At 44.4% G+C, this 144,179-nt stretch overlaps 1 protein-coding gene and 2 long non-coding RNA genes across 3 annotated transcripts; all 3 read left to right on the top strand.

The window, feature by feature from the left end:
- Positions 1 to 53,389: 53,389 nt before the first annotated feature.
- LOC129734483 (uncharacterized) lies at positions 53,390 to 131,432 on the top strand. Its single transcript, XR_008730063.1, has 3 exons — positions 53,390 to 53,498; positions 125,291 to 129,954; positions 130,647 to 131,432. It is a non-coding gene; the product is annotated as an uncharacterized LOC129734483 (long non-coding RNA).
- LOC129734484 (uncharacterized) lies at positions 106,449 to 110,134 on the top strand. The gene is made up of 2 exons (XR_008730064.1): positions 106,449 to 107,884; positions 109,394 to 110,134. It is a non-coding gene; the product is annotated as an uncharacterized LOC129734484 (long non-coding RNA).
- On the top strand, positions 113,887 to 125,272 carry LOC129734477 (uncharacterized). Its single transcript, XM_055698036.1, has 2 exons — positions 113,887 to 113,899; positions 123,439 to 125,272. The coding sequence occupies exon 2, from the start codon at positions 124,411 to 124,413 to the stop codon at positions 125,044 to 125,046; it is 636 nt and encodes a 211-aa protein (XP_055554011.1). The 5' UTR covers positions 113,887 to 113,899; positions 123,439 to 124,410; the 3' UTR covers positions 125,047 to 125,272.
- Positions 131,433 to 144,179: the final 12,747 nt, after the last annotated feature.

The following is a 144,179-nucleotide window of genomic DNA, read 5'->3' as shown; positions in this document are numbered from 1 at the left end:
TAGGGTTAGGGTTAGGGTTAGGGTTAGACGGATTAGAGATTGGATTAGGGTGAGAGTTAGGCTTATGGTTTGGGTTAGGTTTAGGGTTAGGTACATGCCATGCACAGCTGAGGGATAGAGTTCGGATTAGGGTTAGGGTTAGGGTTAGGCTTAGGGTTAGGTTTAGTCCTCTTAGAGATAGGATTAGTGTGAGGCTTAGGGTTAAGGTTTGGGTTAGGTTTAGGGTTAGGTACATGCCATGCACAGGTGAGGAATAGTGTTCGGGTTGGGGTTAGGGTTAGGGTTAGGGTTAGTCCTCTTACAGATAGGATTCGGGTGAGGGTTAGGATTATGGTTTGGGTTAGGTTCAGGGTAAGGTACATGCCATGCACAGCTGAGGGATAGAGTTTGGTTAGGGTTAGGGTTAGGGTTAGGCTTAGGGTTAGGGTTAGGTTTAGGGTTAGTCCTCTTAGAGATAGGATTAGTGTGGGGGTTAAGGATATGGTTTGGGTTAGGTTTAGGGTTAGGTACATGCCATGCACAGCTGAGGGATAGAGTTCGGGTAAGGGTTAGGGTTAGAGTTAGGGTTAGGGTTAGGGTAAGTGTTAGGGTTAGGGTTAGTCCTCTTAGAGATAGGATTAGGGTGTGGGTTAGCGTTATGGTTTGGGTTAGGTTTAGTGTTAGGTACATGCCATGCACAGCTGAGGGATAGAGTTCGGGTAAGGGTTAGGTTTAGGGTTAGCGTTAGGGTTAGGGTTAGGGTTAGGGTTAGGGTTAGGGTAATGGTTAGCGTTAGGGTTTAGGGTTAGGGTTAGGGTTAGGGTTAGACGGATTACAGATAGGATTAGGGTGAGAGTTAGGCTTATGGTTTGGGTTAGGTTTAGGGTTAGGTACATGCCATGCACAGCTGAGGGATAGAGTTCGGATTAGGGTTAGGGTTAGGGTTAGACGTATTAGAGATAGGATTAGGGTGAGAGTTAGGCTTATGGTTTGGGTTAGGTTTAGGGTTAAGTACATGCCATGCACAGCTGAGGGATAGAGTTCGGGTTAGGGTTAGGGTTCAGGTTAGGGTAAGGGTTAGGGTTAGTCCTCATAGAGATAGGATTAGGGTGAGGGTTAGGTTTATGGTTTGGGTTAGGTTTAGCGTTAGGTGCATGCCATGCACAGCTGAGGGATAGAGTTCGGGTTAGGATTCGGGCTAGGGTTAGGGTTAGGGTTAGGGTAAGTCATCCTAGAGATAGGATTAGGGTGAGGGTTAGGCTTATAGTGTGGGTTAGGTTAAGGGTTAAGTGCATGACATGCACAGCTAGAGGGCGAGAATTTGGGTTAGGGTTCGGGTTAGGGTTCGGGTTCGGGTTCGGGTTAGGGTTAGGGTTAGTCCTCTTACAGATAGGATTAGGGTTAGGGTTAGGGTTATGGTTTGGGTTAGGTTTAGGGTTAGGTACATGCCGTGCACAGCTAGAGGGAAAGAATTTAGGTTAGAGTTCGGGTTAGGGTTCGGGTTAGGGTTAGGGTCAGGGTTAGTCCTCTTACAGATAGGATTAGGGTTCGGGTTAGGCTTATGGTTTGGGTTAGGTTCAGGGTAAGGTACATGCCATGCACAGCTGAGAAATAGAGTTCGGGTTAAGATTCAAGCTAGGGTTAGGTTTAGGGTTAGGGCTAGTCCTCTTAGAGACAGGATTAGGGTTAGGGTTAGGGTTATGGTTTGGGTTAGGTTTAGGGTTAGGTACATGCCATGCACAGCTGAGGGATGGAGTTCGGGTTAGGGTTAGGGTTAGGGTTAGGGTTAGACGTATTAGAGATAGGATTAGGGTGAGAGTTAGGCTTATGGTTTGGGTTAGGTTTAGGGTTAGGTACATGCCATGCACAGCTGAGGATAGAGTTCGGGTTAGGGTTAGGGATAGGGTTAGAGTTAGGATTAGGGTTAGGGTTAGGTTTTAGGGATCAGGTTAGGGTTAGGGTTAGTCCTCTTAGAGATAGGATTAGGGTGAGGGTTAGGGTTATGGTTTGGGTTAGGTTTAGGGTTAGGTACATGCCATGCACAGCTGAGGATAGAGTTCGGGTTAGGTTTGGGGTTAGGGTTAGGGTTAGGGTTAGGGTTAGGGTTAGTGTTAGGGTTAGGGTTAGTCCTCTAAGAGATGGGATTAGGGTGAGGGTTAGGGTTATGGTTTGGGTTAGGTTTAGGGTTAGGTACATGCCATGCACAGCTGAGGGATAGAGTTCGGGCTAGGGTTAGGGTTAGGGTTAGGGTTAGGGTTAGGGTTAGTCCTCTTAGAGATAGGATTAGGGTGAGGATTTGGGTTATGGTTTGGGTTAGGCTTAGGGTTAGGTACATGCCACGCACAGCTGAGGGATAGAGTTCGGGTTAGGGTTAGGGTTAGGGTTAGACGTATTAGAGATAGGATTAGCGTGAGAGTTAGGCTTATGGTTTGGGTTAGGTTTAGGGTTAGGTACATGCCATGCACAGCTGAGGGATAGAGTTCGGGTTAGGGTTAGGGATAGGGTTAGGGTTAGGGTTAGGGTTAGTCCTCTTAGAGATAGGATTAGGGTGAGGGTTAGGGTTATGGTTTGGGTTAGGTTAAGGGTTAAGTGCATGACATGCACAGCTAGAGGGCGAGAATTTGGGTTAGGGTTCGGGTTAGGATTCGGGTTAGGGTTAGGGTTAGGGTTAGGGTTAGTCCTCTTAGAGATAGGATTAGGGTTAGGGTTAGGGTTATGCTTTGGGTTAGGTTTAGGGTTAGGTACATGAGATGCACAGCTAGAGGGAAAGAATTTAGGTTAGAGTTCGGGTTAGGGTTCGGGTTAGGGTTAGGGTTTAGGGTTAGTCCCCTTACCGATAGGATTAGGGTTCTGGTTAGGCTTATGGTTTGGGTTAGGTTCAGGGTAAGGTACATGCCATGCACAGCTGAGGGATAGAGTTCGGGTTAGGGTTAGGGTTAGGGTTAGGGTTAGGGTTAGGTTTAGGGCTAGTCCTCTTTGAGACAGGATTAGGGTTAGGGTTAGGGTTAGTGTTAGGGTTAGGGTTAGTCCTCTTAGAGATAGGATTAGGGTGTGGGTTAGGGTTATGGTTTGGGTTAGGTTCAGGGTTCGGTACATGCCATGCACAGCTGAGGGATAGAGTTCGGGTTAGGGTTAGGGTTAGGGTTAGGGTTAGTCCTCTTAGAGATAGGATTAGGGTTAGGATTAGGGTTATGGTTTGGGTTAGGTTTAGGGTTAGGTGCATGCCATGCACAGCTGAGGGATGGAGTTCAGGTTAGGGTTAGGGTTAGGGTTAGGGTTAGGGTTAGACGGATTAGAGATAGGATTAGGGTGAGAGTTAGGCTTATGGTTTGGGTTAGGTTTAGGGTTAGGTGCATGCCATGCACAGCTGAGGCATAGAATTCGGGTTAGGGTTAAAGATAGGTATATACCATGCACAGCTGAGGGATAGAGTTCGGGTAAGGGTTAGGGTTAGGGTTAGGGATAGTGTTAGGGTTAGGGTTCGGGTAAGGGTTAGGGTTTAGGGTTAGGGTTAGGGTTAGGGTTAGTCATCTAAGAGATGGGATTAGGGTGAGGGTTAGGGTTATGGTTTGGATTAGGTTTAGGGTTAGGTACATGCCATGCACAGCTGAGGGATAGCGTTCGGATTAGGGTTAGGGTTGGGGTTAGGCTTAGGGTCAGGTTTAGTCCTCTTAGAGATAGGATTAGGGTGAAGGCTTAGGGTTATGGTTTGGGTTAGGTTTAGGGTTAGGTACATGCCATGCACAGCTGAGGGATAGAGTTCGGGTTAGGGTTAGGGTTAGGGATAGGGTTAGGGTTAGGGTTAGGTTTAGTCCTCTTAGAGATAGGATTAGGGTGAGGGTAAGTGTTATGGTTTGGGTTAGGTTTAGGGTTAGGTGCATGCCATGCACAGCTGAGGGATAGAATTTGGGTTAGGGTTAAAGATAGGTATATGCCATGCACAGCTGAGGGATAGAGTTCGGGTTAGGGTTATGGTTAGGGTTAGGGTTAGACGTATTAGAGATGGGATTAGGGTGAGAGCTAGGCTTTTGGTTTGGGTTAGGTTTTGGGTTAGGTACATGCCATGCACAGCTGAGGGATAGAGTTCGGATTAGGGTTAGGGTTCGGGTTAGGCTTAGGGTCAGGTTTAGTCCTCTTAGAGACAGGATTAGGGTGAAGGCTTAGGGTTAAGGTTTGGGTTAGGTTTAGGGTTAGGTACATGCCATGCACAGCTGAGGGATAGAGTTCGGGTTAGGGTTAGGGTTAGGGATAGGGTTAGGGTTAGGGTTAGGTTTAGTCCTCTTAGAGATAGGATTAGGGTGAGGGTAAGTGTTATGGTTTGGGCAAGGGTTAGGGTTAGGTGCATACCTTGCACAGCTGAGGGATAGAATTCGGGTTAGGGTTAAAGATAGGTATATGCCATGCACAGCTGAGGGACAGAGTTCGGGTAAGGGTTAGGGTTAGGGTTAGTGTTAGGGTTAGGGTACGGGTTAGGGTTAGGGTTTAGGGTTAGGGTTAGGGTTAGGGTTAGGGTTAGGGCTAGTCCTCTTAGAGACAGGATTAGGGTTAGGGTTAGGGTTATGGTTTGGGTTAGGTTTAGGGTTGGGTACATGCCATGCACAGCTGAGGGATGGAGTTCGGGTTAGGGTTAGGGTTAGGGTTAGACGTATTAGAGATAGGATTAGGGTGAGAGTTAGGGTTATGGTTTGGGTTAGGTTTAGGGTTAGGTACATGCCATGCACAGCTGAGGGATAGAGTTCGGGTTAGGGTTAGGGTTAGGGTTAGGGTTAGGTTTAGGGTTAGGGTTAGGATTAGGGTTAGGTTTTAGGGTTAGGGTTTGGGTAAGTGTTAGGGTTAAGGTTAGTCCTCTTAGAGATAGGATTAGGGTGTGGGTTAGGGTTATGGTTTCGGTTAGGTTTAGGGTTAGGTACATGCCATGCACAGCTGAGGGATTGAGTTCGGGTTAGGGTTAGGGATAGGGTTAGGGTTAGGGTTAGGGTTAGTCCTCTTAGAGATAGGATTAGGGTGTCGGTTAGGATTATGGTTTGGGTTAGGTTTAGGGTTAGGTACATGCCATGCACAGCTGAGGGATAGATTTCAGGTTAGGGTTCTTGTTCGGGTTAGGGTTAGGGTTAGTCTGCTTAGAGATAGGATTAGGGTGAGGGTTAGGGTCATGGTCTGGGTTAGGTTTAGGGTTAGGTACATGCCATGCACAGCTGAGGGACAGAGTACGGGTTAGGGTTAGGTTTAGGGCTAGGGTTAGGTTTAGGGTTAGGGTTAGGGTTAGCGTTAGGGTTTAGGGTTAGAGTTAGGGTTAGGGTTAGTCATCTAAGAGATGGGTTTAGGGTGAGGGTTAGGGTTATGGTTTGGGTTAGGTTCAGGGTAATGTACATGCCATGCAAAGCTGAGGGATAGAGTTCGGGTTAGGATTAGGGTTAGGGTTAGGGTTAGGGTTAGGGCTAGTCCTCTTAGAGATAGGATTAGTTTTAGGGTTAGGGTTCTGGTTTGAGTTAGGTTTAGGGTTAGGAACAAGCCATGCACAGCTGAGGGATAGAATTCAAGTTAGGGTTAGGGTTAGGGTTAGGGTTAAGGTTAGGATTAGGGTTAGTCCTCTTAGAGACAGGATTAGGGTTAGGGTTAGGGTTATGGTTTGGGTTAGGTTTAGGTTTAGGTACATGCCATGCACAGCTGAGGGAAAGAGTTCGGGTTAGGGTTATGGTTCGGGTTATGGTTAGGTTTAGCGTTATGGTTAGGGTTAGAGGTAGGGTTAGGGCTAGGGTTAGGGTTAGGGTTTAGGGTTAGGGTTAGGGTTAGGGTTAGATGGATTAGAGATAGGATTTGGGTGTCGGTTAGGATTATGGTTTGGGTCAGGTTTAGGGTTAGGTACATGCCATGCACAGCTCAGGGATAAAATTCGGGTTAGGGATAGGGTTATGGTTAGGGTAAGGGTTAGGGTTAGTCCTCTTAGAGATAGGATTAGGGTGTGGGTTAGGGTTATGTTTTAGGTTAGGTTTAGGGTTAGGTACATGCCATGCGTGGCTGAGGGATGGAGTTCAGGTTAGGGTTAGGGTTAGGGTTAGGGTTAGACGGATTAGAGATAGGATTAGGGTGAGAGTTAGGCTTATGGTTTTGGTTAGGTTTAGGGTTAGGTACATGCCATGCACAGCTGAGGGATAGAGTTCGGATTAGGGTTAGGGTTAGGGTTAGGCTTAGGGTTAGGTTTAGTCCTCTTAGAGATAGGATTAGTGTGAGGCTTAGGGTTAAGGTTTGGGTTAGGTTTAGGGTTAGGTACATGCCATGCACAGGTGAGGAATAGTATTCGGGTTGGGGTTAGGTTTAGGGTTAGGGTTAGGGTTAGTGTTAGGGTTAGGGTTAGTCCTCTTACAGATAGGATTAGGGTGAGGGTTAGGATTATGGTTTGGGTTAGGTTCAGGGTAAGGTACATGCCATGCACAGCTGAGGGATAGAGTTTGGTTAGGGTTAGGGTTAGGGTTAGGGTTAGGGTTAGGTTTAGGGTTAGTCCTCTTAGAGATAGGATTAGTGTGGGGGTTAAGGATATGGTTTGGGTTAGGTTTAGGGTTTGGTACATGCCATGCACAGCTAGAGGGAAAGAATTTGGGTAAGGGTTCGGGTTAGGATTAGGGTTAGGGTTAGGGTTAGGGTTAAGGTTAGTCCTCTTAGAGGTAGGATTAGGGTGAGGGTTAGGGTTATGGTTTGGATTAGGTTTAGGGTTAGGTACATGCCTTGCAAACTGAGGGATAGAGTTCGGGTTAGGGTTAGGGTCAGGGTTTAGGATTATGGTTAGGGTTAGTGTTAGTCCTCTTAGAGATAGGATTAGCGTGAGGGTTACGGTTATGGTTTGGGTAAGGTTTAGGGTTAGGTACATGCCATGCACAGCTGAGGGACAGAGTTCGGGTCAGATTTAGGGTTAGGGCTCGGGTTCGGGATAGGGTTAGGGTTAGGGTTAGGGTTAGTCCTCTTAGAGATAGGATTAGTGTGAGGGTTAGGGTTATGGTTTGGGTTAGGTTTATGGTTAGGTACATGCCATGCAAACTGAGGGATAGAGTTCGGGTTAGGGTTAGGGTTAGGGTTAGGGTTAGGGTTAGGGTTAAGGTTAGGGTTAGTCCCCTTAGAGATAGGATTAGGGTGAGGGTTAGGGTTATGGTTTGGGTTAGGTTTAGGGTTAGGTACATGCCATGCACAGCTGAGGAATAGAGTTCGGGTTAGGGTTAGGGTTAGGGTTAGGGTTAGGGTTAGGGTTAGGGTTAGTCCTCTTAGAGGTAGGGTTAGGGGGAGGTTTAGTGTTATGGTTTGGGTTAGGTTTAGGGTTAGGTACATGCTATGCACAGCTGAGGAATAGAGTTCGGGTTAGGGTTAGGTTTAGTGTTAGGGTTAGGGTTAGGGTTAGGGTTAGGGTTTAGGGTTAGGGTTAGGGTTAGTCCTCTTAGAGATAGGATTAGGGTGAGGGTTAGGGTTATGGTTTGGGTTAGGTCTAGGGTTAGGTACATGCCATGCACAGCTAGAAGGATAGAATTTGGGTTAGGGTTCGGGTTACGGTTCGGATTAGGGTTAGTCCTCTTAGAGATAGGATTAGGGTGAGGCTTAGGCTTATGGTTTGGGTTAGGTTCAGGGTTAGGTACATGCCATGCACAGCTGAGGGATAGAGTTCGGGTTAGGGTTAGGGTTAGGGTTAGGGTTAGGGTTAGTCCTCTTAGAGATAGGATTAGGGTGAGGGTTAGGGTTATGGTTTGCGTTAGGTTTAGAGTTAGGTACATGCCATGCACAGCTGAGGAATAGAGTTCGGGTTAGGGTTCGGGTTACGGTTCAGGTAAGGGTTAGGGTTAGGGTTAGGGTTAGGGTTAGGTTTAGGGTTAGTCCTCTTAGAGATAGGATTAGTGTGGGGGTTAAGGATATGGTATGGGTCAGGTTTAGGGTTAGGTACATGCCATGCAAACTGAGGGATAGAGTTCGGGTTAGGGTTAGGGTTAGGGTTAGTCCTCTTAGAGATAGGATTAGGGTGAGGGTTAGGGTCATGGTTTGGGTTAGGGTTAAAGTTAGGTACATGCCATGCACAGCTGAGGGATAGAGTTCAAGTTAGGGTTCAGGCTACGGTTAGGGTTAGGGTTAGGGTTAGGGTTAGGGTTAGGGTTAGTCCTCTTAGAGATAGGATTAGTGTGAGGGTTAGGGTTATGGTTTGGGTTAGGTTTATGGTTAGGTACATGCCATGCACAGCTGAGGGACAGAATTCGGGTTAGGGATAGGGTTACGGTTAGGTTTAGGGTTAGTGTTAGGGTTAGTCCTCTTAAAGATAGGATTAGGGTGAGGGTTAGGGTTATGGTTTGGGTTAGGTTTAGTTTTAGATACATGCCATGCACAGCTGAGGGTTGGAATTCGGGTTAGGGATAGGGTTAGGTTTAGGGTTAGCGTTAGGGTTAGTCCTCTTAGAGATAGGATTAGGGTGAGGTTTAGGGTTATGGTTTGGGTTAGGTTTAGGGTTAGGTACATGCCATGCATAGCTGAGGATAGAGTTCGGGTTACGGTTAGGGTTAGGGTGAGGGTTAGGGTTAGGGTTTAGGGTTAGGGTTAGGGTTAGGGTTAGACGTATTAGAGATAGGATTAGGGTGAGGGTTAGGGTTATGGTTTGGGTTAGGTTTAGGGTTAGGTACATGCCATGCACAGCTAGAGGGATAGAATTTGGGTTAGGGTTCGGGTTACGGTTCAGTTTAGGGTTAGTGTTAGGGTTAGGGTTAGGGTTAGGGTTAGTCCTCTTAAGGTAGGATTAGAGTGAGGGTTACGGTTATGTTTTGGGTTAGGTTAAGGGTTAGGTACATGCCATGCACAGCTGGGGGATAGAGTTTGGTTAGGGTTAGGGTTAGGGTTAGGGTTAGGGTTAGGGTTAGGGTTAGTCCTCTTAGAGATAGGATTAGGGTGTGGGTTAGGGTTATGGTTTCGGTTAGGTTTAGGGTTAGGTACATGCCATGCACAGCTGAGGGATAGAATTCGGGTTAGGGATATGGTTAGGGTTAGGGTTACGGTTAGTCCTCTTAGAGATAGGATTAGGGTGAGGGATAGGGTTATGGTTTGGGTCAGGTTTAGGGTTAGGTACATGCCATGCACAGCTGAGGGATAGAATTCGGGTTAGGGATAGGGTTAGAGTTAGGGTTAGGGTTACTGTTAGGGTTAGGGTTAGGGTTCGTTCTCTTAGAGGTAGGATTCGGGTGAGGGTTAGGGTTATGGTTTGGGTTAGGTTTAGGGTTAGGTACATGCCATGCACAGCTGAGGGTAGAGTTCGGGTTAGGGTTAGGGTTAGGGTTAGGGTTAGGGTTAGAATTCGGGTTAGGGATAGGGTTAGAGTTAGGGTTAGGTTTAGGGTTAGGGTTAGGGTTAGTCCTCTTAGAGGTAGGATTACGGCGAGGGTTAGGGTTATGGTTTGGGTTAGGTTTAGGGTTAGGCACCTGCCATGCATAGCTGAGGATAGAGTTCGGGTTAGGGATAGGGTTAGAGTTAGGGTTAGGGTTATGGTTAGTCCTCTTAGAGATAGGATTAGGGTGAGGGTTAGGGTTATTGTTTGGGTTAGGGTTAGGGTTAGGTACATGCCATGCACAGTTGCGGATAGAGTTCAGGTTAGGGTTAGGGTTAGGGTTAGGGTTAGGGTTAGGGTTAAGGTTAGTCCTCTTTGAAGTAGGATTAGGCTGAGGGTTAGGGTTATGGTTTGGGTTAGGTTTAGGGTTAGGTACATGCCATGCACAGCTGAGGGATAGAGTTCGGGTTAGGGTTAGGGTTAGGGTAAGGGTTAGGGTTAGGGTTAGTCCACTTAGAGATAAGATTGGGGTGAGGGTTAGGGTTATGGTTTGGGTTAGGTTTAGGGTTAAGGTACATGCCATGCACAGCTGAGAAATAGACTTCGGGTTAGGGTTAGGGTTAGGGTTTGGGTTAGGGTTAGGGTTAGGGTAAGGGTTAGGGTTAGGGTTAGTCCTCTTAGAGATAGGATTACGGCGAGGGTTAGGTTTATGGTTTGGGTTAGGTTTAGGGTTAGGTACATGCCATGCACAGCTAGAGGGATAGAATTTGGGTTAGGGTTCAGGTTACGGTTTGGGTTAGGGTTAGGGTTCAGGTTAGGGTTAGGGTTAGTCCTCTTAGAGGTAGGATTAGGGTGAGGGTTAGGGTTATGGTTTGGGTTAGGTTTAGCGTTAGGTACATGCCATGCACAGCTGAGGGATAGAGTTCTGGTTAGGGTTAGGGTTAGGGTTAGGGTTAGGTTTAGGGTTAGGGTTAGGGTTAGTCCTCCTAGAGATAGGATTAGGGTGAGGGTTAGGGTTATGGTTTGGGTTAGGTTTAGGGTTAGGTACATGCCATGCACAGCTGAGGTTCAGAGTTCGGGTTAGATTTAGGGTTAGGGTTCGGGTTAGGGTTAGGGTTAGGGTTAGGGTTAGGGTTAGGGTTAAGGTTAGTCCTCTTTGAGGTAGGATTAGGGTGAGGGTTAGGGTTATGGTTTGGGTTAGGTTTAGGGTTAGGTACATGCCATGCACAGCTGAGGGTAGAGTTCGGGTTAGGGTTAGGGTTAGGGTTAGGGTTAGGGTTAGGGTTAGAATTCGGGTTAGGGATAGGGTTAGAGTTAGGGTTAGGTTTAGGGTTAGGGTTAGGGTTAGTCCTCTTAGAGATAGGATTACGGCGAGGGTTAGGGTTATGGTTTGGGTTAGGTTTAGGGTTAGGCACCTGCCATGCATAGCTGAGGATAGAATTCGGGTTAGGGATAGGGTTAGAGTTAGGGTTAGGGTTATGGTTAGTCCTCTTAGAGATAGGATTAGGGTGAGGGTTAGGGTTATTGTTTGGGTTAGGGTTAGGGTTAGGTACATGCCATGCACAGTTGTGGATAGAGTTCAGGTTAGGGTTAGGGTTAGGGTTAGGGTTAGGGTTAGGGTTAAGTGTGGATAACTGGCTAGCTGAAAAAGTTCACATAGACATAGTCCAGCTGGCTGGACAAAAATGCACATCGCTCTCAGCTTATCTGAAGTAAAGCAAAAATACACTATCCCTGGCTGTTCTTGTTACACAGTAACAGGAAGATTGCGGTGGGAAAAGAATGTTGCAGGTGGGAACAGATAACTACAGAAGAGAAACTAGGGGCGGGCTTGGTATTTAGGCAACTAACCAATAATGAGCTTAACTTTTGTAATATGTATGAGCTAATTATAACAAGGCATAAAAGGTGACTGTAAGAGACAATAAACGAAGTCTGCTGATCACTCATATTGAGCGACTGTGTCTTCCCTCCGTCGCGACAAATGGCGCCCGAACAGGGACCCTAGAGAGGGCTGAACCTGCGAGCCACGGTTCGACGGAGATTTGGGTACCGGTCCTGAAAGCAGCGCAGGAGGCGGAAGGGCACAGTCCCCGCGCCTGGGAGCACCTACAGAGGGTCCCGCCGGCCACGCGTCGCCGAAGTCTCGCAAAGGCTGCACGAAGGTATGGAGAGACAAGCGACGTACGATTCGCTCATATGCTTTTTAGAAAAGCGGAGCGTTCGGGACATAGATTGTAAAAAGGCATTACCCGGGTTATTAGCGTATGGGATAGCATCTGGGACCCCCGCGGCAGCGGCGAGCGGCGGCGCGCAGCCCGGCAGGCCCCGTCCCGGCCGCGGTTTCTCTCCAAGGCGGCACCATCCCCCCCCCCCCCTCCGATCGGCGCCATGGCGATGCAAGCGGCCAAGCGAGCTAACATCCGGCTGTCCCAAGGGATCAATCGGACCCTTTATATTCGGAACCTGCCGTATAAAATCACAGCGGAGGAAATGTATGATATTATTGGGAAATACGGACCTATTCGACAAATCAGAGTTGGAGACACTCCTGAAACAAGAGGAACAGCTTAAGCTTCTCAAGGAAAAATACGGAATTCATTACAAACCCACCAAAAAAAGTGCTTCAGATGTCCCCTACAAGAAATGGGTTTCTGCCTTGACCTAGCAAACATCTCTGTGCTTAAAGAGAAGCCTTTTTGCCTTGATGGAGATAATTTATTCTGTATTCTGTATTTATGCTGTATTCTGAATGTGGAAATTGGTTGGGACTACGAGGCTGGCTTAAAGGCATTTTGCAAACGGGATTATTATTTTTGATCATTATTGTAATAATAGTTTTTTGATCAAAACCAGCCAAAATTATTTGTAAGCATTAGGCATATCTGAAGAGAATGCCTTTATTTGAATCAGCAGTTAAGGTGTAGTTTAGTCTGAGGCTGTGGTTTTATCTGCTTCTGGTGAATTTTTGAAGTGATGAAATCAGAGATACAAGGTATACTAAGAGTTATGAGGTAATAAGATAATAATCTAAGTAAGGGTGCTGTCTTTTATATCTACAAGTGCAATATGCTTTTATGTAGCAGAGAGAAACTTTAACAATAATGTTGCTTGAGCGAGATGTGCATGTGACAACTTGGGAAAAGGGCTATCACAACTGGAGTGCAACAGTGTTTCTACGTCTGGCAGAGTGAAATCTTTCAAGACCTGAGTTTAGACAGTCTATAATAAATTGTTAGTATTCAGAAAGCCCATCTTAAGCCTCTTTTGCTTACACAGTGTTATGGAAGTCAACTGCTATTGTAGAGAATTAATGATTTTTTAATACATATTAACAAATACTACTATTTTAACTTGAGGCAGTTGAGTGAGAAATACTCACGTGTAGCATTTGAGGGAATGTCAGCATAAATCGCACTTACAGTAAGACTGCATTTTTAATTACCGTACTCGTTAAGATTCGATGATGCCATAAGGCTAAGGCCTTTTATCACAGATTGGTTCTGAACTAAAAGGTGTGTGCACATGTAGATATGCACATTTGTGTTATTTTCCTTAATTGGCTACAAAATAATATAATTAGGTTGGGGAGACTAGATCTTGGGAATTTGTCTATTATACTTCTGTTTGTTAAGGAACGTGCATAACATACAGCACCCATGTAGGCTTGGCTTGTGGCATAGTTGTCAAATTTAGCATAGACATTCAGACAGATAAGCAACGTACTCTTCTTGTGTGTATCACCTACAAGCCATTATGGCTTAGTGTGTAAATCCACTTATGAATGTATATAGCTTAGAACTAATTTTTTCCCTTTGTTAATTCTTTGATATCAATGAGGTATTCTTCAGAAAATGTATGGACTGGTTGGTTGCATAAGGGCAGTTGTTATTTGGACAGAAAATTGTTAATGGTCAGGGATTTTCCACTAAAATATTTGCAAATATTCCTAGTCAAACATCAGTTTGGTTTCTTTTTGGGTTTTGAGCTTGCATTAGTCCATGTTCAGAACTTTAAAATTACCTTTGAAGTTTTTAAACTTTTTATATCACTGGAACAGAAAGAGCATCTAAATTAAAGCTTCAAGCTAACTTTATTTTTCAAGTATTTCAGGAATTATACTTCTGAACTGAGATTTTATAAGTTGGCTGTGTATTTTCCTGTGTTAAAACGCTGTTATTGAAAATGGTCAACCAAGCCTATGTCGCCCAAAATAAAAACGGGGGAATTGTGGATAACTGGCTAGCTGAAAAAGTTCACATAGACATAGTCCAGCTGGCTGGACAAAAATGCACATCGCTCTCAGCTTATCTGAAGTAAAGCAAAAATACACTATCCCTGGCTGTTCTTGTTACACAGTAACAGGAAGATTGCGGTGGGAAAAGAATGTTGCAGGTGGGAACAGATAACTACAGAAGAGAAACTAGGGGCGGGCTTGGTATTTAGGCAACTAACCAATAATGAGCTTAACTTTTGTAATATGTATGAGCTAATTATAACAAGGCATAAAAGGTGACTGTAAGAGACAATAAACGAAGTCTGCTGATCACTCATATTGAGCGACTGTGTCTTCCCTCCGTCGCGACAGTTAAGGTTAGTCCTCTTTGAAGTAGGATTAGGCTGAGGGTTAGGGTTATGGTTTGGTTTAGGTTTAGGGTTAGGTACATGCCATGCACAGCTGAGGGATAGAGTTCGGGTTAGGGTTAGGGTTAGGGTAAGGGTTAGGGTTAGGGTTAGTCCACTTAGAGATAAGATTAGGGTGAGGGTTAGGGTTATGGTTTGGGTTAGGTTTAGGGTTAAGGTACATGCCATGCACAGCTGAGAAATAGACTTCGGGTTAGGGTTAGGGTTAGGGTTTGGGTTAGGGTTAGGGTTAGGGTAAGGGTTAGGGTTAGGGTTAGTCCTCTTAGAGATAGGATTACGGCGAGGGTTAGGTTTATGGTTTGGGTTAGGTTTAGGGTTAGGTACATGCCATGCACAGCTAGAGGGATAGAATTTGGGTTAGGGTTCATGTTACGGTTTGGGTTAGGGTTAATGTTAGGGTTAGGGTTAGGGTTAGTCCTCTTAGAGGTAGGATTAGGGTGAGGGTTAGGGTTATGGTTTGGGTTAGGTTTAGGGTTAGGTACATGCCATGCACAGCTCAGGGATAGAATTCGGGTTAGGGATAGGGTTAGAGTTAGGGTTAGGGTTAGTCCTTTTAGAGATAGGATTAGGTTGAGGGTTAGGGTTATGGTTTGCGTTAGGTTTAGGGTTAGGTAAATGCCATGCACAGCTGAGGGTAGAGTTCGGGTTAGGGTTAGGGTTAGGGTTAGGGTTAGGGTTAGTCCTCTTAGAGATAAGATTAGGGTGATGATTAGGGTTATGGTTTGGGTTAGGTTTAGGGTTAGGTACCTGCCATGCACAGCTGAGGATAGAGTTCGGGTTAGGGATAGGGTTAGAGTTAGGGTTAGGGTTAGGGTTAGTCCTCTTAGATATAGGATTAGGGTGAGGGTTAGGGTTATGGTTTGGGTTAGGTTTAGGGTTAGGTACATGCCATGCACAGCTGAGGGATAGAGTTCGGGTTAGGGTTAGGGTTAGGGTTAGTCCTCTTAGATATAGGATTAGGGTGAGGGTTAGGGTTATGGTTTGGGTTAGGTTTATGGTTAGGTACATGCCATGCACAGCTGAGGGATAGAATTCGGGTTAGGGATAGGGTTAGAGTTAGGGTTAGGGTTAGTCCACTTAGAGATAGGATTAGGGTGATGATTAGGATTATGGTTTGCGTTAGGTTTAGGGTTAGGTGCATGCCATGCACAGCTGAGGGATAGAGTTCGGGTTAGGGTTAGGGTTAGGGTTAGGTGTTGCGACGGAGGGAAGACACAGTCGCTCAATATGAGTGATCAGCAGACTTCGTTTATTGTACCTTACAGTCACCTTTTATGCCTTCTTATAATTAGTTCATACATATTACAAAAGTTAAGCTCATTATTGGTTAGTTGCCTAAATACCAAGCCCGCCCCTTGTTTCTCTTCTGTAGTTATCTGTTCCCACCTGCAACATTCTTTTCGCACCGCAATCTTCCTGTTACAGTGTAACAAGGACAGCCAAAGACAGTGTATTTTGCTTTACTTCAGATAAGCTGAGAGCGATGTGCATTTTTGTCCAGCCAGCTGGACTATGTCTATGTGACCCTTTTCAGCTAGCCAGTTATCCACAACTCCCCCGTTTTTATTTTGGGCGACATAGGCCTGGTTGACCATTTTCAATAACAGCGTTTTAACACAGGAAAATGCACAGCCAACTTATAAAATCTCAGTTCAGAAGTATAATTCCAGAAATACTTGAAAAATAATGTTAGCTTGAAGCTTTAATTTAGATGCTCTTTCTGTTCCAGTGATATAAAAAGTTTAAAAACTTCAAAGGTAATTTTAAAGTTCTGAACATGGACTAATGCAAGCTCAAAACCCAAAAAGAAACCAAACTGATGTTTGACTAGGAATATTTGCAAATATTTTAGTGGAAAATCCCTGACCATTAACAATTTTCCGTCCAAATAACAACTGCCCTTATGCAACCAACCAGTCCATACATTTTCTAAAGAATACCTCATTGATATCAAAGAATTAACAAAGGGAAAAAATTAGTTCTAAGCTATATACATTCATAAGTGGATTTTTCAATAGTTACATACAGATTTACACACTAAGCCATAATGGCTTGTAGGTGATACACACAAGAAGAGTACGTTGCTTATCTGTCTGAATGTCTATGCTAAATTTGACAACTGTGCCACAAGCCAAGCCTACATGGGTGCTGTGTTATGCACGTTCCTTAACAAACAGAAGTATAATAGGTAAATTCCCAAGATCTAGTCCCCAACCTAATTATATTATTTTGTAGCCAATTAAGGAAAATAACACAAATGTGCATATCTACATGTGCACACACCTTTTAGTTCAGAACCGATCTGTGATAAAAGGCCTTAGCCTTATGGCATCATCGAATCTTAACGAGTACAGTAATTAAAAATGCAGTCTTACTGTAAGTGCGATTTATGCTGACATTCCCTCAAATGCTACACGTGAGAATTTCTCACTCAACTGCCTCAAGTTAAAATAGTAGTATTTGTTAATATGTATTAAAAATCATTAATTCTCTACAATAGCAGTTGACTTCCATAACACTATGTAAGCAAAAGAGGCTTAAGATGGGTTTTCTGAATCCTAACAATTTATTTTAGACTGTCTAAACTCAGGTCTTGAAAGATTTCACTCTGCCAGACGTAGAAACACTGTTGCACTCCAGTTGTGATAGCCCTTTTCCCAAGTTGTCACATGCACATCTCGCTCAAGCAACATTATTGTTGAAGTTTCTCTCTGCTACATAAAAGCATATTGCACTTGTAGATATAAAAGACAGCACCCTTACTTAGATTATTACCTTATTACCTCATAACTCTTAGTATCTCTGATTTCATCACTTCAAAAATTCACCAGAAGCAGATAAAACCACAGCCTCAGACTAAACTACACCTTAACTGCTGATTCAAATAAAGGCATTCTCTTCAGATATGCCTAATGCTTACAAATAATTTTGGCTGGTTTTGATCAAAAAACTATTATTACAATAATGATCAAAAATAATAATCCCGTTTGCAAAATGCCTTTAAGCCAGCCTCGTAGTCCCAACCAATTTCCACATTCAGAATACAGCATAAATACAGAATACAGAATAAATTATCTCCATCAAGGCAAAAAGGCTTCTCTTTAAGCACAGAGATGTTTGATAGTTCAAGGCAGAAACCCATTTCTTGTAGGTGACATCTGAAGCACTTTTTTTTTTTTTTTTTTTTTTGGTGGGTTTGTAATCAAGTCTGTATTTTTCCTTGAGAAGCTTAAGCTGTTCCTCTTGTTTCAGGAGTGTTTCCAACTCTGATTTGTCGAATAGGTCCCTATTTCCCAAAAATATCATACATTTCCTCCGCTGTGATTTCATACGGCAGGTTCCGAATACAAAGGATCCGATTGACCTCTGGGGGCAGCCAGATGTCAGCTCGCTTGGCCGCTTGCATCGCCATGGCGCCGATCGGAGGGGGGGGGGGTGGAGGGGGGGGGTGCAGCCTCGGAGAGAAACCGCGGCCGGGACGGGGCCTGCCGGGCCGCACGCCGCCGCTCGCCGCTGCCGCGGGGGTCCCGGATGCTATCCCATACGCTAATAACCCGAGTAATTCCTTTTTACAATCTATGTCCCGAACGCTCCGCTTTTCTAAAAAGCATATGAGCGAATCATACGTCGCTTGTCTCTCCATACCTTCGTCAGCGCTGTTGCAGCCTTTGCGAGACTTCGGCGACGCGTGGCCGGCGGGACCCTCTATAGGTGCTCCCGGGTGCGGGGACTGTGCCCTTCCGCCTCCTGCGCTGCTTTCAGGACCGGTACCCGAATCTCCGTCGAACCGTGGCTCGCAGGTTCAGCCCTCTCTAAGGTCCCTGTTCGGGCGCCATTTGTCGCGACGGAGGGAAGACACAGTCGCTCAATATGAGTGATCAGCAGACTTCGTTTATTGTCTCTTACAGTCACCTTTTATGCCTTGTTATAATTAGCTCATACATATTACAAAAGTTAAGCTCATTATTGGTTAGTTGCCTAAATACCAAGCCCGCCCCTTGTTTCTCTTCTGTAGTTATCTGTTCCCACCTGCAACATTCTTTTCCCACCAAAATCTTCCTGTTACTGTGTAACAAGAACAGCCAGGGATAGTGTATTTTTGCTTTACTTCAGATAAGCTGAGAGCGATGTGCATTTTTGTCCAGCCAGCTGGACTATGTCTATGTGACCCTTTTCAGCTAGCCAGTTATCCACAGTTAGGGTTCGGGTTAGGGTTAGGGTTAGGGTTAGTCCTCTTAGAGATAGGATTAGGGTGAGGGTTAGGGTTATGGTTTGGGTTAGGTTTAGGGTTAGGTACCTGCCATGCATAGCTGAGGATAGAGTTCGGGTTATGGATAGGGTTAGAATTAGGGTTAGGGTTAGTGTTAGTCCTCTTAGAGATAGGATTAGCGTGAGGGTTAGGGTCATGGTTTGGGTTAGGGTTAGGGTTGGGTACATGCCATGCACAGCTGAGGGATAGAGTTCGGGTTAGGTTAGGGTTAGGGTTAGGGTTAGTCCTCCTAGAGATAGGATTAGGGTGAAGGTTAGGGTTATGGTTTGGGTTAGGGTTAGGTTTAGGTACATGCCATGCACAGCTGAGGATCGAGTTCGGGTTAGGGTTAGGGTTAGGGTTAGGGTTAGGGTTTAGGGTTAGGGTTAGGGTTAGGGTTAGTCCTCTTAGAGATAGGATTAGTGTGAGGGTTAGGGTTATGGTTTGGGTTAGGTTTAGGGTTAGCTCCATGCCATGCACAGCTAGAGGGATAGAATTTGGGTTAGGGTTCGGGTTACGGTTCGGGTTAGGGTTAGTGTTAAGGTTAGGGTTAGGGTTAGTCCTCTCAGAGGTAGGATTAGGGTGAGGGTTAGGGTTATGGTTTGGGTTAGGTTTAGGGTTAGGTATATGCCATGCACAGCTGAGGGACAGAATTCGGGTTAGATTTAGGGTTAGGGTTAGGGTTCGGGTTAGGGTTAGGGTTAGGGTTAGGGTTAAGGTTAGTCCTCTTTGAGGTAGGATTAGGGTGAGGGTTAGGGTTATGGTTTGGGTTAGGTTAAAGGTTAGGTACATGCCATGCACAGCTGAGGGATAGACTTCGGGTTAGGGTTAGGGTTAGGGTTAGAATTCGGGTTAGGGATAGGGTTAGAGTTAGGTTTAGTTTTAGGGTTAGGGTTAGGGTTAGTCCTCTTAGAGATAGGATTACGGCGAGGGTTAGGGTTATGGTTTGGGTTAGGTTTAGGGTTAGGCACCTGCCATGCATAGCTGAGGATAGAGTTCGGGTTAGGGATAGGGTTAGAGTTAGGGTTAGGGTTAGGGTTCGTCCTCTTAGAGATAGGATTAGGGTGAGGGTTAGGGTTATTGTTTGGGTTAGGGTTAGGGTTAGGTACATGTCATTCACAGTTGGGGATAGAGTTCAGGTTAGGGTTAGGGTTAGGGTTAGGGTTAGGGTTAGGGTTAGGGTTAGGGTTAGGGTTAAGTTTAGTCCTCTTTGAAGTAGGATTAGGGTGAGGGTTAGGGTTATGGTTTGGGTTAGGTTTAGGGTTAGGTACATGCCATGCACAGCTGAGGGATAGAGTTCGGGTTAGGGTTAGGGTTAGGGTAAGGGTTAGGGTTAGGGTTAGTCCTCTTAGAGATAAGATTAGGGTGAGGGTTAGGGTTATGGTTTGGGTTAGGTTTAGGGTTAGGTACATGCCATGCACAGTTGAGAAATAGACTTCGGGTTAGGGTTAGGGTTAGGGTTTGGGTTAGGGTTAGGGTTAGGGTTAGGGTTAGTCCTCTTAGAGATAGGATTGCGGCGAGGGTTAGGGTTATGGTTTGGGTTATGGTTTAGGGTTAGGTACATGCCATGCACAGCTGAGGGTAGAGTTTGGGTTAGGGTTAGGGTTAGGGTTAGGGTTAGGGTTAGTCCTCTTAGAGATAAGATTAGGGTGATGATTAGGGTTATGGTTTGGGTTAGGTTTAGGGTTAGGTACATGCCATGAACAGCTGAGGGGTAGAGTTCGGGTTAGGGTTAGGGTTAGGGTTAGTCCTCTTAGAGATAGGATTAGGGTGAGGGTTAGGGTTATGGTTTGGGTTAGGTTTATGGTTAGGTTCATGCCATGCACAGCTCAGGGATAGAATTCGGGTTAGGGATAGGGTTAGAGTTAGGGTTAGGGTTAGTCCTCTTAGAGTTAAGATTAGGGTGATGATTAGGGTTATGGTTTGGGTTAGGTTTAGGGTTAGGTACCTGCCATGCACAGCTGAGGATAGAGTTCGGGTTAGGGATAGGGTTAGAGCTAGGGTTAGGGTTAGGGTTAGTCCTCTTAGATATATGATTAGGGTGAGGGTTAGGGTTATGGTTCGGTTTAGGTTTAGGGTTAGGTACATGCCATGCACAGCTGAGGGATAGAGTTCGGGTTAGGGTTAGGGTTAGGGTTAGTCCTCTTAGAGATAGGATTAGGGTGAGGGTTAGGGTCATGGTTTGGGTTAGGGTTAGGGTTAGGTGCCTGCCATGCACAGCTGAGGATAGAGTTCGGGTTAGGGTTAGGGTTAGGGTTAGCTTTAGGGTTAGGGTTAGGGTTATGGTTAGGGTTAGGGTTAGTACTCTTAGAGATAGGATTAGGGTTAGGGTTAGGGTTATGGTTTGGGTTAGGTTTAGGGTTAGGTACATGCCATTCACATCTAGAGGGATAGAATTTAGGTTAGGATTCGGGTTAGGGTTCGGGTTAGGTTTAGTGTTAGCGTTAGGGTTAGGGTTAGTCCTCTTAGAGGTAGGATTAGTGTGAGGGTTAGGGTTATGATTTGGATTAGGTTTAGGGTTAGGTACATGCCATGCACAGCTGAGGGATAGACTTCGGGTTAGGGTTAGGGTTAGGGTTAGGGTTAGGGTTAGAATACGGGTTAGGGATAGGGTTAGAGTTAGGGTTAGGGTTAATCCTCTTAGAGATAGGATCAGGGTGAGGGTTAGGGTTATGGTTTGGGTTAGGTTTAGGGTTAAGTACATGCCATGCACAGCTGAGGGATAGAGTTCGGGTTCAGGTTAGGGTTAGGGTTAGGGTTAGGGTTAGGGTTAGTCCTCTTAGAGATAGGATTAGGGTGAGGGTTAGGTTTATGGTTTGCGTTAGGTTTAGGGTTAGGTACATGCCATGCACAGCTGAGGATAGAGTTCAGGTTAGGGTTAGGGTTAGTGTTAGGGTTAGTCCTCTTAGAGATAGGATTAGGGTGAGGGTTAGGGTTATGGTTTGGGTTAGGTTTATGGTTAGGTACATGCCATGCACAGCTCAGGGATAGAATTCGGGTTAGGGATGGGGTTAGAGTTAGGGTTAGGGTTAGTCCTTTTAGAGATAGGATTAGGGTGAGGGTTAGGGTTATGGTTTGGGTTAGGTTTAGGGTTAGGTACATGCCATGCACAGCTGAGGGATAGAGTTCGGGTTCGGGTTAGGGTTAGGGTTAGTCCTCTTAGAGATAGGATTAGGTTGAGGGTTAGGGTTATGGTTTGGGTTAGGTTTAGGGTTAGGTACATGCCATTCACAGCTAGAGGGATAGAATTTAGGTTAGGGTTCGGGTTAGGGTTCGGTTTAGGTTTAGTGTTAGCGTTAGGGTTAGGGTTAGTCCTCTTAGAGGTAGGATTAGTGTGAGGGTTAGGGTTATGATTTGGATTAGGTTTAGGGTTAGGTACATGCCATGCACAGCTGAGGGATAGAGTTCGGGTTAGGGTTAGGGTTAGGGTTAGGGTTTAGGGTTATTGTTTGGGTTAGGGTTAGTCCTCTTAGAGATAGGATTAGGGTGAGGGTTAGGGTTATGGTTTGGGTTCGGTTTAGGGTTAGGTAGATGCCATGCACAGCTGAGGGATAGACTTCGGGTTAGGGTTAGGGTTAGGGTTAGGGTTAGGGTTAGGGTTAGTCCTCTTAGAGATAGGATTACGGCGAGGGTTAGGGTTATGGTTTGGGTTAGGTTTAGGGTTAGGCACCTGCCATGCATAGCTGAGGATAGAGTTCTGGTTAGGGATAGGGTTAGAGTTAGGGTTAGGGTTAGGGTTCGTCCTCTTAGAGATAGGATTAGGTTGAGGGTTAGAGTTATTGTTTGGGTTAGGGTTAGGGTTAGGTACATGCCATGCACAGTTGGGGATAGAGTTCAGGTTAGGGTTAGGGTTAGGGTTAGGGTTAGGGTTAGGGTTAGGGTTAGTCCTCTTAGATATATGATTAGGGTGAGGGTTAGGGTTATGGTTCGGTTTAGGTTTAGGGTTAGGTACATGCCATGCACAGCTGAGGGATAGAGTTCGGGTTAGGGTTAGGGTTAGGGTTAGTCCTCTTAGAGATAGGATTAGGGTGAGGGTTAGGGTCATGGTTTGGGTTAGGGTCAGGGTTAGGTGCCTGCCATGCACAGCTGAGGATAGAGTTCGGGTTAGGGTTAGGGTTAGGGTTAGGGTTAGCTTTAGGGTTAGGGTTAGGGTTAGGGTTAGGGTTAGTACTCTTAGAGATAGGATTAGGGTTAGGGTTAGGGTTATGGTTTGGGTTAGGTTTAGGGTTAGGTACATGCCATTCACATCTAGAGGGATAGAATTTAGGTTAGGATTCGGGTTAGGGTTCGGGTTAGGTTTAGTGTTAGCGTTAGGGTTAGGGTTAGTCCTCTTAGAGGTAGGATTAGTGTGAGGGTTAGGGTTATGATTTGGATTAGGTTTAGGGTTAGGTACATGCCATGCACAGCTGAGGGATAGACTTCGGGTTAGGGTTAGGGTTAGGGTTAGGGTTAGAATACGGGTTAGGGATAGGGTTAGAGTTAGGGTTAGGGTTAATCCTCTTAGAGATAGGATCAGGGTGAGGGTTAGGGTTATGGTTTGGGTTAGGTTTAGGGTTAAGTACATGCCATGCACAGCTGAGGGATAGAGTTCGGGTTCAGGTTAGGGTTAGGGTTAGGGTTAGGGTTAGGGTTAGTCCTCTTAGAGATAGGATTAGGGTGAGGGTTAGGTTTATGGTTTGCGTTAGGTTTAGGGTTAGGTACATGCCATGCACAGCTGAGGATAGAGTTCGGGTTAGGGATAGGGTTAGAGCTAGGGTTAGGGTTAGGGTTAGTCCTCTTAGATATATGATTAGGGTGAGGGTTAGGGTTATGGTTCGGTTTAGGTTTAGGGTTAGGTACATGCCATGCACAGCTGAGGGATAGAGTTCGGGTTAGGGTTAGGGTTAGGGTTAGTCCTCTTAGAGATAGGATTAGGGTGAGGGTTAGGGTCATGGTTTGGGTTAGGGTTAGGGTTAGGTGCCTGCCATGCACAGCTGAGGATAGAGTTCGGGTTAGGGTTAGGGTTAGGGTTAGCTTTAGGGTTAGGGTTAGGGTTATGGTTAGGGTTAGGGTTAGTACTCTTAGAGATAGGATTAGGGTTAGGGTTAGGGTTATGGTTTGGGTTAGGTTTAGGGTTAGGTACATGCCATTCACATCTAGAGGGATAGAATTTAGGTTAGGATTCGGGTTAGGGTTCGGGTTAGGTTTAGTGTTAGCGTTAGGGTTAGGGTTAGTCCTCTTAGAGGTAGGATTAGTGTGAGGGTTAGGGTTATGATTTGGATTAGGTTTAGGGTTAGGTACATGCCATGCACAGCTGAGGGATAGACTTCGGGTTAGGGTTAGGGTTAGGGTTAGGGTTAGAATACGGGTTAGGGATAGGGTTAGAGTTAGGGTTAGGGTTAATCCTCTTAGAGATAGGATCAGGGTGAGGGTTAGGGTTATGGTTTGGGTTAGGTTTAGGGTTAAGTACATGCCATGCACAGCTGAGGGATAGAGTTCGGGTTCAGGTTAGGGTTAGGGTTAGGGTTAGGGTTAGGGTTAGTCCTCTTAGAGATAGGATTAGGGTGAGGGTTAGGTTTATGGTTTGCGTTAGGTTTAGGGTTAGGTACATGCCATGCACAGCTGAGGATAGAGTTCAGGTTAGGGTTAGGGTTAGTGTTAGGGTTAGTCCTCTTAGAGATAGGATTAGGGTGAGGGTTAGGGTTATGGTTTGGGTTAGGTTTATGGTTAGGTACATGCCATGCACAGCTCAGGGATAGAATTCGGGTTAGGGATGGGGTTAGAGTTAGGGTTAGGGTTAGTCCTTTTAGAGATAGGATTAGGGTGAGGGTTAGGGTTATGGTTTGGGTTAGGTTTAGGGTTAGGTACATGCCATGCACAGCTGAGGGATAGAGTTCGGGTTCGGGTTAGGGTTAGGGTTAGTCCTCTTAGAGATAGGATTAGGTTGAGGGTTAGGGTTATGGTTTGGGTTAGGTTTAGGGTTAGGTACATGCCATTCACAGCTAGAGGGATAGAATTTAGGTTAGGGTTCGGGTTAGGGTTCGGTTTAGGTTTAGTGTTAGCGTTAGGGTTAGGGTTAGTCCTCTTAGAGGTAGGATTAGTGTGAGGGTTAGGGTTATGATTTGGATTAGGTTTAGGGTTAGGTACATGCCATGCACAGCTGAGGGATAGAGTTCGGGTTAGGGTTAGGGTTAGGGTTAGGGTTTAGGGTTATTGTTTGGGTTAGGGTTAGTCCTCTTAGAGATAGGATTAGGGTGAGGGTTAGGGTTATGGTTTGGGTTCGGTTTAGGGTTAGGTAGATGCCATGCACAGCTGAGGGATAGACTTCGGGTTAGGGTTAGGGTTAGGGTTAGGGTTAGGGTTAGGGTTAGTCCTCTTAGAGATAGGATTACGGCGAGGGTTAGGGTTATGGTTTGGGTTAGGTTTAGGGTTAGGCACCTGCCATGCATAGCTGAGGATAGAGTTCGGGTTAGGGATAGGGTTAGAGTTAGGGTTAGGGTTAGGGTTCGTCCTCTTAGAGATAGGATTAGGTTGAGGGTTAGAGTTATTGTTTGGGTTAGGGTTAGGGTTAGGTACATGCCATGCACAGTTGGGGATAGAGTTCAGGTTAGGGTTAGGGTTAGGGTTAGGGTTAGGGTTAGGGTTAGGGTTAGTCCTCTTAGATATATGATTAGGGTGAGGGTTAGGGTTATGGTTCGGTTTAGGTTTAGGGTTAGGTACATGCCATGCACAGCTGAGGGATAGAGTTCGGGTTAGGGTTAGGGTTAGGGTTAGTCCTCTTAGAGATAGGATTAGGGTGAGGGTTAGGGTCATGGTTTGGGTTAGGGTCAGGGTTAGGTGCCTGCCATGCACAGCTGAGGATAGAGTTCGGGTTAGGGTTAGGGTTAGGGTTAGGGTTAGCTTTAGGGTTAGGGTTAGGGTTAGGGTTAGGGTTAGTACTCTTAGAGATAGGATTAGGGTTAGGGTTAGGGTTATGGTTTGGGTTAGGTTTAGGGTTAGGTACATGCCATTCACATCTAGAGGGATAGAATTTAGGTTAGGATTCGGGTTAGGGTTCGGGTTAGGTTTAGTGTTAGCGTTAGGGTTAGGGTTAGTCCTCTTAGAGGTAGGATTAGTGTGAGGGTTAGGGTTATGATTTGGATTAGGTTTAGGGTTAGGTACATGCCATGCACAGCTGAGGGATAGACTTCGGGTTAGGGTTAGGGTTAGGGTTAGGGTTAGAATACGGGTTAGGGATAGGGTTAGAGTTAGGGTTAGGGTTAATCCTCTTAGAGATAGGATCAGGGTGAGGGTTAGGGTTATGGTTTGGGTTAGGTTTAGGGTTAAGTACATGCCATGCACAGCTGAGGGATAGAGTTCGGGTTCAGGTTAGGGTTAGGGTTAGGGTTAGGGTTAGGGTTAGTCCTCTTAGAGATAGGATTAGGGTGAGGGTTAGGTTTATGGTTTGCGTTAGGTTTAGGGTTAGGTACATGCCATGCACAGCTGAGGATAGACTTCAGGTTAGGGTTAGGGTTAGTGTTAGGGTTAGTCCTCTTAGAGATAGGATTAGGGTGAGGGTTAGGGTTATGGTTTGGGTTAGGTTTATGGTTAGGTACATGCCATGCACAGCTCAGGGATAGAATTCGGGTTAGGGATGGGGTTAGAGTTAGGGTTAGGGTTAGTCCTTTTAGAGATAGGATTAGGGTGAGGGTTAGGGTTATGGTTTGGGTTAGGTTTAGGGTTAGGTACATGCCATGCACAGCTGAGGGATAGAGTTCGGGTTAGGGTTAGGGTTAGGGTTAGTCCTCTTAGAGATAGGATTAGGTTGAGGGTTAGGGTTATGGTTTGGGTTAGGTTTAGGGTTAGGTACATGCCATTCACAGCTAGAGGGATAGAATTTAGGTTAGGGTTCGGGTTAGGGTTCGGTTTAGGTTTAGTGTTAGCGTTAGGGTTAGGGTTAGTCCTCTTAGAGGTAGGATTAGTGTGAGGGTTAGGGTTATGATTTGGATTAGGTTTAGGGTTAGGTACATGCCATGCACAGCTGAGGGATAGAGTTCGGGTTAGGGTTAGGGTTAGGGTTAGGGTTTAGGGTTATTGTTTGGGTTAGGGTTAGTCCTCTTAGAGATAGGATTAGGGTGAGGGTTAGGGTTATGGTTTGGGTTCGGTTTAGGGTTAGGTAGATGCCATGCACAGCTGAGGGATAGAATTCGGGTTAGGGTTAGGGTTAGTGTTAGGGTTAGGGTTAGTCCTCTTAGAGATAGGATTAGGGTGAGGGTTAGGGTTATGGTTTGGGTTAGGTTTATGGTTAGGTACATGCCATGCACAGCTCAGGGATAGAATTCGGGTTAGGGATAGGGTTAGAGTTAGGGTTAGGGTTAGTCCTCTTAGAGTTAAGATTAGGGTGATGATTAGGGTTATGGTTTGGGTTAGGTTTAGGGTTAGGTACCTGCCATGCACAGCTGAGGATAGAGTTCGGGTTAGGGATAGGGTTAGGGTTAGGGTTAGGGTTAGGGTTAGTCCTCTTAGATATAGGATTAGGGTGAGGGTTAGGGTTATGGTTCGGTTTAGGTTTAGGTTTAGGTACATGCCATGCACAGCTGAGGGATAGAGTTCGGGTTAGGGTTAGGGTTAGGGTTAGTCCTCTTAGAGATAGGATTAGGGTGAGGGTTAGGGTCATGGTTTGGGTTAGGGTTAGGGTTAGGTGCCTGCCATGCACAGCTGAGGATAGAGTTCGGGTTAGGGTTAGGGTTAGGGTTAGGGTTAGCTTTAGGGTTAGGGTTAGGGTTATGGTTAGGGTTAGGGTTAGTACACTTAGAGATAGGATCAGGGTGAGGGTTAGGGTTATGGTTTGGGTTAGGTTTAGGGTTAAGTACATGCCATGCACAGCTGAGGGATAGAGTTCGGGTTCAGGTTAGGGTTAGAGTTAGGGTTAGGGTTAGGGTTAGTCGTCTTAGAGATAGGATTAGGGTGAGGGTTAGGGTTATCGTTTGCGTTAGGTTTAGGGTTAGGTACATGCCATGCACAGCTGAGGATAGAGTTCAGGTTAGGGTTAGGGTTAGTATTAGGGTTAGTCCTCTTAGAGATAGGATTAGGGTTAGGGTTAGGGTTATTGTTTGGGTTAGGTTTATGGTTAGGTACATGCCATGCACAGCTCAGGGATAGAGTTCGGGTTAGGGTTAGGGTTAGGGTTAGTCCTCTTAGAGATAGGATTAGGGTGAGGGTTAGGGTTATGGTTTGGGTTAGGTTTAGGGTTAGGTACATGCCATTCACAGCTAGAGGGATAGAATTTAGGTTAGGGTTCGGGTTAGGGTTCGGGTTAGGTTTAGTGTTAGCGTTAGGGTTAGGGTTAGTCCTCTTAGAGGTAGGATTAGTGTGAGGGTTAGGGTTATGATTTGGATTAGGTTTAGGGTTAGGTACATGCCATGCACAGCTGAGGGATAGAGTTCGGGTTAGGGTTAGGGTTAGGGTTAGGGTTTAGGGTTATTGTTTGGGTTAGGGTTCGTCCTCTTAGAGATAGGATTAGGGTGAGGGTTAGGGTTATGGTTTGGGTTAGGTTTAGGGTTAGGTAGATGCCATGCACAGCTGAGGGATAGAATTCGGGTTAGGGTTAGGGTTAGTGTTAGGGTTAGGGTTAGTCCTCTTAGAGATAGGATTAGGGTGAGGGTTAGGGTTATGGTTTGGGTTAGGTTTATGGTTAGGTACATGCCATGCACAGCTCAGGGATAGAATTCGGGTTAGGGATAGGGTTAGAGTTAGGGTTAGGTTTAGCGTTAGGGTTAGGGTTAGGGTTAGGGTTAGGGTTAGGGTTAGGGTTAGTCCTCTTTGAGATAGGATTAGGGTGAGGGTAAGGGTGATGGTTTGGGTTAGGTTTAGGGTTAGGTGCATGCCATGCACAGCTGAGGGATAGAATTTGGGTTAGGGTTAAAGTTAGGTACATGCCATGCACAGCCAAGCGATAGAGTTCGGGTTAGGGTTCAGGTTAGGGTTAGGGTTAGTCCTCTTAGAGTTAGGGTTAGGGTGGGGGTTAGGGTTATGGTTTGGGTTAGGGTTAGCGTTAGGTACATGCCATGCACAGCTGAGGATAGAGTTCGGGTTAGCGTTAGGGTTAGGGTTAGGTTTAGGGTTAGGGTTAGTCCTCTTAGAGATAGGGTTAGGGTGAGGGTTAGGGTTATGGTTTGGGTTAGGTTTAGGGTTAGGTACATGCCATGCACAGCTGAGGGATAGAATTTGGGTTAGGGTTAGGGTTAGGTACATGCCATGCACAGCTGAGGATAGAGTTCAGGTTAGGGTTAGGGTTAGGGTTAGGGTTAGTCCTCTTAGAGATAGGATTAGGGCGAGGGTTAGGGTTATGGTTTGGGTTAGGTTTAGGGTTAGGTACATGCCATGCATAGCTGAGGGATAGAGTTCGGGTTAGGGTTAGGGTTAGGGTTAGTCCTCTTAGAGATAGGATTAGGGCGAGGGTTAGGGTCATGGTTTGGGTTAGGGTTAGGGTTAGGTACATGCAATGCACAGCTGAGAAATAGACTTCGGGTTAGGGTTAGGGTTAGGGTTTGGGTTAGGGTTAGGGTTAGGGTTAGGGTTAGTCCTCTTAGAGATAGGATTACGGCGAGGGTTAGGGTTATGGTTTGGGTTATGGTTTAGGGTTAGGTACATGCCATGCACAGCTGAGGGTAGAGTTCGGGTTAGGGTTAGGGTTAGGGTAAGGGTTAGGGTTAGGGTTAGTCCTCTTAGAGATAAGATTAGGGTGAGGGTTAGGGTTATGGTTTGGGTTAGGTTTAGGGTTAAGGTACATGCCATGCACAGCTGAGAAATAGACTTCGGGTTAGGGTTAGGGTTAGGGTTTGGGTTAGGGTTAGGGTTAGGGTTAGGGTTAGTCCTCTTAGAGATAGGATTACGGCGAGGGTTAGGGTTATGGTTTGGGTTATGGTTTAGGGTTAGGTACATGCCATGCACAGCTGAGGGTAGAGTTCGGGTTAGGGTTAGGGTTAGGGTTAGGGTTAGGGTTAGTCCTCTTAGAGATAAGATTAGGGTGATGATTAGGGTTATGGTTTGGGTTAGGTTTAGGGTTAGGTACATGCCATGAACAGCTGAGGGATAGAGTTCGGGTTAGGGTTAGGGTTAGGGTTAGTCCTCTTAGAGAGAGGATTAGGGTGAGGGTTAGGGTTATGTTTTGGGTTAGGTTTATGGTTAGGTACATGCCATGCACAGCTCAGGGATAGAATTCGGGTTAGGGATAGGGTTAGAGTTAGGGTTAGGGTTAGTCCTCTTAGAGTTAAGATTAGGGTGATGATTAGGGTTATGGTTTGGGTTAGGTTTAGGGTTAGGTACCTGCCATGCACAGCTGAGGATAGAGTTCGGGTTAGGGATAGGGTTAGAGTTAGGGTTAGGGTTAGGGTTAGTCCTCTTGATATAGGATTAGGGTGAGGGTTAGGGTTATGGTTTGGGTTAGGTTTAGGGTTAGGTACATGCCATGCACAGCTGAGGGATAGAGTTCGGGTTAGGGTTAGGGTTAGGGTTAGTCCTCTTAGAGATAGGATTAGGGTGAGGGTTAGGGTCATGGTTTGGGTTAGGGTTAGGCTTAGGTACCTGCCATGCACAGCTGAGGATAGAGTTCGGGTTAGGGTTAGGGTTAGGGTTAGGGTTAGGTTTAGGGTTAGGGTTAGGGTCAGGGTTAGGGTTAGGGTTAGTCCTCTTAGAGATAGGATTAGGGTGAGGGTTAGGGTCATGGTTTGGGTTAGGGTTAGGGTTTGGTACCTGCCATGCACAGCTGAGGATAGAGTTCGGGTTAGGGACAGGGTTAGAGTTAGGGTTAGGGTTAGGGTTAGTCCTCTTAGATATAGGATTAGGGTGAGGGTTAGGGTCATGGTTTGGGTTAGGTTTAGGGTTAGGTACATGCCATGCACAGCTGAGGGATAGATTTCGGGTTAGTGTTAGCGTTAGGGTTAGTCCTCTTGGAGATAGGATTAGGGTGAGGGTTAGGGTCATGGTTTGGGTTAGGGGTAGGGTTAGGTACATGCGATGCACAGCTGAGGATAGAGTTCGGGTTAGGGTTAGGGTTAGGGTTATGGTTAGGGTTAGGGTTAGTACTCTTAGAGATAGGATTAGAGTGAGGGTTAGGGTTATGGTTTGGGTTAGGTTTAGGGTTAGGTACATGCCATTCACATCTAGAGGGATGGAATTTAGGTTAGGATTCGGGTTAGGGTTCGGGTTAGGTTTAGTGTTAGCGTTAGGGTTAGGGTTAGTCCTCTTAGAGGTAGGATTAGTGTGAGGGTTAGGGTTATGATTTGGATTAGGTTTAGGGTTAGGTACATGCCATGCACAGCTGAGGGATAGACTTCGGGTTAGTGTTAGGGTTAGGGTTAGCGTTAGAATACGGGTTAGGGATAGGGTTAGAGTTTGGGTTAGGGTTAGTCCTCTTAGAGATAGGATCAGGGTTCGGGTTCGGGTTATGGTTTGGGTTAGGTTTAGGGTTAAGTACATGCCATGCACAGCTGAGGGATAGAGTTCGGGTTCAGGTTAGGGTTAGGGTTAGGGTTAGGGTTAGTCCTCTTAGAGATAGGATTAGGGTGAGGGTTCGGATTATGGTTTGCGTTAGGTTTAGGGTTAGGTACATGCCATGCACAGCTGAGGATAGAGTTCAGGTTAGGGTTAGGGTTAGTGTTAGGGTTAGTCCTCTTAGAGATAGGATTAGGGTGAGGGTTAGGGTTATGGTTTGGGTTAGGTTTATGGTTAGGTACATGCCATGCACAGCTCAGGGATAGAATTCGGGTTAGGGATGGGGTTAGAGTTAGGGTTAGGGTTAGTCCTTTTAGAGATAGGATTAGGGTGAGGGTTAGGGTTATGGTTTGGGTTAGGTTTAGGGTTAGGTACATGCCATGCACAGCTGAGGGGTAGAGTTCGGGTTAGCGTTAGGGTTAGGGTTAGTCCTCTTAGAGATAGGATTAGGTTGAGGGTTAGGGTTATGGTTTGGGGTAGGTTTAGGGTTAGGTACATGCCATTCACAGCTAGAGGGATAGAATTTAGGTTAGGGTTCGGGTTAGGGTTCGGTTTAGGTTTAGTGTTAGCGTTAGGGTTAGGGTTAGTCCTCTTAGAGGTAGGATTAGTGTGAGGGTTAGGGTTATGATTTGGATTAGGTTTAGGGTTAGGTACATGCCATGCACAGCTGAGGGATAGAGTTCGGGTTAGGGTTAGGGTTAGGGTTAGGGTTTAGGGTTATTGTTTGGGTTAGGGTTAGTCCTCTTAGAGATAGCATTAGGGTGAGGGTTAGGGTTATGGTTTGGGTTAGGTTTAGGGTTAGGTAGATGCCATGCACAGCTGAGGGATAGAATTCGGGTTAGGGTTAGGGTTAGTGTTAGGGTTAGGGTTAGTCCTCTTAGAGATAGGATTAGGGTGAGGGTTAGGGTTATGGTTTGGGTTAGGTTTATGGGTAGGTACATGCCATGCACAGCTGAGGGATATAGTTCGGGTTAGGGTTATGGTTAGAGTTAGGGTTAGGTTTAGCGTTAGGGTTAGGGTTAGGGTTAGGGTTAGGGTTAGGGTTAGTCCTCTTTGAGATAGGATTAGGGTGAGGGTAAGGGTGATGGTTTGGGTTAGGTTTAGGGTTAGGTGCATGCCATGCACAGCTGAGGGATAGAATTTGGGTTAGGGTTAAAGTTAGGTACATGCCATGCACAGCCAAGGGATAGAGTTCGGGTTAGGGTTCAGGTTAGGGTTAGGGTTAGTCCTCTTGGAGATAGGGTTAGGGTGGGGGTTAGGGTTATGGTTTGGGTTAGGGTTAGCGTTAGGTACATGCCATGCACAGCTGAGGATAGAGTTCGGGTTAGCGTTAGGGTTAGGGTTAGGTTTAGGGTTAGGGTTAGGCCTCTTAGAGATAGGGTTAGGGTGAGGGTTACGGTTATGGTTTGGGTTAGGTTTAGGGTTAGGTACATGCCATGCACAGCTGAGGGATAGAATTTGGGTTAGGGTTAGGGTTAGGTACATGCCATGCACAGCTGAGGATAGAGTTCAGGTTAGGGTTAGGGTTAGGGTTAGGGTTAGTCCTCTTAGAGATAGGATTAGGGTGAGGGTTAGGGTTATGGTTTGGGTTAGGTTTAGGGTTAGGTACATGCCATGCATAGCTGAGGGATAGAGTTCGGGTTAGGGTTAGGGTTAGGGTTAGTCCTCTCAGAGATAGGATTAGGGCGAGGGTTAGGGTCATGGTTTGGGTTAGGGTTAGGGTTAGGTACATGCAATGCACAGCTGAGGATAGAGTTCGGGTTAGGGTTAGGGTTAGGGTAAGGGTTAGGGTTAGGGTTAGTCCTCTTAGAGATAAGATTAGGGTGAGGGTTAGGGTTATGGTTTGGGTTAGGTTTAGGGTTAGGTACATGCCATGCACAGCTGAGAAATAGACTTCGGGTTAGGGTTAGGGTTAGGGTTTGGGTTAGGGTTAGGGTCAGGGTTAGGGTTAGTCCTCTTAGAGATAGGATTACGGCGAGGGTTAGGGTTATGGTTTGGTTTATGGTTTAGGGTTAGGTACATGCCATGCACAGCTGAGGGTAGAGTTCGGGTTAGGGTTAGGGTTAGGGTTAGGGTTAGGGTTAGTCCTCTTAGAGATAAGATTAGGGTGATGATTAGGGTTATGGTTTGGGTTAGGTTTAGGGTTAGGTACATGCCATGAACAGCTGAGGGATAGAATTCGGGTTAGGGTTAGGGTTAGGGTTAGTCCTCTTAGAGAGAGGATTAGGGTGAGGGTTAGGGTTATGGTTTGGGTTAGGTTTATGGTTAGGTACATGCCATGCACAGCTCAGGGATAGAATTCGGGTTAGGGATAGGGTTAGAGTTAGGGTTAGGGTTAGTCCTCTTAGAGTTAAGATTAGGGTGATGATTAGGGTTATGGTTTGGGTTAGGTTTAGGGTTAGGTACCTGCCATGCACAGCTGAGGATAGAGTTCGGGTTAGGGACAGGGTTAGAGTTAGGGTTAGGGTTAGGGTTAGTCCTCTTAGATATAGGATTAGGGTGAGGGTTAGGGTTATGGTTTGGGTTAGGTTTAGGGTTAGGTACATGCCATGCACAGCTGAGGGATAGAGTTCGGGTTAGTGTTAGCGTTAGGGTTAGTCCTCTTGGAGATAGGATTAGGGTGAGGGTTAGGGTCATGGTTTGGGTTAGGTTTAGGGTTAGGTACATGCGATGCACAGCTGAGGATAGAGTTCGGGTTAGGGTTAGGGTTAGGGTTATGGTTAGGGTTAGGGTTAGTACTCTTAGAGATAGGATTAGAGTGAGGGTTAGGGTTATGGTTTGGGTTAGGTTTAGGGTTAGGTACATGCCATTCACATCTAGAGGGATAGAATTTAGGTTAGGGTTCGGGTTAGGGTTCGGGTTAGGTTTAGTGTTAGCGTTAGGGTTAGGGTTAGTCCTCTTAGAGGTAGGATTAGTGTGAGGGTTAGGGTTATGATTTGGATTAGGTTTAGGGTTAGGTACATGCCATGCACAGCTGAGGGATAGACTTCGGGTTAGTGTTAGGGTTAGGGTTAGGGTTAGAATACGGGTTAGGGATAGGGTTAGAGTTAGGGTTAGGGTTAATCCTCTTAGAGATAGGATCAGGGTGAGGGTTAGGGTTATGGTTTGGGTTAGGTTTAGGGTTAGGTACATGCCATGCAAAGCTGAGGGATAGAGTTCGGGTTAGGGTTAGGGTTAGGGTTAGTCCTCTTAGAGATAGGATTAGGGTGAGGGTTAGGGTTATGGTTTGGGTTAGGTTTAGGGTTAGGTACATGCCATTCACAGCTAGAGGGATAGAATTTAGGTTAGGGTTCGGGTTAGGGTTCGGGTTAGGTTTAGTGTTAGCGTTAGGGTTAGGGTTAGTCCTCTTAGAGGTAGGATTAGTGTGAGGGTTAGGTTTATGATTTGGATTAGGTTTAGGGTTAGGTACATGCCATGCACAGCTGAGGGATAGATTTCGGGTTAGGGTTAGGGTTACGGTTTAGGGTTAGTGTTAGGGTTAGGGTTAGTCCTCTTAGAGATAGGATTAGGGTGAGGGTTAGGGTTATGGTTTGGGTTAGGTTTAGGGTTAGGTACATGCCATGCACAGCTGAGGGATATAGTTCGGGTTAGGGTTATGGTTAGAGTTAGGGTTAGGTTTAGCGTTAGGGTTAGGGTTAGGGTTAGGGTTAGGGTTAGGGTTAGTCCTCTTTGAGATAGGATTAGGGTGAGGGTAAGGGTGATGGTTTGGGTTAGGTTTAGGGTTAGGTGCATGCCATGCACAGCTGAGGGATAGAATTTGGGTTAGGGTTAAAGTTAGGTACATGCCATGCACAGCCAAGGGATAGAGTTCGGGTTAGGGTTCAGGTTAGGGTTAGGGTTAGTCCTCTTAGAGATAGGGTTAGGGTGGGGGTTAGGGTTATGGTTTGGGTTAGGGTTAGCGTTAGGTACATGCCATGCACAGCTGAGGATAGAGTTCGGGTTAGCGTTAGGGTTAGGGTTAGGTTTAGGGTTAGGGTTAGTCCTCTTAGAGATAGGGTTAGGGTGAGGGTTAGGGTTATGGTTTGGGTTAGGTTTAGGGTTAGGTACATGCCATGCACAGCTGAGGGATAGAATTTGGGTGAGGGTTAGTGTTAGGTACATGCCATGCACAGCTGAGGGATAGAGTTCGGGATAGGGTTAGGGTTAGGGTTAGGGTTAGGGTTAGGATTAGGGTTAGGGTTAGGGTTAGGGTTAGGGTTAGGGTTAAAGATAGTCCTCTTAGAGGTAGGATTAGGGTGAGGGTTAGGGTTATGGTTTGGGTTAGGTTTAGGTTTAGGTACATGCCATGCACAGCTGAGGGATAGAGTTCGGGTTAGGGTTAGGGTTAGGGTTAGGGTTAGTGCTTTTAGAGATAGGATTAGGGTGAGGGTTAGGGTTATGGTTTGGGTTAGGTTTAGGGTTAGGCACATGCCATGCACAGCTGAGGGATGGAATTCGGGTTAGGGTTAGGGTTAGGGTTAGGGTTAGGGTTAGGGTTAGTCCTCTTAGAGATAGGATTAGGGTGTGGCTTAGGGTTATGGTTTGGGATAGGTTTAGGGCTAGGTACATGCCATGCACAGCTGAGAGATAGATTTCGGGTTAGGGTTAATGTTAGGGTTAGGGTTAGGGTTAGTCCTCTTAGAGATAGGATTAGCGTGAGGGTTAGGGTTATGGTTTGGGTTAGGTTTAGGGTTAGGTACATGCCATGCACAGCTGAGGCATAGAGTTCGGCTTAGAGTTAGGGTTAGGGTTAGGGTTAGGGTTAGTCCTCTTAGAGTAAGGATTAGGGTGAGGGTTAGGGTTATGGTTTGGGTTAGGTTTAGGGTTAGGTACATGCCATGCACAGCTAGAGGGATAGAATTTGGGTTAGGGTGTCGCGACGGAGGGAAGACACAGTCACTCAATATGAGTGATCAGCAGACTTCGTTTATTGTGCCTTACAGTCACCTTTTATGTCTTGTTATAATTAGCTCATACATATTACAAAAGTTAAGCTCATTATTGGTTAGTTGCCTAAATATCAAGTCCGCCCCTAGTTTCTCTTCTGTAGTTATCTGTTCCCACCTGCAACATTCTTTTCCCACCGCAGTCTTCCTGTTATTTTGTAACTTTTGCTTTACTTCAGATAAGCTGTGAGCGATGTGCATTTTTGTCCAGCCAGCTGGACTATGTCTATGTGACCCTTTTCAGCTAGCCAGTTATCCACAATTCCCCCGTTTTTATTTTGGCCGACACAGGCTTGGTTGACCATTTTCAATAACAGCGTTTTAACACAGGAACATACACAGCCAACTTATAAAATCTCAGTTCAGAAGTATAATTCCTGAAATACTTGAAAAATAAAGTTAGCTTGAAGCTTTAATTTAGATGCTCTTTCTGTTCCAGTGATATAAAAAGTTTAAAAAATTCAAAGGTAATTTTAAAGTTCTGATCCTGGACTAATGCAAGCTCAAAACCCAAAAAGAAACCAAACAGATGTTTGACTAGGAATATTTGCAAATATTTTAGTGGAAAATCCCTGACCATTAACAATTTTCTGTCCAAATAACAACTGCCCTTATGCAACCAACCAGTCCATACATTTTCTGAAGAATACCTCATTGATATCAAAGAATTAACAAAGGGAAAAAATTAGTTCTAAGCTATATACATTCATAAGGGGATTTTTCAATAGTTACATACAGTTTTACACACTAAGCCATAATGGCTTGTAGGTGATATACACAAGAAGAGTACGTTGCTTATCTGTCTGAATGTCTATGCTAAATTTGACAACTGTGCCACAAGCCAAGCCTACATGGGTGCTGTATGTTATGCACGTTCCTTAACAAACAGAAGTATAATAGACAAATTCCCAAGATCTAGTCCCCAACCTAATTATATTATTTTGTAGCCAATTAAGGAAAATAACACAAATGTGCATATCTACATGTGCACACACCTTTTAGTTCAGAACCGATCTGTGATAAAAGGCCTTAGCCTTATGGCATCATCGAATCTTATCGAGTACAGTAATTAAAAATGCAGTCTTACTGTAAGTGCGATTTATGCTGACATTCCCTCAAATGCTACACGTATTTCTCACTCAACTGCCTCAAGTTAAAATAGTAGTATTTGTTAATATGTATTAAAAAATCATTAATTCTCTACAATAGCAGTTGACTTCCATAACACTGTGTAAGCAAAAGAGGCTTAAGATGGGTTTTCTGAATGCTAACAATTTATTTTAGACTGTCTAAACTCAGGGCTTGAAAGATTTCACTCTGCCAGGCGTAGAAACACTGTTGCACTCCAGTTGTGATATCCCTTTTCCCAAGTTGTCACATGCACATCTCGCTCAAGCAACATTATTGTTAAAGTTTCTCTCTGCTACATAAAAGCATATTGCACTTGTAGATATAAAAGACAGCACCCTTACTTAGATTATTACCTTATTACCTCATAACTCTTAGTATACCTTGTATCTCTGATTTCATCACTTCAAAAATTCACCAGAAGCAGATAAAACCACAGCATCAGACTAAACTACACCTTAACTGCTGATTCAAATAAAGGCATTCTCTTCAGATATGCCTAATGCTTACAAATAATTTTGGCTGGTTTTGATCAAAAAACTATTATTACAATAATGATCAAAAATAATAATCCCGTTTGCAAAATGCCTTTAAGCCAGCCTCCTAGTCCCAACCAATTTCCACATTCAGAATACAGCATAAATACAGAATACAGAATAAATTATCTCCATCAAGGCAAAAAGGCTTCTCTTTAAGCACAGAGATGTTTGCTAGGTCAAGGCAGAAACCCATTTCTTGTAGGGGACATCTGAAGCACTTTTTTTTTTTTTTGGTGGGTTTGTAATCAAGTCCGTATTTTTCCTTGAGAAGCTTAAGCTGTTCCTCTTGTTTCAGGAGTGTTTCCAACTCTGATTTGTCGAATAGGTCCGTATTTCCCAAAAATATCATACATTTCCTCCGCTGTGATTTTATACGGCAGGTTCCGAATATAAAGGATCCAATTGACCTCTGGGGGCAGCCAGATGTTAGCTCTCTTGGCCGCTTGCATCACCATGGCGTCGATCGGAGGCGGGGGCGGGGGGGTGCCGCCTAGGAGAGAAACCGTGGCCGGGAAGGGGCCTGCCGGGCTGCGCGCCGCCGCTCGCCGCTGCCGCAGGGGACCCGGATGCTATCCCCATACGCTAATAACCCGAGTAATTCCTTTTTACAATCTATATCCTGAACACTCCGCTTTTCTAAAAAGCATTTGAGCGAATCGTACGTCGCTTGTCTCTCCATACCTTCGTCAGCGCTGTTGCAGCCTTTGCGAGAACAGCCAAAGACAGTGTATTTTTGCTTTACTTCAGATAAGATGATAGCGACGTGCATTTTTGTCCAGCCAGCTGGACTATGTCTATGTGAACTTTTTCAGCTAGCCAGTTATCCACATACCCCAATTAGAAAGACAGCACTACCTTATATTTTATTGCTAATGCTACCCTTGCTGCCAGTTAGATATGTAAGCTGACAGAAAGCAGAGAAAGCATACTTGAGTCATAGTCTTTAAAGACATTTTCCTTTTTTGAGTTCACCATGCCCTACACTGTTTTGGACCCTAAATTCAGCAGTAAATGGCTCTGTAGTTCTTAAATATTTTTCAACAGCTTAAATATTAACTTTAAACCTGAGATATAAGAAGTAACAATCTTGCAATTTATTATAATGGATCAAAAAAGTAGGAATAAATATTTATTTCTTCATTATGACAAAAGGCTATCAATTTTATGACTCAAAATACTGTTCAAGACCATAGAATCATAGAATCAAAGAATGGTTAGGGTTGGATGGGACCTTTAAAGATCATCTAGTCCAATCCCCCTGCAATGAGCAGGGACATTTTCAACTAGATCAGGTTGCTCAGAGTCCTGTCCAACCTGATCTTGAATGTTTCCAGGGTTGGGGCACCTATACCTCATCTCTGGGCAACCTGTTCCAGTATTTCACCATCCCTCATCATAAAAAAAAAATCTTCTTTTAGTTTAAAACCATTACCCCTTGTCCTATTGTAACAGGCCCTACTAAAAAGTTTGTCCCCATCTTTCTTATAAGCCCCCTTTAAGTCCTGAAAGGCTGCAATAAGGTCTCCCTGGAGCCTTCTCTTCTTCAGGCTGAACGTCTCCAACTCTCTCAGCCTTTCCTCACAGGAGAGATGTTCCATCCCTCTGATCATTTTTGTGGCCCTCCTCTGGACCTGCTCTAACAGGTCCATGTCTTTCCTGTGCTGGGGACTCCAGAGCTGGACACAATACTCCAGGTGGGGTCTCAAGAGAGCAGAGTAGAGGAGGAGAATCACCTCACTTGACCTGCTGGCCATACTACTTTTGATGTAGCCCAGAATATGGTTGGCTTTCTGGGCTGCAAGTGCACATTGCCAGCTCATGTCCAATTTTTCATCCACCAGTACCACCAAGTCCTTCTCCACAGGGCTGCTCTCAATCCCTTCATCCCCCAGCCTGTATTGATACCATAGATTGCCCCGACTCAGGTGCAGGACCTTGCACTTGGCCTTGTTGGACCTCATGAAGTTCACATGGGCCCACTTCTCAAGCTTGTCCAGGTCTCTCTGGATAGCATCCCATCTCTCAGACATGTCAACTGCACCACTCAGCTTGGTGTCATCTGCAAACTTGCTGAGGGTGCACTCAATCCCAATGTCTATGTCGTTAATGAAAATATTAAACAGTATTGGTCCCAATACGGACCCTTGTGGGATACCACTTACCACCAATCTCCATCTGGACACTAAGCTGTTGACCACTACACTCTGGATGCAACCATCCAACCTATTCCTCATCCACTGAACAGTCCATCCATCAAACCCATCTCTCCAATTTAGCAACAAGGATGTTGTGGGGGACTATGTCAAAGGTCTTATAGAACTCCAGGTAGACAACATCTGTAGCTCTTCCCTTGTCCACTGATGTAGTCACTCCATCGTAGAAGGCCACTAGGCTGGTCAGGCAGGACTTTCCCTTGGTGAAGCTATGTAGGCTGTGTCGAATCACCTCCCTGTCCTCCATGTGCCTTAGCATAGCTTCTAGGAGGATCTGTTCCATGATCTTCCCAGGCACAGAGGTGAGGCTGACAGGTCAGTAGTTCCCAGGGTCCTCCTTTCAACCCATTTTAAAAAAGGGTGCAATGTTTCCCTTTTTCCAGTCACTGGGGACTTCACCTGACTGCTGTGACTTTTCAAATATCATGGAGAGTGGCTTGGCAACTATGTCAGTCAATCCCCTCAGGACTCTGGGATGCATCTTGTCAGGTCCCATAGACTTATGTATGTTCAGATTTCTCAGGTGGTCATGATCCTGATCTTCTCTTACAGTGGGAGGGACTTTGCTCCCCCAGTCCCCATCTTGCAGTCCATCCTCTCAAGAGGTATGGGAAGAGAGGTTGCCAGTGAAGACTGAGGCAAAAAAGTTGTTGAGTACCTCAGCCTTTTCCTTGTCTGTTGTTACCAGTTTGTTCTGGTCTTGTTCTGACAACAGTCTTGTTCATCAAAGAGGGTACACTTTCTCTGACCTTTCTTTTCTGGCTGACATACCTATAGAAGTCCTTCTTATTATTCTTTGCATTCCTTGCCAATTTCAGCTCCAGCCACAGCTTGGCCTTCCTGACCCCACCCCTACACAACCAGGCAGTGTCCCTATACTCTTCTCAGGATACCTGTTCCTGCTTCCACTGTCTGTGCATTTCCTTCTTGCCCTTGAGTTTGATCAGCAGGTCTCGATTCAGAAATTCCTATCTCTTGCCTTCCTTCCCTGATTTCTTACACCTGGGGATTGAGAGCTCTTAAGCTCTATGGAAAGTGTCCTTAAAGATCTGCCAGTTCTGTTCTGCTCCCTTGTCCCTGAGGGCAGTTTACCAGGGGGTCCTATTGACTAACTCCTTGAACAGCTGGAAGTTTGCTTTCCTAAAATTCAGGGTCCTGATTTTACTCTTCACCTGACCCATATCCCTCAGGACTGTGAACTCTACCAGTGCAATGATCACTGCAGCCCAGGCTGCCTCCAATCTTGATGTCACCAATTAGCTCACTTGCATTGGTGACCAACAGGTCCAGTATTGCATCCCTTCTGGTAGGGCTGTCTATTACCTGGCTTAAGAACTTATCCTCAATGCACTGCAGGAGTCTCCTGGATTGCCTACAGCTTGCTGTGCTACTTTTCCAGCAGATGTCAGGGTGGTTGAAGTCCCCCAGCAGGACAAAAGCCTGTGAGCACGATGCCTCCTGTAGCTGGAGTAAGAAGGCTTTGTCAGTAAGCTCCCCTTGACAAGGTGGCCTTTAGTAAACACCAACCACAAGGTTCCCTTTGCTGCCTCGGTCTCTAATTTTTACCCATAAGCTTTCAAGCTGCTCATGGCTCTTCTTCAGAGACAGCTTTTCACAATCTATCCATTTCTTGATGTAGAGGGCAACCCCTTTGCCCTTCCTTCCTCACCTGTCCCTTCTGAACAGCCTGTAGCCATCAATAGCCACACTCCAGTCATGGGATTTGTCCCAAGTTTCAGTAATGGCAATTAGGCCATAGCTTTCTAGCAGTACGGTGGCTTCCAAATCCTTCTGTTTGTTGCCCATGCTGCATGCATTGGTGTAGAGGCACTTCAGCTGGGCTGTCAGGCTGTCGGCCATGTCAACTTCTTAGAGGAACACCCCTTAATTCCTTTGAGGTATTTCACTGGTGTTTTCCTGTTGGCTTGTATTACCTCAGGAGCCCCTGGCTCATCTCCGTAAGGCTTCAAGTGTGCTGCAGTGTACCCAGCACATCTCAGAGCAACAGGCTGAGGGCCCTTGCTAGCACCCCGTCCCTCTAACCTTAGCACATTGTCCCATGGCTTGTTATGGACAAGCCTGATATTATCCCCCTCCCCGTTCAAGCCTAGTTTAAAGGTCTGTCAATGAGCCCTGCTAGCTCATGAGCAAAGACCCTCTTCCCCCTTTGAGAAAAGTTAATCCCATCTGATTCCAGCAGGCCTGGTGCTGTGTAGGCCATCCCATTATGTAAACCCAAAACTGACACCAGCCACGGAGCCATGTATTAATAGACTGGGTCCATCTGTTTCTTCCAGTGTCACTGCCCACAACTGGAAGGAGAGAGGAAAAAACTTGTGCTCCAGATTCCCTTACCAAATGCCCCAGGGCCCTGAAGTCTCTCTTGATTGCCCTTGGACTACACGTTATGGCTTCATTGCCACCCACATGGAAGAGCAGTAAAGGGTAATAGTCCAAAGGCTGTACCAGGCTAGGAAGTTTCCTAGTGATTTCCTTAACCCAGGCCCCAGTGAGGCAGCAGACTTCCCTAAGAGGAGGGTCTGTCCAGCATATTGGACCCTCTGTTCCCCTCAGAAGAGAGTCACCTACAACTATAATCTGTCTTTTCTTCCTTGTGGAGGTGGTCATGATACAGGGGATTAGCCTTTCTGACCTTGTCAATACCTCTGGCGTAGAAGAACTGTCATCCACAACATTTATTAACTGGCCTTCCACATCCAGAGACTCATACCTGCTGTACAGAGGTACCTGGAAGGTGAGGTGGGCAAGGAGGGGGTTTGCCTGCCACCCTGAGCATGGACTTGCCTCCATTCACTCCCTTCCTTTAAGCCACTGCCTTCAGCCTGGCAGGGGAAAAGACACAAGATCCCTTTGATCTTTGTTTTTTTCTGGTGATTGTTCCTGTTTCTATCACAGGGAGTGCAGAGCATGGTTCCATCAGTCTAGCTTTCTCAGACTCCCTGATGATCCTTAACCTTTCTACTTCCTCTAGTAGGTCTGCCACCAGGCTGAGCAGATCATCTGCTTGGTCACACATCACACAGCTGTTCACACTACTGCCATCCATTACCAGTGAAAGGCTCTGGCACTCCTTGCAGCCTGAGACCTGGATGGCTGCATGTTTTCATGGGAGCTCTGGGTTGCCACATCCATTCTGGCGAGTGCAGAGGACAGCTTTCTGCTGGGTGGATACCATAGATAAGCTACTTCTGAGAGGGTGATGACCACCAATTGAATTCACCTCTTGAGCTGGAAGGGTGACTACACCCTGCCACACAAACTGCCACACCCTGGCTGACACACCAAGCTCTAGTCACTAGCACTTCCTAAGCTGTTTTTTATAGCTGTGGCCATCGTTGTTCTGGCAACACCCAGGCCTCAACAGCTCCTGGTGGGTCTCTCAGCTGTCCTGCCTCAGGAAACCTCCTTGTGCACCAAGATCTGCTGCTCTGCTGTAGATTGGACTGGCTCCAGAGCAGCTCCCCTCAGCGACTGGCTTTTTGTGCAGAAGATCTTTCAGATGATACAAACTCCAATTTTTCTTATTTTCAGATCATCTTTAAAGTCTTCTGCATGACCTAACTGCTACTGACAAGACTGCTAAACAGGCTCTTCCTGAATACTATCATAGTAGTACTTGACACCCTCTTTGTTCCATTCTAAAAACATCTAAGATTTTATATTCCTTCCCATTTGTATTGGGTATACATGGCAAGTATATGGTAGCATTGGGGCTACAGGGGTGGCTTCTGTGAGAAGATGCCAGAAGCTGTCCCCATGTCGGAAAGAGCCATTTCCAGCAAGCTCCTGTTTGTTGCCCATGCTGCGTACATGTGGTGGGTTGACCTTGACTAGATGCCAGGTGCCCACCAAGCTACAATATCACTCCCCTCCTTAGCAGGACACAGGGTGAGAAAATAAGATGGAAAAAAACAACTTTGTGGGTCAAGACAAAGGCAGTTTAATAAAGCAAAAGCAAAGGCCATATGCAGGAGCAAACGAAAACAAAAGATGTTATTCTCTACTTCCCATCAGCAGGAAATGTTCAGCCACTTCCCAGAAAGCAGGGTTTCATTATGCATAATGGTTGCTTTGGAAGACAAATGTTGTAAATAACGAATGTCCCCACTTCCTCCTCCTTTCTCTTAGCTTTTATTGCTGAGTAGACATCATATGGCATGGGATATCCCTTTGGTCAGTTTGGGTCAGCTGTCATGGCTATGTTCCCTCCCAAGATCGTGCCCACCACCAGCCTACTGGTGAGGGTGGGGGAAGGTTGGAGAGACAGCCTTTATGCTGTGTGAGCACTGCTCAGCAGTAGTCAAAGCACTGGTGTGTTATCACCACCTTTGTAGCTACCAATACAAAGCACAGCACTATGAGGGCTGCTATGGCACTCAGCCAGACCCAATACAATCTCCACCCCTTATTCCATACCATTTGCGTCATGCTCAGGTCCCACATAACTTAATACATATATATAGATCTTCTAACCATTCCATTGTATTTCATTCTCATTACTGACATTCCTTCTTACTAACACAACTTAAACTACATACCTAAACCATCTTTATACCCAACATACAGATACATTCTCATTAACTGCTATCCCCTGTCCTTTAACAGATAGATATTACTCTTCCATTCCATGAGCTTCCTCTAGTCCTTCAGATGTTCATAAGAACAGGCTATGACTTAGGCCCCATCTGTCAAGACGAGTACTCAGGACATCAGAAGCAGTATGTTCGATTGTTGGGCACCAGCACCAGCTTGGTTTGGATCATTGTTGACCTCATCTGGTTCCTTGTGAACCTCATTCTTTGTCAGTTCAGGTCACTCCTGCTACATTACTTCCTACAATGTACAACTCACATCACAGCTTATTTTTCCCCCAAGGTTAAATTTGCCTTCCCCAGCCATTTTCCATGGGGACCCTATCTCCTCCCACAGTATGTAGGGGCTTTGTTTGGGCAGGACCAGAGCAGTTAGCAGATCCTCTGGTGTTAACCAGCCAAGTAGCTTCTGCTACATATATATTCCAAGTGCTTCCATGCACCATAGCCCAACACTCTGTCTGTGTGTGTGTGAATGTTCCTTCCCCACCTCCAGTGTTACTGTATAAATGCATCCATCACCCCTGGACACCCAGGGATTTGGTTATGTGCAGAAATCAAATGCCCACGTTAAGGGAAGATGCGGGTTGATATTCATCATTATTTTCCAATATTTGTTTGGGATATAATCCATCCTGGGCCAATCTTAACCTGTTATTGAGAGAGTCGCTCCATCCAAATGAAAGAAATAAGATAATTGAAAAGGATGTGGAATTAATCTTACAGACAGTGGGAAATTAGACTGCATGGCCTCAGGCTGATCCTAATCAGAATTATAATAATCAAACAGATAAATTGCCAAACGGCATTAGAAATCTGATAGGTGAGATTAGACCTTGCCGGAAGATAAAAATAAATTGGACTAAATTACAGGAATGTAGGCAGAGGCCAGAGGAACACCCCAGTGACTACTGGGGAAGATTGCAACAGGATTTGTTGACATACAGAAGAATGACTCTCCAGAACTTTAATAATGAATTGGCAGCAAGCGTGTTTGTCGACCAAGCTGCCCCTGACATCTGCAACTATTTTAAGGATCACATGCCTGGGTGGCAAGGAGAAAATTTGAAAGATTTTATATTACCTGGAGGTTCTATACGTGTACAATATGTAGATGATTTGTTAGTTGCCAGCAAGACATACAAAGATTACTTGAAAGATACTATTTGTCTATGTCCTGCTTTAGCAGAAAAAGACCACCATGCATCTCTTTCTAAGCTTTAGCTGTGTCATCAGGAAGTAAAATATTTATGATTCATATTAAAAGAATGACAAAGATTAGTAGACCCAGAACAGCTCCAGACTATTGTAGAAATACCTCAACCAGTGACAAAGAAACAATTGCAAGGATTTTTAGGTGTGGTAGGATACTGCAGACCTTGGATATTGGGGCTAGGGGAGTTAAGCAAGCCATTGACAGAAGCTACCAAGGCAGAGGAAATGGAGCCTATATGTTGGGGTCCAGAGAGAGAAAAGGACTTGTTAAATTTCATCCCATTAATCATAGCCCAATGCTCCAATCTATCTAGATCCCTCTGCAAAGGCCTCTTGTCCCTTGAGAGAGTCAACAATACCTCCCAGTTTGGTATCGTCAGCAAACCTGCTAATGGTGCATTCAACTCCTGCATCCACATCATTGATAAATATATTGAACAGATCTGGACCTAGAATTGAGCCCTGAGGAATGCTGCTGGTGACCGGTCACCAGCCAGTTGGAGCCCCATTCACTAGAATCCTTTGAGCTCTGCCCTTCAGCCAGTTCTTCACCCTGTGAACCCGGTGCACCGTGAACCTGCTCTTCCCACAGTTGAACATCTTGTCCAGAAAGATTCTGTGAGATGCAGTATCAAAAGCCTCACTAAAATCCAGAAAAACTACATCCACCTCCTTTCTTAAATGAGGCTTTGAGCAACGACAAGCCTTTGAACAAATTAAACAAGAGATGGTTCAAGCAGTAGGCCTTGGGCCAGTTTGGACTGGGCAAGAGGTAAAGAATGTGCTCTACACTGCAGCCAGGGAGAACGGCCCTACCTGGAGCCTCTGGCAGAAAGCACCAGGGGAGACTCGAGGTCGACCCTTGGGCTTTTGGAGTGGGTGATATAAAGGATCTGAGGCCCGCTATACTCCAACTGAAAAAGAGATACTGGCAGCTTATGAAGAGGTTCGAGCTGCTTCAGAAGTGATTGGTAGTGAAACGTAGCTCCTTCTGGTGTGCTGTTTGCCAGCGCTGGGCTGGATGTTTAAACAGAGGTTTTCCTCTACACATCACTCAACTGATGCTACATGGAGTAAGTGGGTTGTGCTGATTACACTCGGGAGATTCAAAGAAGTTTCTGGTTTTGAGCTTGGATTCTTTTGTGCAAGATGCGTTTTGGACTAATGCTCAGCAAACTAATCTGTTAGCTCTGGCCACTCAGGGATGTAACAATAAATGCCAAACTGGGAATGACTGACTAGGATCTGAGCGTCAGTGGTATATCTTGCGAGATTGCATACAGCGATTAAAGGAGGGGATTAAATGAGCCACTTTTATAGGGGGTGGGGATACTATGATGCGAAATGCTTTGTCTGCTTCCATGAGGAATAGATTGATTAAGACTGCTCCCACCACATATAAAAATGTGAAAATGACTCTTGATTAATGAAACAGGAAATCCCCTTAATGAGGTAATTGATAAGGTACAGCAGCTGGGTGACCTTGGGGAATGAGGCCCCTGAGGAAGCGCAGGAAACCAAGATGCTCCTAAAAATAATGAGAACAGAATTTCTTGAAATGTTTACTGCTTTATTAAAAGAAAGTATGTCTTGTAATAAGATTGATGGTGTTTCCACTCCTGAACTATGGAGGATATATAAACAGAGAGGGTTAAATAAGACTAGCAAGAAAATGCAGAGTTCTAAAGTAAAAGATTCAGGAACAACTCAGCCTATGACACCCCCTCCTGAGTCTCAATGGGATTCCACATGTGCTCGTGGAGGGCCCCCCACGAGTGGATGGAGCATTCCAGGGAAGAAGGAGGACTGGGAGCCGTATTCTGACTTGTATCCTTGGAAGGAGACTAGAAAAATCATTCAGCATAGTCAATCAGAGTGAAATAATGGCCAAGCTCCAATGCAATGGGCACGTCAGGACCAGCAGCCCCATGTGGAGCTGTAAGGGACGAAAATAAGTTGACCTTGTAGAGAAACAAGGCTGAATTGGCAGAACTGTTAGTGTACAGATGTTGTGGTTTAACCCCAGCCAGCAACCAAGCACCATGCAGCCACTTGCTCACCACCACCACCACCACCCCACCTGGAGAGGTGAGGAGGAGAATTGGAAAGGAATGTAAATCTTGAGGGTTGAGATAAGAACAACTTAATAATTTAAACATAATAAAGAGGTAAGAACAACAATAATAATAGCAATAATAACAATAACAATAATAATAATAACAATTATAATGGAAAGGTGGGTGGAAAGGGTAAAATCCAAAGGAAAAGGGAAAAGGAAAAACAAGTGATGCACAGTACAACTACTCAACACCTGCTGACCGATGCCCAGCCAGTCCCCAAGCAATGATCCCCCCTGCCCCAGCTAACCCCCCAAGTTTATATACCAAGCATGATTTCCCATGGTATGGAAAACCTTTTGGCTGCTTCAAGTCAGCTGACCTGGCTGTGTCCCAGTCTCTTGTGCCCCTCCAGCCTTCTGGCTGGCAAGGTCTAAGAAACCCAAAAGTCCTTGACTTAGTATAAACATTACCCAGCAACAACTAAAAACATCACTGTGTTATCAGCATTGTTCTCACATCACAGCCAAAACACAGCACTGTACTAGCTACTAAGAAGAAAGTTAACTCCATCCTAGCTGAAAGCAAGACAACAGATAAACAACCAAATTTGGCAGTGAAACCGCAAGCATGTGAACAAGTCGTAATGAGCAACTTCTTTGCTACACATAGACAAATTCCCAGGTGCTTGCTGCACGTAGGCATGTTCCAGGGCAGAACTTGGGTAGATAAGCGATTGTACATAACCAGCACTTATGTATACAATAAACGATCTCACTTCTTCACTGACTTGGGGTCCGTGCCTTCATATGCCACAGGAAAGGACCCACACTGGAACAGTTCAGCAAAACTTCAGCCCATGTGAAGGATTTCATGTTGGAGAAGTTCATGGAGAACTGTTTCCTGTAAGAGGGACCCCATGCTGGAGCAGGGGAAGAGTATGAGTAGTCCTGCCCCTGAGGAGGAAGGAGCAGCAGAAATATGTGATCAACTTACCATAACCCCCATTCTCTGTCCCCCTGTGCCACTGGGGGTGAGGAGGCAGAGGAAATCAGGTGTGAAGTTGAGCCTGGGAAGAAATGAGTGATGGAGGAAGGTGTTTTTAAGATTTGCTTTTATTTCTCATTATCCTACTCTGATTTGATAATCAGTTAAACTAATTTCCCCGAGTTGAGCCTGTTTTGCCCATGATGGCAATTGCTAAGTGATTTCTCTCTGTCCTTATCTCAACCTACAAGCCTTTTGTTATATTTTCTCTCCCCTGTAAAGTTGAGGAGGGGAGTGATAGAGTGGCACCTGGCATCCAGCCAGGCTCAACCCACCACACTTGTTACCTAGCTCCTGAGAAATAATAATATCTTGTTTGGTAATACTTAAAGGAAGGATGAGGTTCATTTTTTTACTACTTAAAGTTTTTCTATTAACAGTGATACTTCATGCTTTCTGTAGAAAAGTATGTTTATAAAAGCTTTAAATTCTCTTGCATTTCAGATCGCCTTGATTTTGCAGGTTTCTGCCAAGAACTAAAGATCAAAGCTATTTTGGAGAAGCCATTATTTCTGTGAGAAGTACAGACTTATTAGTAACAGTAATGAGGAAACACTCTAATTGACATTGTTTTTAAGTATAGCTGAGTGAAAGATACTGTTCCTGTCATAGAATTAATTACATGGGTTCTGTCCTCTTAGACTTGTCTGCTATAACCTCTTAAAATGGTTTCACATTTCTTTAAAATCTTTTCAAAGCAGCTTTCATTATATTTATTCTTGTTTGAAGACATTGGAATATGTTGCAACTATATATTCAGAAATGCACATTGGACTGTTGAGCTGAAGGAGATGTCTAATTGCTCAAGTGATAGGTGGAGTGTTTAAACTTCTTAGAATAAAAGAAAAAACTGGCAAAATTAAAGGTTTTAGGAGCCAAGCCTGGTAATATACAGGGTAACTGAAAGTGTACTGGGTCAGGGCCTTGACCATGGAGGGGAAAAATGGTTTGCTTTACATCACAACTAATTCTAAAAGAATCAGTGTTTGGTACACAAAAATGTAGTCAAGGAATAAAATGCTGAATGCTTAAGAAAGAAAGATCTGATGTACTATATTAATTTTGTACTTTGACTTGTACTGCACCTTGATTGTAACCAGCTCTTGCTCTTGTTCACTTACTAATAAAATAATGAAATTAATTGAGAACCTATGCTTTTTTCATGTTGGAGATTTGAGGGGTCAGAGTTCATGTAGCTTTAGGTAATTCATTTTTATCAGCTGCAAGGTTATATAGTTCTTGCTGTGATGCTGGCAATCTCCTTGTTGCTTCTTTAAAATATGGAAGTCCCCAGAGATTTTCTGTTGCCCATTTCCTAGAGTACTTATTATAAATATAGAATTTTACTTCAAAATGTGTCACTCATTTGGTATTTGAAATACCTTTAGGAACATTACTGTTGACTCTTGCAGTCTTAAATCATATGGAAACTGGCAACATGGATTGCTTGTTTTCAGTTAAGGCATTATATTAACAAAAAAGCTGTAGCTTTTAGGAAAACTACTTATTCAAAGTGATTTGTTCATATTATAGGCCCAGAAAGTAAAGGTGGACTGGTTTCAGTTATTAGCCATTATTTGGAAGGAAGTTGTTCATGGGTTTTGTGAATACATATAGTATTACTGTGCAGCACAGCATCTGGCCTTTGAATAGCATCCATGATACAGAAATTTAACTAATGGCAAAATGATCTGATTTGAAAACACTATGGCTGACTACTTAAAAATACACAAAACCCTTTACTTAAATCTTGCTTATGATCGTTCATTAGCCCTGCCATGGTGCAGTAACATATAGTTGGAGGGAATGCTTGGATAGACTTGCATAAATGCATAAAACCTCAGATTAATATGTATGGTTTATGATGGCACAAAACAGAATAATTAACAATGGAGACCATTGGACAGAGTAATAGGTGGTTTTGGCTTCAGAGAACTGCAGTGAAAGAGACAGGAGATGCAGAGTACAGAAAGGATGCTAACACACTTCTGGTTGAAATGTGAAGAGAGTTTATGCCTAGCCAATGCATATGGGAGGAATAGTTTCAGCCAGTTGGCATATGGCAGAAAGAGGCTAGTCAAAACCATAGATAATGCACATGAGTCCAAAGATCTATTCTTAGGTTATCACATTATACAGGCTGAATTTTTGGTAGTTTCCCTAAAAGAACCCATAGCGAAGTGAAGCACTATGCGAGTGTTAATTTCCTGCTTCAACAGGAAGGGATAGAATCATAGAATCATAAAATCATTTAGGTTGGAAAAGGCCTTTGAGATCCAGTCCAACAATTAACCCAGGACTGCCAAGTCCACCACTAAAACATGTCACTAAGCACTGCATCTATGCATTTTTTGAACACCACCAGGGGTGGTGATTCCATCACCTCCCTGGGCAGCCTGTTCCAATGCTTGAATATCCTTTCAGTGAAGACATTTTTCTTCATATCCAATTTAAACCTCCCCTGGCATAGCTTGAGGCTGTTTCCTCTTGTCCTGTCTCTTCTCATCTCAGAGAAGATACCTACCCCCACCTGTCTACAACCTCCTTTCAGGTAGTGGTAGAGTGTAATAGGATCCCCCCTGAATCTCCTCCTCTCCAGACTAAACAACCCCAGTTCCCTCAGCTGCTCCTCATTAGACTTGTGCTCCAGACCCTTCACCAGCTTTGTTGCTCTTCTCTGGAAATGCTCCAGCATCTTTGTCAAAAGGTTCCTTATCTACATTCTTGTTGAGCTCATCTGCATCAGTACTAACAGCCTGCTCCTTGGACAATAGGGCTTCTGCTTGCGTATTGATGGTTCAGATTATCTACATAATTCCGGCCTGCAGCAGAGTTTTAGGTTTCTTGCTTTTAGGTTTCTTGCTGTTATTTTCCATATGACCATGTCTTTACCCAGATTTCTCTCTGAACAGATGTATGCTTTTATCATTGTTATAAATTCCGAGTCAATTTTAAGTTTTATATGACTTATTTATGGGGTTAATAAAAGGCAAGTAAACAGAGCTGGGTACACAGGGAGTCAGGGCTCCTCTAACACGCACACGTCTTACATCGGGTGGCTGGTTTTTTATGTTCCTAAGCTAATACATATTCATCACTACTTCTAAGAAAGGCAGGGTTATTACAATTAGTTTCTTGGGCTGAAGGCTCACAGTCTTCCTCCCAGGTTTTGTCCTCCAGTCATCCTTCAGTTTCCTTTTCTTCCTTATTTGGTAATCTCTTGGCTGGATGTTAGAGACTTGTGTAGCTTCCTGTGCAATAGTTAACAGTCATTTTGAAACTCCTTTGTTCTCCTGTCCCCTAGATCCAGGTCCCAATGTTTACCTTTTAACCCCTCTGTTGACATGTATTGCTGGGCCGTTGACACGAATTGCTGGACCATTTCTTACAAGCCGAAGGGTCTTCACCTGGGCAAGGGTGTTCTTGACCTGTGGGTGTGATTTTTAGTATTATAATGAAGGTAGTTCACTTCAGGGCACCTTAAAAGTAAGTTTTGTTGCCAAGTTGAACAGCTAGATATTGGCCTTGCCAAGCTGTCTAATAACTCATCCTATACACAATAGAACCTAGGTGCTCTGGTTATGGTCTGGAGAGTAAGGACTAAGGTTATTATGGTCTATAGCATAGGGATGTCAAGTAACAGTCTCGGATAACAAGCAGCACAGTGATTCATACGTCATTGGTTAATAAGTGCTAACAATTCTATCAAGAAGGTTAACTCCTTAGAATCAAAATGTTCTTATAACTAACAGCTACATAAACACAAAATATAGAAAGATTCAGTAAAATCTTAAGAAAATGTGCAACATATGTTAACCAAGAAAAAAATTGAAATAGTCTTACAACAAATTTGGACAAACCCCCCAAATACTACATCAAATATCCCTAGATGATACATCCCATGGATTTTCTGACATCTGGGAAAAACTTACTTATCGGTTACCTAATTTTATGTGGCTGAAGCAGCTCTTTGTTGTAGTTATCATGATTATTGTATTAGAATTATTGATTTGTATTCTGTTACAATGCTTTCTGTGGATATGTAAAATATTGGTAATGTAGAGGAATTTTTAAAGGACCAAGGACATATGTTACCATTGTCTGGGTTGGACAACCAAATAGTGAATGCTGTACCACTTATCTAAAGGATGACGCACCTATGTTTAGTTAAAAGTCGGGAAATGTCCAAGGACCCTTAATGCCACATGACGGATGTACAGACTGCTAAGTCCTTGGGTTGGTTATCTTTAGAAGGGACATTTTGCCTTAGATTTCTGTTGTACATGCAACGTGGCGAAGATGAAGACTTTAAACATGGCCGCTAAGGAATAGAGTCCGCGTAGAGACAAATCCTCAAGGACATTGTGCAGGCATGAGATATGTAAATGAATTCTCAGAATTGTAATGAATATGTAAATAATTTCTTGGAAAACTAATGAATAGGTATGAGTAGCTTGTATAAAGGGGGGACTGAAAAGTCCCCTCGGTGTGCATGACTTTGCTGGAGCGATCCCCCATGCACCCAGCGCTGCTGAATAAAGATAACCTCCCCTCGCCTGTATATTGCTGACTGATTCTTCAAATCACAACCCAGGCCTGTTAGCTGAAACTGCAGAGCAACTTTAAATTGTCCTTGAAACAAGCAGTGGGAGAAAGAAAACAAGCTATGCACAAACAAGAAGCCAGGTGCAGAGCAAGTCCTGGGAACCGTGAAATCAACACACTCTCATCAGCACACTCTGATCGGGCGCCAGCAGCATGCTCACCAATCAGCGACACGGACGCTCGTGTGACCAGAAACTTTTATCCAATCACCTGTGTGTAGAGTGGAGTGAACGGTTGGTTTAAGTTATAAATATGACCTGCTTGTTTAATAAAGTGAGCACGGCATGAGGCAATATTGGTGTGATTGTCGTGACTTGGCCGACTCTCCATGGGGGACCCTCTTCGTCTGGCCCATTTAGTCGCTTAAATGCGGTTCACTTAAATGCGGTTTGCTTAAATGATGTTCACTTAAATGAGGAAGTCTCCGTGCATTGCACCCAAAGGGAAGTTGTCCGATTAGGGAGCTGGAGGTCAGAGGCAGGAGGAACCTGGAAGGCAAAAAGCGGAGTCCAGAGTTCGGTGTAGAGCTGCAGATCGCACCCCTGAAAAAGGTAAGACCGTGATGAATAAAACGCGGCAGGGCTCTCCGCCGATACCCTCTCTGAGAGAGGGGAGAGCACTAAGGAAGGCCACGATGGAATTAGACGTGGCAATTAAGCTCTTAACTAGTATCCTCTTTAAGAAAGGTGAGAGCACTAAAGAAACAGAAGTAGAGGCTTTAGTTTGCTGGGCAAGAAAAAAGGATAAGATTCCTGAGCCCACATTATTGTTTAGTATTACGGAATGGAGAGTAGTAGGAAATTGCCTCTGGGATACTACAATCGAGAGAGGTAAAAAAGGAATAGAAGCTAAAGCATTAGGAGCTACGTGGCGGTCGATAGTTAACACTCTGGAAACTATGAAGGTGGAAAATAAAGTAGCGGTGGCAGCCATAGAAGCGTTGGGGGGAGATGTGGTAGAAAAGCCAATAGAGCAGAAGGGTGATTCACCTAAGCCTTCTCTCTTGGCTACATTTTTCAGAGTTGGGCATACTCGTCCTAGGAAGGGTATGTCAGCCTCTGCGTGTTCAAAGGTACGGGAGTTTTTAGATAAGACAGCGGACAAACCGGAAGTTACTCCTCAGGGGTCTGTTGTAACTGAGCGAAACTGGAAGAGCCTTTTGAGCCTCCCCAGAAGGAGGAGCATCGAGACATGCTGCACCAATTGAAGCTGTGGGTGAAGCAAGACCAAAAAGGAGGGTGGCTACAGCTTGTAGATCAAATCAGGGGGGGCAAAAGCACCATCCGATGTCATATCCTCCTCTTCCTGAAACATCATTGGACAAATTTGAGGAGGAAGGCGGGGAGATCTTCGACAGGAAGGCAAGGAGTAATTGTTTTACCTGGAATAATTGATGGATATTTTACGGGACACATACAAGTTATGGCCTATGCGTTACAACCACCTGTTACTATTCCAAAAGGAAGTAAAGTTGCTCAAATACTTCCTTATGAAAGCCTTGTTGCGCATCGACAATATTATGAGCAACACAGACAACAAGGCCAGACTCTTAAGATGAGAGGAGAAGACTGTTTTGGATCTACTGGACATGATGTGTGTTTCACATTAGATCTTAATCAAAGACCATATCAGAAGATTCAGTTTAAGAAAGGCAGTCAGCAAATTCCTCTGGAACCTCTATTAGACTCCGGGGCAGATGTCGCCATCACTAGTCAGCATCTATGGCCCCAGAATTTGGAACTGCAATCTCCAATCACCCAAATGGTAGGAGTAGGAAGTGCAAAAGTCCCAAAACAGAGTAAAGACTTGATTACATTGCAGTTTTAAGATGGCCAGGCTATTGTAGATCGGCCATACATAATGCAACTCACACACACATTATCAGGGTTGATTGGACGGGATGTGTTGTCACAATTGGGAATAGTTATGTCAACTGATCAGCATTTTGCTCCACAGCCACTGATCGGCAGCCACCCATACTGAAGATTACATGGTTAACAGAAAAGCCAATTTGGGTAGACCAGTGGCTGATAGAAGAATGGCTGTGCATTGCTGAGGAATTGGTGCAGGAACAACTGAAAATAGGTCATATTCAACCTTCTACAAGTCCTTAGAATACTCCAATTATTGTGATACCAAAGAAAACTGGGAAATGGCGACTCTTGCATGATTTACAGAAGGTTAAGGATCAGATGTTAGCGATGGGAGCGTTGCAACCTGGTCTTCCAACTCCTATGATGATCCCTCAGAACTGGTAAATTGTTGTGATAGACTTGAAAGACTGTTTCATTTAAATCCCTCCACAGAAGGTAACTCTTACTACACAAATAACTAATCTGCATGATGCTCAAAGGCTTTTAGGAGACCTACAGTGGGTTCGTAATATATTTGGCCTCACTAAGGATGATTTGCAACCGTTCTGATCCTGGTTGCATGGCACCAAAGCCAACAGTCCTCAAACTTGTTCACCGGAACAGTGGCTGCCCTGGAAGTTGTGTCCCGCAAGAATCAGGCTGTCTGGTGTGGTCGCCGAATGGCGAATCATCCGTTATCTTTTTTGGTTTGTAATGTTGCCACTTCACCTTTTGCCCTTATTTTGCAATGGCAAAAGAAAAAGGGGGAAAATACGGCGATCGTTTTAGGGTGGTGGTTTTTGCCATTGCAACCCAGACATCGTATTTTAAGTCGCCCTAAAGCAGTAGCGCCCTTGGTGAGAAAAGGAAGAGACAGGATTGTTGAAAATGATGGGACTGAACCGGCAGATATCAGTATTCCAGTCCGTGGTGATGATTCTGAGTGGCTCCTGTGACATTCAACAGCCATACAGGAAGCCTTGATGGGTTATACAGGTGTTGTACACAACAACCGGCCAAAAGGACCTCTCTGGAAGATGTTAGAACATTATCAGTGGATTACGAGACCGTTATGCTCAAAAAGACCAGCTGAAGGGCCAACGGTGTTCACAGATGCAGGACAAAAGATGAAGGCAGTTGCATGTGTTTGGCAATCCGATAATCAGTGGCAGAAACAAGTGATCACTGGTGAACCACAGGACAACCTTCTAACCTTTGAACTGAAAGCAATATGTTGGACATTAGGAAGCTGGAATGACACACCTGTAAACATAGTAGTATCAGACTCATTGTACGTAGTTGGTGTAGTACAGCCCTGTTGTTATACATCACCAAACAGCACTAGGGAACCAAACAACTACAGTTACTGGTTTGAATGTTTTGTATAAAAATATGGCTTCAGGCGTACTGGAAGGACCTAATCCTGTGTTATTTATCTGTAGAAGAATGGCTGCAGAAGCGTGGCCTTAGAGTCTCTGAAGATCTGCACAATCCAGGCCTGGTATTAGAATAGGCCTGTAATCAGAATTGTACTGAAGTTGCTGTGCTGAAGTTAACAAGAAAGGTAGCCTTGAGCTATTCTTGGATCCTGGGACCAAGTAATTATGTTGTGCCAACAGGCAGTGGCTGTAACAAGTTACAGCTGCTGGGAAAGCAGGTGCAGGGCCAAGAAAGATAGGGAGCGGTATGGGAATATAGGGAGTAACAAACTACAAGCCTGAAGCACAGCAACACAATTAGCTACATGGATAGAATGCTTATTTTAGTCATGATAATTAGGGGTGTGAGAACAGCGCGCGCTTTGAGGCTAAGAACCAATTATATTTTTACTTTGGGAATATGCATGTGTATCGGTTCTGTATAAGTAGTGTTAGAAACTAATAAAGTTGAGCAAGATGCATAACTCATGTTGAGTGTCTTCCTGACTCTGGCGAACCCTTCTTCCAACATTTATCGGTAGAGGTTATTATTGTATCTCCACAGATAAAGGACCTATATGGGTCCTTAGCAAGTTTGTGCGACCTGTATGTCAAGATCAGAAGACAGAAGAGAATACTCAGAGTGAGCAGAGAGAATAAACTGTCTATTTTGTAAGGGATGTAAACTGCAGGTATTATGCCAATGTATGTAATGTGGGGCAAAATGGTACTGTAAGCCAAAGTTTAAATGTAAATGGTGTGAAGAGAGTATGGACAGTAATTTGAGTACTGTACGTTTGATTAGTAACCGGGCATGAATCAAGGGAAAACATACGACTAGTGTAATGCCATGCTGATTGGAGATAGTACACATCAGTGTGGAACGTAGTAAACCCACTTTTGTACCTGAAATTTTGTTTGTTTTAGAGCAGGATAGGGAAGAAACTAAAAAGTTTTGTTTAAAACGATTTGGCTGTAAAAAAAAATAGGCTGCAAAAAAAAAACAATTTAGGAAATTGTAGGAGTAAACATGTTTGAGTGTGGACTTGGTTTACGGTCTTGATGAATTTTTTATCCATAGGCCAAAGTATTTTTGACATCTTGCCTAGAACAAACATATGGGTGACATGGGTAAATATCACGGGATTAACAGACTTTTGTTTAAGTCTGCAACAGGCAGACGACCCCTGTAGAACTTGTTTAATTGCTATTCCCCTGCAAGAGAATGAAACAAATTTTGATGGGTTTTGGAATGTTAAAGCACTGAATCTGACTTCCAATCAGAACGGTACATGTATGAGTCCAAATGGCAGCATTAAATGCTAAGAATATACAAAGGTTAGCATGTTGGGGAGAGAAACAATTTAATCTTACATCACAGATTTTAAGTTCGTTATTTCTTGATGTAGATAGTGTTAGACATGCTACGTTACAAAATAGAGCTGCAATAGATTTTTTGTTATTAGCACATGGACACGGTTGTGAGGATTTTGAAGGGATGTGTTGTATGAACCTTTCCCATCATTCCATATCGATGCACAAGAAGTTGTCACAATGCAGGGAAACATGAAGCATATTCTTGCTGATATTAATCCCTTTGATGAATGGTTGAGAGGATTGGGGATAACAGGTTTGTTAAAGACGTTATTGATGGAAAGAATACACTTTGTTATAATCATTGTTGTAATGTTTTTAGGTTTTAGCTGTTTATTTTCTTGTTTGAAGAAAGGTTTGACATCTATTGTGAAACAGACATGGGTTGTCCAAAAAGAAAAAGGGGGATATGTAGAGGGATTTTTAAAGGACCGAGGACATATGTTGGACAACCCAGGCCTGTTAGTTGAAAATGCAGAGCAACTTTAAATTGTCCTTGAAACAAGCAGTGGGAGAAAGAAAACAAGCTATGTACAAACAAGAAGCCAGGTGCAGAGCAAGTCCTGGGAACCGCGAAATCAACACACTCTCATCAGCACACTCTGATCGGGCGCCTGCAGCATGCTCACCAATCAGCGACACGGACGCTCGCGTGACCAGAAACTTTTATCCAATCACCTGTGTGTAGAGTCGTGTGAGCGGTTGGTTTAAGTTATAAATATGACCTGTTTGTTTAATAAAGTGAGCACGGCATGAGGCCATATTGGTGTGATTGTCGTGACTTGGCCGACTCTCCACGGGGGACCCTCTTCGGGTAACAGTTATGAAGGATGGAAGAAACATGGACTAAGACAAAGGCTAGAGGATGGGAAGTATTTTACAAGAATTCATACTAAGGATGATATTGTTTTAAGTGAAACAATTTGCTAAGAAGGAAGAAAAGGGGGGACTTGAAGAAAAGGGGGAATTGATATAGGAAAAACCTAGAACTCTGCTGCAGACAGAAGCTGCATAGATAACAGAAACATTAATACCCAAGAAAGAGTGAAGGGCTAAGGGCAGGAGCTTAGCACTTAGCACTTTCAGAAGGGACAGTTATTACCAATGTGAATGAGCTCAACAAGAATGTAAATAAGGAGCCTTCTGAGGAGGATGTGCTAACTTCTAAAAGAAAACAAACCAAGGTAAAATAATTGTGGTAGTAGGAGATCAGTGACCTCCTACTCAAATGGCTCCCCACCCCAAAGAATGTGGATCCCCCCTGCCCCAGGATCATGCTGCTATAGATTAAAAGCAGCCCAGTGGGCATGTATTAACTTGATTGTTTAGGGTGGACAATAAGGAAGGACTAATCATTAGCTAGCAGATGTTTTAAGATGACAGAAACTAAATAACAAAGACTGCTTATGTGTGCAAAAATAAGCAAGAACTTCAGGTAACTGCCCAAGGAGATGAAAAGTACATCTTGAAGAGGCGCCAGAGGAAGGAGATTCTGAATTTTCTGAAACCTTATGTATATGCATGACTTTGTATAATAAGTATCAGACTGCTTGTTGAAATGGTGTGCAAGTTAGGAGGAGCGATCCCCCTTGCACCCGGCGCCATAATAAACATACCTGCTTTATAACTCTCCTGGAGTTGTAGAGTTTGATTCCGCACGTCAATGGGGATATTCCTTATGTTTTTCTTCTGGAGCAACCACTATATGTACTGAAGCCCTGCTTCCCAGGAAGTGGCTGAACATTGCCTGCTTATGGGAAGTAGAGAATAACATCTTTACTTTTCCTTTGCTTCTACATGTGTGACTTTTGTTATTGCTTCATTAAACAGCTTTTATCTTGACCCACAAGGTTTTTTTCAACTTATTTTCTCCTCCTCTGTTGTGCTGAGAAGGGGAGAGATAGAGTGGCTTGATGGGCACCTGGCCTCCAGCTAAGGTGTCCTGGTTTCAGATGGGATAGAGTTAATTTTCTTCTTAGTAGCTAGTACAATGCTGTGGTTTGGATTTGGTGTGAGAGTAATGTTGATAGTATAAACATTACCTAGCAAGAACTAAAAACATCAGTGTTCTAAGTCAATGACTTTTCAGTTTCTTGGGCCCTGCCAGCAAGAGATCTGGAGGAACATGTCACGTGCCAGTCCAAGACCAGAGCAAGGTTCTGCTTGTATTCTCGGGAACATAATAAAGACTCAAAATGGAGTCAAGAAACTTTATTTGCCTGACAACAGATTTGCAAATGCCAAGGAGAGAGTAAGAGATAGAGAAAGGAAGTGTAAGAAATGGTCCAGCAATTTGTGTCAATGGTCCAGCAATACATGTCAATAGAGTCTTTAAAAGGTAAACATTGGGACCTGGATCTAGGAGACTGGAGAACAAAGGAGTTTCAAAATGACTGTTAACTATTGCACTGGACTACACAAGTCTCTGACATCCAGCCAAGAGAATACCAAATAAGGAAGAAAAGGAAACTGAAGGATGACTGGAGGACAAAGCCTGGGAGGAAGACTTCGAGCCTTCAGCCCAAACGACCCCCAGAGAGACCACTGAGAACTGATACGCATGCGCCAGTGGAAGGGGTGGAATTCCGGAAACTTATTGTAATAACCCTGCCTTTCTTAGAAGTAGTGGTGAGTATGTATTAGCTTAGGAACATAAAAAACCAGCCACTCAATGTAACTCGTGCATGTGTTAGAGGAGCCTGGACTCCCTGCACACCCAGCGCTGTTTAATTGCCTTTTATTAAATCACATAAAACTAAAATTGACTCTGAATTTATAACAATTTGGTGACCCCAACGTGATCCTCTTGGGTCCCAAGACTGTGAATGGCTAAGGGAGGCACCCCCACCCTGGGTTTCATTGTGGCCCTTACCGGGAACAGTGCAGAGCCCAGCAGGATTTCGAACATAAGAGGCAAGTAAAGAACAAAGAGCTCTCCCCTCCTCCGGTACCTGTAATTCTGCGCGCGAAGATCCAAACGAAGATTTATCGTTTTGTGAGTATACCGTTCGGTTGGGTAGATACAGTTGTGTGACTGTGTGTAAGGGTGTGACTGAGACGGAACTCCGTTCCGAAGTGAGTCCAGAGGTCTTTTAACTGCGGTTCCGGAATCTCGCAAGGGACTTGGCCAGTGAAGGACCAAAGCGATTGTTCTGAGTGTTCGTGAGTGGGATAACACTCGCAAGACACCTTTAGATACAGGCACAGCCAGGAGTTCAGAGCTTTTTGTATAAAAGGTTCCAGTAATGGGTCAGGAAGCAGATCCTTAGACTCGGGAGGTTCAAGGAGGGGCCTCTGGTTTAAAAGGGGAGGAAAATTACCAGATATTCCACTGGATAGTCCTTTAGGGCAAATTTTAAGATATTGGAATAGCTTCAGAAACACTAAAAATAAGGACAAGGCAAATATGATTCAGTTTTGTATGGTTAAATGGCCAAAAGAACCCTTAAGACCCCATGTATTTTGTCTGATGTTCGGGTCCACAGAGGACTGGGTCTGTCAGGCTTTTAACATTTATGTTAATAGCCGAACACCCGTGGATCCAGAAGAGAGCAAGTATGCTGCGGCCTGGTTGGGACTAAGGGAAGCACTTGCCGCTCTGAGACTTGTGATGAATTTTAAAAAGGAAATGGGTAATTTATTGAATGATCCTCTAGGGGTCGCAGAGAGATTAGACCATTCCTGGTACCCAACATGTATACCTGGGAGGAAGTGCAGTCGATTTGGGGAATCCTCTTCACAACGGAAGAAAGGGGAATGATTAGCAAGCGGGAATGAGAATATGGGAGAGGCAAAATCAAGCCAGACCGCCCGGAGATACAAAGTGGACGAATGTGGACCATCAAACAGCGGCAGGATGACAGAACATGAGGGATCTTAGAACTATAATAATTCAAGGCATCAAGGAAGCAGTACCGATGGGACAGAATATTAATAAAGCCTTTAATGAACACCAAAAGAAAGAGGAGTCCCCAACGGAATGGCTGGAAAGGTTAAGGAAAAGCCTCCAAATGTATTCTGGCCTGGATCCAAATTCACCTGGGGGGGGGGCGCTATTGAAAACTCAGTTTGTGGCAAAGTCATGGGAGGATATATGGAAAAAGATAGAGAAACTGGATAACTGGCAAGACAGGGGATTGGAGGAATTGTTGCGAGAGGCTCAAAAAGTCTTCGTGAGGCTTGATGAAGAAAGACAGAAAGCTAAAGCAAAAATTTTTGTGGCTGCTATCAGAGAAAGCCAGAAAGGAGGGGAAAAAGGAAAAGATAAGGGAGGTAGCTTAGACAACAGGCCGAAAAAGAAGGACGGGAACTTACCAGCTTGTTATTATTGTGGGATGAGAGGACACTTGCAGAGAAACTGTCGGAAGCGACAGAAAGATGAGAAAATGTTTAAGGAAGATTAGGGGTGTCAGGGGCTATACCTTCTGGGGACCCAAACATCTACAGAGCCCTTGATAAAGTTATTAATAGGTCCCCACAAGGAAGAAGTTTTGTTTCTGGTAGATACGGGGGCCAAAAGATCGACTATCCGGACTATACCAGATGGACTTAAAAGGGGGAATAAGCAAATGTCCCTGGTAGGGGCAAAAGGGGAATCCTTCCCTGTGTCAATACTGGAAAATGCTGAGGAAGAATCTGAGACCTATGTGGGTCTTAATGATCTTTTACTTGTTCCAGAAGCAGAATATAACCTATTGGGGAGGGATTTGGTTATTAAAATGGGCTTAAAGCTTAAAGGGGAAAATGGAAAAGTCCGGTTATATACATTAACAAAAGAAGATGAGGGAGATATAGATCCCCGGGTATGGTATAAGGAAGGGGAACTGGGAAAGTTGGAAATGGAACCCCTAATGGTAGAAATAACAGAACCCCAGAAACCTATAAGAGTAAAACAGTATCCCATTCCATTAGAAGGAAGGAAGGAAGGGACTAAAACCAGTCATAGATTGGCTATTAATAGGAGGGACTTTAGAGCCATGTATGTCCCCCCATAATACGCCTATATTGCCAGTATAAAAGGCTGATGGGACATACTGATTAGTCCAAGATCTAAGAGTTGTGAATCAAAGAACAGTGACTAAATTCCCAGTAGTGGCAAATCCTTACACACTATTAAATCATTTGACACCCCCCCCCCAACATATTTGGTATAGTGTAATAGACTTGAAGGATGCCTTCTGGGCATGTCCATTAAAGAAAAATCCAGGGACTATTTTGCCTTTGAATGGAAAGATCCAGAAACAGGAAGGAGACAACAGTTGCAATGGACAGTATTACCACAGGGGTTTACCGAGTCTCCTAATCTGTTTGGACAAACTTTGGAAAAATTATTACAATCTTTTGAGACAGAGGGGGAAGTGAAGTTACTACAATATGTGGATGACCTACTAGTGGCAGGAAAAACCGAGGATGATGTGCGGAAAAACACTGTTAAACTACTCAGTTTTGGGGGAGAAAAGGGACTGAAGGTGTCAAGATCGAAACTGCAGCTCGTGGAGAATGAAGTAAGATATTTAGGGCACTGGCTGAGTTATGGGAAAAAGAAACTGGATCCTGAAAGAGTATCAGGAATTCTGTCCCTATCAGCACCAAGGACCAAGAAAGAGGTCAGGCAATTTTTAGGACACCTGGGATATTGCAGACCTTGGATTGAAGGATTTAGTGGAAAGGTGAAATTCTTATATGAGAAATTAACAACGGTGAAAATCAAATGGAATGAGGAGGATGAGAGACAGTTGGAGATGGTGAAACGAACACTGATAGAGGCTCCAGTATTAAGCCTTCTGGATTTAGGTGCGGCGAATGAAGAGACGGGACGTAGCTTGATGCAAGCAAGATGTCAATTTATTTTACAGAAGCACGAGTTTATATACACTTTCAGAAGCTGCGCTTTTTAAACAGATTGGTTCTTGAAGCTAAGCATTGCATACTAGGCAATCCCTGATTGGTGGTTAACTACCATCAATTAACAGCAAGGTGTTACCTTTCCTTGGCGCCATCCGTTCCTCATTCCCTTATCTTCTTTCAGCAAGACTCACCCTGTTGATTGTTATCTATTCACATTCCTTGTCCTCCCAGGGTTTGTGGCCTACAAGCTCGAGCACATTCCTTTCAGCTAACATGGTCCTGATTTCCAGGCCCCCTCCTGCATTTAGGGAGGCCTTTCTGCCTATTTGTAAATGTCTCAAATCAGATAGCTTATGGGGTATTGACACAGGAATGGGCCGGTATTAAGAAACCCATAGGGTACTGTTCCAAATTGTTGGACCCTGTAAGCAGAGGATGGCCAGTATGCTTGCAAGCGATAGTGGCCACTGCATTATTAATAGAGGAAGCAAGGAAGGTTACCTTTAGTGCACCTTTGAAGGTATACACCCCTCACAACGTGAGGGGGTTATTACAACAAAAAGCGGAAAAATGGTTGACAGATAGCAGAATGTTGAAATATGAAGCTATTCTAGTGGATTCTCCGGATTTAGAACTAAGAGTAACTACAGTACAAAGTCCAGCTCAATTCCTTTATGGGAAACCAGAAGAGGGGCTTCAGCATGATTGTACAGAAGTAACTGAAATGCAAACTAAAATACGGCCTGATTTAAGAGAGGAAGAATTGCAAAAAGGGGAAAAGCTGTTTATAGACGGATCTTCCAGAATTATAGAGGGAAAGAGGAGATCAGGGTATGCAGTAGTAAATGGACAACTGGATTTGGTGGAATAAGGACCTCTGAGTCCCACTTGGTCGGCACAGGCTTGTGAATTATATGCTTTGTTGAGGGCGTTGGAGTTGTTAAAAGAGAAGCATGGTACAATATATACAGATTCTAAATACGCTTATGGGGTAACCCATACCTTTGGGAAAATTTGGGAAGAAAGAGGACTCATTGGGACACATGGAAAGGGATTAGTGCACCAAACGCTAATAATTAAGATTTTACAGGCACTGAGACTGCCCAAAGAAATTGCTGTAGTACATGTAAGGGGACATCGAAAAGGAACAAATTTACTTGTAAGAGGAAATAACTTAGCCGACAAAGAAGCTCGGGAAGCCGCATTGCGAAGACCTTCTCCAATACTGTTATTAAGGGAATTGGAAGGGGTGGAGAGCCAGAAAGAACCTGGGGGGCAGTTTTCAGAGAATGAAATAAGACTTATAAAGACTACAGGGGCAAAGCAAGAGGGAGAAAAATAGGTCCTGCCGGATGGCAGAGAAATACTGCCTAAGAGTCAAGCAAAGAAGCTGCTATTTCGCATGCATTTGCAAACTCATTGGGGAACTCGAGCATTGAGTAATCAGTTTTTGAAATTTTATGGGTGCATTGGGATATATGAGATAGCTCGGCAAATTGCCCAAAGGTGCTTAACATGTCAAAAAATAAATAAGACAAGTATGAGGCAAACACCTACTGGGGGATGGAGGATCGCATATAGGCCATTTGAAAGAGTACAGGTCGATTTTACCGAGCTACCGAAAATAGGACGATATAAATATTTGTTGGTGATAGTGGACCAATTAACCCATTGGGTAGAGGCCTACCCTGTGATGAGGGCAACTGCCGCTACGGTAGCTAAAATTCTGATGGAAAATATAATACCGCGTTTTGGTTTGATAGGGAGTATTGACTCTGACCAGGGGACACATTTCACATCTAAAGTGTTACGGGACTTATCTACAGCCCTGGGCATTAAATGGGAATACTATACTCCCTGGCATCCACAAAGTTCAGGACAAGTTGAGAGAATGAACCAAACTATTAAACAACAATTGGCCAAATTAATGATTGAAGCCCAACTGTCTTGGATAAGATGTTTGCCATTGGCATTATTGAACATTCGGACTATGCCCCACAGTGAAACAGGTATCTCACCATATCAGATGTTATATGGGATGCCATATTCCCAAGGAATGCCATTGGTCTATTCTTTGATAGAGAATTATGAGAGCCAGAAATACGTAATTATGATAGGGAAACAATTACAACAACTGAGGGAAAAGGGAATTATAGCACAAAACGCCCCACTGGGGTTTGCTATTCATGAAATACAACCAGGAGACAGGGTCTTAATAAAAACCTGGAAGGAAGAATCATTAACTCCTCGATGGGAGGGACCGTACCTTGTTTTACTTACTACTGAAACAGCTGTGAGAACAGCAGAAAGAGGTTGGACCCATGCCTCCAGGGTAAAGGGGCCAATAAATACCGAAGCTTGGAGGGTTGAATCCACTCCTGGGGAATTGAAACTGAAGCTGAAGAGGGACTAATGTTCCGGCAACGTGGCTCTGCATGAATTAAAGGGCACCAGATAAAGAGGACAAGCCTAAAGGGAGGAAAGGGAGAAGGCAAGACCGGGGCAGGACCCTCCACTGCGGTGTGTATAGTCTACCGAGGGAGGCAATCCCTATGGGTATTGACTACTGAGTGAGAGGGCCTCGACCGGACTTCTCCCGCACTAAGGTTACGCTGTCCTGAGAAAATAATATAAAAATCCTTTTAAACCATATAAAATTATAATTAGTTTTCCAGGAGCCGGAACACCCCGAAAGGCTGAACGGTAACACAAGCCCAGATTGATCCTGAAGGTGGCCCAACCCCTTGATTGGAGGTGTTTTCCATACCCTCAAGATTGGACGGCACAAGGGATAAGAAATGCTATACTTGCTGGTATTGTTTTTACAGGGACAACCGAGCCATGGTTATGAATGGGAAAATAACTTTTTCACTCTGGGGGAGGAGGTGGCCAAGGCCTTTAACTTTAGTATTAGGTTGCAAGCTGTCCTTTAGGTTATAACCAACCAAACAGTGACGGCTTTGAATCTCTTGGCTGATCAGTCCACCCAGATGAGGGACGCCATCTTTCAACATAGAATGGTTTTAGATTATTTACTAACAGAAGAAGGGGGAGTGTGTGGAAAACTGTACAACTCCAATTGTTGTTCACAAATTAATGATAACGGAAATGTGGTTAAACAGATAATGAAGGAAATTAGAAAATTAGCCCACATCCCAGTACAAACTTGGAAGGGTACGGATTGGGATTTGTTTCCATGGCTTTCTGGTGGACTATGGGTTAAAAGAATATTATTCTTATTTCTATGTGTTGCAATAATACTGTTATTTATACCTTGTATGATACCTTGCTTTACATTATTGATACGCCGAATAATAAATAGTACCCAAATTGTGAAGAAAGATAATGTACCCATAATGATGCTTAAGAAATGGACCCCCCAAGAACTGAATGACGAAATCCAGTTGGTACTGGAAAAAGTTGAAGTAGAGACACGAATTATTGAGAATATTAAAAAGAAGATGAGGGATTGTAAGAAATGGTCCAGCAATTCGTGTCAACGGCCCAGCAATACATGTCAATAGAGGGGTTAAAAGGTAAACATTGGGACCTGGATCTAGGGGACAGGAGAACAAAGGAGTTTCAAAATGACTGTTAACTACTGCACTGGACTACACAAGTCTCTGACATCCAGCCAAGAGAATACCAAATAAGGAAGAAAAGGAAACTGAAGGATGACTGGAGGACAAAGCCTGGGAGGAAGACTGTGAGCCTTCAGCCCAAGAAACTAATTGTAATAACCTTGCCTTTCTTAGAAGTAGTGATGAATATGTATTAGCCTAGGAACATAAAAAACAGCAGCCACTTGTAACACCTGTGCGTGTTAGAGGAGCCTGGACTCCCCGCACACCCAGCTCTGTTTACTTGCCTTTTATTAGCCCCATAAATAAATCATATAAAACTAAAAATTGATTCGGAATTTATAACACACTTTTCATTATAACTGTTATTGTCATCATAGTTATTATTGTGCTTTCATTCTTATTCTATTTCAATTATTAATTTTTTCTTATCTCAACCCTCAAGTTTTATGTTCCTTTCCAATTCTCCTCCCCATCCCTCTGGGTGATGGGGGAGTTAGCGAGCGGCTGTGTGGTAATTAATTACCAGCCGGGGTTAAACCACACCACCTAGCATACTTGACACAATAAAATGCATTTTGCTTGGTATATGCACTAGGCTAAGATTCTGGTTGAAGAAAGAGCTCCAGAAGGGAAACATGGAGAGCTTGCAGAATTCAAAATGGTCTTGCTTAACAGTCTTAGACCGGAAAGAAGCATCATCAGCAAAAAGTCAGCTGCTGTTAGCATTCTTGTCCAAAACAAGTTCTTGAAGCAAGGAAACAAATTTTTAGAAGCTCCCTATTTGGTATAATATCTAGGATTCATATGTATAGGGATGTGGAAATTGGAGGGAAAGGAACAAGATTCTTGAAGCCCTGATTTCAGGGCTCGCTTACTGGTTCTTCATAAAAGTACAGGCTTGATGGCTCCAGAGAACTCTTCTAGAAATTGGAGATTATAGAGGGGAAAACACACATTAGAACAATGATGCAGGAGTCACTGTATGAGAAATTTTCCATTACTCATATTTACCAAACACACACTTTTTCCTTCCACTAGGAAACTAATAAAAGTAGCTTTCATATGCCACTAAACCATGGCTTATACTAATGTTAGATCATGAGTCAACACTGTGAAAGAGCAAGGGAAAAGAAATAGCAAATATTTATAATAATCATGATAAATAAAGCAAAAAGAATGCCAGTACAGATGTTGCTTTTAAAAGTTATAGATAGCATCAATTGGAGGTTTGTTTGTTTCTTTGTTGTTTAAAACATTCTGAAACCAGCAAACTCTCCTTGTTATATTTAAATCATACATTGCTTCTTAAGAAGACAGACATAGGAAAACAAGAATGTAGCTATCCACTGCTCATTTTGTTCTTTCTGTCTGTACTGCACATTTACTACCTGATTGTTTTAAAAAGTTAGAAGGATTTTCATACTTTTAGCTGTTGGTAAAAAAAAAAAAAAAGACTGCGCTGTGAAAGGATGGTTACAAATTCATCTTCAGCAATTGTAATATACAGATAACTATGATACCCATAGCATTGACCAAATGAATCTTCAAGAAAAATATATTGTAGCTCTTTGCCAGTCTTTCTTTTAAGTAGTTAAAATTTTATATAGTTTTAATATGGAGAGAATTTAATGAAGACCAAAGAAACTCACATCCAAGAACTGGATTAGAAAATAAATAAAGGAAAAACAAATCATTCTTCCTTTGGAGACAAATTTTAGGTTTTTTGAGATCCAACCAAAATAAATTGGACTGACATATTCTGGCCTACACCATCTCGTGACCTCCCTGCACTAGGGAATACTCCAATACATTTAAAAGCCATTTATGCTGCTTTCAATAAAGAAACAAGAATTTGCCTTCAGTCTTCCTTAACAGATTACAGCAGCAGACTAGTATACTACAGCATGACTGCTTGGTCAAAAGTCATACTCCTCAAAAGAGAAATACTAAAAACAGCAGGTTGGAAAAATTCAAAGATTTTTAAAATATTAAATTCTTATGCTAAGGAGGAATTGATAATTTCTGAAATTACATCTAAGATACTTGAAAAATCTTAGTCTTTCTTAAACAGAGAAATGTTATGTGTGCTTATTCAGTCAGAAGGAATAACCACCAAAAGATTTTTCCATTTCTCTATGTCATAGAATCAGACTCCTTATATGTGCCATACACCCTATACAGAAAGGGAGAAATGCATAGCACACTGCTACTGAAAGGAAGAACTTCAGAAGTGCTAAAACCACACACTGGCTGTAGTCTTCCTTGCACAGGTACCTCTACTCTGCCCTGGTGAGGCTGCACCTGGAGTACTGTGTCCAGTTCTGGGCTCCCCAGTTCAAGAGAGACAGAGAAGTACTGGAGAGAGTCCAGCAGAGGGCTATGAAGATGATTAGGGGACTGGAACATCTCCCCTATGAGGAAAGGCTGAGAAAGCTGGGCCTGTTTAGCCTGGAGAAGGGAAGACTGAGAGGGTTATCAATGTCTACAAATATCTTAAGGGTAAATGTCAAGAGGATGGGGCCAGGCTCTTTTCAGTAGTGCCCAGTGACAGGACAAGGGGCAATGGGCACAAACTGCGACACAGGGAGTTCCATCTGAATATGAGGAAAAACTTCTTTACTTTGAGGGTGACAGAACACTGGAACAGGCTGCCCAGACAGGTTGTGGAGTCTCTGGAGACATTCAAAACCTGCCTGGACGTGATCCTGTGCAACCTGATCTAGGTGAACCTGCTTTAGCATAGGGGTTGGACTAGATGATCTGCAGAGGTCCCTTCCAACCCTGACCATTCTGTGATTCTGTGAAAATTACACACTGGCTCTAGACTTGCCTGCACAGGAGACTTGAACATCTTAAAGATATACTCCCATAGCACCATTCATCTTCAGAGACAAGAATACATTTTACAGCTTGCGCAGATACACCTATAGCAAGATATGGCCCACATTCAACATATTTATTTCTCTTCAGCATTTTTCACAACCTAAATGAAACTGTCAGGTCTTCATTCTTTTTTCTCTCAATTACTACACCATTCTCCAGTCCAGCTTTCATAAAGCACTGTGGTGGGTTGACTCAAGCTGGCAGCTAAGCACTGCACAGCTGCTTGTTCACTCTAATCCCCACAAGTGGGATGGGGGAGAGAAGAGGAAGAGCAAAAGCAAGAGAATTCATGGGTTGAAATAATGATGGTTTAGTAAGCGAAGGAATGTGGAAGAAGAAAGAAAGAATAACGAAACAAGTGATCCAAAGGCAGTCACCACCTCCCACAAATAGACCAACACCCAGTCAGTCTCAATGGCTACCCAGAGCAATGGCTATCTTCCCCAAATCCCCCTCCCCTCAGTTTTAATGCTGAGCATGTTGTTATGTAGCATGGAATATCTCTTTGATCAGCAATAGGTAAGATGTAAGTTGTGTCCCCTCCCTAATTCTTGTGCACCTCCAACCTACTTGCTGGGGTGGCACAGTGAGAAACAGAGACAACCTTGACATTGTTGAACCATTGTTCAGCAACAGCTAAAACATTGGTGTGTTATCAACACTGTTTTAGTCGCAAATCCAAAAACCACAGCACCATACAGGCTGCTATAAAGAAAATTAACTCCATCCCAGTCAGACCCAGTACAATCTCCACTCCTTATTCCACACCATCATTAACCACCAACCTACTTCCCGTCCTTTGAGATGTACACAGATATTCTCTGAGTCTATGAGTCAACCCTGTAAAATATCTCTAAAAAGTCCATAAAATGACCAAAGTCAGCTCAGGTTGAGTCACCACTGAACTTGCCTGGCTTCTTGTGAGCCTTGTTCTTCATTGTTTCTTGTGATTCCTGCTGTAGTACTTCCTATAATATACAACTCAAATCATGGGTTATTTTCCCCCAAGGTTAAATATCCCTGAGGTACACACCAGATTTTCCCACCCTCCTGCATTATCTATCAAGTGCATGAAGGTCCTTGAGCAAAACCAATCCCATAAATGCATTTGACTTTTCCTAAGGAAGGAGCAATCCATTCTGTTTTTCCCAAGTGGTTCCCTAAATGCAGTATGGGGACCTTATCTCCTTCTAAAGTACATAGTAGTTTTATTTGGGCAGGGCCAGGTCAGTTATCTGATCCTCTGGTATTAACCTCCAAGTGGCTTCTGCTAAATTTGCATCCCAGTGCTTCTATGTCCCAGTGCCCATTGCTTTCAGCATTGTCTTTAACAATCCATTGTATTGTTCAATTGTCCAGGAGGCTGGCACATGATAGGGGATGTGATACAGGCAATCAATGTTCCTTGACCCAGGTGTCTATGAGGTTGTTTTGGTCTGATTCAATTCTTTCTGGGGTGCCATGCCACCACAGAACTTGCTTTTCAAGGCCTGGGATGTTTTTTTGGGTGGTGGTATGGGTTACAGGGTATGTTTCCAACCCTCTGGTGATCACCTCCACTATGGTAAGCACGTGACAGATAGCTTGATGGGTTCATGGCAGTGTGATATAATTGATCTGCCAGGTGTCCCCAGATAGATATTGCAGCCACCATCCTCTATACCAGAGTGGCTTTACCTGCTTGGCTTACTTGATTATGGTGCATATTTCACATTCATGGGTAATCTGTGTAATGTCTTCAGTAGTAAGGGCCAACCCTCAGTCAGGAGCCTATCTGTATGTTGCATCTTATGCAGGGCAGAAGCAATCCAGGAGGTTCTTGGAGAGCTTCAATGACAACTTCCTGACCCAAGTGACAGAGGAGCCAATGAGGAGAGTGGCTCTGTTGAACCTCCCACTCACAAACAAGGAGGGACTCAGTGGTATATGGTCAAAGGTAACCTTGAATGCAGTGACCATGAGATGGTGGAGTTAAGGAACCTGAGAGGAGGGAGCAGGGTGAAAAGCAAGCTCGCAGCACTGGACTTCAGGAGAGCAGACTTTGGCCTCTTCAAAGATCTGCTTGGAAGAGTCCTGTGGGATAAGGCCCCGGAGGGAAGGGGGGCCAGAGAAAGCTGATTGATATTGAAGGATCACCTCCTCCAAACTCAAGAGAGGTCTATCCCAATGAGCAGTAAGGAAAAAATGCCAGGAGGCCTTCATAGATGAACAAGGAGCTCTTGGCAACACTCAAACACAACCAGCTGGGAGGGTTGGACCAGATAACCACTAGAGTTCCCTTCCAATCTCAACCATTCTGTGATTTTGTGATCTCTCCTTAGATGTCCTGATGTTACATGGACCCACCTATGAATATCTCACCCTTACGTTCCCAGTCCAGGTCTACCTGAGCCACTTCAATTCTGGCAGCCTGGTCTACCTGCTCATTGTTTTGATGTTCTTCAGTGCCATGGCTCTTAAGCATGTGAGCATCTACATGATGCCTCATACACTACTAGTATCTCTTTTTCAGTCATGGTATAGCAGGCCTTGGACCCTTTGATATCCCCAGCTCCAAAACACTAGAGGTCAACCTTGGGTCTCTCCTGGCACTTTCTGCCAGAGTCTTCGGGTGAGTCCATGCTACCTGGCTGACCAGTAGAGCACATTTCTTGCATCTGGTCCTATCTGGACTGGACCAAGGGCTACCGCACAAATTATTTCCTGTTTTATCTGTTCAAAGGCTTGTCGCTGCTCAGAGCCCCACTCAACATCGTTTTTTCAGGTTGCTTGATAGAGAGAACTCACCAGCTGTAACCTGAAATATGCACGGTCCAGAAACCCACAAGACCTGGGAAAGCTTGGGATTCTTTCTGTTAGCTGGTGGGGACATGGATGCTATCTTATTGAACACATTCATCAGGATGTGAAAATGCCCATCTTGCCATTTTATTCCCAAGAACTGTATCTCTCATCTAGGTCCTTTGACCTTGTTTTGTTTTATAGCAAAACCAGCTTTCAGAAGGGTTTGGATTATTCTTTTCCATTTCACAAACACTTTTTCTGCCGTGTTGCCTCACACAGTGCTGTCAATATATTGTAGATGTGCAGGGGATTCACCCTGTTCCAGTGCAGTCTGTATCAGTCTATGACAAATCATAACGCTGTGCTTCCATCCCTGGGGAAATCAGTTCCAGGTTTACTGGACAACCCTCCACATGAAAGCAAGCTGTGTCCTTCACACTGTTGCCAAAGAACAGAGAAAAATGCATTGGCAATATCAGTTGTGGCATACCACTCGGTTTCTTTTGACTCCAGTTCATCTTGAAGTTCTAGCATGCTTGATACTGAAGAACTAGGCAGTAGTACTGAGGGTACACTCTGCACCCTCCTCCAGATCATTAATAATGTTAAACAGGATTGTACCCAGTACTGACCCTGGGTTACACGGAGGGGTGACTTTTACAGGCCTACTGGTAACCTTTTCAATCCTTGAAGTGCCTTCTTTTGAGATAGCCATTGATAAGGATACACATGGAATCTGGACCAGTCACAACAGGATGGTTTTGTTAGACTCATCTCATCTTCCAACACAGACAACTGTTCTGTAACTCCAGAAATCCAGATGTGTTTTTTCCCCCTTGTATACTTACGGCATTAGGGTACAGTGTGCACAGTTGTCCATCAAAGCCTTATATTTCCTTGGGTCTGATATGTCGGGCCATCAAATCCATATAGTCCAGTAAACCCAGTTTTGCCTTTTGTCTGCCTGGCCAGAAGCAGTGCCCCCTATTCTTGATCATAGTATTCATTGCCTGCTTCCTGTAAAGACAAACCTGAAGTCTCTTCAACATGATACCTGGAGTGGAATATAAAAACAAAAGAACATACATCCATGGATCAGGAGGAGAGGAATTCTAAGCCTTATATTGTGTCTAGTGAAATGCTTCAAGGCTACTGGAGCAGTAATCTTCCTGGAAGATGCTTTTTGGATGCATTTTTTCCTGCAATTCAGGTACACAGGATTCCAGTTCTGAGGTAGGTGCACTGTCCCAATTGCTCATATACTTGCCATAGTCATGAAGATAGAACCAAAAGGTGGCATGGGTAAGGCATGGGTAATACGCTAATGGTTCCCTTCCTTTTGAGCAAAAAAAGGCCAAGTCCAAAGAGGACTCCAGATAGTATCCTGGTTTCAGCTGAGATGGAGTTAATTATCTTATTAGGAATTAGTACAGTACTCTGTTTTGGCTTTGATATGAGAACAATGTTGATAACACACTGATGGTTTTAGTTGCTGCTAGGTAATGCTTATACTAAGTCAAGGACTTCTCAGTTCCTCAGGCCTTGCTAGCAAAAAAGGCTGGAGGGGCACAAGGAATTGGGAGGGGACACAGCCAGGTCAGCTGACCCGAACTAGCCAAAGAGGTATTCCATACCATGGGACGTCATGCCTGGTATATATACCTGGGGGGTTAGCCAGGGTGGGAAGGTCATTTCTCGGGGACTGGCTGGGAATCAGTCAGCATGCGTTGAGCAGTTACATTGTGTATCACGTGTTTCTTTCTTCCTTTTCCCTCTGTACTGTATCTTTCCCACCCCCTTTTCATTATAACTGTTATTGTCATAATTGTTAGTATTGTTCTTTCATTTTTATTCTATTTCAATTATTAAATTGTTCTTATCTCAACCCTCAAGTTTTACGTTCCTTTCCAATTCTCCTCCCCATCCCTCTGGGTGATGGGGGAGTGAGCAAGCAGCTGTGTGATACTTAATTACCAGCTAGGGTTAAATCATGACAACTAGAGGCTGGCCTGCAGGAGCAAGTAGGGAATAAAATTCTCCATATTCTATTCAAGTTAAGAGAAATGGAAGGACAGTATCTCCATGGGTGAGATGCGGGCATGCAGGGTACATGGGGATAAGAAAGGACAATTTTCTTGGAAAAGCTGGAGATTGAAGACACCTTATCTACATGTAGTGCTGTTGTGGTTTAACCCCAGCTGGCAACTAAGCACCACACAGCTTCTCACTCACTCCCCCCCCCCCCCCCCCAGCAGGATGGGGGGAAAAGAATTGGAAGGGTAAATGGGTGAATGTAAGAAAACTCATGAGTTAAGAACAGTGTAATAATTGAAATATAATAATAATAATGATAATAATAGTAATGAAAAGTACAATAACAGCGAGAGAGAAATAAAACCAAAGACAAGTGATGCAAATGAAAACAATTGCTCACCACCAACCGACTGATGCCTAGCCAGTCCCCAAGCAGCGGCCCCCCTGCCAACCCTCCACCTAATTTTATTGCTGAGCATGATGTCATATGGTGTGGAATATCCCTTTGGTCAGTTGGGGTCAGCTGTCCCAGCTGTCGCCCCTCCCAATTTCTTGTGCACCCCCAGCCTACTCACTGGTGGGGTGGTATGAGGAGCAGAAAAGGCCTTGACTCTGTAAGCGCTGCTCAGCAAAAACTAAAACATCCCTGTGTTATCAACAGTGATTCCAGCACAAATCCAAACCATAGCCCCATACATGCTACTATGAAGAATATTAACTCTATCCCAGCCAAAACCAGCATATTCTCCACCCTTTATTCCATACCATTTACATCATGCTCAGGTCTCATGCTATCCAATACATTCTCATTATCCACCACCATCCTTCCTATCCTTTGATATAATACACAGATATCATTCCCTTAGTCTATGGACCACTGCTGTGAAATGTCTGTAAATGTCCACAAAATGTCCGTTGACTTTATTCAGTCTATGATTTTGGGCTCCATCTCTTATGGTGGTTACTCAGGACAGGAGAGGTGGTGTGTTGCATGGAGTTATTTGGCACCAAAGCCAGCTCAGGTCAGTTCACTGCTGCACTTGCACTACTTCTTGTAAGGCTTGTCCTCCATTGGTTCAGATAGTTTCTGCTATAGTAATTCCTATAACATGCAACTCAAATCATGTGTTACAATAACTTAAAGGTATTTCCATTACAATCTGGTTCCTTTGGGCCAGGTTATAGGGTTTAACATTGCAATGAACTCCTCCCCTTGCTCCTAGCCTGGCTAGCAACAAGGAGTTCTTGATATAGTAATTCCCATAACATGCAACTCCAATCATGGTTTATTTTCACCCAGGATTAAATCACCTTGACGTACACATTGGACTTCCCCATCCTTCCACATTATCCACCAAGCACACCCAGGTCCTTGAGTGAAAACAGTCCCACAAATAGGTTTACCCTTTCCTGAGGAAGGAATAACCCAGACTGTTTTTCCCAGCCAGTTCCTTATACATACTAAAGGGATCTTATCTCCTTCCACAGTGCACAGGGGTTTTGATTGGGCAGGGCCAGGTTGACTGGCAGATCCTCTACTATTAACTAGCCAAGTTGCTTCTGCTAAATGTGTATCCCAGTGCTTGAATGTCCCAGCACCCATTGCTCTCAGTGTAGTTTTTAACAGTCCATTGTATTGTTCAACTTTCCCAGAGGCTTGTGCATGATAGGGGATGTGATACACCCAGTCAGTGCCATGCTCCTTGGCCCAGGTATCTATGAGGTTTTAGAAATGAGTCCCATTGTCTGATTCAATTCTTTCAGGGGTGCTGTGTTGCCCTAAAACTTGCTTTTTCAGACTGAAGACGGTATTTTGGGCAGTGGCATGGGCCACAGGGTATTTTTCCAACCATCCAGTAGTCTCTTCCACCATTGTAAGCACATAGTGCTTGCCATGGTGGGTTCGTGGTAGTGTGATATATCAATCTGCCAGGCTTTCCCATACTGATATTTCAACCATCAACTTCTATATCAAAAGGCTTTAGCTGCTTGGCTTGTTTGATTATGGCACACATTTGACATTCATGGATTACCTGTGCAATGGCATCAATAGTCAAGTCCACCCATTGACCACAAGCTCATTTGTATGTTGCATCCCTTCCTAAATGTCCTGATGAGTCATGGGCCCATCAAGGTATAAATAGCTTACCTTTATGCTCCCAGTCCAGATCCACCTAAGCCACTCCAATTCTAGCAGCTTGGTCCACCTGTTGGTTGTTTTGATGTTTTTCAGTGACGTGACTCTTGGGTATGTGAGCATCTACGTGATGTATTTTTACAACCAGGTTCTCTACCTGACCCAGCAATAACTTGCCACAATGCAGCAGCCCAGATGGGTTTACCTCTGCACTGCCAGTCAGTTTGCTTCCATTACTGCAGCCACACCCACAGAGCATTTGCCACCATCCATTAGTCAGTATATAGATAAAGTACTGGCCATTTTTTTCATTCAGCAGTGTCTAAAGCCAGCTGGATGGCTTTCACCTCTGCAAATTGACTCAATTCTCCTTTTCCTTCAGCACATCCTGCAACTTCCCATGTAGGACTCCACACAGCAGCTTTCTACCTTTGATGTTTTCCCACAATATGACAGGATCCATCTGTAGACAGGGAATATTGCTTCTCATTTTCTGGTAATTTATTATACAGTTGGGGCTCTTCAGCATGAGTCACCTCCTCTGGCAATACTCCAAAGTTTCAGCCCCCTGGCCAGTCCATGATCACTTCCAGAATTCCTGGGTGGTCACGGTTTCCCATTCAAGCCCATTGCGTTATCAGTGTGACCCACTTACTCCATGTGGCATCAGTTGCATGATGTGTAGAGGGGACCCTCCCTTTGAACATCCAGCCCAGAACAGGTAATCGAGCTGCCAAAAGGAGCTGTGCTTCAGTACCAACTACTTCTGAAGTGGCTCAAATTCCTTCATATGCTGCTAATATCTCTTTTTCAGTTGGAGCGTAACAGGCTTCAGATCCTCTATATCCCTGGCTCCAAAACCCTAGAGGTCACCCTCGAGTCTCACCAAGTGCTTTCTGCCAGAGGCTCCAAGTGGGGCTGAGGTGTAAAGGACATTTCTCATATTTTGTCCTGTCCTAATTGGCCCAAGTGCTACTGCACAAACGATCTAACTTGTTCAAAGGCTTGTTGCTGCTCAGGGCCCCATTCAAAGTCATTCTTCTTCTAGATCACTTGATAGAGAAGGCTTATGATTGTAGAGGAATTATAGAGGACTGTATAAAAAATTTTATTTGTAAAAAGGTTGCAATGATTGTTAAAAATATAAGGTATGAAATGTTAAGAAAAAAAAATAAAGTAAAAAAAAGGGAGAATTGTAGAGGAATGAAGCTGGGTTAATTATCATTGATAACATACAACTGTGGGCTGGCTCCAGGGGCAGAGGGTTGGCTGATGTAGATAAGGTGCAGGTATGGCTGGTTAAGTGGTGAGAGAGCAGCGGAGGAAGAGAGAGAACACATGCCCTGGATGAGGTGAGGAGAATGTAGCAGAGGGACTGGTAAGAAGAGCATGCTGGTATGTGATGGTAAAAGACCTTGTTGCAGCTTGGTAGTTTGGAGAGTGCTGTGACAACCTTTGTCCTACTACACTAATTTTCTGTGGGTTGCAACACCTTATCAGCTTGTCTCCTCTTGTGGCCAGAACTTTCTCACTTGAAGGCTTCTTTCTGCACAATTTAGATAACTATTCTTTGTTTCCCAAGATTGACTCCCTTGATTAGGAGTCCTTTCATTCATCAGTTTTGAGGACTTGAGGGTGGGTCAACTTGACCTAAACTTTGTGCACATAGCAGGTCAGGCTGAATGGGAGCAGGAGCTCAATGAGGCACATTTATTTTCTCAAGTTGAAAATCGTATAAGAGGTGGTTGACTGCATCTTAGGTGGGGATTTCACCCTCCAATTGAAACCATCCTCTGGCTCCCTTTGTTTCTTTCTTTCATATATGTACATGTGTGTGCTGTTCCCAGCAGTTTTCCTGGAGACAGCTCAGTAAGGAGCTGATGTGAGGAATCAAACTCTACAACTCAAGGAGGGTTATAAAGCAGGTATGTTTATTGTGGTGCCAAGTGTAAGGGGATCGCTCCTCCTAACTTGCACACCAAGGGGTTAAGTAAGCAGATACTTATTACACAGAAGCATACATATTCATTAGATTCCCAAGAAAATTTGGGGTTATTACAATTAGTTCCAGGAACTCAATATCATAAGTCTCCTCCCTCTGGCGCTGGTGGTCCTGGGCTGGGGTCTCTGGGAGGAAGACTTGCAGTCTTTTTCAAGATGTACTTTTCCCTTCAGCACAAAAATGCTAGGTAGTCCACATCAGCAACTGCAGAGCCAGATTGTACTAGTTCTCTTCCCGGGTAGTACATTTTATAGACAACACAATTCTTGCTTACAACTGTTCTGTATGTGCAGACAGTGTCTTTGTTAGTCTGTCTGTTGTCTACAAGTGCTGAAGCACTAGTTGCAAGGCCTGCATATTTACCAAATTACTTTCAGCTTTAACTATTTCAGAGCACAAGGCCTGGCCTTCAAAGATGCAGATTTCCCTTGCAAACAAAAGACTACAGGCAAGTGTGGGGAAAAGTGGGGGAAGGGAGAGGAAAGGAAAGAGGATCCCCCCCACTGGTGACAGTGACCATGGAAAACCCCTGTCAATGGGTGCCACTATGCAATTTCACAAAAAGACTGCACTAGTGGTGAGGTACATATGCTGCTCCTGGCTTTGTGGCCCTCAGCCCTGCTAGGGGGAGCCCCGCTGCCGGTGCATCTCAGCAAAACAGCCTTCCCCCCCCCAAGAGAGGATGGCGCTGGCAGTGCCCCGGGGCTCGACGGCTTTGTACACGGTCGCAGCCCCGAGGCGTTTGACAGACTGAATGGAACGGTGCCCGCGGATTTGGCGGTCCCAGTGTGTTACGGGACACAGTATGGAGAGGGACCTCCTCTGAGCACACCCCGCGGCCGCCTTGGCAACGCTGCCTGCAGCGCGGAGAGGGCGGCACCCCTCCGCACCACCCAGTGAAATTGTTCCAGGCTCTCGCTTGTACGTAACCCCCTCGACTCTTCTATATATATATTTTTTAAAAAAATAATGAACACACACCGGGCGCGCCTTAAAGCCGCGCTCCATCGCTGCCGCGCAGCAATTGCCCTGCTCGGAGGCAGCTCCCAAGGAGCCTCCCCGGGCCAGGCGCGGAGCCGCGGCGGGCGAGTTTTTCCTCTGTCTTCTGCGCGAGTGTGCTGCGAGGTCTGACAGGGCCGGAGCCGGGCGCGGAGTGGAGCGGAGCGCCCTCTGTACTGTCCCCACTTCCCGCGGCTCCTTCGCGGGGAGCCGCGCCGGGGGGGCAGCGCGTGCAGCCCCGAGGCTGGACAAGAATGCGCACGGCTGTAACGGCAACAATAAATGGCTGATTCGTAATGAACAGAGACTGGGAGGAGTGGTGCCAAAAAAAGTAAACAATCACATATAGTTTAAGAAGTGTATATCGGGGCTAGGCAGGCTGTGTTTGATTTTTACATAAAAATTAGCTATCCTCCAGTTTCAGTTTTAAAGAATGAGCTCTAAGTTGAAACAGGCTAGCTACTGAGCAGATTTAAAACACTCAAGTCATAAGCTTCCACTGTGTTTTTCTAACTGGACAGGATGTTTTTATTGCAAGGAGCTAATTCACTTTAGTTAAAAAATGTGAAATGTGTTCATCTGATTCGTGTCAATATGGAACAATGCTAGGGCTGCATGATGAAATGTAACCTTCTGTCTTACATACCCTTGTATAACCACACACCTAAGAAAAAGAGAGTGATCAATGTATATAGTTCCTGTATCTTGCAAAGGACATCTGGTTACACACCCAGTTCCTGTATCTTACAAAGAATGTCTGGTTACACACCCTGATATGCTGGCTAAAACTGGTCTGGCTGCTAACCGTACAGTGTTAAATGAGAGAAGTTTATAGGGCGCATGTGTAAAATCTAGGGTCATCCTAAGGGTGAGCCGAGGAAGACTGCTGACTTCATCCACCGACCACCAGATAGGAGTCAAAAAGACCCTCTGAAATAGAAAGAGCATGCACCACGAAGTACACACCTATTCCAAGGATTTTTTTACATAAACCAACCCTTTCTTAGAAATAGCTATGAATATGTATTAGTTTAGGAAATATAAACCGAAAGTAATTTTTGTACAGTGTGCATTTTGGTGGAGTGGAGACTCCCGGCGCACCCAGCGCTGTTTGCTTTCCTCTATTTGCTTAATAAATTGCAATCCTATTTTGGGACTCAATCATTCATCACAATTGGGGGCTTGTCTGGGATGGCTTTGGTTCCTGAATTCTGACTTGATCTAGGAGGGGCGTCCCACCATTTGGTGGCTCTTGTTCAAGTCAGGTCAGGACTAACGTCATCTTGAACCTGAATAAAGGCAAGCAAAGAATTTGATTCTTTTATGAGCTCCCTTGCCGGCTGCAGCACTATATTTTGCCCGTAATTCTGCGTGCAAAGATCCGAACAAAGATGACAGAGTCGTAAGTATTTAAGGTGTATACTGTTCAGTTGGGCAGGATTTGGTTGCCTGTGTGTGTAAGAGTGTGACTGAGATGAAACTTAGTTCCAAAGCGATTGTGGAGGTCTTCTAACCGCAGTTCCAATCTCCCACGAGGGACTTGGCCGGTGAAGGACCGAAGCGATTCCTATAGGATTCACGGGTGGGTGATAGGTCCTAAACCCCCTGCAAGACACTCCTACTAAGGTAACCAAGGGCTGTAGGAATTGCCATAGTAAAATTCCTAGATGGGTCAGACAAAATCAAAGACCAGGGACCAGAAGAAAGGGAGCAAATTACCAGACATACCACCAGAAAATCCATTAGGAATAATGATTAGAAATTGGAACGATAGGGGCCCCAGAAAAGGAAAAAGTAAATTAAAAATGATCCAGTATTGTATGGTAGAATGGCCAAAGGAGTCTATAAGACCATGTGCCTTTTGGCCTGTTTTTGGTTCCTTTGAAGACTGGATTTGCCAGGCCTTAAATATACATGTTAATTCAAAGGAACCTTTTAGTCAAGAGGAAAGTGATTATGCAGGATTATGGATCAGGACTTCACATCCTTTTCCAGCCTCAATACTTACACTAAAAGCAGAAGAAGAAAAACAGGAAAAAGAAAAAGATGATAAATGGGAGCCATTGGATAACCTACCACCTCCATATCTTAACAATCCACCCCTGGTGGCAATTCTCCCTCCGGTGGCTGTGGTATCTCCACCAGCACCACCGTTGCCCCTGCCTCCACCACCAACAGCACTGGAATTAGATCGACCTCCGGCTGCACGTACGAGAAGTAGGACTGCCATATCTGAGGGAGCTTCTCTATATCCCTTACGAGAGGTACCCCTCGGAGGCAATCAGGGAGGTATCGGGTTTGTGGCAGTCCCACTAAATACTACAGATGTAAGAAATTTCAAGAAAGAAATGGGGACCCTATTAGATGATCCCCTCGGAGTAGCTGAAAAACTGGACCAATTCCTAGGCCCCAATACTTATACCTGGGAAGAAATACAGTCCATTTTAGGGATCTTATTTACTGCTGAGGAGAAGGGAATGATTAGGCAAGCTGGAATGAGAATTTGGGAAAGACAGAATCAGGCAGGACCCCTGGGAGACCAAAAATGGCCAAATGTGGATCCCCACTGGGATCATCAACAACCCCAAGGAAGACAGAATATGAGGGACTTGAGAACGTTAATCATACAGGGAATAAGGGAAGCGGTTCCCCGAGGGCAAAACATTAATAAAGCATTTAATGAACAACAAGGGAGAGATGAATCTCCAGCAGAATGGTTGGAGAGATTAAGGAAAAGCCTACAAATGTATTCTGGAATTGACCTGAATACAGTGGCCGGAACCGCACACCTTAGAACACAATTTGTAGCTAAATCCTGGGGAGACATAAGAAGGAAATTAGAAAAGCTGGAAGACTGGCAAGAGAGAGGATTAGAAGAGTTACTTAGGGAAGCACAGAAAGTATATGTTAGGAGAGATGAGGAAAAACAAAAAGCAAAAGCCAAAATCTTTGTAGCAGCAGTAAGAGAAAGTCAGAGAAATAAGACCCCATCTGAAGAGAGAAAGGAAAAAGGAACAGAAAAAAACACCCAGGGGGCAATCTTATCGAGAAAGATCCCCAATTCCCATCTGTTACTATTGCAACAAGAAGGGACATGTTCAGAGCAACTGTCGTAGGTGGGAACAGGATGAGAAAATATTTAAAGAATAGGGATGTCAGGGGCTATATCTTTTGGGGACTTCAACATCAACAGAGCCCTTGATAAAATTATTAATTGCCCCCTATAAGGAGGAAGTTTTATTTTTAGTGGACACAGGGGCTGAAAAATCCACTATTCAAAAACTTCCAAAAGGAATAGAAAAAGGGAAGAGTTGTATGTCAGTAGTAGGGACAAAAGGAGAGCCTTTTAAAGTACCTGTCTTGAAGGATGTAGAAGCAGAAACAGAGAAAAAAAAAATGTCTTAATGATTTACTTTTGCTCCCTGGAGTACAACTTATTAGGAAGGGATTTGATTTTGAAACTAAACTTGAGCATTCAGAGTCAAGGGGACAAATTGCAGATTAAATTATACACTTTAACACAAGAGGATGAAGAAGCCATTAACCCTTCAGTATGGTATAAGGAGGGGGAAACTGGAAAGATAGAAATGGACCCCATAAATGTTCAAATAATAGATCTGCATTGTCCAATTAGAGTCAAACAATACTCTATACCAGGGGTCCTCAAACTTTTTAAACAGGGGCCAGCGCATGGATGAAGTGGCAAGAAGTCATCTGCGGCTGCTTGGTTTCCCCCCCCAACCCCTGGCAAGGGGGAGGGGGGGGCGGTGGGGTTCTGTAAATACTGGGGGCCGGATTGAGGACCCTTGGGGCCGCATCCGGCTCGCGGGCCCTAGTTTGAGGACCCCTGCTCTATACCAATGGAGGGTCAAAAAGGATTAAAATTTGTAGTTGACAGACTTCTGGAAAAAGGAATTTTAGAACCATGTATGTCACTTCATAATACACCCATCTTCCCTGTAAAGAAATCGGATGGGTCATACAGGATGGTACGGGACCTGAGAGCTGTAAATTAGCGAACAATCACTAAATTTCCCATGGTGGCAAATCCTTATACTTTACTGAGCCATATATCTCCCAAACATACTTGGTATAGTGTAATAGATTTGAAAGATGCCTTTTGGGCCTGCCCTCTGGATGAGGGATCCAGAGATTATTTTGCCTTTGAGTGGGAGGACCCCAAAATGTGACGAAAACAACAATTAAGATGGACTGTGCTACCACAGGGGTTTACAGAGTCACCAAATCTATTTGGGCAAACTTTAGAGAAAATCTTACAAGATTTTACATTACCCAGGGAGGTAAAATTATTGCCATATGTGGATAATCTATTAGTAGCAGGAGAAACTGAAGAAGGAACCCGAGAAGCTACTATTAAATTGTTAAATTTTCTAGGAGAAATGGGATTAAAGGTGTCTCAATCAAAATTACAGTTTGTAGAACAAGAAGTAAAATATTTAGGGCATTGGCTGAGTAAGGGAAGAAAGAAGTTGGATCCTGACAGGGTATCTGGGATCCTATCCTTAAGAATCCTACAAATTAAAAAGGAAATTTGGCAGATATTGGGATTATTAGGATATTGTAGACCATGGCTTGAAAGCTACAGCGAAAAGGTAAAATTCTTATATGAGAAATGAACTAATAACCAACTTAAGTGGTTCACAGAAGATGATCAGAAATTCGAGGAAATAAAAAGGACATGAATACAAGTACCTGTATTGAGCCTCCCAGATCTGGGAAAATCTATCTCTTTGTGAATACATCAAACCAGACAGCATATGGAGTCCTTACTCAAGACTGGGCAGGAATTAAGAAACCTGTGGGGTATTGTTCTAAGTTACTTGATCCAGTAAGTAGAGGATGGCCTGCTTGTCTCCAAGCTTTGGTCACTACAGCATTATTAATAGAGGAGGTTAGGAAGAGTACCTTTAGTGCTCCTTTAAAGGTGTATACTCCACACAATGTCAGAAGTGTTTTACAACAGAAAGAGGAAAAATGGTTAACAGATATCCTGTTCCTAAAGTATGAAGCAATACTAATTGACTACCCTGACTTAGAACTGAGGGTAACCTCTGCTCAGAGTCCAGCACAATTTTTGTTTGGAGAACCATTGGAGAAATTACAACACAACTGTTTAGAGGTAATTGAGACCCAGACTAAGGTGAGGCCAGATTTAAGGGATACTGAGTTGGAGAAAGGAGAAGCACTGTTTATAGATGGCTCCTCCCGAGTGGTGGAAGGAAAAAGAAAATCAGGATATGCAATAATTAATAAGGACCTAGAATCTGTTGAATCAGGACCTTTGAGTCCATCATGGTCAGCTCAGGCCTGTGAGCTGTATGCTCTGTGTAGGGCCCTGGAACTATTAAAGGGGAAAAGTGGGACTATATTTACAGATTCTAAATATGCATATGGGGTGGTCCACACTTTTTGAAAAAATTGGGAAGAAAGAGGTTTAATTAATACTCAAGGGAGGAATATTATACATCAGGAATTAATAGTAAGAATTTTAAGGGCATTAAGAGAACCAAGGGAGATAGCAGTGGTACATGTGAGAGGACACCAAAAGGGATTAGATTACTGAACCAGAGGAAATAATTTAGCAGATAAAGAAGCCCAGGAAGCAGCCTTGAGGACTCAGGTTGCTAAAAATAATGTAGTACAGGAGGATGAAAGACAAGAGGAAGGAGAAAAGAAGCTTACCCCTAAGGAACAAACAAAATTGGAGAGAATAGGAGCTAAATTAGAACAAGGAAAATGGACACTGCCCGATGGGTGAGAGATGTTGCCAAAAGCCTATGCTAGGCAAATATTGGAACGTTTGCATGCACAAACACATTGGGGTACAAAGGTGTTAAGTGATCATTTCCTTAAACAATTTGGCTGCATTGGGATTTTTGAAATAGCAAAGCAAATCACACAGGGTTGCTTAACTTGTCAGAAGATAAATAAGAAAGTGTTTCAACAAGTAGCCGGGGGGGGGGGGGGGGGGGGGGGAGAAAAACAGCTTACAGACCTTTCAAGAAAGTACAAGTTGATTTCACTGAATTGCCCAAGGTAGGGAGGATAAAATATCTATTAGTAATAGTAGATCATTTAACACAATGAGTAGAAGCTTATCCTGTAGAATGAGCTACGGCACAAACAGTGGTAAAAATTTTATTAGAGCATTTGATACCTAGATATGGGATAATCCAGTACATTGATTCTGATCAGGGCACACACTTTACTTCCAAAATAATAAAATTATTATGTCAATCATTAGGTATTCAGTGGTAATACCACACTCCGTGGCACCCACAAAGCTCGGGGAAAGTAGAAAGAATGAATCAAACAATAAAACAACAATTAGCTAAGTTAATGATTGAGACACAAATGCCCTGGACGAAATGCTTACCATTGGCACTTTTAAACATAAGAACTAAACCACACAGTGAGACTGGATTATCGCCATATGAAATGTTATATGACATGCCTTATTCTCAAGGGATGCCTCTAGGGAACAGTGTAGTTGAAGATCGTAGTATCCAAAAATATATCATTACCATTGGAAAGAGATTAAAAGAGCTGAGAGAAATTGGGATGATGGCTCAAACACCACCTTTAGGTTTTGCAATTCATCAGTTGAAACCGGGAGATCAGGTTCTGATAAAAACATGGAAAGAAGAAAACCTATCTCCCCTCTGGGAAGGACCTTTTCTTGTTTTATTGACTACAGAAACAGCTGTAAGAACTGCCGAGAAAGGATGGACACATGTTTCACGAGTAAAAGGTCCAGTGAAGGAGTGGAAAATAACATCTGAACCAGGAAGAACTAAACTAATCATCAGAAGAACTTGACGAAGCCTTCATCAAAGAGCATAAGCTAAGTTGCTGTGGGAATTTCATTGTAATTACTCCTGTAAAATTAGTAAACAGAGAGACTCCTAAATAAATACCTATTAGGGGAAACGATTTATTAATAACAGGGATCAGTTAAGTATTATCCCCTAGAAATAACAATAGGCTATCCACAGTATACACCGAATTTTTGGGACATAGCCTACAAATTGGAAAAAGGGCAAACTTTAAACTCATTTGGGTACTCAGAAAAGGACACCCCTTAAGATTAAGGAAGAGGGCAAGACTGGATAGGAAACTGGTGTTGTGGCTTGGAAGGTCTGCCAAGGGCTGCAACCCCTTCGGGCTGTGACCACCGATCACTATGGCCCTTACCGGACCTCTTCTAGTCCTACTTGGGGTGAGTTCCTTAACCCAGGCTACGACAAACAACTGTAATCAATGTATAGTAACTACTAGAAGGGGACGGGTAAGCTCCCAAACCTTGGTGTATCATACGGTCTGTGACTGTAAAGACCAGAAAATAGGAATCTGCATTCATAACCAAACTCAGTATGCTTTATGCAGAAAAGGTAACAAGACTGTATGCTATGACTCAAAAGAGCTCCCATATCAATATTGGATTGAATTAAGGGCAAATCATCCTGGAGGAAGAATGATTGGAAAAAGTGAGATTATCACTAATATAAGCTCTCCAGTTTGGATAACGTTTGATGCTTGTGACGCCACTGATGAGGATCCTTATTCTAGTTGTGGTACTATGGCTTGGAGAAGATATTATAGTGAAAGTGAAAAATATATATGCCCTAGGCCCAAGTCAACACCACCTCACAATTGCTACATTAGCGAGATAGACCAATTTGCTAGGAGTTATCATTATTGTGAGGGCACAGGATGGAGCTGTGCCTGTTGGAGTACATCTCCTAAATGGGGATGGCCTCAACAATGTACAGGAACCCGTCTAAGGGCAGATATTAAGAAAGGATTAGCTAATCCCAACTGCACTGCTCATTCCTGTAACCCTGTCAACTTGACAATCCAGAACCTGGGAGAATGGAAACAACAAGATGTTAGTATCGGTTTAAAAATTTATGGACCTGGAGAGGACCTGAAAGTTATTTTAAAAGTATTAGTTAAAGAAAAAACTTGAGAACCTATACAACACAGACTATCGTTTAATTCATTTTATCATGAAATAGAAACAGGTGTAAAATATGAAATTCCCACAGTTGCTAAAAATTTATGTATAAATCTTGCTGAAAACATTGCTAAGTCATTGAATATAACTAATTGTTATGTTTGTGGTGGGACAAATCAAGGTGAATGATGGCCATGGGAGGCTATGGAGAGCAACATAAGCAATCCCCAAGTATGGAAAACAATGGGAAAGAATAATAGGAAACAACAATGGGTACTCCAAACGAGTATAATTGGAAGGAGTTGTTGGCAAAATCTAAAAAACAAAGGAAGACAAGTAGGTAACCTGGAGTGTGAAGGAGGTTACCTATGGAATGAAACTCAAAATAACTAGGATAAATATGGAAGCCCACTAGAAATGAATAATCAATTTAAGAATTGGACCAATGGAACAAATATACCAAATGGTTGGCCAACTCCTGAAGGACATTATTGGATTTGTGGCAAACTAGCCTATACATATTTACCAAGGAATTGGACAGGATCCTGTATATTAGGAACTATAAGACCCAGTTTTTTCCTGTTACCCATAAATTGGGGAGAGCAATTAGGAGTCCCAGTATATGCTGAAGCTGATGAGCTAGGAGAAAGGCGCCATAAACAAAACTTACAAATTGGACATTGGAAAGATAACGAATGACCTCCTGAGAGAATCATTGCCTATTATGATCCAACTGCGTGGGCAGAAGATGGATCCTGGGGTTATAGGACCCCAATATATATGATTAATAGAATAATTAGGTTACAAGCTGTAGTAGAAATAGTTGTAAATAAAACCGGAGATGCACTTGTGTGGAGTGACTGGAAGACAACAGACATATTATGAGCAATCCACACCAAGTAACTTTGTTGTAATAGCAGGCCGAGCAGGCCAAAGCTGTAACAAGCTGCAAGTGTTGTGAAGGACATATGCAAGGCCAAAGGAGACAAAGAAACTGTGTATTCACAGAGAGATAAGAGAGTTGGACAGAAAGATGAGAAAAAACAGGATGCCTGCACAAGGGGGGAGCAGCGTGTGGGCACCACACTGGGACCAATCATAGGGGAGGTGGAAGCGTGTGAACAAGTAGTTTTAACCTATCACCTTTTACATAACAAAGCCTGCATAGCGTGTGTATTTTTAGCTGGAGGTATAAATTGGTGTGGGTCTATTAATAGCACCTGTAGAGTATAAATTGCGGTGAGCCTATTAATAAAGTGGCACTAACTTGATCACATTGTTCGTATAAGTTGTGTCTGAGCCTTCTGCGTCAGCAAGTGGCACCCAAACAGGGACCCTCTCGTCCATGCTTCCAGGAGCGAAGAGGCGGCTCAGAGGGGGCGGAAGAAGCCGGCCATAGCAGGCACTGCCCCGGTGCCTGGGAAGGCGCGCACGCGCAGCTGTTGGAATCTCACCCTGATCAGGTGAGCGGTTGATCGGGGAGGAGATGGGGTCCACGCTAAGCAAAGAAGAAGCGGCAGTGGTGAAGCTCCTCCAACATATCCTCTCTAAGAGAGGGTTATCTTATGATGAGGGAAGCCTGAGAAAGTTGCTGTTATGGGCTCGGCAGCAAGGACGGATCCCCTCAGTGAGTGCGGCTTTTGAGTTAATGACTTGGGATAAGATCGGCGCAGCACTGTGGGTGGACATTAGTTCAGGCTCTAAAGAAAGTTTAAAATTCTCCACAATGTGGAGGTTGATTTTAGAAACTTTGAAAGAAATTAAAGCGGTCAGCAGATGACTGTATGATGATGCTGCGGAGGGAAACTCTGCGTCAGGAATGCATTTAGGACTTTGGTGGAAACTTCTGTCTACTCTTCGCCAAGTGTGGACTAATTTTACTAATGGTGCTAAACCAGAGGAAACTGTAAATTCCACCAAAAGCACGAATGCTAAACCAGAGGAGGCTGTAAATTCCACTGACAGCACGACTCTTCTCAACACACCGTCAATGATGGAGATTCCGTCCACACCTCCTCTGCCCCCAAAGCTTCTGTCACTGATTGCAGCAACCCTCACAACACAGGACCAAGCATGGGAACAGGACAACTCGGACAATGATTCCATTGACACTGATAAACCTTTTGATCCAGGTCCTACAGATCCGGAAAAGGAGCTAGACCCTTTTCCCCCTGCAACCTCTCCCCCGATGCATTGACTGTATTTTCAGGGAGGGTGAAAGGGGGTCTGAGGGATTTGTGGCAGGAATGCAAGTGGGAAGCGCTTAGGCGAGGGGATTTGGGAGTTGCTATGGCATGTTCAGTATTTTGTCAGACAAATCAACCTCCAGAGTGGCAGCCTGTGCAATACGAGGCTGTTAAGGAGTTAAGCAAAGCAGTGCGGGAAGAGAGGATTCATAATACATTTGCTATGTCCCTTCTTGAAGTGATGGCAGAGCCTTATACACTCACACTGCACGATTGGAAGTCATTGCTTTGTATGGTACTAACTCTGATACAGTATATGATGTGGTTATCTGATTTTTGTGAGCTATGTGTAGTGGCCTTGATTGAAAACCTTATTCGGGGAATTGCTGTTAACTAGGAGCAGTTGGCTGGAGAAAATAATTGTGCAGATTCTGTGACCCAGGCAAGGTGTCCCAGGGACAACTATTTGCAAATGAATGAGATGGCTATTAAAGCAGTCAGGATGCGGGAGTCTTGCCACAGTCTTGCAGGGTCCTGGAGAGTCATATACTAACTTTATTGATCGGCTTCACAATATTTTGCAACAACAAGTCGAGCATGAGGAAGCTCAAGGGCTGCTTTTAAAACAACTGGCTATGATAATGCCAATGAAAACTGTAAACGGGCAACTTTCCCTATTGCAACCCCAACATGTGTCAAATGATTGTAACGCAGAACTCACAGCAGACTGTAACTCGCAGGCTGAGTTCTGGAATGCAGCATAACGTGGTGGGTTTTTTTGCTTCTCTAATCTCTTCTGTAAGAATAGTACACACTCTTAACTTGCTTAGTAAATTAGGCTGCTAGCTTGCTAAATAAAGTAATACTACAAATACTATTTTTTTTCCTGGCTTATTAAGAGATGTCGATTCTGTCTGTCATATGTTGCTACAGAACCGAGTTGCTATTGATTTTTATTATTAGCACAGGGACACAAGTGTGAAGACTTTGATAGGATGTGTTACGTGAATCTGAGTGACCACTGTGAATTAATTTACAAAAGCATACAAAACTTAAAAGCCTTAAAACAAAGATCTGCAACAGAGCCAGGGGCGGGATGCCTTTGGTCTCTTCTCACAGCTGGGAAACTTTGGGCCATGACTCAAAAGTATTACAGGATTTATTATAATCATATTAACCACCTTACTGATGTTTGCCTTATATCTCCCATGCCTTTTTTCCTGTATTCAGCGTTTAGTTGATTGTAACATAAATCAGGTCATGGTCACCCAGCTACACAAAACCTTTGCCTTGTCGCAATTAACAAGCAAAAAAGAGGAGGATAGAGAATGTCTGAAGAGAGATATAGGAGAAGAAGATGGAGAATATTTGACCTAACAAGAGATGAGAGAACAGCTGGGTATTGTGAAGGAGAATAGGAAAGATGAACATGGTTATCTAGTGATAAATAAGTGTCTGCATGCTTGTAGTGATATATAGCTATGTAACTGCATGAATGATTTCTGCCCTGAGCCTGTTGGTGCATGCAGCTGTGGTTTGTGTCCAGGCTCAGAGATGTAAATATGAGCTTCTCTGTTATGGTAAAGTGTCTCTGTTTGCATATAAAAAAAAAAAAAAAAAAAGGAATGACCCCAGAGGCATGATTAGAGAAAGCATGCTGTGTTTTGAACTTTCTGAAAATCTCTGTCGACCATGCGGTGCCTCCCATTGTGCAACATTTTGTGTCAATTGGTGACAAGCAGCAAAAGCACAAAGGCGTCTTAGTATGCATGAATGACCCTTATACCAGGCACTGGTCGGGACTGCATGAATTGTTAACTTGGGGGAGAGGTTATGCTTGTGTGTCTACAGATGAAGGTCCACGATGGACACCTGCTCTCTGTATGCAGCCTGAGCTTAGCGTGCCGGATCGTGGGAGCACTGCTGCCGCCAGTCAACCCAACAACTAATGTGTGGTCTCCTTACTGAACCAGGCCTTTTTTGGTGTGCCCTTCCTTGAAACTGACTTGCAGACATTGTTGCAAAAAATGAATGTATGTGGGGAATGAAGAATCTTACTGAAAGCCTTGATATTTGGGATAATTGATTACCTCTGTATAATGTTAACCCAAAAGAAGTTGGTATTGTTTGCACTTTGAATGTCGATAGTTGCCTTTATGTAGATGCTAATGTAGTAGGAGGCTATGATGGGACCATGACACCCACATAAATCAACACGTGAACATGTTGATAAGCATAATGCGCTTAAACGCAATATAACTTTGGATGAAGCATGTAATGATGTAGCTGATTTATGGAACTGTCACAGTCCATTCACTGGACTCGTGATGGTTCGTTAACTATGATCTCAAAGTGCAAAAATCAAGGCAACCATGCCAAGGGGTTATGCTTCAATCAAACAGCACAATTTTATTGTTTGCCCATAAAGTGGCGTGTGATAGGTAGAAAGACAGAAAGTTAATAAAAGGTAAAGTAAAAAGAAAAGGAAAGAGGATTATAGCTACCACCACGGGTCCAAGGTGTCCCTATGGTCCCAGGTCCAGGCAGCGTCCCGCCAGTCCTTCTGATCGTCGTGATCCTTGGTGGGGAAGATCTCCAAAGTTCAATTGCTAAGAAGGCATCTTTTTATGCCAAGCAACACACCTTGCTCCTCCTCTGGTCCATGGACTGCCACCAGTCTCCGCCCTCTCGAGCCAGGTTATCTTGCCCCAGAGGCGGGTAGTTTCAGACCAGGAAGAGTGTTCTTGTATTGTTTTCTGGTTCGTTGTTATGACCACGGTTGTGATCCATCTTCTGGACAGCTGTTATGTGTCCTTATTCAATCCCAGGTGGCAGGGAACGGCATAGTACTCCTCGTACCGTGCAGTTCTCTTTCCCAGGGACTTGGTGTCTTGGTGTCCATGAGGACCACATTCCATCACCAGGTCTCTGTTGACAATGTTGAGACAATATTGTTCTCTTTAGACCAACTCTTACACCACCCCGTGGCTCAACATTGTTATCAGGACCACGTGGCAGCAATATAATCCTGTAAGAGGGGTAAAAGAGGACAGTGAAAGAAAAGGGGGAAAGAAAATGACAGACAGGAAAAGAAGGGGAAAATAATCATCTTTATCTCAAACAATTTACAACAATCAAATGGTATTCATAAAAATGAGTAAACATAAATCTGTTTAGGTCTTATACAATTTTCCTTGTGTCAGTAGATTTAGGGATGTCCACATTGGAGGGGATATTCAACAAGTTATGTGCATTGATTACAGATGTCAGATACGTCAATTGCTTTACCATTCTCCAATTTAAGACATACAATATCATTGACAAAACAAGACCAATCAAGACAATATATATCAAGAGGACAACAATAGGATGAAACAACTTGTTCAAGATGCCAGTAGCAGTCGGTGACCATCTGAAAAGTGTGTCCCACCATCCATGTTCTGCATCTTTTCTCACTCTTCTCAAGACACGGTGTATTTCTTCCACATTGTGATGGACAGTTATCAAGGTTTTCTGTCCATTTTCTCTAACCTTTTCCAGAATCTTGATCAAGTCTTGATGCTGTAACAGTTGTTTTACCAAGGTGAGATTCATTCCAATGGGTACAGGCTACAATTCGTGAATCAGTGTACAATTAGATTTCAAGAGCTGGTGAGATGTGACTGGGGCTAAATAGGAGAAGTCACATCCAGTGTTGTTAATAAAATTGCAAACGCAAAAATTTGAATGATTCTTAGTATCTACAATCACTGTATCTACAGATACAGAATTAAAGCAGTTCTCAAACATGCACAACCTTTGCCAATATATACAAGCACTGTTTCAGTGTTATCGTCAGGACGAATCGCAAAATGACAGATATTCTGTGTAGTGTCTAAACAAATGTCCTGAGCTCTGGTTGTGTTGCCTTCACAGACAAATCCTTGTTCCCGCACGATACAAGTTTCCAAATCTACAGTTTGCTATTTCTCATCCACCTTTTGGGCCCATACTCTATGCTCGAAAGGATAGAGTATGGTTCCATTGTGGTTCAATCCTAAGGCAATAATGGGGTAGATTACATTGATTGACGCATGGGATATCTGCGGCGAATGAAGAGACGGGACGCAGCTTGATGCAAGCAAATGTCAATTTATTGTACAGAAGCACGAGTTTTTATACACTTTCAGAAGCTGCGCGTTTTAAACAGATTAGTTCTTGAAGCTAAGCATTGCATACGAGGCAATCCCTGATTGGTGGTTAACTACCATCAATTAACAGCAAGGTGTTACCTTTCCTTGGCGCCATCCTTGGCGCCATCCGTCTCCCACACCCCTGTGCTCTGTAAACATGCCTCATCATGTTAATTGTTGGCTAGACAAGCTCGAGCACATTCCCCTCAGCTAACTGATTGCCATGCATGGTCCTAGTTTCCAGTCCGCTCCTGCATCTCCCCCTTCCTGTTGCACAAAAAGAACCTTTGAAACCGAATGAGTAAAAACAAGGTATAAGTAATAGAACAAATAAAAAACCAACTGAGACATATTATCAGTGTCAAAATAACCCACTGTCTCTGTTCTGTACAATTATACAATTTCCCCTTTTTGTTTTTGAACAGCTAGTACCAGGTTTGCCATGTTCTGCAGGGCCCTTGCAAACATGACAGCAACCAAGGTAATAGCAAACAAACAATACTGCAAATCTAGTGAATGGATGTCAAAAAGGCTGACATTTACTCAGATTTTGATAACTTGTTGCTGCAATGGGGTGCCTAAAATCCACGCAGCACATACCATCAAAATCCTCACAGCCATGTCCTTGAACCAACAACAAAAAGCAGTGGCAATTTTGACTCACATTCTTAACTGCCTACCAATCAAGGTGATTTAACTCTTTAATGCTTTCCCTGCTGTTACTCCGGATAAGAGAAGAACCACTGCAATACGTTCCCATCATAGCCTCCTACTACATTAGCATCTACAGAAAGTCAATTATCGACATTCAAAGTGTAAACAATATCAGCTTCTTTTGGATTAACATTATACATAGGTGGAAGGGCACACCAAACAAGAACTGGTTCAGTCAAAAAGTTTGAAACATAGCATGCCTTCTCTGAACATACCTCTGGGGTCATTCCCTTCATTCCCTCTCTTTTTTTATGCAAAGAGAAACACTTTTACCATAACAGAGAAGCCCCTATTTACATCTCTGAGCCCGGACACAAACCGCAGCTGTATGCTCCACCAGGCTCAGGGCAGGAATCATTCATGTAGTTATGTAGCTATATATCTCTACAAGCATGCAGACACCTATTAAACACTAGATAACCATGTTTATCTTTCCTATTCTTCACAATACCCAGCTGTTCTCTCATCTCTTGTTAGGTCAAATAATTCTCCAGTTTCCTCTCCTATCTCTCTCTTCAGACATTCTCTATCCTCTTTTTTGCTTGTTAATTGCGACGAGGCAAAGGGGGTGTGTACCTGGGTGACCATGACCTGATTTATGTTACAATCAACTAAACACTGAATACAGGAAAAAAAAAAAGTATGGGAGACATAAGGCAAACATCAATAAGGTGGTTAAAGATAATTATAATAAAACCTGTAATACTTTTGAGTCATGGCCCAAAGTTTCCCAGCCGTGAGAAGAGACCAAAGGCATCCCGCCCCTGGCTCTGTTGCAGATCTTTGTTTTAAGGCTTTTGAGTTTTGTATACTTTTGTAAATTAATTCACAGTGGTCACTCAGATTCACGTAACACATCCTATCAAAGTCTTCACACTTGTGTCCCTGTGCTAATAATAAAAATCAATAGCAACTCGGTTCTGTAGCAACATATGATGGACAGAATCAACATCTGTTAATAAGCCAGAAAAAAAAAAGAACAGTATTTGTAGTATTACTTTGTTTAGCAAGCTAGCAGCCTAATTTACTAATCAAGTTAAAAGCGTGTACTATTCTTACAGAAGAGATTAGAGAAGCAAAAATCTGTTATGCTGCGTTCCAGAACTCAGCCTGAGAATTACAGTCTGCTGTGAGTTCTGCGTTACAATCATTTGACACATGTTGGGGTTGCGATTGTGAAAGTTGCCCGTTTACAATTTTCATTGGCATTATCATAGCTAGTTGTTTTAAAAGCAACCCTTGAGCTTCCTTATGTTCGACTTGTTGCAAAATATTCTGAAGCCAATCAATAAAGTTAATATTACAGTTAGTGACTCTCTAGGGCCCCGCAACACTGTGGCAAGACTCCCGCATCCTGACTGCTTTAATAGCCATCTCATTCATTTGCAAACAGTTGTCCCTGGGATACCTTGCCTGAGTCACAGAATCGGCACAATTAATTTCTCCAGCCAACTGCTCCTAGTTAACAGCAATTCCCTGATTAAGGTTTTCAGTCAAGGCCACTACACATAGCTCACAAAAATCAAATAACCACATCATATACTGTATCAGTTAGTACCATACAAAGCAATAACTTCCAATCATGCACTGTGAGCGTATAAGGCTCTTCCATCACTTCAAGAAGGGACATAGCAAATGTATTATGAATCCTCTCTTCCCGCACTGCTTTGCTTAACTCTTTAACAGACTCGTATTGCACAGGCTGCTACTCTGCTGGTTGATTTGTCTGACAAAATACTAAACATGCCATAGCAACTCCCAAAACCCATCACTTAAGTGTTTCCCACTTGCATTCCTGCCACAAATCCCTCAGACTCCCTTTCACCCTCCCCAAAAATGCAATCAATGCATCAGGAGAGACGAGGGGGTGGGGAAAAGGTCTAGCTCCTTTTCCAGATCTATAGGACCTGGATCAAAAGGTTTATCAGTGTCAATGGAATCATTGTCCGAGTTGTCCTGTTCCCGTGCTTGGTCCTGTGTTGTGAGGGTCGCTGCAATCAGTGACAGAAGCTTTGGGGGCAGAGGAGGTGTGGACAGAATCGCCATCACTGACGGTGTCTTGAGAAGAGTGCGCGCTGTTGGTGGAATTTACAGTTTCCTCTGGTTTAGCACCGTTAGTAGAATTAGTCCACACTTGGCAAAGAGTAGTCAGAATTTGCCACCATGATGTTAAATGCATTCCCGACACGGAGTTCCCCTCCGCAGCAGCATCATACAATTGGCTGCTGTATGTACACACTTTCATTCTTTCAAAGTCTCTAAAGTTTCTTGGCTGCTCACCTGTCTCGATGAATACAGGTGTTATCCTCGGGGTTTAGGTTGTCCGCCTGGTCCAGACAGCAAGACGATCATTCAGCCAAGACGTCTCCTCCGGAACGCAGCCCTCTTCCACGAGCTGTCTTTTTTCCGTCCTTATTCTTCCAAGGCTTCGGAACACCACCATAGGGGTCACCATTTGAGGAGATTGAGGCACGGACTCCCTGATCTGACTAGAAGACCCTTTATGAGTCCATATACATCTCTTTCTGGGGACGAAGCCTGATTCCCCATTACGGATTTCCCACAGCTCACCTCTCAACTCCGGAGGGATTTAAGGCCGGCTCCTGCTTCCTTTCAGCAGATCATTCAAAGTTCTGTGGGATTCGCTGCATGTCGCTCAGATAGGCGATTCAAGAGCCCTTCATGTTAGATCCTTAAACGCATCACGTCGGGGTCACCAATTTGCGGCGAATGAAGAGACGGGACGCAGCTTGATGCAAGCAAATGTCAATTTATTGTACAGAAGCACGCGTTTTTATACACTTTCAGAAGCTGCACTTTTTAAACAGATTGGTTCTTGAAGCTAAGCATTGCATACTAGGCAATCCCTGATTGGTGGTTAACTACCAGCAATTAACAACAAGGTGTTACCTTTCCTTGGCGCCATCCTTGGCGCCATCCGTCTCCCACTCCCCTGTGCTCTGTAAACATGCCTCATCATGTTACTTGTTGGCTAGACAAGCTCGAGCACATTCCCCTCAGCTAACTGATTGCCATGCATGGTCCTAGTTTCCAGCCCGCTCCTGAAGATATCATCAATACAAAAGCGGTGGCAATGTTTGTTATAAGTATAGTTATAAGTAAAGTTTGACCTGTATTTCTGATTATGTATGGTCCAATTTCAAAATTTTTTGTATTGGGTACAGCCACTGGTTGAGTGGTAGGTGTAATGACATCTATTCTGAGTTCCCCCCAGTATTTCGTGTTGTTTATGCCACACATAATCTTATAGGGGTACTGTATTGCAGTCAAATTCAGCCAACAATCTTGGCTTTGGTTTTTACATGACAAAATAGAACCATGGGGTTCAATTCCATAGCTGTTTGTTGGCACAGTAAGGGATTCAGTAATTAATCTGCATTATATGGAGATGTTGTCACCCTGAGCCACCATAAAAGGGGGTCAAACTTTATTTTTGTCATTCAGCGTGAGGGTCGTGTCCATGCCATGGTGTGTGACTATTGCAACAAGCATCACTGGGGTTTTAGTTACAGCATTTATTTTGAATTTGAAGGTCAGACTCAATAGATCTGATCGGTTTGCCGAATTGCTTTGCCAATTACACACCACATAGACAGGTCTTGTCAAGGTGAAGTTATAACAACAGTCAGTCTTGTCATTTTTACAAGATTTAGAGATCTTAACATTGTTGGTACTTGGATCCAGGGTGGTATAATTGCCGACATGCTTTTGGTGACAGCACATAATAAGGGATTCTTGCTTATCACATTCCCTCAGCAGTATCAGCAGTATGACAAAGTTTTGCTGAAATACTGGGGTGAATTCTGGTTGTTAAATTTGGATCCAAAAGATTCCCAGAGACGGTAATTAAAGAGGCCTTTTCATAGAGAAGTCCTTCCACTCTTCTATATCCTACCATAATCTTTTCTCCAATTATTCCAGTTAAAGTTCTGATCCAGTCTTTCCTATCCCACTCCCATTCAAGTGGGGAATAGGCCTTATCATCATGCAGTACTACAGTGGCCAAATTTGGAAAGGGATTCTTGAGATACTGCCCGGTAAAACCAGTATACCCGACAATAGCTTTAGACCAAGGCCATTCAGCACCCTTTTGGTTATGCGTAAGTGGGAAAATACAAAAAAGTAGTACCAGTCCAATTTTACTATTAGTCATTTTAAAATTTAGGGCTTTGAATTTTCATCTATTTCTTGTTCTCAGTGTCCCTCGGAGTTCTCCTGTAAAAATTAAACAACAGAGCTTGCCTCCCTGAGGCAAAAAGAGTTAAAATGATGGGATTATCCAGCGGGTATTTATCTTAAATTCCTTTCCCAGGGCATCAGAGGCTTCCCAAGCACATGCATTCAGTGGGGTTTTCAGTACCAGTGGTACTGTTTCCCACAGTAGGAAGTGCCACCAGAACAGGTTGTCCTGAGAAGTGAGCTGGGTTCTTTAAATCATTTGGTCCCTTTAATGAGGGAATCAAGGAAGGAGCCCTTGGGCAAAAAGCGGTTATTTTGGGGCATCCGTTTACCCCCTTCTATCATTTACACCTTTAACAGCTTCCCACAAGTGGACATCCCAATTTCCCTCATGAGGTTTCAAAAGTCATTTTAAGAGACCATTGGTCCTTTGTACAATTCCATTAGCTTGCGGATAATATGGGGTATGAAACACCCATTTAATCCCTTCGCTTCATGCCCAATCCTGTACAATTCTGGCAGTAAAGTGAGAACCGTTATCAGATTGTATTTCTTGTGGCTTTGGAAAAGTTCCAAACCATTCATGCAGCGCTTTCACAGTGTTCTCCCCCATAGCCCTGTTAAAGGCTTCTACTTGGACTAGTCCCGATGTTATTTCCACTCCCACCAGCACAAAATGTTTTCCTCCCTATCTCTTAAAGGGGCCAATATAATCCACCTGCCAGGCATCCCACAAGCCTTTACCCTCCCTCAAATGCAGAGGGTCATCCTCTAAAGGGTGCCTTTCAAGTCGTCTTTGACATTGTTCGCAGGCTGATATACAGGTTTTACACATTTCTCTGGTGATGGGCCAGCCTCGGGCAAGGGCTTCACGGTACAGATCTTTAGCTCCTGTGTGTTTGTGTTTTACATGCAACCATTCTAACAGGCGTTCCCAGTCTTCTGAAATCTGATCCTTCTGTACAGGAGCTAGCCTTGCTAACTCATCAGCCCGGTTATTCCATTCTCCCGCTGACCCCCCATCTATCTGATGGGAAGCTACCCAACCTACAGCAAAGTTCCCTCAGCTAGCAATACTTAAGATGTCTTGCCATTTTTCCTTTTGCCACACTGGAATCTTATTAACCTGCCATTCATTTTGCTCCCAGAAAGGAAGCCATTCGGTACATCCCTTAAACACAGCATAAGAATCAGTATAAATGTAAACAGGAGAAGTAGTTTGTGCTTCATGTTGAAAAACACTCCATACTACAATTAATTCACCAACTTGTGCACTACCCTCTCCCTCTGTTATAATTTGCTCATCGGAAGAGGTATGGAGTGCTACTGCTCGGTATTTCCACACTTTTCCTTCTCTTTTGGCAGAAGCATCAGTAAACCAAGCACTAACTGACTGTTCACAGGGAAAAGGAGGGGCCACCTGGATGACTGAGGCAGGTTTATCTTGGCCCTCATCCAGGCTCTCTACTTCTTGTATAGATAGTTTTTTTAAAACTCCTTCAGATACAGAGAAAGTGTTACAATAGTGTTCAATCTGAGCATACCACTTTCGTACTGAGGCTTTCTGGGCCACCCCGTCAGGGGGAGGGGTCCCAGTAGTGACTGTTTTTATAACTTTAAATGGGCCTCTCAATATAATGGGTTGTTGTCGTACGATTTTTTCTACTTCTATGAGAGCCAAGCTAACCACAAACAAACCTTTCTCCCAAACAGTGTATCTTCTCTCAGCATCCCTAAAACCACGGGAGTAAAATCCCACAGGCCGGGTTGGACCCTCAGGGCCCCGCTGCCATATGTGAACTGACAGTCCTGATAAAGTAAACCCCCACTCCACATGGAAGGGGTCTGTAGGGTGGATAAGGCCAAGAGCTTGGTGTGCTGTTGCTTCACAAATTAACAATTGCATAGCCTCTTCCTGAGAAGCAGTCCATTCCCATTTGACCCCTTTTCTTAGCAAATCATAAAGAGGTCTGGCAATGATAGAAAAGTCTGGGATGTGTTTTCTCCAGAACGCCAATAATCCTAAGACATGTTGCAGATCCTTTTTCAACTCAGTCATTTTGATCTGTTCTAAGGAAGCAAGGGTATCTGGTGGGATGCATGTCATTCTCCCTTTCCACCACATTCCTAAGAATTTCACTTCTTGCGAGGGCTTTTGGACCTTTTATGAAGGGATCTGCAAACCCAAATTTTCCAAATGTGAAATTATGTTCTGTTGGGTTGTTCCCACATCCTCTATTTCATCTCCCCCAGTTAGGGTTATGCGCCACACATACTCTGTTTCGGACTCTTTAGGAAGACGTCCATACTCTCTTTTCAGTTTGGTTAGCTCAGTGGCAGTATATGGTATCTCTTTGGTTGTAATGTGAGGATCATCATCATCCTCATTCAGATAAGTATATTCTGCTTTAATTAAGGGTCTCACTTGAGGGTTGTCCACAAAACGTTTTCTTGCCTCCATCAACTCCTTATGAGGGTATATTGGATTAATTAGTTGAATACCCTTTTCCTCTACTTCCAGCTCCATTTCACTCAGGACTTCAGTGTTTTTAGAGCATGCTGCCTTCAGGGTGGTTTTTAACAAGTGGTTTTCTTCCCTTTCTTTCTCTAAATGTTGTTCTAAGTCATAATTCATTTTTTGCAGAACTTTCACCAAATTTTCAAGGGATTCCATAATTTTGTTTTCATTGCTACGTTTTCTAAGGCAATCTTCGATTGCTGCGACCAGGCTGGCTCCTAAAATGGCACAGACTATATAGATTTGCCCATACCTGATCTAACTTTAGCTTGAGTCTGTAAAGACGTTACTCGGTCCACTACATTCTGCAAGTTTGCCCAATTATCTTGAGCCCAATCTTCTCCAGGTACAGAGGGTCAAGCCCCATACTTTGCCAGAAATGTGTAAAACATGTCCCGATCTTTCATTAACAAAGGATTTTGTTTATCAGCCTTTTCGGCCATTCTTACTACGAAGGGACCAAACCCACTTCGGGGAGGCTAGACTTAGTTACAAACACACAGCCACTGCTGTGTCGCCCTTCTCTTCCCCGAATGGTTGAAGGGACCAAAAATCTGCTTCGGGAAGGCAGCTTACAGTTACTACAAGGTTGTCCCTTCACTTTCCCAAGCAGAGCAGACAAATTCTCATTAACACGAGGGCAACCCCCCTTTTTAGCACTTTCCCCCTTTTGCACTTCGTGTTCTTTTATTTTGATCCCAACAGAGGCCTCAATCAGAGTTTGGAGTGCTAAGTCCTAGGCGTGTGTGGTATGCGGGAAATTCGAATTGCCCCCCTTGCTTTCTGGACAACTCTCACCCAGCTGGGTGTAGGGCCAGGTGCAGCTAGAACGAAACGTCCTTCCCCTGTTACAAACCACACACAACCTGCACCCCTCTGTCTCTCAGGATCCTATCCGTGATGCCAGTTTAATGTCACGGTCCACTCAGTGGACTCGTGATGGTTCGTTAACTATGATCTCAAAGCGCAAATATCAAGGCGACCACGCCAAGGGGTTATGCTTCAATCAAACAGCACAATTTTATTGTTTGCCCGTAAAGCGGCATGCGATAGGTAGAAAGACAGAAAGTTAATAAAAGGTAAAGTAAAAAGAAAAGGAAAGAGGATTATAGCTACCACCACGGGTCCAAGGTGTCCCTATGGTCCCAGGTCCAGGCAGCGTCCCGCCGGTCCTTCTGATCGTCGTGATCCTTGGTGGGGAAGATCTCCAAAGTTCAATTGCTAAGAAGGCATCTTTTTATGCCAAGCAACACACCTTGCTCCTCCTCTGGTCCATGGACTGCCACCAGTCTCCGCCCTCTCGAGCCAGGTTATCTTGCCCCAGAGGTGGGTAGTTTCAGACCAGGAAGAGTGTTCTTGTATTGTTTTCTGGTTCGTTGTTATGACCATGGTTGTGATCCGTCTTCTGGACAGCTGTTATGTGTCCTTATTCAATCCCAGGTGGCAGGGAACGGCATAGTACTCCTCGTACCGTGCAGTTCTCTTTCCCAGGGACTTGGTGTCTTGGTGTCCATGAGGACCACATTCCGTCTCCAGGTCCCAGTTGGCAATGTTGAGACAATATTGTTCTCTTTAGACCGACTCTTACAGGAACTGATGGGAATGTATTGCAGCGGTTCTCTTATCTGGAGCAACAGCAGGGAAAGCATTAAAGAGTTAAATCACCTTGTTTGGTAGGCAGTTAAGAATGTGAGTCAACTATTACATACAGAACAGAGCAACTATTGACTTTTTGTTGTTGGCTCAAGGACATGGCTGTGAGGATTTTGATGGTATGTGCTGAATGGATTTTAGGCGCCCCATTGCAGCAACAAGTTATCAAAATCTGAGAAAATGTCAGCCTTTTTGGCATCCATTCACTCAATTGGCAGTATTGTTTGTTTGCTATTGCCTTGGTTGCTGTCATGTTTGCAAGGGCTCTGCAGAACATGACAAACCTGGTACTAGCTGTTCAAAGACAAAAAGGGGGAAATTGTAGAATTGTACAGAACAGAGACAGTGCGTTGTTTTGACATTGATAATGTGCAGCTGTGGCCTTGCTTTGACGATGTGCAGCTGAGATCCTGCAGCAAAGAGGTAAATAACTTTGAGGGAGTATGAGAAGAAACTAGGATGAGACAGAAACAAAGGAGGAATGTGATCTCACCTCTAGAAAATAAGGAAACAGCATGAACAGTAGAGTGTAGCCTATGGTGAACAGCGCTAAGGAAAGTGTTGCATGAATTTGACTGATCCCTTGAACTCTATTCATAAGCACCTTGCTGAGTTAAGAAAAAATGTACAGGCCATAAAGATTGAGTATGGGTTAACAGACTGGCTACAGAGTTTAGAAATTACTGGATGGTTAAAAGATTTGTTTCTGCACGGGATAACGGTATTAATTGCCATTGTAATCTTTTTAATGATATTGGGCTGTGTGTGGAATTGCTTTATGAGAATTATGAACCGAATGATAAAAGGGGTCTGGATCGCTCAAAAACAAAAAGGGGGATTTGTGGAATGGCTGGAAGACAACAGACATATTATGAGCAATCCAGACCAAGTAATTTTGTTGTAATAGCAGGCCGAGCAGGCCAAAGCTGTAACAAGCTGCAGGTGTTGTGAAGGACATATGCAAGGCCAAGGGAGACAAAGAAACTGTGTATTCACAGAGAGATAAGAGAGTTGGACAGAAAGATGAGAAAAAACAGGATGCCTGCACAAGGGGGGAGCAGCGTGTGGGCACCACACTGGTGTTATAGATTTGCTAATAAGTTAAGATTGATTGACTTTATTTGATTGATTATTTGATTTTATAAATTTATTTTATAGAATAGAAATATAGAAGGATAAGAAATATATTTTAATGAAACTTATAGTTGCACAGTAAAAGCTGCTATGAGATCCTCTGTACATCCCGTACCACGGCTAGAAGAATGGGCTAGAACCATTGTTAAAACTTAGGTAATAACTTTAGGGTTTGAAGGGTTTCTTTGTATTTGACCAGTCTTCTGTATATAGAAGGTGTACTGAAATGTCAGTATATGAGATGAATGGAAACTGGGGAGAGTCGACTGGAACAGCTTGTGGTTACCTGCCAAGAAACCCTGAACTTTAGTAAAAGGTAATTCCGGCAGGGGGAGATAGCGACCACCGACTCATATACCACCTACCCAAATCGTACCCCAGACCCATTTCTAGACCTTTCTAAGCTTTACTGCGCAGAATCGGATATAGGAGGAGAGTATGTTAATGATTTATGGGAAATATTATGATTATGCATGAATACTTAATGAATATGTATGAATAAGTTCTATATATGGTGTCTGATTTTGAGACTTGGTGTGCGTTGATCGTGAGAGGACTCGCTCACGCACCCGGCCGTCAATAAAGAAGTGTCTGCTTATCTACATCACATTGGTGTCAATAAGTTCTTCATTCCGAGATTTTGGTAACACCGGGACCAATCATAGGGGAGGTGGAAGCGTGTGAACAAGTAGTTTTAACCTATCACCTTTTACATAACAAAGCCTGCGTAGTGTGTGTATTTTTAGCTGGAGGTATAAATTGGTGTGGGTCTACTAATAGCACCTGTAGAGTATAAATTGCGGTGAGTCTATTAATAAAGTGGCACTAACTTGATCACATTGGTCATATAAGTTGTGTCCGAGCCTTCCGCGTCAACACACTTGGATTAATTGCAATGCAAAATACCAAGATGAGAACCGCTTTGTATCAAAATCGCTTAGCTCTGGATTATTTGCTAGCACAAAAAGGAGTAGTCTGTGGAAAATTTAACCTTAGTAATTGTTTAGAGATTGATGATGAAGGAAAAGCTATAAATGAGCTTGTAAAAGAGATGAAAAAGATTGCACATGTCCCAGTTCAAACTTGGAATGGAATCAATCTAGTAGGATTATGGGGGTACTTTATGGGCGGTGATTGGCTTATTAAAATTGGGATAATTGTATTGGGGATATGTGGAGGATTGTTAATAATTCCATGTTTAATACCTTGTTTTAACAGACTAATACACTCAGTTATACAAGGGATGCAAATATCTGCGGTACCTGTTGACCCAGAACCAGGGAAAGAGAAAACCCATTCCCTGATGATAATAAAAACAAAAGAAGATCCAAAATTGATACCAATTCGGCAAGTGTTGACTCGATTGGAAACGAAAACACGAATCAATACCATGAAAAAGAAGATGGGGGATTGTGAAATGTGTTCATCTGATTCGTGTCAATATGGAACAATGCTAAGACCGCATGATGAAATGTAACCTTCTGTCTTACATACCCTTGTATAACCACACACCTAAGAAAAAGAGAGTGATCAGTGTATATAGTTCCTGTATCTTGCAAAGGACATCTGGTTACACACCCAGTTCCTGTATCTTACAAAGAACGTCTGGTTACACACCCTGATATGCTGGCTAAAACTGGTCTGGCTGCTAACCGTACAGTGTTAAATGAGAGAAGTTTATAGGGCGCATGTGTAAAATCTAGGGTCATTCTAAGGGTGAGCCAAGGAAGACTGCTGACTTCATCCACCGACCACCAGATGGGAGTCAAGAAGACCCTCGGAGATGGAAAGAGCATGCGCCATGGAGTACACGCCTATTCCAAGGATCCATTTACAAAAAACAAGCCTTTCTTAGAAATAGCTATGAATATGTATTAGTTTAGGAAATATAAACCGAAAGTAATTTTTGTACGGTGTGTGTCTTGGTGGAGCGGAGACTCCTGGCACACCCAGTGCTGTTTGCTTTCCTCTATTCATTTAATAAACTGCAAACTTTGATTGCAGTCCTATTTTGGGACTCAATCATTTATCACAAAAAGTAAAGTCAGGGTGAGAAAAATCTGGCACTTCCTACCGCAGTATTCACCACCCTGTCATTGTTTCTGCAAGCCTGGGAATTCAGTTTGGACCTCCCAGTATTTGTTGCAGCTTGAGGCCGAGGTGCCCATAAAAGGATTTGGTTTTAAGGACTTCAGAAATCATTTAATGCTGCTTTGCTCCCGTTTCCCCCCTCTTTTTTAAAAGAAAAATAAATCTATATATGGATCCCAAGAATGTTTGTCTAAAAGCATTCCAAAAGAAAAAATAATCTTAGAAAATGAATAAGAAAGGAGGGGAGGCATTCTTTAATGGAAGTATTGCATGCAAAGAAGGCTGGATCTCTTTAAGGCTCCCTCTGAAGCTGGAGATGTACACAAAAGGGTTGTCTGCCTGAGTGGTCTCTACTGTGGTGAGCTGTTGCTTGTTTGCAGAGTAGTTTCTACCCTCCTCGAGCCAATCCGCCTCGTAGAAACTCAAGCCATCTGACAGCCCCAGGGGCGGGCTTTCAGTTCTTTTTTCCCTCTCTCTACTCACTCCCTCGCTTCCACCCCTCCTCCTCTTTATCTAAATGGAGAGAATCCTATTTTTTTTCTTCTTCACCTCATCTTTTGAGCCAAGGGGCTGCAACTCGGTCCTGCCGCACACACGCCGGGGAAGAGCGCTAGGCAGCCGCCCGCCGCCGCGGGGCAGAGGGCGGAGCCTCGGCCGTTGAGGCAGTATGATGCAGCGTGGCGAGACAGCGCAGCAGCAGCAGCTGCCACCGCCCCCCCTTGTACCCGTGCTCTTTGTACCGCTGCTGCGCCGCCGTCGCGGCCAGCGCCTTCCTGAAGGCAGCGACAGCCAGAAGAAGCGTTTTCAACGGGAGCGGAGGAAAGCGGGGCGGTAACCGGGGAGGGGCAGGAGTCGCGCCTCCCCACCCACACTCCCTGGGTGCCGGGAGCAGCTGCCAGCACCTCGGGGACCCCACGCGATGTGGCAATGGGGGGCGCGGGGTGCCGTTCGGCAGGAGCGGCCGACACCGCCCAATACCCTGCGTGAAGCGGCCGCGCAGCGGTGGTGGCAGCAGCAGCAGCAGCTCCTCGCGGTCTGCAGCGCTGCCAGCCCCCCGCAGGCCCCGTCGTGCTCCGGGGATCACTACCTGACTCCAGGCCCCGCCGTAGCGGCGGCAGCAGTAGTACCACAAAGGCAACTCCCTCACCCCGCTGGCAGCGGCAGCAACATGGCCTCAGCTGTTAACGTGTTGGAGCCGGAGATGAGCAGTGGGTTGGGGGGGGGGGGGCGTTGGCCCCCCTGGCCGGGCGGCGAGGGGCGATAGCGGAAGGCGACGAAGTACCGGAGGGGACCAGCGCACCGCGACGCCCGACCGGGAGTATCTGCAGCGACCAAGCTACTGCGATTCGGCTTTCGCCTTGGAGCAGATATCAAAGGTGCATTCAATTTCTCAGACTTTTTTTTTCAGAGCTATAGATACATGCTAGTACTATTATTATGGGGGAGGTGTTTTCTCGTGGGGGGTGGAAGGAGATGTAAATGAAACAGCCACTAATAAAATGCTGGAGAAAATAGAGGGACGTCTCCCCGGGTAATTTGTGGCCCACTCTCGCTTTTCCTCTCCCCTCTCCGCTTCCTTTGCTTCTCTCTGTTCCCTCGTAGCACACTGCAACTTCATTAACGCCAGTCTCTAACTGGAAAAGGGGAGAAATCGAGCAGCTGCTTTCTTGGCAAAAAGTCGTGCTTTTTGAGAAGTTCGCCGCCGAGTGCTGAAAACGCGGCTACCCTCAGAGTGGGGTTCTCATAGCAGAAAACGTTTGTAGCATTTACTCCAGTGTTCGGAGGAAAAGTGAAAGTTGTAAATGAATTACTACTTTAAATCTTCTATGCAGGTCGTATTGAGTGTGTGTTGTCGTCGTCCCCCAGCTCACTAGCTTTATTGTTAGCGTGGAAACGCTGGAGGTGCAGGAGCGCAATGGAAGCCCGAGTCGGGGAGGGGAAAGGAAACAGTCCCAACTGCTAACGTCTGCGAACCAAAAAATGATCAAAATAACCTCGAGAGACAGTGCCTTTCTGCAAAGAGCGTTTAAGTTCATGGAATAGATTTCTAGGCTTTGTAAAAAGGGGGAAGGCAAAAAGATCCATGTGGCTGCCCTCTTCCATTCACAAATATTGTCGTAATTTATAGATGGTTGCTCTGTTTCCTAATTAAGATCGCACAGTGTCTCCAAACTCTATGAAAATTAATTTCTTATGATCTTACAGCATTGCTCAACGTGTGGATCATGCATTTACTACAAAGTTGTGCTAAGGGCTGGGAATGAGAGAAATGGCAACAAATTCCTACAAAGTAGTTTTCCTTCACCATCGACATTCTCACCATTACACCCTCCCCACCATCAGCACTTTAAAGGTCTAATGAGAACAGGAAAGGGGACTTTTTTTTTCTTGATGTGCCTATTGAGATTCATTGACAAAGGTTATTTCTCCCCTAGAGCCATGAATCTTGCCAGCATGAATGAGTGTGTTGCAACCTGAACTGGTAGTGGTGACTTGAGTGCAAGACAGTGATGTACAGTTTAGGCAGGGAGCAGGCACACAGACTGTCTCGTTTATGTGGATTTCAAGCAGTGATGGAATCCCAAACCTGTGTGGTGGTTTAGCAATAACACTAGCAGGTACATATCTTGACTTACAGGAATACTTAATGGTGGTTGCAAGTTGCTCAGCTGAGCCATGGGGTGAAGGCCTTTCACAAAGGACAGCATTACTATTCTTACTCCAAGGGACACTGAGGATATGAGCATTTATACATAAATAACTGTTCTGCTTGTGTTAGTGCTTGCAGGGGGGCTTTCCCCATATGCCCTCTTAGAATAAGTATGCCTTGCCTGTGTCAGTGTCTGCCCCAGCCTCTTAACTACTAACCTTTCCTTGCCTTGTAGGGGAAAGCTATTGGAAGAAAAGCACTGCTGTAGCTGAGAGCAAAGTTTCAGAGACTATTATTTAAACTGGGCTGTTACATTCAAAAAAACTGTGGAAAGTTTTTGGTTGTTGGCCTTTTCATATTTTGGACTTTCACTGTAGGATTAAGGGCAGCAAATCTTGAAACCAAAGTGGAGAAGCTGTGGGTGGAAGGTAAGTCCAAGATCCCCCTTTTTTTTTCTGATGCCATCCTTCCCCACATTGCCCCTTCTACCTCAGGAGCTGGATAAAAAGAGCTTGAGTGCTGGAGACTAAGAGTGTGTGCATGCATGCATGCATGTGTATGTGTATCTATCTATATAATAGACTTTCATGCTGAGGAGGGCCTGCTGACTGTTTGGGGGCTGGGCTGGCAGCCAGGGGAAGCCTGCAAAGCCCTGGCTGTGGCCAATGCTGTGGTGTTTTGCAGGGCTCTGTGAAGCTGGTGAACATGAGAGAATGTGTATAGGTTGGAAAAGGGCAGGCAGCAGGGCATGTGGCTCAGGGCAGCACATACCACTTCACCACCCATGGACGGCTGCTGACAGTGGGCTGTGCATTCTGGGTGAGTGCCTGGCCTTGTTGCACCTAGCTGTATTGCTTGTCCACCTTCCAGCTCCTTTCTCCAGACAGGAGGGCTGCTGGCAGTGGTGTCTTTCTGGCCCTGCTGCCAGAGACAGAAGCTGCGCTGCAAGGAGGCCCCACCTTTGCCGTTTTGGGAGTGCATGTGTTTGTGGCTGGCCATGAGGAACAGGGCCTAGAGGGGTGGATGCCTGTGCATGGTCCTGGTTTTATGGACAGCTTTCAACTGTGAGGGAGAAACATTTGTCTCAAGAAAACCCCAACAAACCCACACCAAAAACCACAGTGCTGAAGTGAAGCCCAGCCTGGTTGGCCCAGAGGTTGTAGCCAAGCAGCTGGGTGTAGGGTGGCTGTGGGCAATGCCCTAGGCTAGAGGGGAAGATGTCCTCCAAAACCAGCCAAAAGGCTCATCCATGTTGCCTTTGTGTTTGTAAGTACCAGTGTAGGAAGGTTGCTTTGGTAAAGGAGAAGAAATTGTATTGGGAGACTGGGGGTTTGTGTGCTTCCTTTAGAAATAGCCCCACCCCAGCATGCAGGTGGAGGAACGTGGAGCTGCTGCTTCCCTTGAGGGCCTGGAGGCAGTCAGCATCTCTGCCCTCCTGTCTGGGGGCCTGCTCAGGGTTGCTCTAGTCTGAGAGGCATGACTCCAGGCTGTCATTTTTTCTTTTCAAGGAGAAAATATTTACTTAGCATCAGGCTCCCTCTAGCTGTGTTGATGTAAAACCAGACTGACTTTGACAGTGGTAGTTATCTTGAATTTATGTCAAAGTAGCTTGCAGCAGAATTTGGCTTATAAAAATTAATACAGAAAACTGCATAAGTAATCAGTAAATATCTGTGTGTGTGTTGAGAATTTAGTGCTGAGTGCAAACGAAGTTACCAGCTATTATCAAGGTGGTCTGTCTTGCCCTGTGGATGAGTTATAGCATATAGGACCAGATTTTATCTTTGCAGATGACAGCCATATGCGGCGAATGAAGAGACGGGACGCAGCTTGATGCAAGCAAATGTCAATTTATTGTACAGAAGCACGCGTTTTTATACACTTTCAGAAGCTGCGCGTTTTAAACAGATTGGTTCTTGAAGCTAAGCATTGCATACTAGGCAATCCCTGATTGGTGGTTAACTACCAGCAATTAACAGCAAGGTGTTACCTTTCCTTGGCGCCATCAGTCTCCCACTCCCCTGTGCTCTGCAAACATGCCCCATCATGTTAATTGTTGTCTAGACAAGCTCGAGCACATTCCCCTCAGCCCCTGATTGCCACGCATGGTCCTAGTTTCCAGACCGCTCCTGCAGCCATATTGATGTCAGGATTAAGTTCATGGATCATTTAGTGAGTATTGTTCTTTCTATTTTGAAAAATAATGTGCTACTAATTGAACTTTTTTGGTACATGTAGTTGAGGAGCCCAAAATATGATTAAATCAGCCCTCACAGTCCAGCAAAATAGAGCAGGCACTGCAGGTTCCCATCCATAGGCAGAGATGTACATTCAGAATCTGTTCTGGTCATCAGGTACTGTGCACCTTAATTACTAATGCAAACAGTTGTGAATATCCTTTTTACTCAACTTTTTTTTTTTTCTTAATTCCTTGTGATTTTTTTGTGGCAACATTTCTTTTGTCAATTTTTGCTCTTTTTTTGTCTCTGCCTTTTTATAAGTGTTTGGTAAATAATGTTTGATTGCAGTCCCATCTAGCACTTGTCCCTGAAGTTTATTAACCTGATATTACTGAGGTTCACTTACTAGGAAGAGTAGTACCATCTTATGCCACCTGCTTCTCTTGACAGTTTAATAAAAGAAACTGCTTGCTGACAGCACCTGTGTGACTGGCCCAGTTCTTGTAGTGAGGGGCCCAAAACTGAACACAGTATTCGAGGTGCGGTCTCAGCAGTGCCGAGTACAGGGGGACAATCGCTTCCCTTGTCCTGCTGGCCACACTATTTCTGATCCATGCCAGGATGCTATTGGCCGCCTTGGCCACCTGGGCACACTGCTGGCTCATATTCAGCTGGCTGTCACCCAACACCCCTAGGTCCTTTTCTACTGGGCAGCTTCCCAGCTATTCTTTTTCCAAGCCTCAGGCGTTGCATGGGGTTGTTGTGACCCTGGTGCAGAACCCAGCACTTAGCCTTATTGAATATCATATAAATTGCATTAGCCCATTGATCCAACTTGTCCAGATCCCTCTGTAGAGCTTTTTTATCCTCAAGCAGATCATGTTGTCATAGAAGGAGATCAGGTTAGTCAAGCAGCACCTGCCTTTCACAAACCCATGCTGACTGGGCCTGATCACCTGGTTGTCCTGTACGTGCCGCATGATGGCACTCAGGATGATCTGCTCCATAACCTTCTCCAGCACTGAAGTCAGGCTGATAGGCCGGTAGTTCCCCGAATCCTCCTTCCTGCCCTTCTTGTAGATGGGTATCACATTTGTAACATCCAGTCAACTGGAGTTAGTTAGAATTCGTGCCGTGGTGTTGTATGTTTGGGTTAGTTTTGGTTTGGGGGACATATAATTAAAACAAACTTCTGAAACATTATCGAAATTTAGAACGAAACATCTATCAAAAGTGTTGAGGTCTGCAGCGGGTCTGCAGACAAGTTTGTTGACTTCAAAGACTTAGTCGTGTACCTTTAAGACAGCCACAAATTGTCAGGTATGTAAACAGGACGTGAAGAACCAGAATGTAGAATCGCAGCATACGGATACCTACAGCAACAGCAAATAGCAAGCAAGAAGAAGAACACAAAAATGTAGAAGAATAGCTGCAGAAGCATGGCCTTAGAATCTCTGAAGATCTGCACAATCCAGGCCTGGTATTAGAATAGGCCTGTAATCAGAATTGTACTGAAGTTGCTGTGCTGAAGTTAACAAGAAAGGTAGCCTTGAGCTATTCTTGAATCCTGAGACCAAGTAATTATGCTGTGCCAACAGGCTGTGGCTGTAACAAGATACAGCTGCTGGGAAAGCAGGTGCAGGGCCAAGAGAGATAGGGAGCAGAATGGGAATATAGGGAGTAGCAAACCGCAAGGCTGAAGCATAGTAACGCAAATAGCTACATAAGAATGCTTATTTTAGTCATGATAATTAGGGGTGTGAGAACAGCGCGCGCTTTGAGGCTAAGAACCAATTATATTTTTACTTTGGGAATATGCATGTGTATCGGTTCTGTATAAGTAGTGTTAGAAACTAATAAAGTTGAGCAAGATGCATAACTCATATTGAGCGACTTCTTGACTCCGGCAAACCGTTCTCCCCAAGAATTGGTGCCTGAACCACGGGAAAGCTGGAATAAGCTGGAAAAACTCTGCCTTTGCATTGCGGTGGTGGGCTTTGCGAATTGAGAGTCGCTAGAGAGGAGTTCGAGCAGGAAGGCGTCCGTAAGGAGTAAAGGCGTCTGAATCCGGCAGTGAGCTCCTGCACGGACCTGCACCGGTAAGACCGTTTTTCCCTCGATAATGGAAAGGGAGGCGGCACTCACACTGTTATGTGAAATTCTTGCTAAGCGAGAGGCTAGCATGAGCACAAAGAAGCTCCATGAGCTCTGTAGGTGGGTGGCTGAAAACGGACACTTAAAAGACCCGCAATTGCTGTTTAGTGTAACTGAGTGGTGAGAGGTCGGGGATTCCCTTTGCGATGCGATCCTTAGTGGCAGCAAGTCAGCCAAGGACTTGGGGACTGCCTGCCGGGATGTCATAAACCATTTACGATCCCTGGTTGCGGAGAAAAAAATGGCTATGGCTGCGTCAGACCTCCTCGGTCGGGAAACCAAGTCGGAGTCTACCTGATTTTTTGGTCTAGGCACTCCGTCTGCAAAAGGCATAATTGTGCCCATTAAAAACACTGTGACAGAGCTATTACACCCGACACCATCTCCGGAGGGTGCCGCCGCAACGGGTGCTCCGCGCCGCCCTGAAAGCTACCGAGAGCCACCCCCCCCCGTTAGATGAGGACAAGAGTACTACAGCGGGTCTGAGTGCGCCTCTGAATGAGAACGCGGAGTCTGATAAAGAAAATGAACCCACCCCACCTGCACATGCCCCGATCCCCCGTCCCCGAACCAAACCCTCCGACTAGACCCTACACTGTTTGCAGCAGCAATTGACTGAATGCCCTCTGTCTACTGCCGGTCGTGATGTTCAGATCCTGACCCAGGAAGGTGTTATCCTCCAACCTGCCGCTACCAAAAGTCGTTGGTCTGGGGTTGTAAGAGACGCTATATTGGAGGGTGAGTGGGAAGCTGCTTCTGCTGTTGCTTGTCTGGTGCAGACTACTGCTTTACCTGCTGGTTCAGCAGCCGCTGTGTGGAAACCTTTTGATTGGAAGTTTATACAGCAGCTGCGACAAGCCGTTACACAATATGGATTACAATCTAAACCGGTCAAACACTTGTTGAATTATTTGTTTGACTTGGAAATTATGACACCTGATGACTGTGCTTTGCTAGCTAGGTTGCTTCTTACACCGGCGCAGTATTTACTTTTTGAAAAGGAATGGGAATGACAAGTGCGTAAGACTTTGCTGCAGCCCAGGGCTCAGGGGCATCCCCTGTGCCATGTTAAGGAGGACATGCTATTAGGTCAGGACATTTATGCCGACCCTAAGGTACAATTAACGTTTTCTATGGAAATGCATAATGCCTCTGCCCTGACTGCAAGGCAAGCCCTGATGCTTGTTCCGTCAGACCGTAAGGCTCCTTCCTTTACGGCGGTAAAACAGGGAGCAACAGAGCCCTTTGATAGTTTTGTAAACCGGCTAGTGCAAGCCTTAGACCAAACCTACAATATGACAGAGGACCTTAAAGTACAAATGCTCCAGATGCTAACTTTTGAAAATGCTAATCCAAGGGCCAAGACGATTCTGTCCACCCTTCCCCGAATGGCCCCGGTGGAGGAAATGCTGGAGCAAATGGTAAACAGCGCATCTGTCCAGCAGGCCACCTTCGTCTCTAATGCTGTAAGTTCTGCTGTATCTGCAGCCATGCAAAACCATACCCAGGCGCTGGCTGCTGTTCTTAAACCTACAGTGCGACCGCGAACTACACAAAAGGTTTATACGGGACCTTGTTTTCTCTGTGGGGGGAGAGGTCATCAGCACCGTAACCGCTCAGCGTCTGTATGGTGTGATCATTGCCGGACTACTTCTCATGCTACTAAATTCTGTTGGTGTCCGGGAAACTACAAGCGCAGCGTGAATGGCGGCCGCGTGCAGACAAAAGTGGTCCCGCCACCGCAGACCCCGGTCTCCCAGCAACCCGGGGAAGCTTGGGAATCGACTTGGCAGCAGCAGTAGATGTCACTCTGTTTGACACAACACCGCAAAAGATTCCAACCACGACCTTTGGCCCTATACACTCCTCGTGTCACCGATTTGGAGCTCTCCTATTAGGCCGATCTTCGGCTGGACTAAAAGGTATCTTTGTAATTCCGGGGCTAATTGATGCTGATTATACGGGACAGATTGTTATTGTGGCTTACACATTGTATCCGCCTCTCCGCATACCACGCGGCAGTAAAATTGCTCAATTAGTTCCCATGAGAAATTTCACTAATAGCATATGTGCGCCACCTTGTGACTCTTTACCGAATCGTGGGAATACAACTTTGGATCTACAAACGAACTTGTATGTTTCACTATGTCAATGAACAACCACCCAGAAGCCAGAGTCACATTATGGAGAGGAAATGAAACTTGTACTTTTGTTGCACTTTTTGACACAGGAGCTGATGTTACTATCATCACCCGACATGTGTGGCCTAGACATTGGCCTACTAGACCGGCTACAGGAGTCAGCGGCATCGGAGGCGTCTCACTGCCACATACTAGCACAGAGACAATCATTATTCAAGTGGAAGACAAAACAGCATCAGCACATGTACTGATTTTACCTTTACCAGATGGCATCTCTGCCCTCGTCGGCCGCAAAATAATGACTCAGTTGGGAGTTGTGTTAACTACCCCTGGTACGGTTTTCTGGCAGCGGCCCCTGCGGGGCAGCCTCCCATCCTAAAACTCACCTGGATTACAGATGAGCCTGTCTGGGTGGAGCAGCGGCCGCTACAAAAAGAGAAGCTGCAGATAGCGCATGAGCTGGTACAAGAACAACTAAATGCTCACCATATTAAGTCATCAACTAGCCCTTGGAATACCCCCATCTTTGTTATACCAAAAAAGTCTGGAAAGTTTTGCTTACTTCATGATTTATGCAAGGTGAATGAACAAATGCAAGCCATGGGAGTGCTCCAGCCCGGATTACCAACTCCTACTATGATACCTAAAGACTGGGCCTTATTAATTGTAGACCTAAAGGACTGTTTCTTTACCATACCTTTACATCCCTCAGATACACCGCGCTTTGCCTTCACCTTGCCAGCAATTAACAAGGATTGGCCAGCTCAGCGTTATGAATGGGTGGTCCTTCCACAGGGAATGTGCAACAGTCCTATCATGTGTCAACTTTTCGTCGCTGCAGCATTACAACCCTTACGTCAACAGTGGCTGCATGCTCTCATTTTTCATTATATGGACGATATTTTAGTAGCTCAACCGCAACCCTTTACAGAACAAAACCTAAAACGACTTATGCAAACACTTGGGCGGGCAGGATTACAAGTGGCACCAGAAAAGATTCAAAAGCAATCTCCTTTCCGATACCTGAGATGGAAGATTAATGACAGCATCATAACGCCACAGAAAACCACCATTACCACTGACATTAAAACCCTTACTGATGCACAGATGCTGATGGGGGATTTACAATGGGTATGTCCCCTTCTGGGCATTACTAATGAAGATCTAGCTCCCCTACGGCCTCTTTTACAAGGTGCAGATGCAGCTAAGTCCATTCACCTCACTAATGAACAACAGAAATGTATACAGCATCTTGGGCACCTAGTATCAGCGCGATGGGCAGCTCGACGAGACGCTACCCTCCCCCTCCGACTACTAGTGGTTTCTTGCCCTGTCTCTGTTTTTGCTGTTATCATGCAGTGGCAAAAGAAAAAAGGGGGAGATGACCTCTTCCATGTCTTGGAATGGATATTCTTATCCCTTCAACCTAAGAAAACAGTTCAAACTCACATGGAAGCAATAGCCGAAGTCATTCAAAAAGGTTGTGATAGGATGATAGCTATTTCAGGGGAAGAACCATTTAGTATTCACCTGCCAATGAAGGGAGCAGACCTAGAATGGGCCTTGCGAAACTCTTTTGCTTTACAATTGGCACTCTTAGGATATTCTGGACAGATATCACGAGAACAGCTAAAGGGGAAAGATATTCACTTTTTGAGAACGTATTCATGGATGGAAATACCTAAGCATTCATCTGTTCCGCTTCGGGATGGTCTTACAGTGTTCATGGATGCAGGCAAGGCTACTCGAAGGGCTGCTGTGATCTGGAAGGAAAAGGAACTCTGGCAGCAACACGTTATTGTTGCCCACCCTAAAGATAATTTACAGACATTGGAGCTGCTTGCAGTTTGTTGGGCTATGGCAAACTGGCGCATGGTGGCATTGAACATTGTCACCGATTCACTATATGTGGCAGGAGTAGCTCAAAGGATAGAGGATTCACTTTTGAGAGAAGTAACCAACCCACGACTAAATGAGTTATTCCAGCAACTTCAAAGAGCTACAAAGCAGAGGTCTGCGCCATACTGTATCATTCATATCAGAAGCCACAAATGGCAGGAAGGCTTAGGAGAAGGTAATCACAGAGCAGATCAATTGGTTAGCCTGACACGAACTGCACCCATCAATCAATTTGAGGCCGCACGAATCTCCCATGCTCAGTTCCATCAAAATGCTAAGGGATTAAAAAGACATTTTTGGCTGACATATGCTGAGGCACAGGGTATTGTTAGGAGTTACCCACAGTGCAGCCACCATGGCCCTGAACTAGGGATGGGGGTCAATCCCCGAGGCCTGAGGGCATTAGAGATCTGGCAGATGGACGTCACTCATGTTCCTGAATTTGGCAGGTTGAAATATGTACACGTCACGGTAGACACCTATTCAAAATTTATTTGGGCAACTGTGCAACCTGGGGAAAGAGCCTTGTATGTGTGTAAACATCTAACAGCCTGTTTTGCCGTCATGGGAGTTCCAAAACAGATTAAGATGGATAATGGTCCTGCCTATGTCAGTCAAGTTCTGCGGAAATTTCTTATTACGTGGGGAGTACAGCATAAAACCGGAATATCTCATCCTCCCACGGGACAAGCCATTGTCGAAAGAACAAACAGGACGTTGAAGGACTATCTGCAGAAATTTGTGGACATTACAGATCCAAAGGAGCGTCTACACAGAACCTTGTTTGTTCTCAATCACTCGTGTGTGTTTGGGGTTGACTCAGAGCCCCCAGCTATCATTCATGCTACTTGTGTAAATACTGGAGCCCCAAGAACTGAATTATCTGGTTTTCATAGAAATCCGCAGTCAGGGGAATGGGAAGGTCCTGCCCCTGTTTTGTTTAATGGTCGAGGTTATATGTGTGTTTCCACCCCTGCAGGTCCAGTATGGGTACCCAGTAAATGGACACGTGCTGATACCAGTAATCATAGAACTGGTACCGGAAGCTCGCCAGCGGGAGCCACATCAGTGGCAACTAGCCACACAGCCTCTGGCGTTGGAGGCACCGCTGCTGTTACAGAAGAGGACAATCTCGGCCTCCCCGAGGGATGCATGTGACCAGCTACGGGCAGAACTAGAGAACAGAACTCTGTACTATTCCTTAAATGCCTGTGACTGTGGACAAAGGGAGTGTGGCTGGGTTCTATTACTTTGTGGCTTCTGTAAACTTGTATGGTGGGTCTCTGTATATACCTTGCGAACGGGTTTAGGGTGTTTACAGTGTAAATGGAAAGTTAGAGAGAGGAATCCTTTTTGGGAATTGCGAGAAGGGATTAGAGGAGACCACCGGTTTGCCCGAGATCTGTTTGCCCTGTTTGAAGCTACTGAAAACGCAACTCGAGCACAGTGGCAGTAGCGGGTTTGCAGATATTTGGACAGCCTCAGGCTACTACGCCAGACTAAAATTATAAGTAGGGAGTGTGGTAAAGGTATTCTTAGACCTCGACAATATGCTGTCCCTGCCGAAAAGTGGGGGAAGGCTCAGAATGAGCGGGCAAGGAGAGCTCACAGAAAGTAACGTTTCTGTAGGATTAAGCATGCTCAAATGGTGGATTCGGTTTATGGTCTTGAAGTTTTTACCCATTGGCCAAGGTATTTTTAACATCTTGCCTAGAACAAACATATGGGTGACATGGGCGAATATTACAGGGGTAACAGACTTTTGTTTAGGTTTGCAGCAAGCAGACAACCCCTTTAGAACTTGCTTAATTGGTATTCCCCTGCAGGAAAATGAAGTGGACTTTGATGGGTTTTGGAATGTTAAGACAGTGAATCTGACTTCCAATGAAAAGGGAACATGCCTGAGTCCGAATGGGAAATATGTTTGGCCTTCTATGCGTAATGCAGCGTGGCAGAAAATGGTTATTGAGAGTTTGAATCGACCATATCATTTGCCATTGCAGGAGTTAGACCTTTTAGGTAGCATTACGCCCGTTAAATACGTTAACGTGACTGCAACGGGAATGCCAGAATGCGAGGACACGGTACCACCACTTCAACCTGTAAATGGCACTGGAGTAATTTGGTTTGGTGAACCATGGTGATTGTGGCTTGCATGTCAAGATGAATGGGAGATTATAAAAGGTTTCAAAATCTAACCGGTTCACCTATTTGGGGTGAATTGAAAACTGGAGGCTTACATGTAAATGTATCAGGGGGCTATCAGTTGCCACCGGGAGTCTTTTTGATATGTGGATATAGAGCATGGCCAGGGATTCCTTTGAATCCTGTCGGTGGACCACGTTATTTAGGGCGATAGACTTTGTTTGCTCCACATATGAAAGACTTATTGAAAATGACTCCACAATTTCATAGATCACGGAGGGTACTGCGCACCTTTGATGAAACATGTAATGACCGAGTCGATCTGCAGTCTGTAACAGCAAATGTCCTAGCCTCCATATTTATGCCGGGAGCAATGACAGCATTAAATGCTAAAAATATACGAAGGTTAGTGTGTTGGGGAGTGAAACAATTTAATCTTACATCGCAGATTTTAAGTTCCTTATTGCTTGATGTAGATAGTGTTAGGATATTGTCTGTCTTTATTTCTACAGGTACTCCCATTACAGCAAAACAAGACATTAAGTGTCTCTCCACATGTAACGCCTTTTCACCGGTTTGTGCAGTGGCCCATATAAAATGAGAATAGGTGTCAATTGTGACATGCACATACTTAAGCTTCCCAAAGTCAGGTACATGTGTTACATCCATTTGCCAAACCTGAAGTGCCTTCAGACCTTTTGGGTTAGTGCCCACCCCTAAACCAGGTCCATGATGACTACATGGAGGACAGGAGCGAACAATACCCTTTGCAACTGCTATGGGTATTTGATACTGTAGATGTAAAGACTTTGCATTCCGATGAAACATCTCGTGGCTGTTACGAGCTTCTTCAAACTTATTTGTTGGAGGAGTTATTGCCAGACAGCTGACTGCTTCATCAGCTCTAGCATTACCTTCGCCCAACCCAATGGTCCACTGATGACTTCTAATATGCATAATACAAAATTCATGTTTTCTCTGTCGAAGAGTACTACGCAGTTGTATAAGCATTTCACCAAGATGTTGATTCTTTGTCTCTCTCAACAAGGCATCTTCAATGCACTGTACTACACCAACTACGTACAATGAGTCTGATACTATGTTTACAGGTGTATTGTTCCAGCTTCCCAATGCCCGACACACTGCTTTCAGTTCTAAGGTTTGAAGGTTGTCCCGTGGTTCACCAGTGATCACTTGTTTCTGCCACTGATTATTGGATTGCCAAACACATGCAGCCTTCTTCATCTTTCGTTCTGCATCTGTAAACACCGTTGGCCCTTCACCTGGTCTTTTTGAACATAACGGTCTTGCAATCCATCATCTTCCAGAGAGGTCCTTTTGGCCGGTTGTTGTGTACAACACCTGTATAACCCATCAAGGCTTCCTGTATGGCTGTTGAATGTCTCAGGAGCCACTCAGAATCATCACCACGGACTGGAATACTGATATCTGCCGGTTCAGTCCCATCATTTTCAACAATCCTGTCTCTTCCTTTTCTCACCAAGGGCGCTACTGCTTTAGGGCGACTTAAAATACGATGTCTGGGTTGCAATGGCAAAAACCACCACCCTAAAACGATCGCTGTATTTTCCCCCTTTTTCTTTTGCCATTGTAAAATAAGGGCAAAAGGTGAAGTGGCAACATTACAATCCAAAAAAGATAATGGATGGTTCGCCATTCAGTGACTGTGGTGACACAAGTAGAGGCAGACTGAAAAAAACCACTATGTCTGTGTGTCTGGGTTCGAACAAAGTGGCCTTTATTGTTTATATAAACTATTTATATATCTTAGACAGTACAGGTGTTAGACCCTGATAGGTTTTTGTGTCCTTCTTCTTGCTTGCTATTTGCTGTTGCTGTAGATGCCCGTATGCTGCAGTTCCAAGTTTCGATTCTTCACATCCTGTTTACATACCTGACAATTTGTGGCTGTCTTAAAGGTACACGGCTAAATCTTTGAAGTCAACTAACTTGTCTGCAGACTCGCTGCAGACCCCAACAATTCCCCCTTTTTGTTTTTTGAACAGCTAGTACCAGATTTGTCATGTTCTGCAGGGCCCTTGCAAACATGATGTCAACCAAGGCAATAGGAAGCAAACAGCACTGCCAATTGAGTGAATGGATGCCAAAAAGGCTGACATTTTCTCAGATTTTGGCAACGTTGCTGCAATGGGGCACCTAAAATCCATGCAGCTCATGCCATCAAAATCCTCAGAGCCATATTCTTGAGCCAACAACAAAAAGCCAATAGTTGCTCTGTTTTGTATGTAATGCTTGCAAATTTGACTCACATTCATAACTGCCTAACAAACAAGGTGATTTAACTTTTTAATGCTTTCCCTGCTGTTACTTCGAATAAGAGAAGAACCACTGAAGTATGTTCCCATCAGTTCCATAAATCAACTACATCATTACATGCTTCATCCAGAGTTATATTGCATTTAAACGCATTATGTTTATCAACATGTTCATGTGTTGATTTATGCAGGTGTCATGGTCCCATCATAGCCTCCTACTACATTAGCATCTACATAAAGACAAATATCGACATTCAAAGTGCAAACAACATCAACTTCTTTTGGGTTAACATACAGAGGTAATCAATTATCCCAAATATCAAGACTTTCAGTAAGATTCTTCATTCCCTGCATACATTCGCTTTTTTGCAACAATGTCTGCAAGTCACTTTCAAGGAAGGGCACACCGAACAATGGCTCATTCAATAAGGAGGCCACACATAGCCTTGAGCTATTCTTGAATCCTGAGACCAAGTAATTATGTTGTGCCAACAGGCTGTGGCTGTAACAAGATACAGCTGCTGGGAAAGCAGGTGCAAGGCCAAGAGAGACAGGGAGCGGAATGGGAATATAGGGAGTAGCAAACCGCAAGGCTGAAGTATAGTACCGCAAATAGCTACATGGATAGAATGCTTATTTTAGTCATGATAATTAGGGGTGTGAGAACAGCGCGCGCTTAGAGGCTAATAACCAATTATATTTTTGCTTTGGGAATATGCATGTGTATCAATTCTATATAAGTAGTGTTAGAAACTAATAAAGTTGAGCAATATGCATAACTCATATTGAGCGACTTCTTGACTCCGGTGAACCGTTCTCCCCAAGAATTGGTGCCTGAACCACGGGAAAGCTGGAATAAGCTGGAAAAACTCTGCCTTTGCATTGCGGTGGTGGGCTTTGCGAATTGAGAGTCGCTAGAGAGGAGTTCGAGCAGGAAGGCGTCCGTAAGGAGTAAAGGCGTCTGAATCCGGCAGTGAGCTCCTGCACGGACCTGCACCGGTAAGACCATTTTTCCCTCGATAATGGAAAGGGAGGCGGCACTCACGCTATTATCTGAAATTCTTGCTAAGCGAGAGGCTAGTGTGAGCACAAAGAAGCTCCATGAGCTATGTAGGTGGGCGAAGGAAAAAGGACACTTAAAAGACCCGCAACTGATGTTTAGTGTGACTGAGTGGCGAGAGATCTGGGATTCCCTTTGTGATGTGATTCTTAGCAGCAACAAGTCGGCCAAGGACTTGAGGACAACCCGTCGGGATGTCATAAACCATTTACGATCCCTGGTTGCGGAGAAAAAAATGGCTATGGCTGCTTCAGACCTCCTCGGTCGGGAAACCGAGTCGATGGAGTCTACCCGATTATTTGGTCAAGGCGTTCCATCTGCGAAAGGCATAATTGTGCCTATTAAAAAATCTGCGACAGGGCTATTACACCCGACACCGACACCGGAGGGTGTCGCCGCAACAGGTGCTCCACGCTGACCTGAAAGCTACCGAGAGCCGCCCCCCCTGCTAGATGAGGACGAGGGTACTAGAGCGGGTACAAAGAGCGCGCCTCTGAATAAGAGTGCAGAGTCCGATAAAGAAAATGAACCCACCCCAGCTGCTGCTGCCCCGATACCCCATGCCCGAACAAAACCCTCCAACCGAACCCTAAACCGCTTGCAGCAGCAATTGAATGAATGCCATCTGCCTACTGGTGGTCGTGATGTTCAGATCCTGACCCAGGAAGGTGTTATCCTCCAGCCTGCCACTCCCCAGAGTCGTTGGTCTGGGGTTATACGAGACGCTTTATTGGAGGGAGAGTGGAAGGCTGCTTCTTCTGTTGCATGTCCGGTGCAGACCACCACATTACCAGATGGTTCAGCAGCCGCAGCGTGGAAACCTTTTGATTGGAAGTTTATGCAGCAGCTGCGACAAACTGTTATACAATATGGTTTGAAACCTGGTAAAGCGAGTTAAAATAAACCTGCCTACTACTTCAGTACCTGTAATTCCTCCAGTTAGCTCAACTACCCCACCGATGCTGAACTCGAGAAAAGATCCAGTTCTACAGCGTTGGTGTGGTGTTATTCGTGATGCTGTTTTGGAGGGTGATTGGCAGGTGACCAGATCATTAGCTTGTCCAGTACTGATTAATAATCTTGATGCACATAACTGGGACATGATTTATGGACGGTTAATGATCAGATTTTAGTGATGGGAGTGTTGCAAACTGCTCTTCCACCTTTTATGATGATCCCTCAGATTTGGCAAAATTGTTGTGATAGACATGAAAGACTGTTTTGTTTTGTTTTTTTTTCACGATTCCCTTACACCCTGATGACACACAAAGAGACTCACTAACGATGATTTGCAACCGTTCTGATCCTGGTTGCATGGCACCGAAGCCAACAGTCCTCAAACTTGTTCACCAGAACAGCGGGCTGCCCTGGAAGTTATGTCCCGCAAGAATCAGGCTGTCTGGTGTGGTCGCCGAATGGCGAATCATCCGTTATCTTTTTTGGTTTGTAATGTTGCCACTTCACCTTTTGCCCTTATTTTGCAATGGCAAAAGAAAAAGGGGGAAAATACAGCGATCGTTTTAGGGTGGTGGTTTTTGCCATTGCAACCCAGACATCGTATTTTAAGTCGCCCTAAAGCAGTAGCGCCCTTGGTGAGAAAAGGAAGAGACAGGATTGTTGAAAATGATGGGACTGAACCGGCAGATATCAGTATTCCAGTCCGTGGTGATGATTCTGAGTGGCTCCTGAGACATTCAACAGCCATACAGGAAGCCTTGATGGGTTATACAGGTGTTGTACACAACAACCGGCCAAAAGGACCTCTCTGGAAGATGTTGGAACATTACCAGTGGATTGCGAGACCGTTATGTTCGAAAAGACCAGGTGAAGGGCCAACGGTGTTTACAGATGAAGGACGAAAGATGAAGAAGGCTGCATGTGTTTGGCAATCCAATAATCAGTGGCAGAAACAAGTGATCACCGGTGAACCACGGGACAACCTTCAAACCTTAGAACTGAAAGCAGTTGTTGAAGGTGCAAACTGTACCCTGAAGGATTATCTTCAGAGATAGAAAGTATCACAGGACATAGCTGTAACTAAACGGTTGACTAAGGTATTGTTTACCTTAAACTATCTCTCCCTTACGGAGGATAGAGAGGGACCACCTGTTGTTATACATCACCAAACAGCGCGAGGGAACCAAACAACTACAGTTCCTGGTTTGAATGTTCTGTATAAAAATATGGCTTCAGGTGTATGGGAAGGACCTAATCCGCTGTTATATATCGGTAGAGGTTATTTTTGTATCTCCAAAGATAAAGGACCTATATGGATCCCTAGCAAGTTTGTGCGACCTGTATGTCAAGATCAGAAGACGGAAGAGAAGACTCAGAGCGTGCAGACGGAATAAACTGTCTATGTTGCAAGGGATGTAACCCGTGGGTATTGTGCCAATGTATGCTATGTGGGGTAAAATGGTTCTGTAAGCCAAAGCTGAAATGTCAATGGTGTAAAGAGTGTATGTGTTTGATTGGTAACTGGGCATGAAGCAAGAGAAAGCATACAACTAGTGTAATACCATGCTGATTGGAGACAGCATACATCTTCAGAATCTGTGAAAGCACCGATTTGTGGGGTGGAATGTGAAAAAAAAAAAAAAAAAAAGAAGTGGAAATTGTAGGACTAAACATGTTTAAGTGGTGGACTTGGTTTACGGTCTTGATGAATTTTTTTTTACCCATTGGCCAAGGTATTTTTAACATCTTGCCTAGGACAAACATATGGGTGACATGGGAGAATATTACAGGGGTAAGAGACTTTTGTTTGAGTCTGCAAGAAGCAGACAAACACTTTAGAACTTGTTTAATTGGTATTCCCCTGCAAGAGAATGAAACAAATTTTGATGGTTTTTGGAATGTTAAAACAGTGAATCTGACTTCCAATCAGAATGGTATATGTATGAGTTCAAATGGGCAATTTGTTTGGCCTTCTATGCGTAATGCAGCGTGGCAGAAGACGGTTATTGAGAATTTAAATCAGCCACATCATTTACCATTGCAGGTGTTAGACCTATTGGGTAGCGTTGTACCTGTTGAATATGTTAATGTTACTGCAACTGGTATGGCAGACTGTACCCACATGTCATCACGACTTCAACCCGTGAATGGCACTGGATTAATTTGGTTTGGTGACCCATGGCAGTTATGGCTAACACATCAAGGTGAATGGGGGTTTTATACAAGGTTTCAAAATCTAACCGGTTCACCTATTTGGGGTGAATTGAAAACTGGAGGCCTACATGTAAATGTATCAGGGGTCTATCAATTGCCACCGGGAGTCATTTTGATATGTGGATATAGAGCATGGCCAGGGATTCCTTTGAATCCCGTCGGTGACCATGTTATTTAAGGCGTTTAACTTTCTTTGCTCCACATATGAAAGACTTAATGAAAATAACTCCACAATTTCATAGATCACGGAGGGCACTGCGCACCTTTGATGAAACATGTAATGACCGAGTCGATCTGCAGTCTGTAACAGCAAATGTCCTAGCCTCCATATTTATGCCGGGAGCAATGACAGCATTAAATGCTAAAAATATACGAAGGTTAGTGTGTTGGGGAGTGAAACAATTTAATCTTACATCGCAGATTTTAAGTTCCTTATTGCTTGATGTAGATAGTGTTAGGCATGCTACATTACAAAATAGAGCTGCAATAGATTTTTTGTTATTAGCACATGGACACGGTTGTGAGGATTTTGAAGGGATGTGTTGTGTGAACCTTTCCGATCATTCCATATCTATCCACAAGAAGTTGTCACAACTGCAGGGAAACATGAAGCATATTCTTGTTGATGATAATCCCTTCAATGAATGGTTGAGAGGATTGGGGATAACAGGTTGGTTAAAGACGCTATTGATTGAAGGAATATGCTTTGTTATAATCATTATTGTAATGCTTGTAGTTTTTAGCTCTGCTTTTTCTTGTTTAAAGAGAGTAGTTTTTAACATAACCAATCAGGCCTGGCTTGTGCAAAAGAAAAAAGGGTGAATTGTAGAGGAATGGCTGCAGAAGCGTGGCCTTAGAATCTCTGAAGATCTGCACAATCCAGGCCTGGTATTAGAATAGGCCTGTAATCAGAATTGTACTGAAGTTGCTGTGCTGAAGTTAACAAGAAAGGTAGCCTTGAGCTATTCTTGAATCCTGAGACCAAGTAATTATGTTGTGCCAACAGGCTGTGGCTGTAACAAGTTACAGCTGCTGGGAAAGCAGGTGCAGGGCCAAGAGAGATAGGGAGCGGAATGGGAATATAGGGAGTAACAAACTACAAGGCTGAAGCACAGCAACACAATTAGCTACATGGATAGAATGCTTATTTTAGTCATGATAATTAGGGGCGTGAGAACCGCGCGCATTTAGAGACTACTAACCAATTATATTTCTGCTTTACGAATATGCATGTGTATCGGTTCTGTATAAGTAGTGTTAGAAACTAATAAAGTTGAGCAAGATGCATAACTCGTATTGAGCATCTTCTTGACTCCGGTGAACCCTTCTTCCAACACAAAAACCTATCAGGGTCTGACACATGTACTGTCTAAGATATATAAATAATTTGTATAAACAATAAAGGCCATTTTGTCCGAACCCAGCCACGCAGACATAGTGTTTTTCAGTCCACCTCAACTTGCATCACCACACAAAAGTGACTAGAAAATATTAAACCAATCACTAGAAATACAAGTCTAATCCATTTCTTCACTGTATTATCAAATGGTAGAATAAATTGCCGCTGTTGAGTGTGAATTATGCCACAGTAATTAAAATGCAATTTTTCTTGTGATATAAGTAGGATATATGCAAGGTTAGAAATTCTGATGCTTAGGGACATGGTTTAGTGGTGGACATGGTAGTGTTAGGTTAACGGTTGGACTCAATGATTTTAAGGGTCTTTTCCAACCTAAATGATTCTATGATTCTATATACTGGTGCATGGGGCTGTTCCTCCCTAGGTGCAGGACCTTACACTTGCATTGGTTGAACTTCATTAGATTCCTCTCCGCCCAACTCTCTAGCGTGTCCAGGTCTTACTGAATGGCAGCACAGCCTTCTGGTGAATCAGCCACTCCTCACAATTTTATGTAATATGCATAGTTCTTGAGGGGACATTCTGCCCCATCCTCCAGATTATTAATGAAGATGTTGAACTGGACTGGACCCAGTAATGACCCCAGGCATACACTGCTAGTTGTATACACTGGCCTCCAACTAGACTTTGTTCCACTGATTACCACCCTCTGGGCCCAACTATTCAACCACTTTTTGGTCCATCTCACTGTCTGCTCATCCAGCCCATACAACAACAGCTTCTCCATGAGGATCTTATGGGAGAAGAAGGCCTTACTGAAGTCAAGGTAGACAATATCTATTGCTCTCCACTCTTCTACCAGGCCAGTCATCATAGAAGGTTATCATATTGGTTAAACATGACTTCCCTTTGGATAATCCATGCTGAGTATTCATGATGACTTTATTCACCTTTATGTACCTAGAGATGGTTCCCAGGATTATCTGCTCTGTTACCTTCCCAGGGACTGAGGTGAGGCTGACCAGCCTGCAGTTTCCTGGGTCGTCCTTCTTGCCCTTCTTGAAGGTAGGAGGGACACTTTCTTTCCTCCAGTCCTCAGGTACCTCTCTGAATCACCTTGATCATTCAAAGTTTCTGGACACTGGCCTTGCAATTACTTTGGCCAGCTCCCTCAGCACTTGTGGGTGCATCCCATCAGGGCCCATGGACTTATGTATGTCCAGTTTGCTTAAGTATTCTCTGACCTTATCTTCTTCCACCAAGAATACATCTTCCTTGCTCCAGCCTTTCCCCCTGGTCTCTGGGGCCTGAGATTCCTGAAGGTCTGTTTTGCTTGTAAAGACAGACAAAGGTGGCATTCAGTATCTCAGCCTTTTTCATGTCCTGTGTCATCATGTCCCCTGCCTCATTCAGCAGCAGGCCCACATTTTCCCTAGTCACCTATGTACTTACTGAAGCCCTTCTTATTGCCTTTGACATCCCTGGCCAGATTCAATTCCATTTGAGACTTAGCTCTTCCCCTTCTCTGACAGATGGACCCCATAAGCCACCAGTAGAGCAGGTTTCTCAAAGCAAGTCCCATGATCTAAGTAGCTGAACCCCTGGCTGTGGCACCAGTCCTGTAACCGTTTGTCGATTCACCAGATTCAACTGGCCCTTTCAAACTCCTTCCCTTTCACCAGGAGGACTGATGAAAAAACTACCTGTGATCCAGAGTCCCTTACTGCCACTCCCAGGGCTCTGTAATTCTTCTTGATACTACTCAGACTGCTCCTGGCAGTGAAACAACAGCAGCAGATAATAGTCAAGCTGTACAAGGCTTGGTAGTCTCTTGGTGACATCCCTGATACAAACCTCTGGTAAGCAGCAAACCTCTCTAGAGAGTGCATCAGGTTGGCAAATGGGTGCCTCCGTACCTCTCAGAAGAGACGCCTACTACTATCACCCATCGCCTTTTCCTAGTTGCACTGGTTGTTATACGCAGAGCAGACTGGGGCTGCCTTACTCAGCTCCAGCATCTCTCCTGATGTGATGGGTCTTTCCTCTTCAGCCTGCAGAGCGGCAAAGTGATTCTGCAAGGACACCTCAGGCTTTGGGGAAAGTCTTCTCCTCCTGTAGGTCCTTGCCATTGCAAGTTACCATTCTTCTGCATTATTGCCCCACCTCCCTTCTGTGTGTGCCAGTTGGGGAGTTTTTGGATGTTTGGCTGTGGATCCACTGCAGACTGTGCTTGGAACCAGCTATCTAACTCCTTCTCAGCCTCCCTGATGTTATGCAGCTTTCTCACTGCTTCCTGCAGCTGAGCCATCTGCTGCAGGAGGTTCTCCACCTGGGCACAGCTTTTACAGGCAGGTCTGCTGCCTGTCCCTGCCCCAGGAGAAAGGTGGAGGTGTTATCGATTTGTTAATAAGTTCAGATTGATTGACTTTATTTGATTGATTAATTGATTTTATAAAATCATTTTATAAAATTGAAAAATAGAAGGATAAGAAATATTTTTAATGAAACTTATAGTTGCACAGTAAAAGCTGCTATGAGATCTTCTGTACGTCTTGTACCAAGGCTAGAAGAAGGGCCTGGAACTATTGTAATAACTCTAGGGTTGAAAGGTTCCTTTGTATTTAACCAGTCTTCTGTACGCAGAGGTGTATTGAAATGTCAGAATATGAGATTAATGGGAACTGGGGAGAGTCGACTGGAACAGCTTGTAGGTGCCTGCCAAGAAACCGTGAACTTTAGTAAAAGGTAGTTCCGGCAGGGGGAGATCGCGACCACCGACTCATACACCACCTACCCAAATCGTACCCTAGACCCATTTCTAGACCTTTCTAAGCTTTACTGCGCAGAATCGGATATAGGAGGAGAGTATGTAAATGATTTACGGGAAATGTTATGATTATGCATGAATAATTAATGAATATGTATGAATAAGTTTTATATATGGAATCTGATTTTGGGACCTGGTGTGCGTTGATCGTGAGAGGACTCGCTCATGCACCTGGCTGTCAATAAAGAAGTGTCTGCTTATCTACATCACATTGGTGTTGATAAGTTCTTCATTCCGAGATTTCGGTAACAGAGGCACTTCCTGCAGTCTGAAGTCTGTGCTGCAGCCTCTCCCTTCAGCAGCTCCATCTGGGTGGAGGCATCAGCCACCGCTGGGATAGATGGTGCAGACCTCGCAGCTGGAGCTGCAGCCTTGGCTCTCAGACGAGTGCCTACCATTCTGCCTTGAGGGTGAGGTAGAATGAGTGCCCTTGACCTGTGCAGATGGTCACAGAATGGTGCCTGGTTACTGGGTTATGTGTACTTCAAGACTTTCCACTCGGCCAGTGGAATGTCTCTCCTTCAAAGAGGGGGCCTCCCATGCAAACTGCCATGCCACGCCCTGTTTGGCCACTCTGCGGTGCTCCTAGTCGCTAGCACTCCCTAGGGCTGCCTTTTGTGGGAGTGGCCACCGTTACTCCTGGCCACGCCCATGCTTTGTCAACCACTCTTGTGAGAGCTGCTGGCTCCTGGCAGGTCTCTATGCTCCCCTGGGGGTTTCCCCGGCTCAGGAAACACCCCTGTATGCCACGACCTCCTGCTCCACTGCGGAATGCACCTGCACCAGAGCTGATCACTTTGGCGAGTGTTAATGCTTACATTCAGAGACACACACACACAGATATACCAGTAATTTCCATCTTAAAAATAAATTCTGCAGCAAATTTCAAGGCCTTGCTCTTCAATGGAATTTGATACTAGCTTTTCCATTTTTATTTGCTGACATCTGCTGGTAGTCTCTACAGGGAATGATAGTCTCTGCCAAAGTTGTTAATTGGCTCAGCTTTGGCCAGTGGCAGGTCCATCTTAGAGCTGGTTGGAACTGGCTCTGTCTGACTGCGACGAGCGAGGGGAAGCACGCAGCCGACTCAATATGAGTGATAAAGCAAGCTTCGATTTATTACGGCGCGTTTATGTCTTATAAACAGTTCCAGTTAATTATGCCTACTAGTCATCTGCTGATTGGCTAAGCTCTAAAGGGTTACATTTTCATACGTCCTCCTACTTGCGGTTTCTGCGGATAGCTAGCTACATATTTTTTTTTTCCTCTCCTGTCTACGTAAATTCCTCAAAGTTATTTACAACATTAGGCACAAGGTCAGTGTTTTTCTCAGCTTCCTTCTCAGCATGCCTCAGCATAGCTGCAAGGCCTGCTTCAGCTAACTTACGCTAACTTTGTTTCACAAAGATCTTTAAGGGAGTCATGGCCATGATCACACAGCCATTCTGCAACATTTCCCCCTTTTTCTCTTTGCGCAAGAAAACCTTGTGCAGTTACACGCTCGAGTAATTTTTGAATACAAGAGAGAGCACAGCTTAAACATACGAGTGCAATGATAACAATTATTACTATAAGCAACACACTTTACAACAGCCCTTTCAAACTACCAGAAGACCGCCCTAATAATAGAGCACCATAGCTTTGTCCATTAATTATCAGAGGTCCTCGGACACGAGTTGTGATTTTTTGTGGTCGGTTGTCAATTAATGTTGTATCTACTGCTGTTGCCAGGTCCAGGCCGAGGCTCCTTTGGGTGGCGGGTTGTAACACGGTGTCTGCCGATAAGAGTTGGTCATGTCTCCTGGAGGGGGTGTCGTGAAGGTGACAGGAGTCGCGATTGGGGTTGACGCGCTGCGGCTCCTCGCGCTCGGTTTCCCGTTTCCCGTCTGCCGACAGACATTGGTGCTGTGGGTCCCTCGCTGACACTTTTGGCACCACACTTGACGTTGTCGACATCGGTCACGGGTATGTCCTGGCTTCCCGCATCGATAGCAGGGGAAGTCTTGGCGCGTGGTGGTCGCTGGCTTTGGGGGCGCGGTAGCCCCAGGGGGGCGCAGAGGCGCAAGCGCTGCAAAAGCCTGACTTTGGGCTTGCACTAAATCTCTCCCTACTGCTTGGATTGCTTCCACTAGCAAGGCTTGCTGACCTACTGGCACCCAACTCATTTGCTCTAGCATTGTTTCTACAGAAGAATCTAAGGGCAGGGTTACTAAAATGCCTTTGGTGTAACTGTTACTATTCTCCAGAATACACTGGCACAATAACGGCCCTTTCATAAAGTTAGGTATATCTGGTGGGCTCACTGTGGAGGCCTGACTCATTCACTGTACTACGTAACTGACTTAATATTTTCCAATCGAAGCCTCCCAGGTTCCCTGTCTTTGGTTAGCGGCATTCATCTGATACGTTACAGGGAAAGCTTGTGGGGGGTTGACTTGCTCAGCAATATCAAATATTCCCTGAGCAGCTGCTTCTTGTGCTATTTTTTGCCAATTAATGCACGTAGAACGCACCAGTTTGTTTACTGTATTTTTTGTTCCTTTTTTTTTTTTTTTTTTTTTTTTTTTAATTTTGTATTGACTGCCCACTGCTATTTTCTTCCTCAGCAGCACTTTCGTCAGATGTGTCCCCGCCCTCTGGCCCCCCCGAGGCTACTTCGCCGGAGGGGGAGGCGGAGGACACGAAGGGTCTATAGGTGGTACAGTGGGCTCTATAGGTGGTACAGAGAGCACTGTTTGTGATAAAGGGGGTATTGGAATGTAATTCTCACATGGCATAATTTTTCCTGCATTAGGATCTGCGCTTGCAAGTCGGCTTGTTACTGCTGCAGCAAGGCGCTTTTCTGCTTGATATCTTTTTATACAATTAATAACTTCATGCCATGATTTCATCAATTTTTTTGCTGCCTTATCATCATCTATTACTAAATCCCATAAACAATCCCCATAATTACGCCATTCTTCTACTTCAAACATATGCTCAGGATCTGCAAAATATCCTTTTGCTTTACCTAATGCAATTAACCCGGCCAGATCTTTTAAAGGGCCTACCCCCCGCTTTTCTAAAAAGCATTGTAAAAGTGCTAGCGCTACCTCTTTTTCCATTGTGCACTCGTTAAAGTCCTCCTTGTTGCAGCCTTTTCCCTTGGGTAGCAGCTCACGGACGGAGAACTCCTTCTTAATTATCCTGAGTTCAAGCACGGATCGGGTACGATGCCAGCATCAGCCGATCTTCTGCTCTCTGGTCGCTGCTACCAGTGCTTCTCCGTCCTCGCTGTCCGGTGAAGAACAGGGATTGGGGGTCCCTGTTCGGGCGCCACTATGACGAGTGAGGGGAAGCACGCGGCCGACTCAATATGAGTGATAGAGCAAGCTTCGATTTATTACGGCGCGATTATGTCTTATATACAGTTCCAGTTAATTATGCCTACTAGTCATCTGCTGATTGGCTAAGCTCTAAAGGGTTACATTTTCATACGTCCTCCTACTTGCGGTTTCTGCGGATAGCTAGCTACATATTTTCTTTTCCTCTCTTGTCTACGCGAATTCCTCAAAGTTATTTACAACATTAGGCACAAGGTCAGTGTTTTTCTCAGCTTCCTTCTCAGCATGCCTCAGCATAGCTGCAAGGCCTGCTTCAGCTAACTTACGCTAACTTTGTTTCACAAAGATCTTTAAGGGAGTCATGGCCATGATCACACAGCCATTCTGCAACATCTGACATGCTTCTGGCATCTTCTCACAGAAGCCACTCCTGCAGCCCCCCTGCTACCAAAATCTTTATGTATAAACCAAATACAACAGTCAATTACTTGATAATAGCAAATTTGGACTCAGTTTTGAAAAATATTAAAATTCCTTACATTTTACTCCTATTATAAAAACTGGTCACTATTAGTCGCCTGTCTTTCTTTTAAAAGATAGTAAGGACAAAGGCTGGCACAGAAGGAACAGTGGGCTGGGAGGGTTTTATTGCACTCAACTGTTTTCCTTTAGAATCATAGAATCGTTTAGGTTGGAAAAGACCTTTAAGATCATCAAGTCCAACCGTTAGGGTCAGTGCCAAGCCAATAATGGCATATAAAACATTAGCTTGATAACTGCCTGCAACTGAGGAGAGTTGCTGCAGTGTAAGATGACACTAATGCCACAAGAGTGGTTAAGAACAAAGTAAATAATTTAAAGGCAAAAAAAAGCACATGCATTTCAAAGGTGTGTTGTTCACATTATTTAAATATAAATATTTTCACTAGTAATTTGCTTGAAAATTTCCATACTATTCATTACAGTATGTTAATAACTGTTGACATTGTTAAATAACCATGTTTGTCAACATTTTTAATAACTGTATTTGTCAAAGAGATCTGTATGCACTTGCAGGGCTATGATCTTGTTGGCATCACAGAGATCTGGTGGGATGGCTCGCATGACTGAAGTGTTGGAATGGAAGGATACAGGCTCTTTAGGAAAGACAGAGGGGGAAGACAAGGAGGGGCAGTTGTACGTGTGAGAGAGTAGCTGGAGTGCATGGAGCTTTGCCTGGGCGTGGATGAGGAGCTGTCTGAGAGCTTAAGGGTCAGGATTAAAGGGAGGGCGGGGACAGGTGACATTATAGTGGGGATCTGCTACAGACCACCTGACCAGGAAGATGGAGCACTCTATACACAGATAGGAGCAGCCTCACGTTCACAAGCCCTGGTCCTCATGGGGGACTTCAACCACCACAATATCTGTTGGAGGGAAAACACATCAGGGCATAAGCAATCCAGGAGGTTCCTGAACTGCATCAATGACAACTTCCTTCTCCAAGTGCTAGAGGAGCTGACGAGGAGAGTTGCTATGATGGACCTTGTTCTCACCAGCAAGGAGGGGCTGGTGGGGAATGTGAAGCTCAAGGGCAGCCTTGGCTGCAGTGGCCATGAAATAGTGGAGTTCAAGATCCTTAGGGCAGCAAGGAGGGTGCACAGCAAGCTCACTACCCTGGACTTCAGGAGAGCAGGCTTTGGCCTCTTCAGGGATCTGCTTGGTAGAGTACCATGGGATAAAGCCCTGGAGGGAAGAGGGGCCCAAGAAAGTTGGTTAATATTCAAGGATCACCTCCTCCAAGCTCAGGAGTGATGCGTCCCAACAAAGATGAAGTCAGGCAAAAACACCAGGAGGCCTGCATGGATGAACAAGGAGCTCCTGGCAAAACTCAAACACAAAAAGGAAGCCTACAGAGGGTGGAAGCAAGGACAAATAGCCTGGGAGGAATAGAGAGAAATTGTCTGATCATCCAGGGATGAGGTGAGGTAAGCTAAAGCCCTGATAGAATTAAGTCTGGCCAGGGGCATCAAGGGCAACAAGAAAAGCTTCTATAGGTACCTCGGTGATAAAAGGAAGACTAGGGAAAATGTGGGCCCTCTCTGGAAAGAAACAAGACTCCTGGTTACCCAGGACATGGAGAAGGATGAAGTACTCAATGACTTTTTTGCCTCGGTCATCACCAGCAAGTGCTCCAGCCACACCACTCAAGTCGCGGAAGGCAAAGGCAGGGACTGGGAGAATGAAGAACAGCCCACCATAGGAGAAGATCAGGTTCAAGAACATCTAAGGAACCTGAAGGTCTACAAGTCTATGGGACCTGATGAGAGACATCTGCAGGTCCTGAAGGAACTGGCATATGAAATGGCTAAGCCACTGTCCATCGTATTTGAGAAGTTGGGGTAGTCTGGTGAAGTTCCCATGGAATGGAAAAGGTGAAACGTAACCCCCATTTTTAAAAAGGGGAATAAGGAAGACCCAGGAAACTACAGGCCGGTCAGCCTCACCTCTTTTCCCAGCAAGGTCATGGAGCAGATCCCCCTGGAAACTATGCTAAGGCACATGGAAAACAAGAAGGTGATTGGTGACAGCCAACATTGCTTCACTAAAGGCAAGTCATGCATGACAAATTTGGTGACCTTCTATGACAGGGTTACAGTGTTGGTGGATGAGGGAAGAGCAACAAACTCCATCTAGTGGGCTTGTGCAAAGCTTTTGACACTGTCCCACACGACATCCTTGTCTCTAAACTGGAAAGACATGGATTTGATGGGTGGACCACTTGGTGGATAAGGAATTGGCTGGATGGTCATACTTAAAGAGTTGCAGTCAATGGTTTGATGTCCAAGTGGAGACCAGTGATGATTGGCGTTTCTCAGGGATCGGTATCGGGATCAGCGCTGTTTAACATTGTTGTCAGTGACACAGACAGTGGGATTGAGTGCACCCTCAGCAAGTTTGCTGACAATGCCAAGCTGTGTGGTGTGGTCAACATGCTGGAAGGAAAGGATGCCATCCACAGGGACCTTGACAGGCTTGAGAGATGGGCCCAGCAAACCTCATGAAGTTCAACCATGACAAGTGCAAGGTCCTGCACGTGGGTTGGGACAAACTTAAGAACAAATACAGTCTGGGCAGAGAATGGATTGAGAGCAGCCCTGAGGAGAAGGACTTGGGGGTGTTGATTGACGAGAAGCTCAACATGACCCGGCAATGTGCATTTGCAGCCCAGAAAGCCAACTGTATCCTGGGATGCATCAAAAAAAGTGCGACCAGCAGGTCAAGGAAGGTGATTCTCCCCCTCTACTTGGATCTCATGAGACCCCACCTGGAGTCAGCTCTGGAGCCCCCTACATAAGAAGGACGTGGACCTGTTGGAGTGAGTCCAGAGGAGGACCACGAAGATGAGCAGAGAGCTGGAGCATCTCTCCTATGATGACAGGCTGAGAGAGCTGGGATTGTTCTGCCTGGAGAAGAGAAGGCTCTGGGGAGACCTTATAGCAGCCTTCCAGTACCTAAAGGGGGCCTACAAGAAAGCTGGAGAGGGACTTTTTACAAGGCCCTGTAGTGATAGGACAATGGGTAATACTTTTAAAATGAAAGAGGGTAGATTTAGATTAGATATAAGGAAGAAATTCAGGGAGGGAGAGAGGGAAGGAGGGGGAGGCTGCTGATGCTCTGATTTGTTTCACCTTTCCAGCAGCTGAGCTACAGACAGTATTTCCTCTGTTGCTTCTTCTCTGTGGGTGGGCAGGTTGTACAAGCATTAGATCAGTCACTTTAAAGATAATTATTTATTTTTAAGACTGAATACCACAAAGTTATGCAAACATCATAGAATAAAAATTAAGGTCTTGCATAAAAATTTCATATGAGCTGAAAATTTGACCTAACTGTTTATTGAGTTCCTTCACATCCATTCTGTCTAATCAAAATCCTACCATACAACAGTCTCTAAACCAGCACTTCCCTGGCCTGGTTTCTTCAGACATGGCAAAATTAAATATAATAGAATTCTTTTTGATTTATTATATTGACGGAAGAAGATAATTTGTTATTATATTCATGCTATCTTCTGTCTGTTTCAAAAATTAGGCATTTGAACAGCACAGTAATGGTATACCATTTAAAACAGTAACTGTGGCTTGGTACAGTTCTCCAAAACCTATTCCAGATTATGGCAACTGTATTGGGTTTGCATGGCAAGGTTTTGGTAGTGGGGGGGGTACAGGGGTGGCTTCTGTAAGAAGCTGCTAGAAGCTTCCCCTATGTCCAATGGATCCAATGCCAGCCGTCTCCAAGACAGACCCGCTGCTGGCCAAGGCCAAGCCAATCAGTGATGGTGGTAGTGCCTCTGTGATAACATATTTAAGAAGGGGAAAAAACCCAGTCTGTGCAACAAATTGCAGCAGAAGAGAGGAGTGAGAATATGTGAGAGCAACAACTCTGCAGGCACCAAGGTCAGTGAAGGAGGGGGAAGAGGTGCTCCAGGTGCCATAGCAGATTCCCCTGTAGCCCATGGTGAAGACCACGGTGAGGCAGGCTGTCCCCCTGCAGCCCATGGAGGTTAACAATGGAGCATATATCCACCTGCAGCCCACAGAGGACCCCACACCAGAGCAGGTGGATGCACCTGAAGGAGGCTGTGACCCTGTAGGAAGCCTACACTGGAGCAGGCTCTTGGCAGGACCTGTGGACCCGTGGAGAGAGGAGCCCATGCTGGTTCAGGTTTGCTGGCAGGACTTGTGACCCCATGGGGGACCCACACTGGAGCAGTCCGTTCCTGAAGGACTGCACCCCATGGAAGGGACCCATGCTGGAGTAGCCCATGGGAGGAAGTCACATTGGAGAATTTAATGAAAAACAGTCTCTCGTGGGAGGAACCCCATGCTGGAGCAGGGGAAGAGTGTGAGCAGTTCTGCCCCTGAGGAGGAAGGAACAGCAGAGACAATATGTGACGAACTGACCACAACCCCCGTTCCTTGTCCCCCTGCATGGATCGGGGGGAGGAGGTAGAGAATTTGGGAGTGAAGTTGAGCCCAGGAAGAAGGGATGGGTGGGGGAAGATGTTTTTAAGTTTTGGTTTTATTTCTCATTATCGTATTGTGATTTGAATGGTAATAAACTAATTTCCCCAAGTTGAGTCTGTCTTGCCCGAGACAGTAATTGATGAGTGATCTCCCTGTCCTTATCTTGACCCATGAGCATATTTTCTCTCTCCTGTCCAGTTGAGGAGTGATAGATCTGCTTTGGTGGGCACCTGGCATCCAGCAAATGTCAACCCACCACAGCAATCCACATGTATTTGAGGAAATAATGAAAAGAACTGTCACATGATAACCTGTTGTAGTGCCATCTTCATCAGTTTCCTAATAATTCAATTTTTTTCCCTGACTTGCCATGACAGTTTAGCTCTGATTCTTCAGAAGTTCTAAAAGTAGGCACCTCCTTTCAGAGTGCATTGGGAGCAGTGGGTACTTACCACCTCCAAAACATTCCAAAAAAACGTCTCTCTCTTGTACTAACTGTATTTCAAAACAGAGAGAGAGAGGAAAATTTTTTGGTAATTTTGGTTCTTACCTGTTATAAAACTGTGGCTGTGGCATTAGAATCTCTTGATGCTAAAATGTAAATTATATTGCTTAAAATATGCACAAAATTTTAGCATTGACCTTTGCTGTTTGGTGTAGAGCAATTGCTTTTCTCAGCATCACATTCATCCCACAGCTGATGGTGGCATTACTTGATACTGGTAAAAGAATCTGCTAGCTTAACAGACTTTAATCTTACCATTTTACTAGAATAGAATAGAATAGAATAGAATAGAATAGAATAGAATAGAATAGAATAGAATAGAATAGAATAGAATAGAATAGAATAGAATAGAATAGAATAGAATAGAATAGGATAGGATAGGATAGAATAGAATAGAATAGAAATTTCAGTTGGAAGCAACCTACAACAACCATTTAGTCCAACTGCCTGGCCAGTTCAAGGCTGACCAAAAGTTAAGGTTAAGGGCATTGTCCAAATGCCTCTTAAGCACTGACAGGCTTGGGGCATTGACCACCTCTCTAGGAAGCCTGTTCCAGTGTTTGACCACACTCTCAGCAAAGAAATGTTTCCTAATGTCCAGTTTAAAACTCCCCTGGTGCAGCCTTGAACCATTCCCATGTGTCCTATCACTGGATACCAGAGAGAAGATATCAGTACCCCCCTCTCCACTTCCCCTTCTCAGGAAGCTGTAGAGACCATTGAGGTTGCCCCTCAGCCTCCTTTTCTCCAAACTAGACAAGCCCAAAGTCCTTAGCCACTCCTCATAGGACATGCCTTCCAGCCCTTTCACCAGCTTTGTTGCCCTCCTCTTGGACTCATTTGAGTACCTTCACATCCTTCCTAAACTGTGGGGCCCAGAACTGCACACAGTACTCAAGGTGAGGCTGCATCATTGCTAAATACAGTGGGATAATCACCTCTTTTGGCAAGCTGGTTATGCTGTTTAATGCATCCCAGGATGTGTTTTGCCCTCTTGGCTGCCGAGGGCACACTGCTGAATCATATTGAGCCTGCTGTTGACCAGCACCCCCAGATCCCTTCCTGCAAGGCTGCTCTCCAGCCACTCCTCTCCCAGTTTGTACTTGTGCCTGGCATTACTCCATCCTAGGTGCCAAATCAGGCATTTGGACTTGTTAAATTTCATCCCATTAATCATAGCCTAATGCTCCAATCTACCTAGATCCCTCTGCAAGGCCTCTTGTCCCTCAAGAGAGTCAACAGCACCTCCCAGTTCAGTATCATCAGAAAACTTGCTAATGCTGCATTCCACTCCTGCATCCAGATCATTGATAAATATATTGAACAGATCTGGACCTAGAATTGATCCCCGAGGAATGCTGCTGGTCACCAGCCAGATGGAGCCCCATTCACTAGAATCCTTTGAGCTCTGCCCTTCAGCCAGTTCTTCACTCAGCACACTGTGAACCTGTAGAGGAATTTTTAAAGGACCGAGGACATATGTTACCATTGTCCGGGTTGGACAACCCAGGCCTGTTAGTTGAAACTGCAGAGCAACTTTAAATTGTCCATTAAACATAGAAGCATTGGGAGGAGATGTGGTAGAAAAGCCAATAGAGCAGAAGGGTGATTCACCTAAGCCTTCTCTCTTGGCTACATTTTTTGGAGTTGGGCACACTCGTCCTATGAAGGGTATGTCAGCCTCTGCATGTTCAGCAGTGCAGGAGTTTTTCGATAAGACAGCAGACAAACTGGAAGTTACTCCTCAGGGGTCTGTTGTAACTGAGCGAAACCGGAAGAGGCTGTTGAGCCTCCCCAGGAAGGAGGAGCAGCGAGTCATGCTGCACCAATTGGAGCTGTGGGTGGAGCAAGACCAAAAAGGAGGGTGGCTACAGCTCGCAGATCAAATCAAGGGGGGCAAAAGCGCCGTCCGACGTCATATCCTCCTCGTCCTGAAATATCATTGGACAAATTTGAGGAGGAAGGCGGGGAGAAGCTTTGTGATAGAAATACAGAGAAATCTTTACAGAAGGTAATAGATAAATTAAGAAAAATGGAAAAGTGAGTTGAAATGAACCTGCCTACTACTTCAGTACCTGTAGTTCCTCCAGTTAGCCCAACTACCCCACCGATGCTGAACTCGAGAAAAGATCCAGTTCTACAGCGTTGGTGTGGTGTTATTCGTGATGCTGTTTTGGAGGGTGATTGGCAGGTGACCAGATCATTAGCTTGTCCAGTACTGATTAATAATCTTGATGCACATAACTGGGACATGATTTATGGACGGTTAATGATCAGATTTTAGTGATGGGAGTGTTGCAAACTGCTCTTCCACCTTTTATGATGATCCCTCAGATTTGGCAAAATTGTTGTGATAGACATGAAAGACTGTTTTGTTTTGTTTTTTTTTCACGATTCCCTTACACCCTGATGACACACAAAGAGACTCACTAACGATGATTTGCAACCGTTCTGATCCTGGTTGCATGGCACCGAAGCCAACAGTCCTCAAACTTGTTCACCAGAACAGCGGGCTGCCCTGGAAGTTATGTCCCGCAAGAATCAGGCTGTCTGGTGTGGTCGCCGAATGGCGAATCATCCGTTATCTTTTTTGGTTTGTAATGTTGCCACTTCACCTTTTGCCCTTATTTTGCAATGGCAAAAGAAAAAGGGGGAAAATACAGCGATCGTTTTAGGGTGGTGGTTTTTGCCATTGCAACCCAGACATCGTATTTTAAGTCGCCCTAAAGCAGTAGCGCCCTTGGTGAGAAAAGGAAGAGACAGGATTGTTGAAAATGATGGGACTGAACCGGCAGATATCAGTATTCCAGTCCGTGGTGATGATTCTGAGTGGCTCCTGAGACATTCAACAGCCATACAGGAAGCCTTGATGGGTTATACAGGTGTTGTACACAACAACCGGCCAAAAGGACCTCTCTGGAAGATGTTGGAACATTACCAGTGGATTGCGAGACCGTTATGTTCGAAAAGACCAGGTGAAGGGCCAACGGTGTTTACAGATGAAGGACGAAAGATGAAGAAGGCTGCATGTGTTTGGCAATCCAATAATCAGTGGCAGAAACAAGTGATCACCGGTGAACCACGGGACAACCTTCAAACCTTAGAACTGAAAGCAGTTGTTGAAGGTGCAAACTGTACCCTGAAGGATTATCTTCAGAGATAGAAAGTATCACAGGACATAGCTGTAACTAAACGGTTGACTAAGGTATTGTTTACCTTAAACTATCTCTCCCTTACGGAGGATAGAGAGGGACCACCTGTTGTTATACATCACCAAACAGCGCGAGGGAACCAAACAACTACAGTTCCTGGTTTGAATGTTCTGTATAAAAATATGGCTTCAGGTGTATGGGAAGGACCTAATCCGCTGTTATATATCGGTAGAGGTTATTTTTGTATCTCCAAAGATAAAGGACCTATATGGATCCCTAGCAAGTTTGTGCGACCTGTATGTCAAGATCAGAAGACGGAAGAGAAGACTCAGAGCGTGCAGACGGAATAAACTGTCTATGTTGCAAGGGATGTAACCCGTGGGTATTGTGCCAATGTATGCTATGTGGGGTAAAATGGTTCTGTAAGCCAAAGCTGAAATGTCAATGGTGTAAAGAGTGTATGTGTTTGATTGGTAACTGGGCATGAAGCAAGAGAAAGCATACAACTAGTGTAATACCATGCTGATTGGAGACAGCATACATCTTCAGAATCTGTGAAAGCACCGATTTGTGGGGTGGAATGTGAAAAAAAAAAAAAAAAAAAGAAGTGGAAATTGTAGGACTAAACATGTTTAAGTGGTGGACTTGGTTTACGGTCTTGATGAATTTTTTTTTACCCATTGGCCAAGGTATTTTTAACATCTTGCCTAGGACAAACATATGGGTGACATGGGAGAATATTACAGGGGTAAGAGACTTTTGTTTGAGTCTGCAAGAAGCAGACAAACACTTTAGAACTTGTTTAATTGGTATTCCCCTGCAAGAGAATGAAACAAATTTTGATGGTTTTTGGAATGTTAAAACAGTGAATCTGACTTCCAATCAGAATGGTATATGTATGAGTTCAAATGGGCAATTTGTTTGGCCTTCTATGCGTAATGCAGCGTGGCAGAAGACGGTTATTGAGAATTTAAATCAGCCACATCATTTACCATTGCAGGTGTTAGACCTATTGGGTAGCGTTGTACCTGTTGAATATGTTAATGTTACTGCAACTGGTATGGCAGACTGTACCCACATGTCATCACGACTTCAACCCGTGAATGGCACTGGATTAATTTGGTTTGGTGACCCATGGCAGTTATGGCTAACACATCAAGGTGAATGGGGGTTTTATACAAGGTTTCAAAATCTAACCGGTTCACCTATTTGGGGTGAATTGAAAACTGGAGGCCTACATGTAAATGTATCAGGGGTCTATCAATTGCCACCGGGAGTCATTTTGATATGTGGATATAGAGCATGGCCAGGGATTCCTTTGAATCCCGTCGGTGACCATGTTATTTAAGGCGTTTAACTTTCTTTGCTCCACATATGAAAGACTTAATGAAAATAACTCCACAATTTCATAGATCACGGAGGGCACTGCGCACCTTTGATGAAACATGTAATGACCGAGTCGATCTGCAGTCTGTAACAGCAAATGTCCTAGCCTCCATATTTATGCCGGGAGCAATGACAGCATTAAATGCTAAAAATATACGAAGGTTAGTGTGTTGGGGAGTGAAACAATTTAATCTTACATCGCAGATTTTAAGTTCCTTATTGCTTGATGTAGATAGTGTTAGGCATGCTACATTACAAAATAGAGCTGCAATAGATTTTTTGTTATTAGCACATGGACACGGTTGTGAGGATTTTGAAGGGATGTGTTGTGTGAACCTTTCCGATCATTCCATATCTATCCACAAGAAGTTGTCACAACTGCAGGGAAACATGAAGCATATTCTTGTTGATG

Source organism: Falco cherrug, chromosome W, assembly GCF_023634085.1.
Source record: "Falco cherrug isolate bFalChe1 chromosome W, bFalChe1.pri, whole genome shotgun sequence".
Taxonomy (NCBI): domain Eukaryota; kingdom Metazoa; phylum Chordata; class Aves; order Falconiformes; family Falconidae; genus Falco; species Falco cherrug.
Note: the sequence above shows the minus strand (reverse complement) of the source record. Positions and strands in the feature narration are given on the sequence as shown.

Bases quoted from the DNA above. Each gene is read 5' to 3' on its own strand.
- LOC129734477 (XM_055698036.1), top strand. From the start codon at position 124,411: ATGTCCCGCAAGAATCAGGCTGTCTGGTGTGGTCGCCGAATGGCGAAT.